Source organism: Carassius gibelio, chromosome A1 (assembly GCF_023724105.1).
Source record: "Carassius gibelio isolate Cgi1373 ecotype wild population from Czech Republic chromosome A1, carGib1.2-hapl.c, whole genome shotgun sequence".
NCBI lineage: Eukaryota > Metazoa > Chordata > Actinopteri > Cypriniformes > Cyprinidae > Carassius > Carassius gibelio.
In genome coordinates, this window is record NC_068371.1 from 9,088,460 (window position 1) to 9,226,253 (window position 137,794).

General features: G+C 36.3%; 4 protein-coding genes across 4 annotated transcripts; 3 read left to right on the forward strand and 1 right to left on the reverse strand.

Moving 5' to 3' along the window:
- Positions 1-1,776: 1,776 nt before the first annotated feature.
- elfn1b (extracellular leucine-rich repeat and fibronectin type III domain containing 1b) lies at positions 1,777-69,231 on the reverse strand. The gene is made up of 3 exons (XM_052586021.1): positions 68,888-69,231; positions 20,242-20,313; positions 1,777-5,216 (listed from the first exon to the last, which is right to left on the reverse strand). Exon 3 carries the CDS (start codon positions 4,857-4,859, stop codon positions 2,415-2,417), a length of 2,445 nt encoding a protein of 814 aa, XP_052441981.1. The 5' UTR covers positions 4,860-5,216; positions 20,242-20,313; positions 68,888-69,231; the 3' UTR covers positions 1,777-2,414.
- Positions 27,378-31,328, forward strand: LOC127983785 (UDP-glucuronosyltransferase 2C1). The gene is made up of 2 exons (XM_052586151.1): positions 27,378-27,611; positions 29,286-31,328. Exon 2 carries the CDS (start codon positions 29,291-29,293, stop codon positions 30,884-30,886), a length of 1,596 nt encoding a protein of 531 aa, XP_052442111.1. The 5' UTR covers positions 27,378-27,611; positions 29,286-29,290; the 3' UTR covers positions 30,887-31,328.
- A 10,003-nt stretch (positions 69,232-79,234) lies between the features above and the next one.
- On the forward strand, positions 79,235-95,854 carry LOC127983861 (lysosomal alpha-glucosidase). The gene is made up of 20 exons (XM_052586260.1): positions 79,235-79,403; positions 81,545-82,171; positions 82,702-82,850; positions 83,003-83,168; positions 84,055-84,151; positions 86,017-86,136; positions 86,223-86,341; positions 86,959-87,090; positions 87,693-87,803; positions 88,801-88,914; positions 89,011-89,095; positions 89,177-89,294; positions 91,636-91,769; positions 91,870-92,021; positions 92,257-92,405; positions 92,531-92,672; positions 92,768-92,866; positions 93,262-93,426; positions 94,256-94,402; positions 94,661-95,854. Exons 2-20 carry the CDS (start codon positions 81,551-81,553, stop codon positions 94,721-94,723), a joined length of 2,883 nt encoding a protein of 960 aa, XP_052442220.1. The 5' UTR covers positions 79,235-79,403; positions 81,545-81,550; the 3' UTR covers positions 94,724-95,854.
- Positions 95,855-101,157: 5,303 nt separating this feature from the next.
- On the forward strand, positions 101,158-116,886 carry LOC127983932 (MICAL-like protein 2). Its single transcript, XM_052586379.1, has 17 exons — positions 101,158-101,611; positions 102,548-102,596; positions 103,844-103,985; positions 104,328-104,476; positions 104,722-104,849; positions 105,993-106,427; positions 107,566-107,889; positions 108,692-108,858; positions 109,468-109,516; positions 110,001-110,281; positions 111,054-111,121; positions 111,452-111,569; positions 114,075-114,177; positions 114,273-114,346; positions 114,561-114,675; positions 114,931-114,977; positions 116,058-116,886. The coding sequence occupies exons 1-17, from the start codon at positions 101,469-101,471 to the stop codon at positions 116,138-116,140; spliced, it is 2,475 nt and encodes an 824-aa protein (XP_052442339.1). The 5' UTR covers positions 101,158-101,468; the 3' UTR covers positions 116,141-116,886.
- Positions 116,887-137,794: the final 20,908 nt, after the last annotated feature.

Genomic DNA, 137,794 nt, shown 5'->3' on the forward strand with positions numbered 1-137,794 from the left:
ATATCCTTCTAGATGGGTTTGCAAATTTTTCCTAAAAGTGTAAACCATTTTGGTCGGCAAAAAAACTTCAGCTCCTGTTTTCTTGTATGGTATAAGTCTCTGAGACCCAGAAGGTTTCTTATAGGACATGCAATTACAGTTCAGCCCTCCTTAATGTGTTTTTGCTGTTCTCACAAAAACGCATCAGGAGACTTACCTTAAGCTCCACACCTGAACACTGCTTGAGACACAATATGTCTTTAAGAAAAAAAGTATTTATTCTTTAAGAAATAAAACCATTTTTATTGTGCTCTTTGACATTTCCACCAGACATGAAAGCCCTTTGATCCATTCTTTCCCTCTGACAAGTAGCCCATACATGTGGCTATTTTCAGGCTGCTCTACATTCACCAAGTCATCTTCTTTCAGCTTACTTTCAGTGTCCATGGAAAATCTGGAGTGCTACAGTTTGCAGTATCAGAGATGGCAATCAACTCAACACAGACCCGTTAATGAAATACAGTGCATTAAAGTCAAACATAAATTTTTTTTGGATTTGCACTTGGGCCCTGTTTTTCAAAGAGTGTAATAATCAAATATTTAAAATTTATTTATGCACAAATTAAGGAAAAGATTAGAGAATTCTTTTGGTGGTTTAAAGACCACCATGAATTATACAGACATTTGGATTAAATAATTATTTTGACCCTATTATCGTGCTTTAGTCCAGTCTTGTTAGCATTTATTTAGCTCAGAATAATGTCTAAACATTTTAAACTTGATTGTTTAACGAAACAGAAACCATTTTTATGTTAGGAACAAGATGAGAGTGCATGTTCAGAGCCAGGCTGAATTTCATACAATAAGCAACAAATCAGTTCAACAATCAGTTTGACAATGGCATTTCCATAAAAAAATCTAAGTAAACAATAATAATAATAATAAAATAAAATAAAAAAACAGTTGGATAAATAAAAATTCCATATTTCTTCCATAAATTGCACACAATCCGAATCAAATTTCAAACAATCTACTCATGTTTTGAGATGGTGGTTATGATGGTTTGTGCACCCTAGGGCTTTAATATTTGGTTGACAATTGTTATGTCAGATGTTTGACATCCACTTTGATTCAGATATAATTTAAATGTTGTGTTATTTCACTCCATGAAACAGGATATTGTAATGTGTGGTTTCTCAGTACAGGTCTTACATTTTTTTCCTCAAAATGTAGAGGAAAATTCCATTGTTCCAATCAGTGGAATCTAAATAGTCTATCAGCCTTAATGGCGGTGAGAAAAAGATTATGCTATTAGGACTGCCTAGATCAGCACTTTAGATCTGGCTTAAAAGCCATAGAAAACATAGCTCTGTTGAATCAAACAGTAAAAAAACAAACCCCAGGACTGATTTAGCAAGGTCTTTGGGTTCACAGTGATTTAAAGTAGGCATGTTGTAGCAATATCTTTGACTGAGAAGGAACTATTTCTGGTCTTGCGTTCAAGAATTGGGTTTAAGCTGAACTAAGCTTCATGTACAGTAAAACTGATGTTGGAGAAAAATAGAGTTAACACGTAGTACATGCATTCTCCAGTATGCAGGACTTGTGTTGAATTTGTAGTGTCAGTTTTATCAGTAGCACTGCTTGAAGATCTGTTAATGAAATCCAACAATAGAAAGCCAAAAACAGTTCTACCTGCACAGCTGTGTCTGTATGTAATCACATTGCAGGTGTAAGTCTTAAAGGCTTGAAACATTCATTGCATGTTTGATAATGTAAACTTTACAAAAAAAAAAAAAAAAAAAAAAAGAAGAATGGATAAAGCACTGAGAAGCTTTTGTTTTAAAATCCAGTAGATGTGTGCTTTTGTAGCAAATTCATCAGTTGTCCACTGAAGAGTCACTAAAGAAAAATAAAACACAACGTTGTTTTCAAAGTTGCACAGTCTGTATAAAAATCTAAAGTTGGGGAGAACAGTGTTCGGCAGACATTTTGAGTTGTATGTTTTTCCAAGTACACAACAGTCAATACTGTCACAGGACACGGCCATGCGATAACCAAATATTAATTGTAATAATAAGAAGAATCAATCTTAACAGTAATACTAGTAATCAATGATGGTCATGAAGATGAGAATGATAATATAATAATAGTTTATTGTTATTTCCAATATATAAAAATCAAATGTTGCGTTGAGGTTAATACTGTTAAAAGTTTTCTATTCTTACCACTTGGCATGTACACTCACTGCAAGAACTACAGTACCTTTTATTTTGTTTTCATTCTCAAATAGAATGATTGAAAAGAGCTAGTAATACTTCTAGGCTATTTTTCTAAAAGTGGGTGCTGACTTGTCCCTTAGTCATTGATACTCGCTGGTTTGGTCCAGAGATTTGTGTGGTCTTCTTTAATTGAATGAGCTATAAAAACGGCAATCATGATTTCTGCTGAGCGGAGACTCCTTTCCAGTAGTCCAAAATGTCATGTAGGTCCTCATCTTTGGCAAACTGTACTTTCCTCCTTAATGCATGACCTGCTGCAATGTATTCTTCATCATCCCTGTGACGTTTGCGGTGGAGTTTAAAACGTTCCCACAGATTAAGAGAAGGCCTACAGCTGTACTCAGGGCTTGAATAGCCACTGAGGTTGTGGTAATGTGGTGAGAGCTGTGAATAGGACAGCTCCCGTGGTTTGGAGCACGTCAAAGGCTCCAGAATGGATGACTTCCGGCTTCCTGACACCTCTATCGACTCCTCTATGTGGTGGGGACCAGGGTAGGAGTGCCTGTGTTCGCTGTATTGTCGAATCTGCTCCGCCTCTGCCCTCAGGATTGCAGCAGCTGGAGTGACTGTTATGATACCCGACTCATCGATTGGAGATGCCTTCTCAATATATTTGGACTCTGATCTGTAAGCTCCTTCAGAACGGAAAGAGCGTGGACTGCGCATTGAACCACTTGAGGATGTGCTTGCACGCTTTTGTGGGGCATCCATACTGTGGTGCCTCTGTAGAGGATGATGGTACCCTTCTTTGTACACTGGAGACAGAAAACCAGACTTGCCTGGTGGATGTTCTGATATAAGGACCAACTGCGGCTCCGCTGTGGATACAGCGCCAGATTTTGCAGCCTGGAATGATGTTGAATCGGATTTGAGTGCATCGATGCAGTTGTTGATGATCTGGTTTACTTTGTCCACTTCTTTTGCAATCGTGGATATCTCTGCAACAGATCCCTGACTGGTTTCTGATGGAGGAATGCTGCATTCCCTAATGCTGCGCTCTGGCTGCTCTGATCTCACTTCCATGTAATTCCCTTTTGTAGTCTTTGGTGTCCCAGAGATCTCTTGCATCTTATACTGTTCTGTGTCACTGGCAGTTGGCAAGTATGGCATCCTTTGTACTGTTTCACCAGTGGACAGAATTTGTTTCTGTGACAGCTGTGATATAGTGCCTTGTTCCAATTCAGTTCCATATTTCATCTCGATCAAGTTTCTTTTCATCTTTTCCAGCTTCTTGCTCTTTGGCTCATCTTGTTGTTTGCGCTTTCTCAAGCAATGGAACACTAAACCCAGAACAATCAGCATCCCAAAGAGACAACCTAGGATGATCATAATGTAAAGTGTGGTAGTTGATTCATTTGGCACATGTTCTTGCAATGTCTTTGGTCCTGTAGAGATGGTCAGGCAGGTGTGGTTGAATCTCAGTGAATTACGAATGGATGCCACACAATATGTGTAGTTAGTATGAGATTTAAGGTTCTGTAGCTCAATGTCTTCTCTTTGGCTTTTCAGGTTTTGGATATCAGTGAAGAAGCTGTTATTATACAGGACAAGGATGTACATTTTGCGAAATGGATTTGGAATCTGGATGGTTATTATTGCACTTGTGTGGGTAACTTCTTTTAGTTTCATTACAGGACGTGCATCTGGATCCAGAAAGGTGGGGCTGATGCTTATGGGCTCCACTGGAAATGTTCCTGAGGAACAATCATCCAGTCCGCAAGGGCTAAAATCAGGCAACATTGAGGGAGTGCTACCATCTGAAGATCCATGAAGATATGGCGTCACGTTGTCATCATCGCAGACAGAGGATAGTGCATGGAAAGCATTCCGAAATCTTGGCATCCTGGGGTTCTGACTCAAGAGACTGTAGCCTGAAAAGCCAGCAGGTGTGTCACACACCATCCGCTCACTTGTCCGGTTTGGGAACGCAGCAAGCCAGCGCAGGAATCCCAACAGCTCACATGAGCAACTGAATGGGTTTAAATAGAGCTCACATGTTGTAAGCTTCGATAGACCTCGAAATGTAGCACCATCCAGTTGCTGAATCCTGTTCATGGAGAGGTCAATGTTTTCTATCGCAGGACACTCCCAGAAGGCATTGGCCGAGACGGTCTCGATCAGATTAGCCTGAAGATAGAGGTACTGTAAGCGTCCCAATCCTCTCAGCATCCCCTCAGTCAAGTTCCTTAGCTTGTTAAAGCCGATCTGCAGTACTTGAAGATTGAATTGGGCAGAGAAAGCCCCATCTTCTATATAAGAAATGTCATTCTTAGTCATATTCAGGTATGTGAGATTTCCAAAGCGACTTAAGGAAGAAAAGTGGATGCTTCGAATCTTGTTCTCATTGAGGCGCAGGTCAACAATTGTGCTGTTAATATGCGATGGAATATTTTCATATGGTGGCTGGTTCTGGCTGCAGATTGCCAACCACACAAATCCCTTTTCCCCTTCAATCAGCCAGCAGTCACCTTGAACAACAGGCACCCTCGTCAATGAGAGGAACACTAGAGCCATAGCCCAGCAAAGTAAGGCACTGGTCACCATACCTCCTCCTTGTCCACTGGACCCAGGCAAAATAGACATCTGTGCTTTAGCCATAGCTCCCGCAGGTTTTGTTGTTTACACAGATTATGATGTTTAGCAGTATTCCACTGGCCTTGACTGTAATTGGATGTAACGTTGAAATTACATGGATGATTGTTCAGTTCTGTTAGGAACATCAGCTTGAGAAAACGGATTATTGTTTTCCTTTGTTTACTGTACACTTGGTGTCTTGTCAAACTGAATTGGAAGCTTTATTCATGGCCGGGGTCTTGTTTGTGTGCAATAGCTTTTCAGATAGCAAATCTGAGCATTCCCATGCATAGCTTCCCACAGTGCAAGAAGTGCTTGTGTTTTTTGAGAACCTCATTTCTCATCAGATACCCACCCATGACCAGATTTTCATATTGCACCCTGCAGAAAAAAAAAGAAGAAAGAACATGATTACTGATATTTGAAAATCTAGGTCAAGTCGTAACAATGTTCCCACTGTGAGAGGAACAAGAGTGCAAAATTATATAAATGTGAATGTTTTGCATTATGAAATAACCCCCTTGCCCAAACTTAATGCAATGGAGCATGACAATTAAGTCCAAATGAACACCCACTACTTCCATTGTACTTTAATTTCCAGCTATTAACGCTGATGCCAGAAAATTGTATAGTGGCATTTTTGAGCTATTTTTAAAAAGTCGGTTTTTGTTTAGCTGACGCCATGTTTTTCATGTGTAATCATTATGGTTGCTCACCTACCAAGAGCTAAACTTAGCACAGATCAATCACACAGACACTCTCGCACACTCTCAAAGGCCAATTAATGTCTAACAGCTTAGCTCATCCTGATACCGCAAACACACTCTACTGTATATTGAGAAGTGTTTACTTTTACGTCTATCCACCTTATTAGCTTATGAGACCCTCCACTTGGCTAATTAAGGGAAACCCTTAAAATAGACCGCTTTTTAAATTAAAGCATGACCTAAATCAAACAATTTCTAAAGAAAGAACAACACACAGTAACTGAAGAGTAGATATGGAGAATATATTGCATGTGGCTCTGGCATGTTGTTTGTACTTAAACATTTCAATAATTGATGTCATATGAGATACAAATCCTTCAGGGAGTATTGGAACATTTCTTGCTTTATTAAAGTAGTGAAAAAGCAACATATCATCATCAATTAGATAGTTTCATGATGATGAATTGGATTTTCACTGTTCTTTGATTCTTTGATTGTTTTAGCTGTTTTATACTGAAAAGGCTAACAACTAAGTTATATAATATGAAACATTATATAAACAATACATTACATAAATTAAGGAAATAACATGCATTTGATTGCTTTTTTCTTGACTTGACTTGTTCATTTTTATTAACAAACTTATTTTTTTAATGTTTGGCTTGTAACAGGAGAGAAGACTCATGCATATGCAGTAGTTGTGGAGAAAACTACTAGGAAAAAGTTACCACTAGAACATTTTAAGAAAGGGATGGACATTAGAATCCTGAAAAACAGCTGTGATTATGTAATGGAGAATTAGAGCTTTGGTTTGTGCTGCTCTACAGATTGTGCATTGTATTGCCGGTGCAATCCATGCTGCTTAAACGGGCCAGTCTGATGATGGCAGACATTTTTCTTCCTTTAAATCCTTCTATAATTTCATTGTATCTTTCTGGGCTTCAAATTGACTGGCTTCAAATTCCTGGTGCTCTCTGTAGCCTATGTGTGTGTGTGTGTTTGCAGGCCCATTTCATGTGGATGGGAAATGGGTAATGCTGTCTGGTTGACCTCTGACAGTTTACAAAGTGCTCGTTTCATGTAGACATTAGAAGAAGCAGGCCGGAGTAGAGACGGGGTGAAAAGAGAGTTCTTTAACTTGAATCTTTTATAGCGTTCAAACTGTTGAATATGCGCTCACTTCGCAGTGTGTAAAGAGTGACACACTATAGTACGCTGTGCACCACAAATACAAAGAAATCGCTGTTGCCCTAAGTACCCACTACCAGTGTTTTAAATATCTATGTCTTTGTTTATTTATTGCATATATACTCTCATCTGTGAATAGTGTAATTCTCTCATGCCATGTTTTAGGTATATTAATAATATATTAATGTGTGAACACACTTCTGAAGTCACGTGTGTCTAAACAATATGTCTACAATTTTATTTTTTCTTCTTTATTTAAATGCCATTTGGTTTAGTATTTTGAATAAAATGTAATGACATTCATACATTCGTGAGTGAATTTTTTCGGGGAATAGAAATAAGCATTCAAGGGGACTATTGTACTCTTAAAGATGTCATTTTATTATGCAAGCTGAAAATGGCTTATATGAAATATTTGTTGTGAATGTTTCAGACAGATTTACAGCTGACAAACCATGTTAGTATCACAATAGACCACTTTAACAGTGCAGTCATCATGAGAACATGCCTTTGGCTCAGTCATTTGCCAAAAAAAAAAAAAAAAAACCTTATCCTGCATTTCAAACCATTTATAAACTTCAAAGGAAATGGCTTATTGTATTCGCTTCCATGAACCATCTTCGATACACTAAGAGGCGTTCAAGTCAGACTAACATTCAGTACTGTGTGTCTGTGTTCAATTGTTAAAGAGGAAGGGATCGATCATGTGTGTATGTGTTTGTGTTTGTTTGGACTTGAATAGTTGCTTGTGGCTTAAAATAACACACTCCATTTTTATGATCAATAAACAGCTGTGTGACTCTGTGTCGTTAGGCTAATCCACATGCTCTGGGTCAACATAAGAGAAGCTGTTCCCCATATATTTTCTTTCTCTCTGCTTATATTCTCGTTTTCTCAGCAGAAATCCCAGAAAATGATATTGGATACATAAGTCTTCTAAAACAGACTGTAAACATGTCAAGATGAATCAAAATGACATGAAGGGATTAATGTAATATGACATGCATTTACATGATAACAAATTATGGCATCAGATATAGAATAGATGATTTAGCAAATATAAAGAATTAGTTTATCCTAATTTACATATCAGATATATGTACTGCTTATTCAAATTTTTTGAACAAAAAATGTTTAAAAAATATATCTATTGATTTTATAAAAGTTATAAATTATTAAGTGCAATTTGTGACCTTTTTCTCCAGAGAAAAAGACGAAGCATATAAACAAATATAAATTATACACAAGCACTCAGGATATCATTACTTAAAACAACTTCCTCTGTGGGCTTCCAAATGTTCAAATAAACACTACAGACTGAAGCATAAATGGGCAGTTCCTAATTGTCCTAAAACACACATATAATTCACATCTGCTAAGTTCTTGGAACACCCAGAGGAAAGCCTTTTTGTGTGCCAATCCATCTCTTTCCACATCTGATTAAGGAAACAAGAGAAATCCAAATGTTTCAGTGACTCAGGAAATACTTTTGAAAACAAGACACAGTATAGGGGCCTGCGTGTCTGCCTAAAAAGGGGGGGGGGGGTGGGGGGGATGGGGGTTGAAAGAACAGCATTGTGTAACATTTGTTACAGTTACATTTATTTGTTACATTTACAGTATTGTTCAAAATAATAGCAGTACAATGTGACTAACCAGAATAATCAAGGTTTTTAGTATATTTTTTATTGCTACGTGGCAAACAAGTTACCAGTAGGTTCAGTAGATTGTCAGAAAACAAACAAGACCCAGCATTCATGATATGCACGCTCTTAAGGCTGTGCAATTGGGCAATTAGTTGAAAGGGGTGTGTTCAAAAAAATAGCAGTGTCTACCTTTGACTGTACAAACTCAAAACTATTTTGTACAAAAAAATTTTTTTTTAAAAAATTTAGCAATCCTGTGAATCACTAAACTAATATTTAGTTGTATGACCACAGTTTTTTAAAACTGCTTGACATCTGTGTGGCATGGAGTCAACCAACTTGTGGCACCTCTCAGCTGTTATTCCACTCCATGATTCTTTAACAACATTCCACAATTCATTCACATTTCTTGGTTTTGCTTCAGAAACAGCATTTTTGATATCACCCCACAAGTTCTCAATTGGATTAAGGTCTGGAGATTGGGCTGGCCACTCCATAACATTAATTTTGTTGGTTTGGAACCAAGACTTTGCCCGTTTACTAGTGTGTTTTGGGTCATTGTCTTGTTGAAACAACCATTTCAAGGGCATGTCCACTTCAGCATAGGGCAACATGACCTCTTCAAGTATTTTAACATATGCAAACTGATCCATGATCCCTGGTATGCGATAAATAGGCCCAACACCATAGTAGGAGAAACATGCCCATATCATGATGCTTGCACCTCCATGCTTCACTGTCTTCACTGTGTACTGTGGCTTGAATTCAGAGTTTGGGGGTCGTCTCACAAACTGCCTGTGGCCCTTGGACCCAAAAAGAACAATTTTACTCTCATCAGTCCACAAAATGTTCCTCCATTTCTCTTTAGGCCAGTTGATGTGTTCTTTGGCAAATTGTAACCTCTTCTGCACATGCCTTTTTTTTAACAGAGGGACTTTGCGGGGGATTCTTGAAAATAGATTAGCTTCACACAGACGTCTTCTAACTGTCACAGTACTTACAGGTAACTCCAGACTGTCTTTGATCATCCTGGAGGTGATCATTGGCTGAGCCTTTGCCATTCTGGTTATTCTTCTATCCATTTTGATGGTTGTCTTCCGTTTTCTTCCACGTCTCTCTGGTTTTGCTCTCCATTTTAAGGCATTGGAGATCATTTTAGCTGAACAGCCTATCATTTTTTGCACCTCTTTATAGGTTTTCCCCTCTCTAATCAACTTTTTAATCAAAGTACGCTGTTCTTCTGAACAATGTCTTGAACGACCCATTTTCCTCAGCTTTCAAATGCATGTTCAACAAGTGTTGGCTTCATCCTTAAATAGGGGCCACCTGATTCACACCTGTTTCTTCACAAAATTGATGACTTCAGTGATTGAATGCCACACTGCTATTTTTTTGAACACACCCCTTTCAACTAATTCAACTAATTGCCCAATTGCACAGCCTTAAGAGCGTGCATATCATGAATGCTGGGTTTCATTTGTTTTCTGAGAATCTACTGAACATACTGGTAACTTGTTTGCCACGTAGCAATAAAAAAATATACGAAAAACCTTGATTATTCTGGTTAGTCACATTGTACTGCTATTATTTTGAACAATACTGTATATTATTTACATCAAGCTTTTGAATGGTATAGTATTGTATATTGTTATTGGAACTTCATAATATTTCACTTGATTATACATTAAGTCAGGAATCAGAGTAACTAGTAAAATGTTTACACGTTATGTGAAAACTAGTACAAGTACATAAATAAATAAAAAGAGACTTACTCATGTTTATGATCTCTGCTCAATCACATCACATCTTTTTGGGGTGAATTATGTCTTATTCCTCTCATCGTGAAGCAAACAGTAAAATTAAAAATCTTGAAGAACACTTTGGCTGCATTGTCTTCTGTTGTGTGGCCGTATTCAAGCCGCACACTTCAGTGAAACATTAGAATCTGAATAGAGCGTTCAGCGCGGGGGGCTGGTCGCATTAGAAGATAATGAAGGGAGACGTGAAAAACGGACATCGCATTGTTTTCATATGGATTACTTTATCGCAGAATATTTGTTTAGTTTGTTTAATTTAAAAGTAGACATTTCAGTAGTTTAAAAGTAGTTTAAAGTAGACATGTCAGGCTTTCTATAGATTGAGTATTCACGGAGTTACAGTTCATTTTAATGATGCGTTTCTAAATGAAGATCAGCGCAGACAAAAGCTGCAAACAACACACCTTGTTTGTTATCTTTATTTTATAAGTGCACAAAGTTTTGTTGTTATTATGTCTGTATAAAAAAAATAGACCCTTTACTGATTCGATTAATGTATTTCTCTTATCTTTACGATCAAAACTGAAAGTGTAATTTAAGTTCTTTTAGGGGTTATCAGGAGAAAATGCCTCATAACGCGTATACGCGTTAAAGTTGCTTGGTAACAAGAAGGTGGGAATTAAACACAATAGTAAAAGCACACAAGAAAAGTAAGACCTTTGAGCTAAGATCAGAAACAGTCATTTTAGAATGAATGCTACTTGCTTGTAGTCTAACCCATTTTAAGTTTTATATCATAGAAATATTATGGAAATAAATAGTACTGAAAACTCCCCATTTCCTGTGCTGAAAGATTCTGGGGTAGATTTAAAGCACTTAAGCAATGTATGAGTTGACTGATTTCATGACACATCTTGTTTGCTTTTGGTTGTGTTTGAGACAAAAACACTTTTTCGAAGCAAAAAATAGCATTTCTAATGAAATAAGTTAATAAAAAAAAAGTACCTTAATGCATTTCATAAAAAAATAAAAAAATTTAAGATGCATGCTGAAGATGTCTCTGTTTGAAATGCGTTTTATGCTGCAGATGATATGTAACTACTATGAAATTCCGTCATCATTTGGGTGTAAATGTGTTGTCTTCTGTACGGCATGTGTGGTGTGGTTATGCGCTCATACTAGAAGATTAGTCTGCACATTGGCTCTGAGTAAAAGTGTCAGGTCCTTTCACTGCCAACTTTGAGAAAGCTGCATAAATTTGCACGTCTTTCCACAGCATGGAGCTATTTTGAACTTGGCAGCCACTGATACAGAGTTTATCCTGGAACAAAAACAGAAGCTATGACTTACAAAGTGCAGATTGTGCAAGACCAAAAATCTTCCCTGTTGAGACCACCAAGGATTCCCTCTGCACAGAGAGCCTAAGCCTAGCCATAAAACATTAAAGAGAGTTCACTCAAAACTGAAGCTTCCTTTTTGGATAGGTGTTAAATGCGTGATGTTGTCTTTTGCGGTTCTATGTAGGGTGGATTCTTTCACTTCATGTGAAGTCAAATACTGTGTAAATACTGTTTTTATTCAAATGTAGCATGTACTGCCCTGCAGATTTGTTATGTGAAGCACACTGGATTAAAGCGCCGCTTCATTGTAAATGTGTTTGTGTATCTGTGTGAGAGCGAGGGTGCTTAAGCATATGAAATTAGCCCTGGGAAATTTTGACGCTTAATGACATTCCTTCACACTTCAGAAATCAGTTTCATTGCTTTACAGAGCACAGATCATGAACACAGAAAAAAACTAATACGCATTATTACGTTTCAAAAACAGCACGCTATAAACAGGTAACTAAAGTTGCAAGGCAGGGGAATCTGATTAATAGTTAGGGATGTGTGAAACTGAGTTATAAAATGAAATTTTCATATAATATTTTCTGTTGGTATAGTTTAGATAGGGTTATTATAGTACATATTTAGATAATGTATCAATATATCAATATTTTGCACTAGGTTTTATTTTCAGTTTGGTTTTTAATTTTTGTTTTAGTAATTGTGTGGGCTTTTGTCATTTTTATTAGTTTTCATGTTATCTATTATTTCTATGTGGCTTTAATTTATTTTTTACTTCAGTTTTAGTTATTTTAGTACTTCAGCCTGAACATATGTAATTCAATTAGTTGACAAGGCAGCATTTCTAATTTTCATTAAAGTTTAACATATGATATTTCTATTTATTTTGTTTTACCTTTATTTAAATTACCAAAAACAATATTTAATGGTTTTAGTTTTAGTTTACATTCAAAACTGTTATTTATGCAGTAGCTGTGCAACTTGGGTGTTTTTTGTGGGTGCTATGATGTGTTAAGTGGTTGCTAAGTTGTTCTGTGTGAAAATAAAAGTGGTTGCTATGGTATTCTTGGTGGGTTTTGATTACTGGTAAGTCAAAATGCCAATGTTTTCATTTATACTGTAGATACGGCTTGATTCTTTGTAACAGGAGCACACAACAAGCCACAATATTTTAAGTTATCATCTATGGATTAATCATCTGAATCACTTATTTTTTATCATCATTATTTGGAAGCCTATATATCAATATGTATATGTATATGTATATATGTTGAATTGAAAGAAAACTTTGTATGTCCCTAATAAACATGGCAAACAATATACTTGCACAGAAATATACTTCCTCTATTTCTCTCAACACATTCAATCAGAGTTGAAAGCTTGAACAAAGTGTTTTATAATGTTGAGTGGAGTGTGTTTAGGACGCTGCGTAATACCTGAAATAAAGTTTTCTTGGTGTATGTTGTTATTGCACGCTGATGCTGTTTAGATTCCCCACTGACTCTTTCTCAGCTGGACCAGTGATGGCAGCTCTTTAATTAAAGCAGAATACATTACCTATAATGAGTAAGAAAGTTTGTGTCTGTGTGTGTGTGTTGTCATGGAGGCTCTAAACCACATGTATACAAGTTTACAAGTGTAGATAGAAATTTGCATTTGACCGTTTAAGGATGTCTATATAAGGATCAGGCCTCAGATTACAATCATCATAATGTACTAGTGTTTGAAGAATGTAATCAGTAGGAAACGCTGCAGAGGTACAGAGTTAAATTGAGTAGGGTGGCTTACCGCTCTGTGTTTTGGCAGCGTGAATATATTTACTGAAGAATCTGAATGCTTGCTGTAATTTGGCTCTTGTGTAAATCTCAGCTGTTGTTAGAAGCTCAATGCATCTGCTGTCTGTTAATACTGTGTGTCTATTCTTGCTGTCTGCATTGTCAGACCCAGATGGATTTTCTTCATATTTACTCTGCAGTTTTTAGGGGGAAATCTGTGTAATTCTGCAGAACATTTTTTTAAACACGAAAAGTAATGTCAAACGCAGTTGGTCAGTCTTACTGCTAGCAGAAAACATCAAAGTAACTCAAAGTATTTAATAAAAAACAAGGATTGTCGTGTATGTACTGTTATTACATGCTGAATGCTGATTGTTGGCTCATTAGTTTTTTTTTCACACTTTTTAAAAAAGGGATGTGAATTACAAATAAAACGTTGATAAAATGTGTAAAAGTTGTGAATCACTCAAAAACATTCTTTCTATCTTATTTACATTCTCCACTAGCTTAGACAGATGTGTCTTTTCTAATATGGCATTCTGGGTAGTTGCCAATGTGTGGCAACTTTGGCATGGACGTGCATATAAATATACATATACATGTATGTATACTACAATAAAACTATAAGTCATGTCTGACTTAAATCTAATTGAATTTCCACAACAGCCGCGAACCCACCCATAACAACCTATTGCATGCTAATAATCGCTAGGCAAATTTTGCACAAGCAAGAACCACTCATTTTTTTTTTTTTTCATACAGTCCATTAAAACTTTTAAAGTCTTCCAGCAAGAAATCATTGCAGCATTCACAATTTTTAGCAAGATGGAGGAACATGTATTTTATTTAAGAGCCCTAAAAAGAAAGAAAGAAAGAAAGAAGAAGAAGAAAAGAGTGGTCTTTTATCCTCAGCTCCTTATGAATCCATTATGTGTACTGTGTCATACTGCTGTTAGGAGCAAGTACTGAATATGCTCTGAAATGAAAGGTACAGGACTTCAAGGTTTAAGAAGTACTACTCAAACAGCTTCCTTTCAAATAATCACTTCTTCATTCCTCTTTTTACTTAAAGGCACACATCTGAAGCATAATAGCTGACAGCATCTCTTTATACACATGCACAAAACCTGCAAACTAAAGGATTTCTGACATAAACGTATAGGAGGAAAGAAACGAGCAGCTCAAGACACAGATGGCGCCCAGCGCTCCCTTTGTCCTCTTTCTCTGGGATCTGCGGTGCTCTTGATACCTGGTCATCATGACATTCTCCATTTAGCTGTCCAGCATCACCAGCCAGATGAGAATGTGCATGAAAGATGAGAGGCTAAGTGAAAAGATGAAAGGATATGCAGAGAAAAGATGAGGGTTTTGTAAAAATCACATGCACAAACACGTTGCGTCTCTTTACTGCCCTTCATTTCAGTTCTCTGCCGTGTAAGACTTTTTCAAGCTTAGGAGTTTTAAAAGGATGCTTGTCTTGGCCTGAGTACTTAATTGAATGTTGCAAAACAGGGCGCTTCTGTAGCCAGATGAGCCTGTAGTTTGGAGTCAGATATGGATCTTTACTAACTAGATTATCTTTGATTATCTCTAAATTGACAATGTAATTGGCATAATATATTTGGCTGACTGTCACATTCTATATTGTTCTGACTTACCCTGAAACCATTCTCTCAAGTAGATTAAGTGAAGGCATATGTTTTTGCAGAGTAAAGTACAGCGACGATTTACTCTACAGTGTTTAGATCATCTTTTTTTCCTGACAAAATCAATAAAATGCATAATTTCTTTCTGCTGAATGTAAGCTTTTCCATATTCCAAGCTTGTCTGCTGCCCCGGGGACATCACATGCATGTGCTAGTCATGAAAATTAAGAAAATAAATCTAGGAATTATTTGATTGTTGGATTTTAAATCAGCGGGGTTGAAGGATCTAAAGTAACTAAATAACTAAGCTGTTTTATGGATGGTAACTGTAATATTATTCCTGAAATCTTATTAGTTACACTACTAGTTACTGCAAAAAGTTATATTATTATTAGTAACTAATTACTGTCCAACACTGGTAAGTATACTATAGTAATATAGCTATAGTATAGTATATTATATCATTTTTAATTCTTTATATTAATAATTATATCATGGATATGCTCTATAAGTATACAGGTATTAATTTAATATTTTTAATTGATATTTTTATTTTTAAGGATGCACTGAATAATAAAACAAAACAAAACATGGAACATGGTGCCCACAAAAGTTACATTGCTAATTTAAAGTTTCTAAAATGTATAATAATAATAATACATGTTGCTTGAGCAGCAAATCAGCATATTAGAATGATTTCTGAATGATCATGTGACACTGAAGACTGGAGTGACCATTACATTCAATTAATCAACAGTTATTTCAACTGTAATAAAATGTAACAATATTCCTGTTTTTTTTTTTTTTGAATGGTAGTCTACGGTAAATATTATGGGTATTAATAATATCCTGAATAGCCTCAGCTGAATGTAATTTTTTTGTGTTTAAATATTTAAAGTAGTTCAGATTAATACAATTGAAATATTACATTGAATGCTCTAGTCGTTATATATCTATACAGCTGTGTGAATGTGGAGGAGTATAAAGCTCTTGTTGTAATATCTGGTACCAGGTTATGATCTCCTCTTGATCTTGTACCTGTTATTTTTCTTATAAGTCCATAATAAATTTCACCATTTTGTTTTCATTTATTTATATTGTTTTATATATGAGTCCTCTGTGGCTGTCGTGTTGTGATTATGAGTTTTATTGTTCTTGGTTTTCTTTATCTTCTCTTATTATTATGGCCTGCTTGAGAAAACACAATGCAGTCCATAACAACGCTATTATTCCTTTTTACACTTTTATTGTTATAGTGCTCAGGGCACAGACCTCATGGGTTAACCTTCGTCTTCATCTCAGTGTGATATATCCCATCCTAATGCTGCAATCCAAACTATACTCACAGCAGTGAGGACATAATTACAGAGAATTCAACAGTAAAGACATGAGTAGATTAGATCAGGAGCGATGCAGTCTGCTCTGCAGTGCTTAAGGCTTTCATACAGCACAGCGTGATCTGAGGGCAGTCTGCCATCTGTTAAGAAAGCAGGGAATAAGCTTGGTTTAATATTTGTTTCTCTTCCTACAAAGAGAGTCTCCTTTTTGACCCTGCTTTCAGTTCTCACACCTCCGATTTGTCACTCGCAGCCCAGCTCCATAGCAAGTTATCAGTATCTTTGGAGGCGCAATTCACATCTCAAAGAAAAGTGCGTACACTCTGCAGCTAAAAGTCAAGTGCTAAGGCTAAACCTAGAGAGGAGAAGAATGCTGGAGTTAAAATGTAAGAATGTAAAAAAATTGAATGAGCCCTGTCTGGACTCTTAATAGTTGTATTTCATTCAAACAGACATATACACTATCATTCAAAAACTGGGGTCAGGTTTTATTTTTATTTTTTTTGGGAATAAATTAAAAGGTATTATTTAGGAAGGAGCAATTAATTTGATCAATAATGACAGTAAAGACCTTTATAGGATTAGAAAAGATTTCTATTTCAAATAAATGCTGTCCTTTTGAACTTTCTGTTCTTTGTGGGATCCTTGAAAAGTTTTCCACAAAAATATTAACGAGAGCAACTGTTTTCATTGATTTGAAATTCTGATGGTAATAATAATACTTGTTTTTCTTCAGCACCATGTCAGCATATTAGAATGATTTCTGTAGGATCGTGACACTGGAGACGGGAGTGACCCTGTTATTTTGAATTATTGAAAAGTAATTTTAAATAATAATAATATTATGTTTACTGCAATTTGTATCTAATTAATTCAAACTTGGTGAGCCACAGACTTCTTATTGAACCCAAATTTTGAACATATTTATTAATTATTATTATTATTATTATTATTATTATTATTATTATTATTATTATTATTATTATTATTACATGTACATTATTATTATTTTAAATATATAAATTTATATTATTATATAAATTTAGATTAATTGCATAAATAAATGCATCAAAAACAACATGCATTTGATTGTGTCACCTAATGAAATGTTATGTTTACTAGAATAAACTAAAACCAATTATTCTTAATATCTTGACAATGTGTGATGCAATGTAGGTCATTAACTTTTCATAGGTAAGATATATATATATATATATATATATATATATATATATATATATATATATATATAAATGCACTCAATATATGTTTATTTTAGATTATTATTATTATTATTATTATTATTATTATTCATTACAACATTATTATTTTTATCCTAGATTTTTCATGAACTACTAGCAATCATCATATAGCAGCATACAGAAACTTCAGTAACTGAATTGGGTGAGAATGATTCAATAGCATGCATTAGATATTGGATGTGTTTTTCCCCTGGGATCTGCATAGATTTATGTTGGGATAGGGCCAAAGCAAACCTTAAGCCTTAAGTTTAAACCTCTATTAGCAGCTGATCCCCTTCATTATGAAGCTTGACTGATATGGGCAGCCATCATTCCCTTGAGTAACAGACAGCCACTGTAACTGACCAGCTGTGTCCCATTGTTATCAACAGGACCTCCTAATAGACAGCGTATACGCATTAGTCGACTCCAGAGGGTTAATAAAAAATTGACAGGCAAACTATACACCTCGTGACGGAGGTGAGTAAATGCTTGCTAGATTTCTATTAGCTGTGCTAAGGAGGGATAATGTCGTCTTGGGGGAGTCAAAGCTTTGTAAGCGAACCAATCCCAAACCTCTAAATCCTATTAGCTGCATACGGAGGTGAGGGAACACAGCTTAACCTTAAGACTGACAGACTAACAATTGTGTTTTATTGCATCTGTTTGTCCTCTCTCTTTCAGCACAACACAAACACTTGGCAGCATAATAGAAATGGTGAGGGTTTCTAAAAACCTGATTCATATCTGTTTTGTTGCCTTAAAGGATCCTTTCACTCTGGTCTCTCTGGTCTTTATTTATCCTGAAACCTGCTGTCGTCAGAGACCGTATACGGTGGAAGGAAGGCATCGAGACATGTCTGACTTCAATGTTTGCATAACATTCTGTCTAGATGCCTTCATCTAGTCACTTTTTGAAGACAGAATATATGTTTTTTTTTTTTTTTGTCGGTAGTTTGTGTGTGTGTGATTTCAACTTATGACTCAACTTTGAAATCATTGCTTGGCTTTCCTGAAGTTCACTTTAATTTGCTCTAGATTATTAGACGTGTCACCTAGTGCCTTGACAGCTTGTCTGAAACTAGTCAAATGTTTGGCATTGGGAAGACTTTTTAAAATATTTATGAAAGAAGTCTCTTCTACCCACCAATGCCACATTTATACACGAGAGAAAAAGAGCAATGAAAAGAAATTAGCTTTCTTGCTCTATTTATTTTTCTGTCCATTTTCTTTCCCAACCTCAAAATGTATCTGCTGTTCTGTAAAAAACTAAACAAAAAGGAAAATAAAATAAGCTCTTATTGGCGATGGAGAAACAGGCTGTTTGGAGGGGAGGAGGAGAGAGGAATTGATAAAGATATGCATTAGTCAGAGGACGGGAGTGCAGGAGAAAGCCTATGAATCTCAATCTAACTTTATTCAGCTGGGACCAGGAAAGAGCAAGCCAGCAAGGTCATCTGAGACATCGTGACGCTACAATTACAAAAGCCTGCCGGGCACATTGTGATTGGTCATCTCGCTCTTTGATCAGTGTCTAGGAATTATTAGTATTATTATTTTTATTTTTTTGTAAATCATTTCATGATTTCTTTTTACCCTTAACTCTCTATAATTTAGCATGAGAGTAGGATAGCTTGCGATGTAGGTATCAGCATTGCATATGAGGGAGTTTTATTAGAGAGGTGATGAGGATTAAATGAGGTTGATGTGAAAATGTACTGTGGATATTTTCTTGGTGTCAGGATGTAGTGTTAAATAATATTTCACGGAACATGCATCATTCAAAATTTGGGGTCAGATTTATTTTTAAAAGAAATGTATGCTTTTATTCAGCGAGGGTGCATCAATTGATTAAAAGTGACAGTAAATACATTTATAATGATTTATAAAGTTTTCAGTTTCAAATAAATATTGTTTTCATGGTTTCCACAAAAATATTACGCCACACAACTGTTGTCAACATTGATTATATATATATATATTTATTTTTTATTTTTTTATTTTTGAATTAGCAACAAATCAGTTTATTTGAAGGATTTCTGAAGGAAGGATCATGTGACACTGAAGACTGGAATAATGTTTATTCAAATAGATTACAGTTTGATTGAACTGTAAAAATATTTCATAATATTAATATTTTACAGCCTTTTATCAAATAAATGTGAACTTTGTAGGCATAAGAGACTTTTGCATGTGCCTCAAACTCCTTCCCCAGGTAATTTGAGCAAATTTAGGTTAATTATTACAACCTATTCATTCTATAGTAATTATGACAGAATTTATTTAAGCTTTTTACCTAAATATTTTTTTAAATATATTTGGGATTGACAGCTGATGTCCCAAACTGCAAAGTCTTATCACATTTGGCACAGCAGAAGTGTCTGAGGCACAATTTCTTCTGTCAAATTAACTACCAACAGCTTTTATGCCTCAGTAGAGAGCATGCAGATGACGAAACCATCTGGAGTAGTTCCAGTGGAGGACAGTGACTGGATTTAAACCTTCAGATGACACACAGCCCATATTAGGTTATAGAATGTGGTTGTCCCTTCCGTAAATAAAATATGATAATGTTTTTCATTTTCCTCCAGTGGCATACCTCATTTGCAGCTTCTACAGCAAATGAGATGGAAACAGAATAATAAGTATTTCCTCTGCACCCTATTTATTGTATTTTTCCTTTGGTCATCATTTATCAAACATGCTGACTATCATTAGGCCAGAGGTCTAAATCGTGTATCAGTGTAGATGTGGATTTCCTACCCACACAGCAGCAGAGTTCTGATTGGTGCTCCCAGTTGCTCAAGGATCCAGTCAGATGTCCTTCGAGAAGATCTGCAAACACACATGGAAGACTTGAATCAAAAGGCCTTTTTTTTTTTTCAAAGTATTTTGCCTATAATTTTCTACACAAGCAAGGATGTCAATGCTTCAATATTATATAATAGTTTGACATGAATAGAATTGAGTTGAACAAAGTCTGGTACATGTAAATGCATTATACCATTGTAATGCATGGGTTTTATTACTTATGGATTTGTTTCAAGCGACGGCCAGAGATCCTACAGTACACATAATGTCTATCACCAACTATTCACCGTCACTGTGGATCTATAATGAAATGAGCAGCCAATCATTTCCACCACTTGCTCAAATAAAAGCCTTTGTAGAAAATCTATTGTAAGTCATTGTACAGACACTGCACGTTCATTATGTTTGCAGTGATTTTTTTATTTTTTATAATGAGATTTAACAAATCCAAGAGGGTTTTTAAGCACCAGAATGCTTTCCGTGGCCTCTGGATTTAAATATTACACTGCCTTTACAATGAGTTCAAAAATACATTGTGCCAAGAAACTTTTCACTTCATTCGGCAAAGATCTGGAAGCGTCCCATGGTGAAGAATCTTTTCCAATTTAGACCTTGTGTGGAAGTAATGTTACAATTAAAGATTCCTGCTCTATAGTTGAGATTATTTTATGTACTTATTTGGTTTTTGACAAGGAAAACTGCTCTGATCCACCCATCTGTGTGGCCTACATACAGAACCTACTATTCCTGAAATCTGCTCTATTAAGTCACACTGACCCAGGATTGTGAGGCCTCTAAGGAATATGCCCTGTGGCAATCTCTCTTTCCGTCTCCACAACCTGACACCTTTACAGTGATACACACAGAAAATAGGCATCACCATGAGAGTTCACAGATCTGTGAAGGCAACCATTAGACAGGTTTGAATAGCCCTATCAATGTCTCTGACAGAATCACAGCAGATTCATGTTCATGGGAAACTAGACCATTTGTCTTTCATTCTTTCTCTCTGGATGTCCTAGCTAAGAGGTTTTAGGTGTTTGATAGTATAGTTATACATTCGTAAAAATGTTCTTTGTGATTCTTAGCCATTTTTTACTACCCAAGGCCCCAGGATCTTTAGAACCTGGTCAACGTTTAAATGTCAGCATGTCAAATGACAAATCAATAAACTTTTTTTTTTTTCTCAAGAAAATGTAACTTGTCTGAGGATGTTCAGATGATTTAACGTTACTAAAAGACAGAAAACATTCTCAGAATGTTCTGAAAAAGTTATTTTAACATTCTAAACATTCTTCTAGTAATGTTAATAGAACATTTGTTTGTTATTAAGTTATCTTGTCTCTAATTACATTCTCAGTATGTTAGAACAAAAGAAAAAAAAAGCAATTTCTACATTGTTCATGAAACAATAAATCTTACATTTTTCTCATTAAAGAAATAGTTCACGTACAAATGAAAATCTCCTGAAGATTTTCTCACCCTCTGTTTATTCAGGATGTAGAAACATATTTGTTTTTGGACTGTTTTCACTTGTATTCTAGTGCTTGATCTGTGCACATTTCTCTCCTGATACAGACAAGTTTACTTTTTCAACAGAGAAAGCAACATCATGGACAGAGGGCTCATAGTTTAACTGGAAACTTCAGTTTGAGGTTAAAAAAATGTCTAAATGATGGATTTGTTAATTACAAGATTGTTATTAGTTTTTCACTTCACAAGACATGCATTGATGGACTGGAGTTGTGTGGATTACTTGAAGATTGTTGTTTATGAGCTGTTTAAACTCATTCTTATGGCACCCATTCACCTCAGAGGATCCATTAGTGAACAAGTTATGTAATGCTGCATTTCTCCAAATCTGATGAAGAAACTCATCTGGAAAGGCCTGGGGAAGAGTATATTTTCATACGATTTTTGAGTGAACTATTCCTTGAAGAGAACAGAAAGGCTGTATCTCCCGTGAACATGAATTCAGGCACTATCAGAGACATCTGATATTGATCAGCAACAACTATGTATTATACAGTAGTACGCAAACATGTATCTTTTTGCAAGTGCAGGTGGCAGATTGATATAATACAAATAAAAGTGAATCTATCTATCCCTAAATTGTTATTCCTGCATAAGCTTGCAGGAATGTTTCATATTATGAATAAAGGATTGATATTGAGGCAACCCTAGAAATATTAGCACTCCAGTGTGCTTACTACAGAACTAGAGTCTGGATTGATACTGATTAGAAAAATGTCTTTCATTCCAACCATCCTTTCATCCAAATGAACTGAGAGATTACTGAGTGTCAGATTCAGATCAGTCAAAGATGTTGTATCATATTACTGTACTGTATGTGAGTTGTCTCACTTTCTAACCATACCCTCTCTCACTCTCTGTGTTTCCCCATCCAGTGACTGTTCTTTTGTCCTTTGTTAATTAAATGAACAGGGTGCTTATGGAAAGGTGTCTTTCAGTACAATTAACTTGAAATACTGTGGTACATTATTGCCATCTTTTCTGCGACCTTAAATAATGTAAACTTTCTTCAAATTAATTGCCAGGTTAATGAGTTCGAAGCGGGTTGTGCATTTCGGTAAATGGTTTCTAGAGTGCCAGCAGGACGGAAGTGTAGGTCTCTATTTGCTCGAAAAAGGTTTTACCTTCGAGTTCACATTTTTCATTCTTAATCACTTTAACATTATTGTATTTGGAAATGTGCTTTTAGTGTGTGAAATCTTTCCCAACACAGAAGTATATTGTGTGGCTTCAGGAGAAGTGATTGGAAGTAGTCATATGGACGTAATTGTGTTTTTTTCTTTTGGGAGCTGGACAGCCTGTGGTCTTTTTTTAGAAGTTTGACTCACTGAAAAAAATTAGGTCTCAACCTACATTTCTTGCAAAACTCCAAAAACGCACATTTATGAACTTTAAACTTTTTAGAAACTTTTTAGAAACTTACTCTGCCATAGTAAACTTGCGTGATAGCTCGCATGTTACAGCACTGCACTTGCAATGCAGAGTGCTTTGGTATGAGTAACTTGAAGCATTTCTCAATAAAAGCACCTTGAATAAGAGCTCAAAGACTTGTAGATGCGATCTAGAATGTCATGGTTGCTTCAACATATGCACTTTTTATACGACGTTTGCTTATGTTAAAAGTATCAGTAAGGTTTAATGTAGGTGGACATTTAATGGCACAACAACCTTTTAATTCTACTCACCAGACACTTCATTTCTGAACTGCTGTGATACATACAACAACCAAAACAATAAAATATTGCCTTAATCACTTTCACCTGTTCTTGAATAAAACTAAATGCACTTTTAATACCACTTGCTGGACATTTCACATCGAAAGCCAAAAACATAATATATTTTTGTGTGTGTGTGTGTGTGTGTGTGTGCGTGTGTGTGTGTGTTGAAAGAATAGTGTGCATATAAAGGAAGTCATGTGGGTTAGGAACAATCAGCATGACTGAATCCAATAAAAATGTGCATGCTTTTTTTCCATTTTTGAGAGAAATACAGTACTGTCAAGCTCCTTACTGTATTTTTGCTCTTTATTCTCTCACTCTTATGTATTCATATCTTGGCAATTACATTGCAGTGACCCAGAAAAGTATAAAATTGCATCAGTAAGCCAGATATGACCAAATTCAGTTCGGCAGCCTAGTAAAACACAGGGAAAGCACACAGGTGCTGGAGTTGTGCCGACAGTGTGTGTAAGCTTTGTTTGTTTTGTGTGAGCGATACTTCACGGCGTGTTCTGCTGTTTCTTTCAAGGACCCCCTGGTTACATCACCTGCTTCAGAAACCAATGGGTGAATAACCAAACACTTACATATATGTATTCATTTGTATTCCAGTCACAGTAGGATGAAGCATGCATTAAGTCCACTGAGCACTACCCTCTGGGGTAGCATGGGAGGAAGTATTGCAAGAAAATACAGTGCAAGGATCAAGCTGTCCCTTGTGTAACTTGTGGTATTAATGTATACAATTTATTAAATGCAATATTTGTTGGCCAAATAGTTTGATAGTTTAATCTTTCTCATAAATAAACATTATTTATATTCATCCTATAACCCATTTTCAAGAGTTTCAAGGCATTAGATGATGTACAGTATGGATTTTTGATTTGCTTTATGAAAAAATATGAAAACGCATTTACATTACCATTGAAATAAGCCCACTCATTTTGACTGCATGGCACACAAAAAAAGATGACACAGTGTTCTGGTAAACAGCACATGGAGAAGCATCAGATCTGTTGAATACACAAATGAAGCATCAACCACCCGCCCCCAACCAATTTTACGCCACTTGGAACCTTCCACACACCGGCAGAATCTTAATCAACAGAGGTTACTGCAGACCGTGCCGTTTTAATTGATAGCCAGGGATGCCAGCTGAATTTCAAGCTTAGTAAGTGATAGTATCACATCACGGGAAATGAGTGATACCTCATTATGTCAAGATATCAGGAGGAGAAAGCAGAAGTACAGAAAAGAGATTAACACGATATACAAAATTAATGATGGCTTGCAGCGGGTTCTCCCAAAGAGAATTACATACTCACTGCAAAAATCTGTTTCTTAAAAAGTATCTTTTGACTTGTTTTCCTATTAAAATATCCTTAAAACAAGATGTAAATGAGAAACAAAATTGCATAAGATATTAAGATGATTGTTTTCAAAGAAATATCTTGAATTCAGTTTATTATCCTACCCCACTTTCAAACTGCCTTTTTAAAAGCATACATTTCAATAAACTTGGTCAGATTTATGCTTGAAGCAAGAAAAGCAATTGCCAGGAAGGTAATTTGCCAAATTTTTTCTTAAAACATTCTTCTTAAGGATTGCGTTTACTTGTTTATTTATTTTTTTATTATTATTGTTTTGTTATTTATTTCTTGTTGAATTTACATATATTGTCTTTTATTGTTTTCCTTTATGTAAGCATCCTTGGAAAGTGCCTTGAGAAAGCAACTTTTAAAGGAGCTATATTGTTATTAAAATATCAAAACATATTGTATGAAAAGAACACTTAAATTCTTATGCTGTTTTTTTTCTCAAGTAAATATATCTTTTTTCAGTATGTTCAGATGTTGTTTTATTGGACTACAACATATAAATACTAATTAAGGAATATATATATATATATATATATATATATATATATATATATATATATATATATATATACATATACATATACATATGCATATACATATATATATATATATATATATATATATATATATATATATATATATATATACATATACATATATATATATATATATATATATATATATATATATATATATATATATATATATATATATATATATATATATATATATATATATATATAATTATTATTAATTTATTATTACAATGTCTTAGGGTTCAAGTAATCATAACTTAATTTATGATTAAAATAATTTATGCTGCAAATAAAACCATTTCGTGACAAGATGCTTCAGTAGGTCTTTTATTCTGGCAAATAATCACAAAGAGTCAATTAGTAATGAGAATTAATAATAATAATAAAAAAGTTATTATTTTATGGTTGAGCATTACTTAGGAGACCACGAGGGATCAGTTAAAATAAAAATACAAATGACATGACAAAAGAGTTTACATTTTAATAGCATTAATAAATATTATGCATCAGATAACATCAGACTTGGTGTGTGGGTTTTAAAAGCAACATGCAGCAACCAACAAATTGAATGAGCTCCAAATAGGCAGAACAGACAGTGTCCAAATTTCTAGAGCATCTGTCACCATAACATCATTTAATCTGACTGATGACAGCATAAAAAAAATAAGAAAATAAAATAAAAAGATAGTGGAGGTATACTGGTCATATGGCTCATACTCGCTGGGAGACGGATAGGCTATTGGCTAAATGATGTTGAAGTACAGGCTCAAACATTACAGCATGTGTAAAATCACTGAAACTTTATGGACAGTTCAGAGGTGCAGGCTACAACTGGAGTTTTATTCCAACATTTATTTTCTCTGTACCACATTTACAAAGAATCTCTGCATCTGTATGATTAATAGATGTGTCAGGCTTTCTTGTGAAGTAATCTTATTCACTTTATGAACCTGCATGAACCAACACTAAGCAGAATAATGGAGCTGTTCAAACTTGCTATGGTTATTCTTCAGATCAGAGATATTATTCATTTAAAGTGTAATTCAAAACATGTGTATGCGTGTAAATGCATGCAACTGCAAGATCTACAAACAAACAGTAAATTGAAAGATTTCACTTTCAAAGTTGGGAAGGTTACTTTGGAAATGTAATGGATTATAGATTTACCCTATTAGTTACCCTATTTAAAATGTAATATTTCTATTACTTAATTAATGAAACTGATTACATTTGATTACTTTTCTACATTTCTAACAAATGTTTGCAAATACTAATCATTTTGAAACATTTAAAGCAGTGTTATCCTTACAGGACTCAACACTCATTACTGTCAGAACTTCATCATTTGAATTAAGATTATTATTTATTTTTAAAGTGCATCCTCCACAAAAGCACCTCTTTTACTTTGAGATCATTCTGAGGTTAAATACAGATTTAAAACCATAACTAGAAATAGTTTAATAGCTATGCTACTTTTTTTTAAATCAAATATTTGCATAGCTATGCACAGGCATCTAATAATTAATCTTAAAAAAAAAACAAAAAAAACACACACATACGTGAACCCAAATAAGAAATAAAACAGTTATCATGTAAACTTGTCCTATTCTAAATCCTAAACTCCTGAAACATTGGTGTCTCATATTTAGGAGCAGTCAATGCAATCTGGGAAAGAAATCAATTAAATCTGTATGTGGGTGTGGTTAAAAAAATACAGATGTAACCCCCTTTGTAATCTTTAACATGTTCATAAGTAAATGTAATTTAATTACATTTGATTGCATTTGAGTGCAGTTACATTTATTTTGCAAATAAATGACGTAATTCCATTGCAACACTGTTCACTACAGTGACTAGTCCTTTTATCAGGCCCTCCCTAACCGTTTATGTAACCGGAACCATATCCTGTAAATCAGTCATATCACTCAGACCCAGGCAGACGGGGGAGACGCTCCGGGCACTTAAAGAGAAAATAGGTTACCGGCTGAAAAACAAAAAGCATAACTCAGTTGTACTTTGTTATCGGAGGAAAACGTTTAAATATGTAGGTTAATGAATGTTTGACTTAATATAGTGTTTAAGTTAAAGGCTGGTAGGACAAGCACAGAGTTGTTTGGACGTTGTGGAAGTTTTTGGGATTTCTGACATTTGCCCCGGTGAGTTTTGTAGTGACTTTCTTCTGACGCATGTTTACTTAATGTATAATGAGAGAACGTTTTTTATTTACAAAGTTTTTACAAAGTGACTAACCATGTTATAATGCAACTATGCTATGTTTGCTGGTGGTCAGTGTTAGGCATCTGAAATAAATGTTTCTTGCACTGCTTTGGGTCGTGCAAGGTGTTAAGTTGCTTTTAATTGCGCTGCTTTGGGGTTCAGTTTGCGAACGTAATGATGATTTTGAATGAATCTTTGCAGAATTTAAGCAGAAAGGAATTAACGCTTTATTTCAAAGAACGAAATAGAATGAATCTTTTTAGCGAAGAGTATAAGATTGTATTTACTGCTATAGCATTAATCAAAATCGCAAACAATATTGCACTGTTCAAAGAACACCAAGAACAAGTGGCAATTATTATTCATTAGAGTGGAAGAGAGAAAGAGAGAAATTAAGTTCTGTAATAAATCGATCCTCATTGTCACTGAAATAGCTGTTGGTGCGTATTTAACACAATTAAATAACACAAGTGTTTTTGTACAGTACATGTAATGAATAAAATCCCAGAAGCAGTCTGCTATCAATGGCAAAAAGTGTACTTGTATATAATTTATTTATAATAATTTTGATGTCTGTAATTTTTCTCCAAAGCAGCTCCCCACCTATCAAGTTCACAGCTAAGACAAAACCATAAACTAAAGACATGGCTTGACAAACTAAATCTAATGCTTTACTTCCTTGGTTTTTGGCTGTGAATTCTTCCCTCATTGGGCAAGAGTAAAGTTGAAATATAACTCCAGCTCTTTAGGTAAATACCCTTTGCTCGTTTGAGAGCATGAACCCTTTCTCACACAATGTAGGATACACATGCAATACTACCAGTAAGGGGGTGAACAGCAGGGCCAAAGAAGAGTAAACTATGACTTATGTTTCAACTTGACAATGATTTAGAATGTCATGATTTCAAAGCAGAAAATATTATTAAATATAAATATTTTAATTTGTTATAAATGTGGCAGAGATGGAGATAGAGGGTTTCTGACACTGTACCACAGTTGTAACGTTGAATGGTAGTTCATTAACTACACCTGCACTTGGAATTGCTCTTTTCCCTACTAAAGACTGAATGACACTTCACTCACATACTATTTAAGTGTCTTGTCGTACACTTTGAGTCTGTACTTCTTGTACTTCTCTGACTTACCTTACACTCACAAAAGGCTGATCTGGTTATGATTTTGCAGTCTACATTTTCATGGGTAAGAACGTTTCATGATATAAAATAAAATAGATCTAGGAGCAATAGCCCTTAATGTTAACCAGACTTATTTGACTGTCAAAATAAAAGTCTTTCAAGCTTTTTCTCCAAACATGACTAATTTATTTTATTGACATGAACACTCATCCATCTTCCAATTAGTGCAGCTTTTCTTTCCCAAAATTTTAATTTCAGACCACTTTGTCAAAAAAAAAATTGCATTTCAGAAGCAACGTTAAAAACTTCAGTGACAGTCAAATTAAATACTCTCACAAAACAATAATAGAAGATAAAACATATTCATAAAATATATGTGGCGAATGATTGATATTGATTATTATGTGGTTAATATAGAAGATAATTTACATGCTCTGCTTCAATGGATCACATTCTTGTTCCCTTACTTTACCACAGGTGCCATGAATGGACAAAGTTTTCGGTCATGCGACCAAATCTTGATAGCACTTCTGCTGATGACTGTCCCAGTTGTACAAAGCGGGAAGGTTCTTGTCTTTCCAGTGGATGGGAGTCATTGGGTCAACATGAACATTTTGGTGGAAGCACTTCATGCCAAAGGTCACAATATTACTGTCATCCGGATGTCAGACAGCTGGTACATTAAAGAATTCTCACCTCACTACACATCAGTAACGATAAATTCTCCTGGAGGATTCGATGAAGAATTCTACGAGACATTTGCATTCAGACTTATGAAAATTCTGAGGGAGGGTTCCATCTGGGCTCGTCTGAAGCTGGAGATAGAGATGTGGCAAAGTACTTTTGAGTTGATCAAAACAGAAAGTGAGATGATCAACAGTATGATTGAAGACAAGCAGCTAATGCAGTCCTTTAGGGATGCCAAGTATGATTTGCTCCTTACAGATCCACTCTTGTTTGGAGGCGTTCTTTTGGGCCACTTCCTGAAACTGCCCATTGTTTACAACATCCGTTGGACGATGTATAGTGAAGCTCATTTTGCGATAGCTCCTTCTCCACTGTCTTATGTTCCTTTTCCAATGGTGGAGTTATCAGATCGCATGAGCTTTTTTCAAAGAGTGAAGAATGTAGTGATGTACACTGTAGCTGAAGCTCAAGGTGCTTTACTCTTTGCTCCACATTATGATGCTCTTTGCGAACGGTTCATCGGCCCAGGAGTGTCCTTCCTCACCTTAGTTCAGAGTGCTGATCTGTGGCTCCATAGAGTTGATTTTATTTTTGAATTCCCACGTCCCACTATGCCAAACATCGTCTACATGGGAGGCTTTCAGTGCAAGCCATCTAAGCCTCTCCCACAAGATCTGGAGGACTTTGTGCAGAGCTCTGGTGACCATGGTGTCATCATTATGTCCCTGGGAACTCTCATTGGTCAACTTCCCGATGATGTGGATGAGGCAATTGCTGAAGCTTTTGCAGAACTTCCACAGAAGATCATCTGGAGGTACAAAGGAAAGAGACCTTCTGCACTAGGAAACAACACCTTACTAATGGACTGGATGCCTCAGAATGATCTTCTGGGTCATCATAAAACCAGAGCCTTTGTGGCACATGGAGGTACCAATGGAATTCAAGAAGCCATTTACCATGGGGTACCAATCATTGGATTTGGGCTGATTTTTGACCAGCCTGATAATCTTGCAAAAATGAGAGTAAGGGGTGTAGCCAAGAATGTAGACTTTGCCACAGTGGATAAGGACGCCTTCCTTAAAACTGTCAAAGAGGTCCTTTACGATCCCTCTTATCGGGAAAACATGCAGAGGCTCTCAAGGCTTCACAAGGACGTCCCAGTGAAACCTCTCGACAATGCCATCTTCTGGACTGAGTTTGTTATGAGGCACAAAGGTGCCGCTCACTTGCGCTCAGAGTCTTACACAATGCCCTGGTACTCTTATCACTCTGTCGATATCATACTGCTCCTGCTTTCTGCTGTGTCACTCATAATACTGACCATATATGCAGTCATCCGATATTTCTGCTGCAGAAAATATTTTAGAAAAACAAAAAACAAACTTGAATGATTTTTTATTTATTTTTTTAATTTAAATTTTTTTATTTGGGTAATAAGCAACTTCAGGTTAGGTATTTTCTGTATATTAATGAACAAAAAGTCAATATGATATCCATTTCAAATTGTGATCTATAGATGTTCATTTATTGGTTTGTGCACTTGTTTTTATTTGTATGTTTTATTTGTGTTATCAAAAATGAATTGTTATGTCAGGTCTATCATGGTTTTTAATTATGTCAGCTTATGTGATATTGTATTGATATGTCCCTGTATCCCTTGAAACAGAGTGCATATGGGAAAATATTCCCCTAAGAAATGAGACGCCACTACTACACTGTTACACGTCATCGCCGATGTTTATCACAAACTCAGACGTGTGTTAAAAGTTACCTGCCACCGGACTAGTATTTATGTTGTCAAATCAGTGGGTATCAATAAAATATGTTGTGGTACTATTGTGTAGTCAATAACATTAGCAAATTTTTATCATATTCCTTTTTATTCCTCTTCACATGAACGCGCAAAACAAAGGGGAAGGGGAAAGGGGAGTGGTAGAATTGGGATTGGGAATTAGTTTTAATGCCTTAGCCTTTCATTTAGGGGCGGCAGTGGCCCAGTGGTTCATGTAGGTTGTCTGTAAACCGGAAGGTTGGTTGTTCAATCCCCGGCTCCACCTGACCAAGTGTCGAGGTGTTCTTGAGCAAGACACCTAACCCCAGCTGGATGGCGCATTGAATGGCTGACACCACAGTCGGTGAATGTGTGTTTGAATGGGTGAATGTGAGGCAAATTGTAAAGCGCTTTGGATGGCCATGTGGTCTGTTGAAAGCGCTATATAAATTTCAAATGGAAAAAACTAAATGAATGACCCCTTACAATAGTGCTGACTTACAGTAGAACCAACCATATATATTAAATTGATTTTATTAGATATTGAAGTATATGATGTGTGTAGGCAAGCACCACTCACATATTCTTCAGAAAATGTAAAAAGAAAATACATATATTTTCTTCTACTGTTTCAAGTTCTACTGAATTTTTATACCACATCACTTCCAATTTTTACAACACAATACATACAGCACGACCAGCCTAGTTTGGTTCCCAAAAGGATAACTCTTCGTATAGAGTGAATCAAAACATACAGCATTTGTCCAATGTTGTAGCTTTGTAAATGAATGACTTCTATGAGTCACATACTAGCCTAATACTCTCACATAATACCGCACATTACATAAAACCAAAAGCTTATATGTCAGAAATACTAAGAGTAGCATTTTAGTGTGTGGTTTCAAATTCACCAAACATGTAGTCTGATCATACTGTTATATGAAATATTGGCTGTTATATTTAGTCAACAACACAAAGATAAAATTACACAACGAATAAAAAAAAAAACACTCCAAATAGTAGCCCATTAACTAGGGCTTTGCATGTAAATGCCCTTTGCCCTCTTGAAGACGGTTAAATGATTGTATCAGCATGCACAATAAGACCAAAAGAGATTAAATGCTTGTAGTTTTGTGACTTATGCTACATTCAAGGATGACCTGGTTATGATTTTGCTTGCTACATATTCATGGATAAGAATATATTTTTTGATATGAACAGAGATCACATGGAACAGTATCACTTATTACTACTACTAGACGCGTTTCCTCACGAATTAGAAAAATTTAGATTTGTATTTGACAATTGCCTTCATATTGGAGTTATGTTTTTTCATTTTATTTATTCATTCATTCACTTATTTGCATTCATGAGAAAAATAAAATCAAGCTAAAATAACAAGGATGAAAATGTACTACAGTAGTTCACTGATTTTGATCTGCATTTCTCGAATTATTTTCCAACATTTTGTCAGAAAATAAAGTGAAATCCGATTTAAAATAAATGTTTTTGTCCATCCATCCATCCGTCTATCTGTATATTTTCACTCCTGCTCAGTTAGTTGTATAATGTGCATTTTTTACAGTATGTCATACCCTTTCTTTCCCAAAAGGCATTTTTTCATCAATGGAAAACATTGTTTGAATTTCATTACCTGACATTACGCAGATGTTTTATTCTGAATGACATAAGCAGTGGTGACAGTTCCACTAGGACAGCCTGTTTATTATGATTATGCATTGCTCAAGAGCACAATGGTAGCAGATGTCTCCAGTTTATGATGAACAACTTTGACTTTTCTGTTAGCAGCCCAGATCAGGACATAATCTTAGATCCCCTTCCATTCCTGAGGACCCCACAGCATTGCACATTTTTTGGGCCTCCCTTTTCTAAAAGACTAAGTTTAGTTAATGCAACTCTCTGCTAATGATTTAAATCAGAATGGGTTGCATGTGTGTGACTCATCCTTGAAAACCAGGAGCAAAACATTTAAAGATAATAAACCTAAATGAGCTCTAAATATATTCCACCGAAAATGAAAAAAACAAAACTGGAAATCTTCCTGCAGGTTACTGATACGGCAATAAGTTGCAACAGTGACTGTCTTTATAAATGAACCACTGAATCATTCAAGAGATTCATTCAAAACACTGATATATTCAAGAATGAATCAAATAACTGTTTTAATGAGTGAGTCACTGAATTATTCCCCTCAATCATTCTTTTAAAAAGCTGATTCACTCAGGAACAAAAAACACTATTGTGTATTGCTCAAAGACTCACAAATGCTTTGCAGAATTAAAAAGACTGTCAACATTTAGTTTGAAATATAAGTTACTCAGTTCTAATTTCTCACTTATTGAACTGTTATATAAAAGTATCATCCCATTCGCAATCATGCTGTTTTGAGAATATCCAACGCTATCTCACAACCAATTTGTACGTATTTTACGAGGTGGCTTATTCGTACAAATTTGTACGATCACACTCGTACGATTTTATACGACCCCAGTGACGGTTAGGTTTAGGGGTGAGGTTAGGTGTAGGTCATTCGTACAAATTCATAAGAATTGTGCAAATCGTAAAATCCGTACGATTTGGCAACAATCGTATGAATTTGTACGAACATGGTCATACGAATTCGTACGAATAAGCCACCTTGTGAAAAATGTATGAATTGCCGTGAGATCGGGTTGGAATATCAGAACCTGGGCACCAGGCAGGTAAAAGTCACTAAAGCAAAGGTTCTCTCCTCTAAGTAATGGAACACCAAACGCACAATGTACATGCGGTGAGCCAGATAGATTTCGCCTGGTCTTTTAGAGGAAGGGTTGTTGGTAGTTTTACAGACTGTTAGAACATTTCCTGAGTTCACGCTTTACAAAACAAACAGCAGAACTTTCTGCTACTTTAAAAATTTAATATGCTGCCAAATTCCTAGAAATATAAGCATAATTGAAAGCTTTTATCTAAGCAGATATTTAAAAAAAAATCTTCTTTTTCTGACCCGATTATACCGTTTAAGGATTTTAAAGAATATCCGTGTAATACTATAAGTGTATGTGCAAGCATAATTTTCATGTGCCATTTTTTTTTATTAATATTAAGGATTGTTTGGCATCATCCCCATTATCCTTTTCATAGCCAACATGCAGGTTATTTCTGACAAACATTAGAGAGGAAATGACAATGTCTGACATGATAACACATGATTGAAATGAGTTATTTTATGAGTTACTTTTGAGCACACCTTATTATATGCAGTATTTAGCATTCTAATTTAATTATAATATTGCCAAAATACTAAAGCACTCCAGAACACAATAAAGCAAGATAACAAAAACCTTTTCATCATTTATCCAGGTTACCATGACAGCCCGAGGGAAGCAGCTTCTTTTCGGTGTGTGTGTGTGTGTGTTGTGTGGGTATCTCAATGTCCTTCAAAAGGTGCTCTGTCCACTTAAATAGGACAAACTTCCTTCTTCTCTCTCTCTCTCCTTGAAGGGCAGCACTTTCACCCAATTAGTCATTCTAAAAAATGAGGATGTGAGATGTGTGAAAACTGGGCTAAAAACTCCCGACACATTAAAGTTTTTGCTTATATGTGCATCTAGTTTCAGAAACGGAACAGCTGCATGTTGTGAAATGCTGCCCCCCAAAGGATGGTGTGCATTTGTTTAAGTAAAGTCCTAGAGTTGATTTTGCATATGTGTGCATGATAGAATAGAGTAGCATATTTTTTAAATTAGTGTCTAACAAAATATGGATACACAGCCTAGCAGGGAATTCGATGAATAAGTACACTGAAGCACCGAACTACAGCTGTTCCCCATCCCCCTCAGATTTAAACCATGACACACACGCATGCAGGATGCTGGAGATGTCCTTCAGTCGTTCGTCATGCTTTTCAGACAAAATCAAGAGGGACAGTCGACCACAGTAAACATATAAAATGGGATGTAATATCAATACACAAAGTTGTGTTTCTAGCAGAGGTGTCAAGTAACGAAGTACAAATACTTCGTTACTGTACTTAAGTAGAAATTTGGGGTATCTATACTTTACTTGAGTAATTATTTTTCAGCCGACTTTTTACTTCTACTCCTTACATTTTCAGGCAAGTATCTGTACTTTCTACTCCTTACATTTTAAAAATAGCTTCGTTACTGCTATTCCATTCCGGCTTGTTTTCATTCTGGCTTGTCATCATTCAAAAAAAAAAAAAAACCTCTCCAGATAAATTGCGCCAATCCGGATGGAGTGAATTTGATTGTGGTTGGATGAGAAGTATAAACAAATACCATTCCGACACCCTATTGGTTTGTACGCAATCCATCGCACCTGCACGTGACACAAATCACATCACAGTCCAGCCAGGACATAGACAGTTTTGGGTTCGTTTATCAAAAAATATATTTCTTAAAAGTAGGGTTGGCTATGGAACTGGTATCCGATCGCCTCAGAGTCAGTCCGCTTAAATTTCACATGAAACCAGCGTCAGACCGGTCTCCTCCCGTCTTTCAGCGCGCTCTTCAATCCGCAGAGGCGCAGAGCGAACGGAGCAGCGCATGCGCACTTAAACAAACAGAGGACACAATGTATGTTTATCGATAGTGTTAGAATATCCGCATCTGTGCAGTTCTTTGTCATAAATACAGTTTACAAAAGGTCACGAGGGAACAGTCGGTTTCTCATCAACTGTAAAGTTTTCGCTCACCACACCACAGCCGTTTCCTCCAGCGAAAATCTAGCCCTTAACACATATGAACGAACACATACTTTAATTACACTTATTTAAATATACTTAATGAACATGTAAAATGCTGTGCAAAAGTCTTAGACACGTTAGTATTTTCACTTAAAAGAATGGTGTTCGGCCAGTTATTTATATATTTTGCTGTGTGTCAGTATAAAATATCAGTTTACATTTCCAAACATTCATTTTGCCATTGTCAGCCTGCTTGTGCATTCAAAATCACACTAGATTATTATTAAAATTAATGGCAAACTGATATTTCCTACTGACACACTACAGCAAAAGATATAAATAAGTGGCTTAAAACCCTTTTTGGGGTGAAAATACTAATTTTTCCATAAGACTTTTGCACAGTACTGTATTTTAAAAACGACCTTGTTGCTACTTTATAAAGAATGACCATAGAGTAATTCACAGAACTGATAAAAGACAGTGACAGACAGCCCTCATCTTAACTAAATATCAGAGTGATTGACAGAGATACAGTAGAAATATTATGTGTGGTTTTGTATTAAATAATGACCCAGATTGTGGAATACATTTATTAACCTTAGATTAAGGGAAGCACAACTTGGGAAATGAGAGCATCCAAGCTGAAAAGCTATGGATTTATTTTAAATATTTGTAATGTTCTTTAAAGTTATCCATAGTTTTTTTTGTTGTTTTTTTTTTTTTTAAGTATCGGTTCAGGCACCGTTTAGGAGCCGGTACCATTTTAAAAGTATCGAAAAGGCACTGGACCCTACTTAAAAGTTATTATTTCTCACTGGCTCATTTACCAAATATGTGCTTTTTCTTCGTCCTCCACAAATTAAGCTACTGTAGGTAGTTTGGTAGCGAGACGTTTGAATAAATTAGCGTTTTCGATTGACGATGCGATTGACAATGTTGTGATAAGTAGGCTATACCAACTTTGTAACTCGTTACCCTCCGAACACTGGACATAGCAGACGTACGTACCAAATACAAGAAGCTATCAATCAAGAAAGTATCAGAATTATGATTTCTTTTTCAGTTTTAGTTTTTGATTAATCACTTGGATTAATCATTCATTTTGACAGCACTATAATGTTTATTGTAAATATAAAACCATACAAGGGTAATTGTTACTAAGCCTGCACCAATGTTCTTGTCCATTGCCCTCGCAGATTCCTGCAGCTAAGCTTGGATGTACATTTACATTCCATTAAAGGTCATTGATGACAAGCCTCTGGAGTTTGACTTTTTGCACCATAACAATACTTATTGGCAACTAGTCATCATATCTCTAGTCCTTTAATGTATTTGCATTGTACTAAAGTGCGTTCATTTTAAATGGGCATATATGAGGCTGATGAAGACCTGATGGTCGAAATGTTGCTTGATTAAATTCCTCTGGAGCAGTAGTTTTCAGTGTTCAGACTTCACTTCTTTATTTGTCTATATCATTTAGTTGTCTTGCACCTGCGTCCTAATTGGATGTTTGGGATGTGCACACCATTTTTGTATTTTCATATATGCGGCTGAAACAGGAAGCCTAGTGCATCCCAAATTTTTCAACATGAACATTTTAATACAACATTATAGTCATTATGGCCTATGGCCTTTAGAAAAATGTTTTTTTGAGGAGGTGGGGTAGTGTACAATAGGCCCCTGTGGCACGGCCCAAGCTTTTGTTCTTAATGGCATTTTTTTCCCCTTACATTACTTTTACTTTTATACTTTAAGTAGTTTTTTAAACCAGTACTTTTACACTTTTACTTGAGTAAAAAGCTTGAGTTGATACTTCAACTTCTACAAAAGTCTTTTTAAACCCTAGTATCTATACTTCTACTTGAGTAATGAATGCCAGTACTTTTGACACCACTGGTTTCTAGAGAAAACAACAGTTCACTAAAACATAATGTCACTGAATGTATTGCATTTAATCACATATATCAATGATGTAAGATAATTCAAAGATAGTATGTTATTGTGTTAAACAAATCATGAAAAGACATATAAAAAAGCCGGTTTAGAGACAGCATTTACAAAGGTTATATTGCTATCCTATATGAAAAAGTGTTTTTCTCTTGACACCCATGAGAAAAGTCTGGGCTGAATTAATTGTTTTGACAAACACCAGGCTTGTGTGATACTTAAGCTGCTTTCTCAATTGAGATCATGAGTTTAAAATCAGAAAGCCTGAAACCATCAAAAAAAGTTGCTCTGAATATGATTTCATAATTAACTTTAAAAGAAGAAAAGAAAAGAACAAGACAAACCAGCACTCTCACTTTCATTATAATTACAGAGAACCGAATCAGTATATCAAATCCAGGGTTATTTTAGTTAACTAACTATAAATGATAACCTAAATAAAATATTTAAAAAATATTGTAATAATATAACTAATACTAAAGATGAAATAAAAATGAATAAACTATAAACAAAAAGCTATAAAAATGATAAGAACACAAGAAATGGATTAAAACTGTGTCTTGATTCTTTTTTGTTTGTTCATGAACTCAGGGGTGTAGAAGAACATCGATGGCTTTCTGCATGTAACAAACACACGTATGGTATGCATTACACATTTCACTGCCCTCACCATCAACTTCGGTCCCATTTACATCTCATTAATTATTCAGAAAAGCTTCATAAATATGCAAACTCATTTCTTCCTCTGACTCATTTGCTGTATGCCATCTGGCCATTAAGCAACTTCTAAACAGTTCATTTAGAGAGCCATCCACGCACACACAGGACGACAGGTATCTTCCTGCATCCTATTTACATACACAAACCACATAGACTTGCTGATCTAGCTAAAGAGAAGACCACCAAGGTCAAGGTGTCTCTTCCTTTATTCCCATCAGCTCTCTTATCTTATCTTACCTTTCACTACACATTTCACATATTTAAGGAGTTACTCACTCCGTTTCAACACTACAATCACATCTCTTTTTCTCAGGATATGTTTGTAATAGTGTTAGAAGTGTGGTAGTATGCTATTTCTGCAGTGTACAGTATGTGTGCTGTGCATGCTATCATGAACTACTTATGCCAAAATATGCAGCATGCACAGAGTACTGTATCCCACATTGCAGTGCGCTTGACTATACCTTCCATTTACAAATAAAATTGTAGTTTAGCGAATGAACCGGTTATGATATTAGCTGATATTTTTTACATTTGCATCTCGACTCATTTCACAAAACTGGATTAAAAATGCAAAGTAAAGGTGATAACTGGATGGCAATTGGGGGATTAAAGGAATAATTCAGCCAAAAATGAAAAATTGCTCTAAATGTCCTCACCCTCAGGCCATCTGATGTAGATGAGTTTGTTTCTTCATTGTAACAGATTTGGAGTGATTTAACATCACCAATGGATCCCCTGCAGTGAATGGGTGCCGTCAGAATAAGAATCTAAACAGCTGATATAAACATCACAGTAATGTAGTATAATGAGGTTGTGTGAAAGTGTTGCATACTAGTGTTTGTTATTGCAAATTATAATTTAAATTTGGAGGCAGTATGCAGTGAATACTGAGCAGAACTGTTAACTCTCCACACACACACACTCATACTGTCTCAGTACTATACTAGCAATGATAATCTCCGATTGCATGCGTGTCTGTGATTTTGTAAACTTTAATATGTGTAAAATATACATTCTACGACAGGAATAGATAAAAGCAGATTATGGATTTCAATATTGCATACTGAAACATTACACAATCAAACATATTTGTGAGCATTTGGGGGAAGTCGTGGCCTAGTGTTTAGAGAGTTTGACTCCTAACCCTAGGGTTGTGGGTTCAAATCTCGGGCTGGCAATACCACTGTGGCAAGTGGGGCGGGGCCGAGAGGCGTGGGAACGAGGAGTGAGGCCAGGTGTAGTGATTGGAGATGAGCTGCACCTGCGCCTCACCGCCAGTATCGAGTCCCACGTAGGAGATGGAAGGATATAAAACTGGAGCGACTTTAGTGAAGGACGAGAGAGGACCAGGCCTGGGACATTATTTTATGTTTTGGCTTTTATTTGTGCGCGTCAGTCGCCGTGAGGGGCTGACGCGCTGTTTTGTTTATTTTTGAATATTAAAGTCTTTATTTGATTGTGCGCCGGTTCCCGCCTCCTTCTTCCCGATGAGTACAAAGGTTGTATCGTTACAGTGGTGCCGAAGCCCGGGAGAAGGAGGGACGCGCTGCTGAAGATCCCTCGCCGCTGTGGTGAATCCGCGGTGCCCTCGAGCTGGCGAGGTATGTGCCGCCATGGACGCTCGAGGCGGTGGGCTGGAGCGAGTTGCCGGGGACGGGCGAGCTCGCTGCCGACCGCCCACGATATGGAGGGGCGGCTGCCGTCCGTGAGGGAGCGGAGGAGTCGGCGCCGTTCGCCAGGGGGCCGGAGCCTGCCGCCTCCGTGACGGAATCCGGAGGGGCAGGGAACAGGGGACTCCTGCCGCTGCCCAAAATCGGAGGAGCCGTCGCCGTCCACCGTCCACAGTAGAGCGCAGTCTCGAGGGTACCCCCCGGCCTGCGAGGGGCGATGGGGGTATGTGGCGAGTGGGGCTGGGCCGAGAGGCGTGGGAACGAGGAGTGAGACAAGGTGTAGTGATTGGAGATGAGCTACACCTGCGCCCCACCGCCAGTATCGAGTCCCATGTAGGAGATGGAAGGATATAAAACTGGAGTGACGACCGTGAAGGACGAGAGAGGACCAGGCCTGGGACATTATTTTATGTGTTTGCTTTTTATTTGTGCGCACCAGTCGGCCGTGAGGGGCTGGTGCGCCGTTTTGTATTTATTTTAAATATTAAAATTATGTTTTGATTGTGCGCCGGTTCCCGCCTCCTTCTTCCCGATGTATGTGGAGTTTAATATTGTTACAACCACAACTTAGGTGCCCTTAAGCAAGGCATCGAACCCCCAACTGCTCCCCGGGCGCTGCAGCATAAATGGCTGCCCACTGCTCCGAGTGTGTGCTCACAGTGTGTGTGTGTGTGTGTTCACTGCTCTGTGTGTGTGCACTTTGGATGGGTTAAATGCAGAGCACAAATTCTGAGTATGGGTCACCATACAGTACTTGGCTGAATGTCACTTCACTTTCACTTGGACAATTTTGACAATTTAATGATGCTTCCCTCAGCATATTACACAACCTCAGACATTTGTTTTACTTTAATCACAGTCTGTTTTACTGTGTGGCTTGTGTTATGTATATTGTAAATCATTTGTAAGAGTTGACATAAAATTAATATTTAAAATAAAATAAAATTTTTGATTGAAAAAGCAAGTATCACACACACAGCCTGTACAAATCCTGGGGCTTGGGCACAGCATCTGACATGCCCTCTGTCTATCTAAACACCTGTCCATTTACCACTTGCCCACCTTTCCCGCTTTCACTCACATGAGTACACAATTTTTCATGACTCCAAAGGTGAACCGCACACACACACACACACACACACACACACCTGGTCTCCATCTGTTGTCTCTGCGCTGAAGGCTCTGCTCTTATTGGCAGGTACAGAACTGGCTAGAGGTCACAGGATGGTGCTCCTTAATTACATATCTCATTCCATTATGACCTAAATAGAAGAAGCAGAAATCAGAAGTGTGAGTGAGTGAAGTGAAGAATCTGTCAGTGTACTGTATATAACACATTCCGAATGTGAGGTTCTCAAAAACACCAGGGTGCACTGCAATGTCATTTTTAAAGAGGTCATATGACTTTGCTAACAAGAACATTATGTTGTGTATTTGATGTAATGCAATGTCTTAAAGGGGGGGTGAAATGCTATTTCATGCATACTGAGTTTTTTACACTGTTAAAGAGTTGGATTCCCATGCTAAACATGGACAAAGTTTCAAAAATTAAGTTGTACATTTGAAGGAGTATTTCTGTTCCAAAAATACTCCTTCCAGTTTGTCACAAGTTTCGGAAAGTTTTTTTTCGAGTATGGCTCTGTGTGACGTTAGATGGAGCGGAATTTCCTTATATGGGTCCTAAGGGCACTTCTGCTGGAAGAGCGCGCGCTCCCGTATAGCAGAGCAGAGAGAGGCTGTGCACAGACAATCACTGATCAGAGCGAGAGCGTCGCGAAATGTCACAAAAGGAGTGTGTTTTTGGTTGCCAGGGCAAGACAACCCTGCACAGATTACCAAAGAAAAAACAGCATTAAGGGACCAGTGGATGGAGTTTATTTTTACAGAGCATCAACGGAGTTGTGCAAGTGTTTGTGTTTGTTCCCTGCATTTCTAAAATGCTTGTTTTACAAACAAAGCCCAATTTGATGACGGATTTGCGTATCGTTTATTTCTTATGGATGTTGCAATCCCAACGAAAAAGGGTCACGATTGTGTGTTGGAACCACAGGCGGTGAGTAAAACTGCTTAAAATATCTCTGCCTCCTTGTTAGTGCATCCGCCTCCAATCGGAGACCCGGGTTCGAGCCCCGCTCGGAGCGAGTCCTTGCTGCTGCTGCTCTCGTTCAGTTTCAACCTTCACAGCTGTCACAGCTTCCAAACGCTCTCAAAGCAACTGGCGCTCAAGATTCTTTAGCTCCGCCCACACGTCACGCCTCCAGGCGCTCGTGTTTTTCCGGGAAAAATCGGTACAGACTATCTTTCTCTTATGAATATAATAAAACTAAATACTTTTTGGAGTTATGAAGGATGCAGTACTACTCTATAGGTACTCAAGATTAACATGATATTGAGTGAAAACGAGCATTTCACCCCCCCCTTTAATGTGGTTTACGGTTCAAAAAGCGTTCTGAAAAGCAAAGTGTACACTGATTGGCCAGCTATCCAGTGCATTGTAATTGGTAGAATACCTCAAGCATTTGATGAAAATGTTAGGCCCCTTACCATACTGTGATCCTGTCTCCCGGCACGACAAGACAAAGCCAATAAACCCCATTACAAACAAGGCATTTGTTGCATCCAGTGGGGACATAATTACTGATTAAATGACTTATACTGTCTTTTTAAGAGTTGCGTATCACGCTGCATAACTTTAGGGATCTTATCTACAGCTTGTAACACTTCAAAGAGAATGGAAAACTTGAAATTGCATCATATGACCCCTTTAAGTCAACTGTGTATGTCAATTTGTTCAATTACAGAACTCATAAAAAAAAAAAAAAGAAAGAAAAGGTAGTCCTTCCATAAATGATTTTTTTTATTTCATGTCATTCCACACTTTGTGACAGTGATATTCCGATGTTGCTTGGACTCTACATTATTCAGAATATCTTTATTTTTCATTTCTAAGACAACAATCCTTTGAAACGCTGTGGTAAGTGGTTACACTTCAGCATAACGTTCTATTTGCTAACTAGTTAATATGACCTAACAATAAAAATTCGTTTTAAAAATGAATCTTAGTTAATGTTAATTTCAGCATTTACTTTCATTTGTATCTGTTACTATTATTAAATGGATACAAACAAATATGAACTTACAATTAACATTTTTATTTTTATCAATTAACATTAACAAAGATTAATACATACTGTATTTCTCATTATTGGTTAATGTTAGTTAATGCATTAACTATTCTTAAGGGCCCTATAAAGTGTTTTGTGCCTCTGGTGGAATAGAACTATATATATACAGTATATATACCTCATTTCATATTGTATGCACATGACAATCAGCTTATTTTACCTAGACTGACTGTGATCTGATCTCTGAAAATCCATGTTAAGGCTATGTGTAAAGATTATGTAATAAAATAGCTAAAAGTTTAAAGGAGACTTTAATATTACCTTGCTTAGAAATCAAACTGATATCTTTCACATGTCCATTAACTGTATTGTATGTGCCAAGAAGATTGTTTATACTACTAGTTTCCATCCCACCTGTTTCACTCTTCTTATTTTTATGACATATCTTTCTATTATTCTTTCTCACCATCTGTTATTGATCAAACAATTAGTTGGTTTATACACTTTTTATGTCGAAATGTGTGTCTTAAAAGAAAACGATTTAAAAGGAGTGTAATGCCAGCGGTCCCTGATAGCATGCTGGTTCAATAAAATGCAAAATTGGTAAATAAAAGATGAAAAATATGACAGTCAAAGTAAGCTGTGTCACGCTGGGGAAACTATTCGATCTGTGCTCAAACTGAGATGAGAAATTCTTGAATATTTTGCCAGTTGTAATAGCTCACTCCCACAGTTTCATCAAAGCAGTTCTTACCATGCTTTGTCACCGCAGGTACCTCAGATAAGCATGTTTCTCTAGCACTACTGACTGTTAAAGGGTCTTGCCTGGTGATGACTGCCAAGAGGTCAATGCTGTTTATGACTCAAAAACATGGTTATATTATAATAATAGTTCTTACATTATTCGAATAATCATGTGAATGAGTTAACCTATAGCATACTTCCTTGTTTTATGGTCATATTTGTTTTTTCTTTTGTTTTCATAATATGTGGCATTAAAGCAGCAGTTGTTGTTAGGTAATGACTATGTAGTAGAATTCAGCAAATGGATATCGTTGCTCACCTCAGTTTTTTACTTTGGTTTTTGAATCTTAGGATTTTTTCCAAAGCACCAATACAGAACGCCATCCACTGTGAAAGTTCCAAAGATTTAAGACATTTGCGTTCATATCAGCAACAAATCATACCATAGACAAGCTTCTAAAGCGGGCTCAGTTCGATTAGCATTTGTGCATCCGAGCTTCAAAAACAGCATTCACCTTACCACAAACTGAAATGAACTGAACTTGTCATCAAACAAACTCAAGTGCCCACTTTCCAGCAAAAGTGCTAGAGTGAAAGCTTTCCTGGATTGATACCCCCCTAATTTTTTATAAGAGTAGCATCACTATTTGTCACTTGAATATGCAAGGTTTCCAGTGTCATTCGCTTCAACTTATTTTAGTACAAAAACAGTCCTTTATCCTGCTTGATATCGCAAATTGGTATTATTAATCATATAATTCTCATGTATTATCATAATAATAAACAGTAGCTTTCCTTTTTACTGCACTTTGTTATTGTTGTAATCATGTACAGTGGGTATAGAAAATAATCTTCCCCCTTTAAAATAATCACTTTTCTTTTGCTTTGCATCCTGAAATGAAGACGCACACAATTTTTGTCTTATCCAGCTTTATTTACTCAGTGCAGCTTATCACATCTGAAAAAGGATAACCCCTTGCTAAAAGTGACTTGTAAACTTAATCAGATATAGGTAATCACATTCTCAATGGCACAGAAAACCATTTGACTTTTAGCTGTGATCAGCTGTGGACATTTCAATTAGCTCAACATGAAAAGAGCTTTTCTGGAACATTTCAGTCCTTGGTAGTGCAACTGAAGCAAACAATCAAATATGGGTTGCAAGGCACTGTCAAAAGATCTGTGGTATAAAGTTGTGGACAGGCACAAGTCGGGAGATGGATACAAAAAAATTCAAAGGCTTTATCAATGTTTAGAAGTCTATTATTAAGAAGTGGAAGGTATATATACCTAGATCGGGACATCACTCCAAACTGGATGAAAGATCCAGGAATAAACCGGTCAGAGAGGCGACCAAGAGGCCTACAGCAGCTCTGAAGCAGTTGCAGGAATTTATGACAAAGAGTGGTCATTACAAATTCTCCACAAATGTGTCTTGTATGGCAGGACTGCAAGAACAAAGCTACTCCTCAAGACAGGCCACATGCAGTCATGACTGAGCTTTGCCAAAATACACTGTGAAGATTCTGAGGCAGATGAGGCTAAAATTTTATTATCTGGCCTCAACACCAAAAAATATGTCTGGTGAAAATCCAATCCAGCTCACCTTCCAAAATAACAGCATTCGTACAGTAAAGCATGAGGTTATATGCTATTATAGGGGTGTTTCTCTGCAGCAGAGCCTAGGGTTGCCACTAGGGCTGTGCGATTAATCAAAATAGAAAGAAAATCGCATGATTTTCCGTGGCCCCAGCCTCCCGCAGTATGTTAACTGAACCAATCAGGATGCAGAGCGCCTAAGTGGAGCGCGAGAACAGAGCAGACTGGGCATATGCCTAACTCCAGGTTCACACACTGTCTGTGATGCATAGCCTTTTTTTTCCGAGCCCATGTTAACGGATCAGAACGTTCACACTGCACGCAGTTAAAAGATGAGAATAGAAAAGGTTATAAATAGAAAGGTGCCAAAAGATTTAATATGATCCAAGCACGCGCATCTGGTTTTGTTAACAGAGCAAAGAAAATCTGCGTGATTTTAATGTGCTTTCGCCTTACAATAATGCGCTCTTGTTGCTGCTTCTGAACCACGTACACATAACTTACTGTATACGCACTGCAGACGGAGTACGTGTGAACCTTGGGCAATAAATATATTGGGCAAAACATATAACACCTGAGGCACCGCTACAGTAAATAAATAAATCCCTGAACAAAGGGTTTTATTTAATTTTTTTATTATTATTTTTTGCCATATGTCTATAGACATTTTGTTTGACATCTTTACTTAGTGATTATTTTGACTTATGTCTGTTCTAGAGACATGTTACAACTTTTTGCTAAAGCTCTCATTGGTTTTCTTTTGGAAATATGTTTGAAAAATTTATACTGAATGCATTTATGACTGTAAAGCATGTCTGTGTGTGTCAAAATCGTGATTAAAATCAAAATCGCAAAATTGATCAAAAAATCGTGATAGGTTTTTTGTCCATATCGCACAGCCCTAGTTGCCACCTTCACCAAGCCGATATAAGGGACACCCATTTATGACAATCCCACTTCTTCCCTTATATTGAAATCCTCTGACATGACACAGAGGGCCGTCGCTTGTGGGGTGAAAGGTGGTGACAATTATAGGGGCCCACGGCTGAGGGGGACCTCCATGACCATCTCAACTTAAAAGATGCTCAGTGCCAGGTTTTCCGATAACGATTGATCTTAGCGCATCAGAGCATTTTCTACGAGTAATTTTATGAATGTTCATTATATGTTATATCCCAAAAAAGCACTTAACACAGTTGCACATAGCCGTGCTAAGTGCTGCTTAGGAGTCACTATCCATTGTCAAGTGCTGAAATGTCATGAAATGTTAAATAACTTTCTATCAAAGTTATCTGACATTATCAAGATTAATTTGTTAACTCTTCTTGTCATATTTTGTTACCATTATCTAAAGTATAGCAAATAAACTATTATGATAATGTGAAAAATGTCGAATGTGTTTGAATTAATTTAGTTTTGACTGTATATTTAATTTTTACATTGAAAACTATGCAGTGATATTTTACATTTGATTATTCGGGTTTCTTTTTAAAACTCAACTGATCCAATACTGGGAATTTAAAAGGTACAAGAAATTAAAATTTTAAAAATATATTTATAAAATACTTGAAAGCTTTTCTTTTCTTTTCTTAATTCATTAGTTATTTCTCTGATTTAAGTTTCTTTTTTTTTCATTTAATTTCCTTGATGCTACTATTATTGTAATAGTAGTGCAATGTCTAAACTCTCTATAAATATTTCTGTGTTCTGTAAAAGTGTTTTTGTTCTGCAATAAAAAGTGCTAGTGTGAAAGTAGCCTCAGGTGTTGAAGTACAATCAGAGAGTATAATTATATACATAACCAGTGTTGGCAATGGCAGTACTTTTTCCAGTATTCAGCAGAAGCTCAGTTTTTTACTATTATGTGACAAAATGCTAGCTGTATTTTTGTGATTCTGTTTGGTGATGCTAGTGGAACAGAAATGAACTTTTATTATTTTGAATGCCTGAACAATAAAACAATTGTATGTATTTTATTGACTCGTGATTTCATTGAACCTTTGAAAATATTGCAGTTTGTTCACATCCTGCTCACAGACTGGCTGTGATGTTCTAAAAAATGCATGTGTTGCCTGCAATGAATTTAAATCGCAAAACACATTTTATTTGGATATATTTTTCTGTCTCAGAGCCAGGATTCTTTTAAACTCACACACACGCAGGTGTGTGTCACATGAAATGGGGTCTGAAGTGCAGGTCTGACACCTTTCAGTACGCCTGAAGCTACACCATCATTATATGAAACACTTTTTCAAATTTTTTTCTCTTCTCTCTTTCCTTTTTCACCCATCTCTTTTTGAAATATAGCCCATCCCAGAAGATTTGCACCCCAAACCTGTAATGTGAGAGAAATTACTGCCTTTTTCAGACCCCCCAACCCCTCTGTATCTCTTCCATTCTCTTGGCTCTATCCCCTCTCTTCTCTGCCTTTCTGAAAGAGGACACCTTGCAGAAATAAGGTTCATTATGAAGAGTTCTCTGTCTCGAAAGGATTGCCACCAAGGGCAGGTGGAAGGAAAAAGCATACATATACAGCCTGTATATGACATGAAAAATGCATCTCACGTGACCATAATGCTTTGACTTAAGATAAACTTCCATAAAAATATGCAAATATAGTGCTAATGATCCCACTGGCATGAATTATCACACTCACAGGAAGTTCACAAGCACATTTATATGCTGCGTAGGGTGTGAATCTGAGTGCCTGAGCTGATATATATATATTCTCTTCTAAATTCAAATTTAAGTATGCATATTTATGTGAATGAGAGACAGCAATGTTACACTGCGTATGTGAATTTCAGAGAGAAAAAAATGTGGTGCATAAAAATAAACGTTGTGCAAGGTATTTAATATATTAATATATGTAAACATAATTAAGTTATATTTTAAATATGTTTAAATGCCATCTTTTTACTAAGTAGATTATTATTAATGAACACTGCAAATTTTTCCCTCAATTTTCAACAATTGAGCAACCAAACTGACTCATTCACTATTTCATTACGCTCATTCGGACACATACACAAACTTGCCCTTGTGCACCAGACCGTGTGTTACTGTATCATTCTTTCAAGATGAAACAAAGGATTTTGAGTGTATCAGTGAGAATTGTACAAGAGTAGCGCATGAGAGAAAAGAAGATTAGAGAAACGACAGGAGTGCGAGATCTTTCACTAAATAAAGGCTTTAACGCTCTGGTTATCGCCAATGCTCTGATTGTTCTGGTTTTATGGCTGAAGACCTCAGGATCAACACTTCATTTCAAACAGAATGGAATGTGTCTTGACATTATGCTAAATGCAACTACAGTATTTGAATGGTTCACATGTATCAGATTTAGGACCTTTTTACAGCTGTTCATGCAGACATGTCCTAAAGTTACAGTCGGGCTTGCATTTCAAATGCAAGTGCTGTAAGAGCTCCTGTGAGCTTTCACAAGGTCATGAGAGAAAAAGCAAGAAACATAGTGTAAGATAGATAGTGATAGACAGATAGTGTAAGACAGATAGTGAGACAAAGAAATATTTGCTTTGGTCTGACACATCTTATACCCATATAACAGTTTCAAAGACTTTCTCTGCAGACAAGCACACATTAAAATGAAGAATCCATCACACCAATAGTATTTAAATGTAGATTTTTACTGTGGTTTATTTTCAGTCGACATTAATGTGTTCAAACAAAAGTGTCTAAAAGCTGTACTCGTAAGCATCATAAATCACAAACATGTATCAGATAAGTATTATGTGTTTAAAATGAATGATCGAAATATACTGTATGCAAGTACAAAAACAGAGCCACAAATGTTTGCTCAACATATTTTTTTATATCAAACTCTTTCTTATTTTTTCATACTGTTATCAGTTTCACAATGTATTTTTTTGTATGAAAAGGACTCTCTCCCCATAAAATGAGATCAAAGCGTTTAAGACGCAATTATCTTTCTTAAGAATCAGATTAAGACAGTGAGGGGGAAAAAAGTCATGGCCTCAAAGAAAAATACTTCACTACTTCAAAGAGCTGTGAGCGAGTGCCACTTTTAGACTGTAGCCTGTCCATATGTGTGCTAGCTTTATATAACATCATGCATGGCTGAAAACTTTTTCATCCATAAGAATAAATTGCGGCAAAACTAAGAGTAGCTGAAGGAGGTTATTTTGTAACATTATTTCAAGGCTTCTAGAAGGAAAATAACAAACAATTTGAGTACAAATTCTCATTGTTAAAAACTGCATTTAAAATTTTTTTTTGCTGTAGATGGATATACTCTTAATCGAATTCAGTCTATGCATCAGTCGTTTTCTGTGACCCTTTTTCTACAGTTTGGTGTTATGCCAGTAGGTGACTGTGTTCATGAATGAATCATAATGATTCATTCAGCCTGTTCATTCAAAAACTCTGTTGCTGCATCCCAATGTGCATACTTATACTATGCCCTTAAAGTATGTACTCTTTTGGTGAAGAAAAAGCACTCACTGTTGAGTGTGTAGTAGAAGAGTGTGCTAGCTTTGGGACATACTATCACGCCATACAACTGTGTCTTTAACGGACTGCTCTGTTGCATAGTTACACGCACCCAGTCACTGTAAACAGGCATGTCATTCATCTTGTCACAGTCCACATTTCATTTAACTTCCTACAGTATTGGAGAGAAAAGAAGTAGGACGTTGATCTACCTTTCGCTTGTCGTTCTTTGAGAGATATTTTTTTTACATGATGCAATTAAATGTTAAAGGCCAAACAGATGTTCATAAAAGCTCACATTGCTATTGCAGGTGCAATATAACACAGATAATATAAAATGATTATTTTTTACCAGGTTAAATCTTGATTATTAGTAACTCAAACCACTTTATTGAAATCTCTCTACTTAACTTTTGGTTGTGCACATCCGCCATATTTAGTTTTATTAACGCTTTTTATTCGTGTTTGTAGATCTGAACCGAATCCTTCACCAAAGCGCAATGGATTGTGGGCAATATTAGCCATTAGAGTGTGCACGGATCCACACTTCAAATATCGATTGGAATCTGAAATAGTAGACATACTATTTTGGCATACTCTTTTCAACATACTATGCTTGGGACACACTAATTATATTCTCACTCATACTATTTAGGAAGGATAGTATGAACATTGGGACGCAGGGTGATTCATTCAGAGGAGAATCAAGTTAGTTTGAATCATTCATTCAACTGATAAATTTAAAAACGAAGATTAATTGAGGAACCAAATTCACTTTACAAATGAGTCATTGAATCATTCTGTTCAAAGCAGTGAATCATTCAGAAACATATAACAGCTGTTTGTTGACGGCTGTGCAGTGGCTTTTGGATCTTTGTGGAACAAACATACAGTGCCTAAAATGTAAGCTATTCAACATTGTCTTCTTGTTTATTAAACTGTTTTGTAAAAGTAACAGCCTCGCATGTCTCATTGTCACTAAACTACTTCAGTCTGTGTGCATTTCATTTATTTAATACACAAGTTTCACAATTTGAGTTGAATTATTGAAATAAATGAACTTTTCCATGACATTCTAATTTATTGAGATACACCTGTACACTTTTTTTTTTAAAGGGGTCATTGGATGCTACATGCTCTTTTACAAGTCGTTTGAACTGAAATGTGTGTTTTTAGTGTGTGTACACAACCACACTATAATGATAAAAATTCACCCAGTGGTTTTTTTATCTAATAAAATCTTTACCCATTTCTCAAATCGAGACGATCTCAGATGCCTGTCTTTGTGACATCACAAAACAGGCCCCTCCCACGATAGTTTGATTGACAGTGGCATTTCAGCAGACTGGACTGGTGTCTTAACCTTACAGCCCTCCCTGAGTGAGCGGTCACCAGTCCGCCATTATTTCACCGCTGGAGCAGACGCAGACAAGAATGACTCCTAAGGGATTGAGGTGTTCTGTTCTTGGACGTAATAATAAACATAGCAGTAATCACTTACTTCCGATATCTGAGTCGCTGAAGACACATGGATTATGTTTGTTTCTGAAAGAAAAGTGCCCCCGATCTACCTAAATGTGTCTATGTTTGCGCAAATCATTCGTGATCCAGCTTCACCTACAGATGAAGTTAGTATAAGTTTTTTTTTTTATTGAATCTTTGCAAATCTCCTTTCCTAATAATGTCCTAATTAGCAAGTTTCACAGTGAATGCGGCTAAAGTAAACAGTCTCTCTGAAAGTGGCTATAGAGAGGGGCGGGGTCAGTAAAACTCATTAACATTTAAAGGAAAATGCTACAGAACTGCCTGCTCTAAATATCTGGCTATAGAGAGGGGCGGAGTCAGTAAAACTCATTAACATTTAAAGGAAAATGCTACAGAACTGCCTGCTCTAAATATCTGGCTATAGAGAGGGGCGGAGTCAGTAAAACTCATTAACATTTAAAGGAAAATGCTACAGAACTGTAATGCTCTGAAAAGAGCTGTTTCTGACAGGGTAAAAAAGGTGTTTTTACACTACCATTGAGAAATTTTAAACAAACTATGTTACAGACTTTTCATTAACATTTTACACCCCAATGAATCATATCTGCTTGTAGAAAATGTGCATCTAATGACCCCTCTAATTTTATATATATATATATATTTTTTTTTTTTTCTAAAATGTTCAACAAACTGTTACATCTAAAGAAAAAAATTGTTTTTCTGACTATTATTTCATACATCAGGCTGTACGGGGATAAATTGAGATATTTAACATAAAAAAAAGGTGTGATATTTCCAGAGTGGAAGGTGTGATATTTAGCTTCTGTATCTTTTTTTTTTTTGTTACTTTTTTTTTTTGAGAGAGAGCTTTAGTAGGTTTTTTTGTAGAGGAGAGGAATATTCTGCACAGAAACAGTCAAATGTTTGCTTTACTTTGAAGTTTTTAACATAATATGGGTAAAGGGAAGACCAAGCTGACCTGCTGTTGCATGAACAATAGTCTCCACAAGGAACTTTTACTCTTTGATTAAGAAATTATTTTTTATTACAATATTGATGACCTCATAAAAAAGAAACTGAAATGAAGCATTCAAAATAAATCTGTCAAACTGAAGATGTGAATGTTCACGTGTCATTTGCTTAAAAAAAGATAACTATGTTTGGACACACATTCATCCTGTGTCGGGAATAAATCCAAATGCAGACAAAATGCTTTGACAGCCTGGGCCCTCATTAACATTCTCTCCAGTGGAAATATGTAAATCACATTTCATAAGGGGGAGGTATTCATAAAAATGCCCTGAAGCACCACAGAATGCACACACACAAACAAACAAGCACACACATACTGTACCTTTCACTCTTCTGTGTGTAACACTGTGCTCCCAGGTATATAAAATCATCAAACATTTTTTTATTTAGCCAAACATTCACGTACATGCTAACATCATTGCATAACAATGCACAACTATTTTTCAATGCAACAGAAACACATGATGGTTCTAAGTGTTGGAAAAAAAAATGCTTCAGCTAAACTATACTGAAAATGTATAAACCCTGAAGGCATCCAAGATGAAAATGAGTTTGTTTCTTCATCAGAACAGATATTGACAAATGTGTGTTTTTATTTTATTGCTGTTTTTTGAAGGAAAACAGGGAATGGACCTTCACTGCAAGCGTTATCGGTTATGGATTGGTATTTTGGCCAGAAGCGATGGTTTAAAGTTTAAAACACCTTATAGTGAATTTGTTTCTTACAAACGTAGCTTTCTTGATCCCAAGATGATCATTGATGGACTGGAATCGTGTGGATTATTGTGACTTTATTTATCAACTCTTCTACATTCTCTGCAGAGAATCCATTGGTGAGCAAGTGATGTATCGTAAAAATTCTCCAAATATGTGAAGAAACAAACTCATCTACATCTTGGATGGCCTGCGGATGAGCACATTTTCACCAAATTTTCATTTTTGTATGATTTGAAAGTTTTCATTTTTGTTTGATTTGATTCTTTTTTTTATGTCATCCACAAAATGAAAATAATACTTCTGATTGCTTAGAATAGTAACTGCACACTTCTCCTCAACATGCATCCTGAAGGGTTAGGTGTTTATTCAAAATGCTAATAGTATGAGCAACAGTAATGTTGCAAGCACACCATAATGTGTGTTTATTGCACGCCTGCTGTAGCACTCATTCCCATTCTAAGAACATTAGGGCTACTGAACGCCAGTATTCAGTACCTAGATGAAAGAGTGCAAATATAACCATATCATTAAGAAAAAAAAAATGGGTCTTGCACTAAGATTGCACTGTCTCTCAGCGAAGCAATGACTTTGAGGTTGTACAGTAAGACATCATTAGTATTTCACACACCCGTGCAATCCTGTAATGGCCTGATGCTGCTGACACTATCTGCTTCGAGTACACAATCTGATTGGAGATTACCACCCACACTCTGTACAGCACTCCACACCTATTCGCTGGTAGGAAATGTCAATTAAATCTATTGGATGGCTTTGAAATAAAAGTGTCTGAGTGAGTCATGCAATGTCAGATAATAGACTTTTGTCATTTTAAATATTTTACTCTATAAATGGAATTAAGTCTTAAAGCAAGAAACCAGAGCAACAGCTTGAAAACATCTTACTCTATGAATGGAATTAAGTTTTAAAGCTAGAAATCCAAGCAACAGCTTAAAAATTGATGCAGCCACTCTGCTCCAGACAGTAAAGTTGCAGAATCGTAATTTTTGCAAAGTTGCAAAGTCATTACTTTTCTATGCGACTGTGCACTAAAGTGTCAAATGCTATAAGTTATATCAATTCCTCTTTTAGTCATCACTGTGTTACACCTCATTTAGAGATTGATGCTTTAGTCATGGTAATAAACGGACGGTTTAGACTAGTGATGTTATTAAGTTGACATAAAAAGGAAGTTGTAATCATCTTTTCTTGCCTGATGTACATCCAACGGAAATGGCTTCTCAAATGAGAAAATATCAGGACTTGATATTGTCCGTCAGGAAATCAGTGGATCATTTGTGCATTGTTTGCTACTGCTGCAATCTCATTGAACGGGGAGGGGAATATTTTTATTAAGGGGGGGGGGGGGGGGGGGGGTTAAGAATAAAAATTAAAAATTAAAATAATATGTGCATGGATAAATCACTTATTTAAAACACTGCAATGTTGCATAATAAATAAGAGTGGATTTTGTGAAGTATATATATCAATTGAAAGATTAAAATCTCAAAATTCACCATTTGAAAGCCATTTTAAATCAGACATCACATTACCATGTAAATGGTAAATTAAAATAAAATTGCAAAATGTTTTAGTTCATGAATTATAACCATTTCATTTTGGATAGTGCACTTTCACCTCTATGTTCAAAAATGGGGGTGACGGTTAAAGGGTTAAAACATGTGTAACAGAATAAGGAGTAAACAGACATAAATATCATTTACTCACTTCTCTCTAAGGGGTCATTCACAATGCATTTTTACTTAAAAAAATATGTGAGACATGGCCAGTGGAAATGGAGAGATGTGCTTTAAAAGCTGAACTTCTTTTAACACTGCATTTTTAGAATGCCGGCATGCCAGGTTTAAAAAAAGGTTCAAACTAAATGTCATTAAAAATCACTAGACAAGTGATTCCCCCCAGGAATCTCACAGGTATCACCTCAGGTTTGCCAAGCCTGCAATCAAAGGTGAGGGATTTCAGTAAGAACTCAAACCTTTCTCACTAAATTCTGCCAAAACCAAATTATCAGCTACACATTCATTTTATACTGTACTAAAAGTGTAACTGGATGTCAGCAATAGTCAAATTTATATCTTATATCTTAAAATTTATATAAAAAAAATTTCACCCAAAAAAGAGAATTAATGGATGCAGAAAAGCCACATCCTGAGCCACGAATTTGTATTTTTTTTGTATAAAAATAATTTTATTTTAAATTATTATTTTGAATTACTTTTTTTTTTCATTTTAATTTCAGTTTTAGTAATTTTTTATAAGCTTTTGAAATTTTTATTAATTTTAGATTTTTATTTTTATTTATTTTTATTTTAGTTAAACTTATAAAAAGCAGAATTCTTACAAAAGGACCAAAAAAAAAATTCTTAAAGGCAAGACCTTCCGCTCACACATGCACATGCCAGCACATACTCACACATACTAAAGGGAAAAACTTAATCAGCACTATCTCCCAGGGGTTTATCTCCCTCTCTCTCTCTCTCTCTCTCTCTCTCTCTCCCTCTTTATTGCCCTATCTTTTTATTTTCCACCATCATAGACACACACACACACACACACACACACACACACACAATAACCCGAACGCTTCACGCCCTCTAAAGTTTTCCGATGCAGTTAGTTTCTATGGCAACAGGAGACCTTGTTTCCCTGCAGTTAACTATAAGTTTTCATGCCTTTAATAATGAATGGAGGGGGTTGATAATCAGAGACAGATACAAAATTAATGGTATTATCAGCTTTTATTTCTATTTAGGAAACAGAAGGAAAGGCAGCACAGGAAAGCCCAGACAAAATCGAAACTGTTTCTATGTGAAGTATGTTCAATAAAAACATTATTTATCTGACTATCAGAAAAGCTAGTCTACATTTGCACCAGTTTGCGCAATTTATTAGACAAAAATTACCTTTTTGATTATTTGCTAAGGCTGAATTTTTTTCATATGGAGAAAAAAAACCCTCCTTTAAATAAATGACATTTTGTTGGGGGGGGGGGGTCTTTTCTATTTGTAAATGAAAAACCAGTTATGGATACTCTGAACTTTAATTGTAATCATGTTTTTAAAGTGTATATTTGAGCCAAGTGGACTTTGCAGTTTCTTTGCCCTGTTTCATTTCTTTAGAATTTATGTTATACACTGCACAATGAGAAAATGTGCCATTTTCTTTAAGGGGCTATATCTGTCGTACCTGAGCTTAAAAGTGGCTTGTATTTGTATAAGCAAAGTAAATAAAACATAGAAACAGTACTACTTAAAAGTTATATGCACCTAAGAGTGATAAAGAAACATGCATGAATGATAAAATAAAGAATGGGACTGACACACAGCTAAAGCGCACACAGAAAGCACCTCTCTCAGACAGCATGTGATTGCGAATTCAGTGCAGTTGGTCTTAAAGGGACAGCAGCCTTTTTCATTAATATTAATCAAACAACAAAAAAACAACAAGAAAATCACTCTCTGCTCTTGACTGAACTCTTTGATTTTTAATAAGAATCAGTTAATTGATTCTCATTCTTTTCAGCGTTTTAGTTATACAGTTGATTATTTATTTTCTAAAGTATTTTTTATGGTAAATAAACCTACTGTAGCTGAAAAAAAATATTATTTCATTTGTATTATTGTTTTTGTAATTTGCTTCTTTGTTCCTATCTTTAATAACAAAAATAAAAAGGTATCTGGAATCTCTTTTGTAAAATAAAAAAATAAAGAAATAAAGAAATAGTTAAGTGTTCTGCATTCCTTCTGCTTGAAAGTAACATATCTTGGCTTTCTATTTAGAAAAATATTATTTGAAAGAGAAATCATTGCCTTCTCTTTCTGTATTTCCCTTGAAGGCATTTATACTCTTTAACATGTTTTATTTAAAACACTAAAATCCACTTTGTAGCTTATGCTCAGAATCAGTTTTGCGGCAGCAAAATTAGCTCATCTTTTCTGCTTGGACATATAATCAGCATTCCACTAATACACATGGCTTCAAACGTTTGGGGTCAGAAAGGTTTCTTCTTTTCCTTCAGCAAGGATACATTACATTTATTAAAAGTGTAAAAACATAATGTTACAATAATATATATATATATATATATATATATATATATATATATATATATATATATATATATGAAACTGAAGACTGGAGTAATGATGCTGAAAATTCAGCTTTACCACCATTGAAATAAATTACTTTTTAATACATATTTAAATAGAAAACAGCTATTTTAAATTATAACAATATTTCATAATTAAAATAAGCCATATGATCAATCAGCCTTAGTGAACATTACAAAAAAAAAACTTTTCAAAAACATAAAACTATTTTAGAGAACCCAAACTTTTGTACTTTACATATATCATACAACTAAAGTTCCTAGTGTAAAAGTTCAAGAATGAGAGCTATGGTCATTGGGAGAAATATTATATTCACAGTAATTATATTTGTTGGAAATGAAGACAGATTCACACATTTAAACACCTATACAGTCTGAGATGGCAAACTTTCATCTATTGAAAGCAAATACTGTCAGTTACAGTAATGATCAGTTATGTGGCTGTCAGAAAACATTAAAGCAAACTTGATACAAAACACTAATGGTGTCTCCATTGTTATATGTAACTGAACACTTCAGTAATGGTTTCATTATTGGCTTATGAGTTTCACTGTGCACGCACATATACAGTAATTGCATCAAAACTTGTGTCCTTGCCAATCCTTTTCTGAGTTTTCCCAGATGCGTCTTTGAAAAGCAAACTCTCTCTCAGTCACGAACTAGCTCCCTTTCTCTATGCCCACAGGAGAAATATCTGCCACTATACAAAGCCTGCATTTATCTTAATTAAATTTACCTGCTCTAACTGTCTAAGAGATACTAGTGTGTATATATATATATATATATATATTTTTTTTTTTTTTTTGTTTACACACACACTCAGATGTGGTCTAGTGATGGCTCCACATCCTCTAGACTGTGAAAGTGTACATCAATAAGCATTTAATCTAGGTTTTTATGCCAATTTCTTACGTAGGAGGAGAGAATAATGGCAAAAATAATATCTACAGAAAAGGTATTGACATCATAACAAATCACACAGTGGGAATGAAATGTGAAAGCTGGAGATGTTGGGAGTTTAAAGAGATTCACACTAAAGTGTTTCTTGACAAAGTATTAAGCCAATTTAGCAAAATGGAAGCTGTTTTCCTCCACGGGAACAAAGAAATATAAAAGGTAATTGTGACTTTTATCTCTAAATTTAAAGTTAAAACTGAAAATGTGTTATTTTAATATATATATATATATATATATATATATATATATATATATGTGTGTGTGTGTGTGTGTGTGTGTGTGTGTGTGTAAGACAACGACATTAAGAAAAATAGTTTGATTTCATATACAGTGCTCATGAATAGATATTACTAAAAAGGTAACACAATATCAAACCAAGTGGCATCTGCAATCTTGTCCATGTAAGCCTTTAAAAGTTACGTTTAACCAAAAGTCTTCATTTTGAATAGAATGTCTTTTTTATCATTTAAAACGGCTTTTTGCATATCCTATTTTTATGCTGTATTAATATTGTTTGGTCTTCTGGGGCAGGAAGCAGCGTAGTTTTCAAATAGTGCCACAGATTATAAATTGTACTGAGATCACAGCTTTGAGTAAACCATTATAACACATTCTTTCATTCTAACTTTTTGTTCTCAAGCCACTCTGATGTTAATTTGGCCTTGTGTTTGTGAAGATTATCATAACAGGAGAACTTGCAGACTGAAATGAGTCCTTTTGTAGTACTTGTACTGTGAACCAACCATTCTTCTTTCTATTTTAACAGGATCTAAAGATGAAAAGTGTGATGCAACCATCGCCAAACAAAGACTTTCTATACTTGTACAATTGCAAAAATATAGCTCATTTACTTGAAAGGGGAAACTGAAATCATCAAAACATTTTGTCTCAATAACATTCTGTATTATTTTCAACAATGTACTTCATGAAATATATGATGTACAGTAGATCTGTCTGAAGTTAAGGTGCAACATGAAAGATATTTTTTTGTTATTGGAATATTGTATAGTATAAATTAATGACACCGTTTTGACTGCCATGTGTGAAATGAAATGTGTGACAATTACCAGCTAATTAAGTTTTCGCCAAAAACAAATTAATTGTAATTTTAAATCTTTAACACTATCTTTTAAACCACAAGGTTTTAACCATTTTTCATCAAGAAGTTTTTATTCATAAAAAAAATAAAATGAGTATGATAACTTTTTATTTTAGATATTTTAAAAAGTACAGGTCAGAATATGTCGTTTAATATTTACATAAATATATCTGTTACGCTGAATGACGATTATTTTTTTATTATATTATTACCCATACGTTGACATCTTATTTTCACAAGTTATTTGAAACATTAAAGTAAACACTTTATTGGCAATATTAATATGTTTTTTTATGTACATAAAATCACTTTTGCCAATTTAATGTAGACTCCAAAGTGGGACATCTCATCTTTGACCCTGCATGCTTCTTTAAAAGTAGACTTAATTTGCATAACTGCTCTTTAGATTCAAACAGATAAAAAAAAATGCATTGGCATTTTTGCTTTGATCAAATAGGTCAGTGGAGAACTGAGAGGAAGATGGAGGAAGGAGGAGAGAGAGAGAATGGGATCAGGACATGATGACCCAGGTCAGACTCAACCGCATGTCTCACTGAGCTGCTCTTTATAGAGCAATGCATCCCATGCCACAGCTCCAACCAGATGCAGTATTAATATTTATTAACAAAGTTGTCAGTTGTCAGCAAGATTTGAATTTGTGATTTATTCTGTCACACTTTATGTTGTATATATATATATATATATATATATATATATATATATATATATATATATATATATATATATATATATATTTATATATTTGATTTTACAGTGGGACATTTTGTGAACAGCATATTTTTGCATTACACAAAGTAATTTAATTTATAAAAGCATTTTTAACAAAATTTTTATTTAACTTTCAGAACTTAAAAATATCACATTTCTCACTGAAAAGTAAGACACTTTTCCTGAAGTCTCTTAATAATGTCTATTAACTGATGTCAGAGCTTTAAGTGCTATTGTTTTACTTTACAGTAAGTTTCTTAGAAAATAGCACAATCCAAACATGTTCCACTTAAAGCATTACATCACTTATTTTCCTATTGGTTATTATTATTGCCCTGAATAAGACAAAGGAGAGAAATGAGACTCATGAGACTATCCTCTCTGAGCATGATGAGTCATTTCCACATTAATTTTTTAATTAGCCAGCGCCGGAGGCTAAGACACACCTCTCCAACCTCATGCTGTGAAACATACAAAAAAAGCAAAGAAAAAGTAAAAAATGATTGAGGTCACTGATGGTTCATTTTCATGAGGTAAATGAAATCAAAGTTACTCAGATTTTCATTAAGTCATTACTGGAAGGTTTTGGAAATATTATAAAGCTGTTTACAAGGTCATCAAAGACTAACAAATTAAGATATGGCAGTGTACTATTGTTTAGAAACAAAAGAAGACAAAAGTTGCAGCATCTGGTCTATTGTGAGAACTTAAAAGTTATTTTTTACAGATTGAATATTTGAAAAAGACAGTGACTCAAATTTTTATGATTTTTATCAATTTCTTAATTAGAATTAATTTTGATATTTTTGTGAGGCTATTAAAAATTGATAAAATATTAACTAAAAGGCTTAAAATCTGGGTAAAATATATTTTAAAAATATATATATTTTAAGTTTCATAATAGTTATTATTGCTTTTAAAAAATATTTGAACAATGTTTTTTTTCATATAGCTAGGTTTAGGATAGTTCGGCTTCATTCATGTGAAAGGAAAATATTTTAGTACTTTTTTACTTACATCTTTTTTGTTATTATGATATGTTATTGTTATATTTATATAATTTATATGTATTTAATTTATTTATATATTTTTTCAGAATGTATCAAACATGAATACAAAACATGTTTTAGAAATTTATAATGATTTCTCATTTTCCTCATCCTAGACATTACAAACAACAATTGAAAAACAGCCTCATCTCACAGATCTCTGCCATGAGAATGAGAAAATGCTTCCCAAATAGGTTCGGAGACAGTAAACTTTCAACCAATTAGAGTACAACGTTGTTTGCTGGTCTCTCATACATGCCAATGTGAAAATTGCTATTAGTCACAGTCATAGTTTGTGTGTTTTCTGAGTGATATAATCTCAGCACTCAAAGCCCCATCTTTACTCTATTAAATTGCAGTGTTCAAAGGAAACAAAAACACTGATGGCAGAGCGCTACTAGAGGAAGTTTGCTGTCTTATCTGTGCTTAACAGGCCATGGTCTTGATGTGCGGGTCGTAGCAGATCTTGCAACTTCCTGCTGATCTGTCTCCAGCTTTTTATAATTTTATTTTATAATGATTAAAGCTTGATTGGTGGCAGGGACAGCTGGCCTGAAAACATACCAGCTTGTGCCAAGAGCAACGCAGTAACCTTTCTTTCAAAATTTCCTGTTTACCTCAGCAAACTTTTAATATGCAACCTGCTAATCTTCGGCCATAACCTAAACCCTCATAAAACAACTTTATTGAAGCTTCTGTGCTTAATACTTTTTAAACTGGCAATACAACAAAAACATATAAACCACTGAGCTATTTTAGGTTAGAAAACTACCACTTTTCTTTCTAGAGTTAGAGGGGCTGTACAAAGCCAGAGAAGTCACAGAAGATGGGCAGAGTTCTCTTGAGATGTAAAGCATTCAGGTGTATCCAATTTTCCAAGCTGGTCCACACAACTGGGTTGAAGGAATGATTTTCCCCTCTTTTAATTTCTTCAAAGTTGCTGTGACATACAACAACTGACATGCTGTAAACTGAACTTTTCTTTTTTTTTATTCAGTTTATTGTTAATTATATATTCAGATCCTTTTATCCAGTTTTTACATTTACATTTGCATTTACAATTTATACAATATTTGTAAGGGAAACAGGTCACCACTAATTAGATTTAGGATGCGCTATGACAAGAACCTTGCTATGAAGTTCACAAAAATGTTGTCACACCAAGGACTTTTAACTGATAAAAACAATATTGACATAACAGCTATATCGAGTATAAGCTATATATTGAACAATACTGTTGAAATCGCTTTCCGTTTTTCTAGCTGATGAATGATAGAAACACTGACCGCCAATCAGAATTCATCTGACTTTAAAGAACTTGAGAATAACGTTTATTTAGGCTATTAATTTAGTAAGGCTTCAGCTACACAAAGTATTTGAGTGGATTTATAGTTTCATTTAATATTAAGAAATATTCAGTTTTTGTTTTTTGTCGACATTTTAAGGTTAAAAACAGTATTTATGAGAACTATGAGTTTATTCCACTTAAGGCACTCAGTTTCCTCAAATGGTTTAAATTACCTAAACTCGATTTACTTTATTGTTATAGTTATTTTTATAAACCTTATGCCATACTGAATTTTACATGGATAAAAATAGGTTGTAAGGAATAGACTTTCAGTCTTTACAATGGCATGTACTGCCTGAAGGGCTTAGATCACGTAATTTTCACAACTCATATCTTTCAAATGTTTTAATGAGTTTTTGTGTACTAAGTGTAAACTGGCATTTACTCACCCTCATGTCAAACCTGTATCATTTTCTTACTTTTGTGAAGTTAGCTTCCAAACTTTCGAAATATCATGCTCAGAACAACATGAGGGTGAGTTCATGATGAAAGAAGTTTTTTTGGGGGGTGAACTGTCCCTTTAATGACAATTACAAGGACATGCAGCTTAAAAAAACAAGCCGCTCTATTCTAGGCCTCAAACCTTGAGAAACACAAAGATCTAATCATGTGAAAAATGAAATACTAAAGTGGGCAGGCCATTGGCAACACTGTATAACATTGTCGTTAATTAAATTCATGACAGAAATTCCGTAGGTTAAAAACAAGTGGAGAGGCAGCATTGTGGGCGCGCTGGAGGGAATGTGTGGTAAATGCTGGTAGGCCGGGCGAAGAGGTTCTATGCCCTAGGTTGTTAAAAACCCAAAGGTGAAGAAAAGATCTCAACTAATGACAGGATTAAGAATAAGAGGCATTCATCTTACGCAGATTTGCCCCACTGCATTTCTGCACTAACTGCACTAGCTTTAATTGGCCAAAGCTGGGGCTGAAAAATCCTCAATTAGACACTCAGTGGCAGATCTCCTGGGTTAAAGAACTGGTGCAGAAACAAAAAAAAAACAGGCTTAAGACGTGCGGAAGTAAGAACAAAGAGAGGAAACAGACAAAGGAACCTGAAAGCCCTGGCCTTGACAAGTATACATGCTTTCATCATTAAAGAGGAACTCAGAAAAAAGCATCTTATTGACATCAAAGCTGAGCGCATGTGGATTCCCACTGGCTTCTGCGAAACCTTGGGGGTCTGACTGACAGGTTTGTCTGATTAATGGATGACTTTCGGACACTCCATCTTCTCTGTATGTTATCCGTTATGACTTTGAAAAAACCCTCATGGAGAGCGGTAGAGACATCATTGTTAGCATGTGAATTGGACCTCAAGGTGAAGGAAGAGAATGGACTGCATCCAACCTTAATGAGATCATACTTCATCATTGACTTCACAGGTGACACAAATCACATAGTCCTAGTAGCAAACATCTGTGCTCTTTATCCAACAATATAAGCAGTCAAAAGACCATAGAGAGAATAGAGTGCTATGAGATGACTCAGAATACATGCTGTGACATTTTAAAACTACACCGCTTGACCCAGGAGATCAGGGTTTGTCTGATGAACTTCAGCAGGTAGCTGGCAAAAAGTATGCTTGCATTCCACAGTAACTGTACTAAATGTTGTTTTTGCAAAGCACACAAAGTATTGGTTTGTTTGTTTGTTTGTAGAACTCTTGACAACTTAAAATATTGTCTGTTTTGAGATTTAACAGAATTTGTCAATGTTTTCTGTGCCAATTTTACAGAATTTTGACAGATTTTTAGAAAAATCGGAATATTTAGTAAAGTAATTGGAAAGTATACAGTACATTTTTGTCACACTGCAAAAACATAAGGGTGAGTATGTAAAAAAAATCTCAGCAATTTGTTGTTGCTTTTTATCAACCTAGGCTCATTGGCAAAACAATCTTCCTTCCAAAAGCATACTTATACCATTGCAACTGAAATGAACCCCAGTGGCATTAAAACAGCAACTTTTTTTCTTGCAGGCTGAATGTGATTACTTTATGTGGAATGTGTTGCAAAACATGCAAGAAGCAACGTAATGTCATTTTGCAGAAATGTCTCCACAGACATGTTTCTCCAATGAACCTAGATCGAAAGTGTACCCTTGTCATGTTCCTGTTTTACCGAGATCTTAACAAAGCCATTATATGTAAAAAAAAAAAAAAAAATCTGACCTTATTTCTTAGAAAACCACTTAATTTTTAGTCATATCTCTGTTAAATTTCAACAGATTTCTTTTTTTTTCACTTACAGCCAATTTACATGCAGAAAAATATTCAAAACTATGTAAGTAGGTCAAAAGGTGAACACAGTATTAATCGCTTTCCCCAAGCTTGTGTCCTCGGCCTGTGCAAGTGTGGCGTGAGTGTGGCAGAGCTGTGTTCTCTGTTGATTTGTTGCGCATTACTCCAAGGAAATGTCAGGAGATATTGACCCAATACGTAGTGAGACATAAGAGGTCATAATGTCAAGGCTGTACAATGAATACACCACAGCTGTTGATACCTTGCGGTGTAATAGGCTAGGTCAATACCCAGTTGCCTGGAGATTGACAAGAGAGGTTTGATTTCTGTTATCAGTATGTATGATGAGTGAGGGCCACGCCGACGCTGAGCAATAACTCCTTGATTACATATTGCGTCTGTCATCACAATCTGAATGTGACTCTAACAAGCTCAGTAGTGAGCTGGGGAATACACTCTTTTATGAGCTCAGAGCCTATAGCGAGATGCAAGGTGCTGTTTGATGCGCAGAGCCCGTAATGAGCACGCGTTCAGTGTCACACACCACAACGTTGATCAAAGTCAAGGCAACCATGGCAACACTACATCTCAGATAGCAGGCCGCCTTGCCTTTTTAAAGGCTCTAATCCCATTTGAATAGGATGGGAGTTTAATCGTGCTGCAGGTGGCACTGTTGAGACTGAATATTTCTAATGGCAGATGATATGATGGTTCACTACATCGCACCTGGCACTTGTCCTTACTAAGCATGATCAGACAAGTTTCCAATGACAGGAAATTTTTTGTCCATGCTGAATGCAAAAATGCTGTGTGATGTGAGACAGTCACTGATATCAGAATATATTTGATGTTTAATGTACAGCGTCACTCTTAAAAAAGAAGGTTCTTTATTGGCAAATATGGTTCTGTGAAAAATCTTAAACATTCTATGGACCTTTCCGTTGCACAAAAGGATCTTTATAAAGGAAAACTGTCCATCATTTTTATACACATTGAAACCCAGCTCTCTGTTCCAAAGTAGAAAGAAATGCATATTAGCTGGAACGAAGTGAGTAAATGATGATTTTCATTTTTTGGGTGAAATATCCCTTTAAAAGGTAAAAAAAAAAAAGGGAAAATGCATTATTTACTCACCTTCATGTCCTTATAAAAACTGTATGACTTTCTTGAACACAAAAGAAAATATTTTAAAGAACGTTGGAAACTTTTTAAGGCATTCTGTATTTATATAGTACACATTTTTAAATTATACAATAGGCCTATTTGATTTCTGGTGATTTTTTTTATAAATAATAAACTTTTTAAACAAAGGTTTCTTGAATAACAGATATACAGTGTGACCATACCTAACACCACTGTATGTACTGTATGTATGTGCGTGTGTGTGTGTGTGTGTGTGTGACAAGACCGATGCATTAAAACCGTTCAGTTCAATCACCTTTAATAGTATTGCGCTGCTGTAATTGATGCGCGCGCACACACACTCGCATAAAGAGATTTGAGGTCATGTTGTGCAAAAAGTAACATTAAGAAGCTCATAAACTTGTTGTCAGCGCTGGCACGCAACTTTTTTTAATTGTTACCGAACCGCTACATTATTTCTCAGCATTAATGGGGGTAAAATCGCTGTTTTTTTAAGTAACTAAACTCAGCTTCGTTGTTTGTAAAGAAAGACACAAACGATTTCCATATCTCTCTCTCTCCCTCTCTCTCCGTCTCAAAATAGTCATTTTGAGAGAGAAAAAAAAACAAGTAGTTTGCATCACTAGATATATCTGTCGGTCGTTTAACATTTCTACCGTAAAACGTATCGTTAAACGTTGACTAATATTAAATGATTTGCATTTGCATCGCTCACTTTTGAACAGTAAACCTCGCCTACTTTGATTGGTCATCTCAGTCATTTTGACATTGCTGAGCGCTGCTAGACCGCTGAGGCTTTGATCTGAAGTGCCTAGTAGTATGTGCAGAAATAAAATAAAAAATGATGGAAACCGATGGGTATAATAATTATTTTAATATCTTGTGTTCAGTAGAAAAAAATAAATATGAACAGGTTTGGAATTAGGCTACATGAAGGTGAGTCAATGATGACAGAATTTTCATTTCTGAGTGAAGTACTGCTTTAAATTTTCCTTTTACAAAATGTTTTACTTTTATGTTAAGCCAAAATAGATCTCTGCTTTGGACTACAGTGGCCAGTCATGTGATGGCATACAAACACTCCTAATCATCATTATGCTGCAAGTTCAAACTTTCTAGAAGCTAAACTAAGCCTCCCATTTTGCTGTTCTTCCGACCATCAAAGAGAATGTGTATTGTCAGACAATCAGGCTACTAGTTTAAGACCTTCTCCCAAAAATAATCTCTCATGAATGCAAGTAGGACAGCCTTCTGAATCTAATGAGAATAGGCAAGATAAGTACTATAAAGTACATGAGGGAAAGATTTTTTTTCATTGGATTGAAGGAAAATTTGACATATGCTTGATACTGAATAAAGCTGTCTGCTTCTGGACAAATCATATATGTGAACAAATTATCATAATGAGTAAAGGTACTATCACAGAAACCATATATATGCGCAGACATGCGTTCAGTGGTTCAAATGTCTTCACACAATCTTAGACTTTTCTGCATAGACAACAACAACAAAAAATTAAATATGGCCACCATGACTCCATGAAATGAACAACTGGACATCTGAAGAAGCAATGATCTGGATGAAGGTAACAATATGTTTTATTGATGATTAATGAACCCAATGTGTATCTCATTAAAACTAATGGCACTTGTATTGCTCAAAATTAGGCTGAATAGGGTTCAGTTGTTCAGGCGCCAGTGCCTCCATTGGAAAGTGAATCACACGAAACAAAGTGCCTCCAATCAATCTCGAATAATTTTTTTGTTTATTTGTTTGTTTTTTGCATACATGCCCAAACGAGTTTGATTCCATGTCAGATTTTTATGTGATCCAGACCACGTTCAGTAAATCATGGGGCAGACTTGATACACCAAGCAACACGAGCTCTGTCCAGCGTTCTGAAAAGCAATGCTCGCTGTGTATTGATATCCCTCATTTGAACAGTTTGATACATTGTCTTTCATGAGGAACGTTCCTATAGCCTACGAGTTCTTGAGTTCAATCTGTGCTATTTGTAATTGTTGATTTACACAGGGTGTTAATTATACAATGCGCGAATTAATATTAGTATTAGGGACTAAAAAAAAAACTATGTTCACGGAATATTTAATGTAATTCACACACACACACACACACACACACATATATATATATGCGTCAGACGAACATCTTTGGTCGTCGCGTCTCACGGCCAGGCTCCATAAAAAAAACCCGGTCAACTTCTAAACACCTGCGATCCGTTCCCTTTCGTTGCACTCTGTCTTGGCGTTTTTTAACGTGTGAACGCGTCCAGTCTGAACGGCCCCTTTACTGAACAACAGCTTTTACTTTTTTCATTCCATTCATTCCGTGTCCTACATTTGTCGTTTGCATAAAATCTCATTCGTATCGCATAAGACCTCGAGGTATGGATAGGCTCAGTGGTCTCACTTGGTTCGGAAGCAGTCGAAAAGGAGTAGTCCAACTCTGAATACTAATTTCCTCATGCCAGACGGCCTTGGCAGAGGTAGAGAGCCGAAATGTGTTCCACAGAACATGGAAACACAGACCTTTGCGGGCTACCTGACTGGTGCGCCGATTCCAATGAAGCAGATGTGTAATCGATGAGTGGATATCGATACAAAAGACCATCGCGCTATTGACACATAGAGTTGACTGCAGACTAGAGAGCATGTTCATCGCCTCTTATTTAATGCAGCCTGAAGCCTTACCTTTTAAGATGACAAGCCTCCTGTCAGGATATTATGATGAGAGAGTGTTGGTCTATAGATCTCATTTACTTCAGAACTGCAAAATCCAGCACTGCGGACGCGTCCGGGCATCAAGCAGCAAATGCCCGCTGCTGAACCAAGCCACTGCGGCAGCTACAAATCTCCTGGTCCGAAGGAGCACTCGGTGATTAATACGAGTCTAAAGCCTGATGGAGAGTTCGTATTTTTTCCACCTTCGTCCCGTGTTTATCCCGCTTTGAGCCAGAGTGCCTATACTTCTCAGAGCCAGAGTGCCTATACTTCTCACCACCAAGCGGTGGACTGAGCAGCAACTAGTCAGATACTGTCAGGCGCGCGCGCGCTCACACACGCGCACACACACAAACACACACACACACACACACACACACACACACACACACACATAGCCTACAGGGAGTTGTCTATGGGGTTAGGTGGAGTTGATTGACAGGTTGTTATTATTTCCATTTTTTCAAAATCCAATTCTTGATGTATAAAAATTGTTCCACCCTATATTTTGCCCCACCCTATGATTTTTGGTTTATTTCACTGCATGCCTCAGATGTTGAAACAGTTTCTGACTGTATAAAGTGCATGAATTTTTACAGAGTATTATTGTTTTGTTTATGACTGGCTGTTGTTACTAAACAACTCATCAGAACATTTCCCCCTGATAGCACACGTGCATCACAGAGACGTCTGCATTTACATGTGCAAGACATATTGTTTAGTGTTAGCTTATCTGCAATACGTCTATAGGACGTTTCCTATTAGATCTCAAAAAGATATCTAGAAAATGTCTTTAAGATGTTTGTTAGATGTTTGTACACAGCAGATGTTTTCCAGATGAAGCGATCTTTGACATCTTGCAGACGCACGTGTGCTGTCTGAGTAGCATCATACTTTTTCTCACTGTGCTGAACACAGTTTGGGGACAGCATCACATCAGCTCACCCTCTTTGAATGAAACTGCTTTTACTCAGGGTTAAAAGCCAAGGTAAACCCAGATTTATGCACAGTGTGAAAAGCGCCATGCACTTTCAGAAAAAAAGGTAGCCTACTTAAGTTGTCACTGAAGCGGTACCTTTTCAAAAGGTACAAGGCACTAGTAGTTTCAAGGTATTAATATGTACTCTTTAGGTAAGGTACAGTACAAATGTGTACCCTTTGCTTTTGTATATTTCCTGAGAATTCAGAGTCTTTGATAATGACTTTGTTCATCTCTTAACTGTAAATGATGAGTTGTACCCTCTGTCACATCCTATTCATGCTGACCAACACTCTCTTCAAAAGCAGGAACAGTGTGTCTGGTGCTAAGTGTTGGTGTTCATGAAGGTTTAGAGCATCAAAATTGATACAGAGAGAACTTCATTTTAAGAAATGTACATTTTTACTGCATTCCCATCGACACTACAGCCCTTAAAGCCATTGCTCATGAATTTTCTAATAAACCAATAAAAGTTGGAGTTTTACAGAGCCTTCTTATTGTGATCTAAACTCTAATTGATATAACTTATGTCCCCAAGGGCATTAGCTTTTTTCACATTTATTTGGGATTCTAGATCAAATTCAGTGCAGACAGCAACCAGACCTCACTATAAAATAATTACTTTGAAAGGTTATAAGGTCATAAAAGGTGAGGGGAGTTCCAAATGCGACTGTTGGCTGTGAAAGGATTGCCAGAAGTGTGCGTGTGTCTGGCTCATGTTCAAACATCTTTTATATTATAGTCTTAAACTCACAATTGCTTACCTATTTTAAAACTAACACATTCATACATCAAAATAAGTGATGATTCCCTCACGGATCTTGTTCAGTCAGGAAAGTCCTTAAAATGAGTTCAGTTCAAAACAGCGAAGCTGATAGTTTATCAATTCAAGTCATAAATGTCTACTTCTGAAGAACAACTGGAGAAATGTATAACCCTAGAGCAGCCGTGTGCATGTTTCTCAATTCCCTCACCCAAACACACAGTCCAATCACAGGAGGAGATGCTTGCCGTGTTCCAAAAATATCAGTGCATTTCCCAGTACAACCTCATCTACAGGAAAACAATATAGGCATGTTCAAGATCCCTTGGAATTTTAGAACTTGTTTCTTTCTTGACTAGATCCAGAAGAGACAAAGTGTCACCAGGGTAATACAATAATGCTTTGACTGTTTCTTTAAACATACCAATGTACCAAAGCAAAGCACAATATGATGAAAAAAATAGTCAAACAATGGTCTGTGAAACGCTATTATGCTACAGTTTTATTTAAATGGAACCATAAATGCCAATAAAACCCTTTTTCTTTTATTCTTTTTTGGATTTTTTTTTTTTTTTTGCTTGTTTGTTTTGAATGAGAAATAATTTATAAATGATATCCAAATACGTTATTTAACGTTCTGCAGAAGAATTGAATGTATACACCAGAGTTATTATAGATAACATTTAAAAATGATTGTAGGCAAAACTACAATTTTAATGATCTAAAGAAGCTTTTGTGCAACAGTAAGTCCCATGGTTGTTAAAGGTTTTTATTTCTGACTAAAATGTAATTAAATGAATAGTAAACTACCATCTTTTTTTCTTAGCATAAAGAACATTTCAATGATCTAAAGAGCCTTATTTGAATATTAAGAACCTTTTGTGCATCGGAAACATTTCCATGAATGTTAAAGGTTTTTAATGGGGGGTGGGGGGGTTATAAGAAATTAGTTATATATATATATATATTCCGTTTCAGTTCATTTCAATTAAAGGTTTAATCATTTTGTTGTGTGTGTGTGTGTGTATATATATATATATATATATATACACACACACACACACACACACACACACATATATATATATATATATATATATATATATATATATATATATATATATATATATACACACACACACAACAAAATGATTAAACCTTTAATTGAAATGAACTGAAAATGGAAAATATAAAAAGTGTAAATATTAATAATATTATTCATCATAGATGTAAAATATGACTAAATGGTGAGCAAAAAATATATATATTTAAGGGATTATTAAAATCCCTAAGCATAAATATTGTATGAGTCATAGTTATAATGATCTAACTTTATAAAGCTCCACTGATTGAGTAATCCATCACCTTCATCACATTTTTTAAATCATTGTCATGGTTATAATAAGCAGCACGTCTTTGGTCCGGTCACTTGCACCACAGCCTGTCATCTAATGCAGTCAAGCATAAAACCTTATCCTGAGGATGACTGCTGAAAATGCTAAACAGTATCACTCAGTGAGCATAGGCTCAGTGTGGCACCAGTTTCTCTCTCAGAGGATGATTATTATATACGGTTACACAGACAGATATTGGGACAGTAACAGTGGTTAATAAAAACATGGTTTGTAGGACAAGCAGATGGACAGGCTTTAAGTAAGAGGAGAAAGAAAATAAACTAGAGAGACATGCTCTCTACGTCCTTTTTGAGCACCACTCATTGGTCTTTTTCAAGCTTGGCGTTTAGCCAAGGCACGCTGAGACATGCTCACGTCTTACCTGAAGACTCGTTTAAATGATCTGCTTACTCATTCACACAATTGGCACCGTTCTGAAGGAGCAGGAACAGAGAGAAAGAGTAATTGAGAGAGGTGGGGACAAGGGTTTGATGTACTTGCTCAGTACTCTTCCTTGATCAGCAGAGGAACTTCTTGGCCATGACAGGTTTTAGGAGTGTATACAGCTAGATTTAAGGAGGGGGAAAACAGGACACTTTACAAAGACATCAGGACTTCTGAGGGATGGATGAAAGGCTCGATGCCATAAGTATCTTCAAAGTGCCTTTCCCAGGAGAACTGCGTGACTGTAGATTAAGGGTTATATCAACCAACCTACATCAAGAAGGTGCAGTGAGTGTGGGAGGAAGTAGAAAAGGAAGGAGTGAAGGAATAAAGGATGGAAAGCAGTGGATTGACAGACTAGTGGGAAAATAGATGTACAGATTTGACGTTCACGGGTATTTTTATAAACTGAGTTTTTACTCCTTCATTTAAAAAAGTGCCCGTGTTCTTGTGGACAGGGCCTCAGAGAGAGTACACATTTTTTCAACACTTTTATGCAGCCAGAAAGTATTTAAATGATTCAAAGTTACTGTAAAGATTGTAATTATAAATAAAATAAATATGGGTTTATATCTAACAATTCTTCTAGTCACAATTGCGAGATTATGTCTCATAGCTCCGAGAAACAGAGTCCAGATTTTGAGACAGATTTCCAAGTTTAGATCTTACAAGTTCATATAATGCAATATAACTTCACAAAACAGTTTTTTTTGTTTCCAGCACAGTAACTGTGACTTTTTATCTCACAATTCAGACCTTCTTTCTCGCAATTGCAATTATATATCGTAAAAGAGTTTATACCTAAAAATTATTAGTTTTTATCTCTCAGTTGTGAGAAACAAAGTCCAGATAGTGAGATAAAAAGTGAGATTTGTTTTTCATGCAACAAAAGCTTACAGTGATATGTGTCTATGATATCTGCATGAAGAATAGACCAAATCTTAATTTTAACTTTTCATTCTATGTTGAATAGGTCTGACGTCAGTGATGAGATTTGAGAGCTTTGGCAGAGGGGGCCATTTTCAGCAAATAAGAACTTTAATTTCAGTCTGTTCATCACACAAAGCTGTTGTACAGCTTCAGAAAACTTAAAATATTGCGCATAAGTCATATTAATTTATTAATTTATTTATTTTTTATGATAACTTATAGTGTTTTTTTATTTTTATTTTATTCATTTATTCTCTGTAGGAGCTTGACAGCCCCAGCTCTCATTTCACGGTGAAGTCATGGCCTAGTGGTTAGAGAGTTTGACTCCTAACCATAGGGTTGTTGGTTCAAATCTCAGGCTGGCAATACCACGACTTAGGTGCCCTTGAGCAAGACATCGAACCCCCAACTGCTCCCTGGGCGCTGCAGCATAAATGGCTGCCCACTGCTCTGGGTGTGTTCACAGTGTGTGTGTGTGTTCACTGCTGTGTGTGTGTGCACTTTGGATGGCAGAGCATAAATTCTGAAAATGGGTCACTATACTTGGTTGTAAGTCACTTTCACTTTGCCCTTGTCAAATATAAAATATTTCATCCATTAAAAGTTTTGAAGTTACACTGTGATTTAGAAAACAGACATGTAATTTCTCATTTTATTTATATAGCACTGCATAATTACAATGTACATTGTCCAAGGTGCTTTGTAGAGTAAAACTAAATACAAAAAGAGTTAAGAAGACAGAATAATTACACACACAAAAAAAGAGTGGGATAGTTGTTAGACATTGACTTTTGCCTAGATGTCTCTAACATTTTAGGTTCTTCCATGTAATACTAAAATGTAACATTTATGATGTATTGATTTACAATAAGCTCTCTTTTTTCCTCTAGGCAACAATAATACGCTAAGTAGGAGTAGAGCTTCTAACTCCCCTCGTTCCCTTTCTCCATCTCTCTGATACACTCACACGCATATACAAGCTAGACACTGAAAATGCTGCTAAACAAAGGTGTATTGTTGATTGCAAATATACAAGATAAAAGTATCTAAATGTCATAACAAAATCATACATAATAATATTATAAAAGGTCATGTAAATGTAACTACAAAGCAGGGAATACATTTTTTATTATTTTTCTGAGAAAAAAATCTTCTCTAGAAATCTTAACTGTGTCCCAAAAAGTGCTTTTCCAAGAAGACTAAACTCAATCAATTTTCATCAAATTCTCCCAAACCTGAATTGTCTATAGAAGCCCATTTCCTCTACATGGTAATAAAATAAAAGAGGATTTGTCTCAAGGGGAAAATGTCAGAATAGCAAAATAAATTCAGAATTCTTAGAAAAAGAGTCAGAATTCTGATAAATAAAGTCAGAACTGTGAGATAAAGAGTTATGTGGGGGAGTGGTTTAAATCTTAATTGCAGTTGTGGGTTAACATTTAAAAAAAATACTGATTTTATAATTTCTCAAGTTGATCTCATAGTTCTGAATATATCTCTCACAATTCTTGCAATTTACATCACATTATATAATACTTCCTGAATAAGACTGAATAAGTGGTCATCTAATCATATCAGCCCATGCACACAGTCTTAGCTAAATATGTGTGCATGTGTGTGCTGCTGCTGGTTATTTGCCTGTGTCTGGTCTCTCCTCTGATCTTATGCCATATGGCTGTGGTACAAAATTTCATTGCATTTCAAAGGACATTTATGCAGGACACGGGCTGGCCAGTCCATAAACCATACGCACTCATGCATATTCACATTTTTATTTTCATTCTTTCATGCACTTTCTTTTGTGGGCATTGGTTGGTTGCCACCTTCATATCCCAACAGTAACTCCACATATTTCAATCAGTTCTCTTGACATGTGCTCATAACATACTGTGTGTGAGTCACACAATATCAGAATAATCTCACAATAGTGGTTTTATTTATCATATTTGCAGTGTCATCATCTGAACATTTCACAATTTAAACAAGAGCCAAAGAAACTGTTGCCCAAGGCCTAACAGAAGCATAATCCATCCTTGATGTCACCCTGACATGTGAAGTTTATTCTGTATAATGGTGTTAAAATCAAAAAGGTTTACTACATTAATGTCTGTTAAGCTGGCCAGTCCATGGCTTTCAAAGACAGAGGCTTTAGGGTCATTTGAGACTGAAATAAATTAAAGTTGCACAAATGTATCTCAAACTGTTATTAGAGAGAGAGAGAGAGAGAGAGAGAGAGACATTTGAAATTATATGAGCCAATGAAAGGTACCATGGATGAAATGTTCCCCAACTGCAGTTAATTAATTTCCTTCACTCTTCCAGATTTCATTCAATGCCACAGTGCATGTGTGTGTTTAGTGCTCCAGAAAGTAATTTTTCTGGCAGACTGACAGTGACTTTAATAAATAAATGTTTAATTTCATTCCTGGGTAGAGAATGAATAAATGTGACTTGAGGTTACTTCGCAAGAACACACACACACGCTCTTTCATATCTGACCTGCTTCACAATATATTGGTGTGTTGGATTGTCAGTGACACCTAGCTAATTTAAAAAAGATAACTTAATACTAAACCTCAAACTTCATTATACATTTCAAAGGATTACGTCCTACATTGCCTTTTGGCATTAACACAGGCTACTTTCTCTCCTCACGCACACACGCACACTGACAGATCTAATTTTTCTATCTCATAGAGTGAATATTGCTGTATGAGCACATTTTTTGTCTTGGGGTGGAAAGCATTTTTCCAGCTCAGTGCAAGTGCTGTGAATGCCCATGTCTCAGCACTGTAGCATGACTGCAAGCTATCGTCCAAGGTCAAACTGATTATTCCCACTGGGAAGCATCTGTCCCATCACAGACCAACCATGCGCATGTGTGTACAACATTAAGAGCAGAGAGAACAATGAGAAGGAGGCTTAGATACTAGTGGCTCTTTAATCATGTCTTTATTAGAGCTGTTTGCTTATACTGTACTTTGGGTTAGGGATAGCCCTAAAGGATTACAATTTTACCTCTGTGCTAAGAACATGAATTCATTGTGCATTCAAGTCATCTTGGAAAGTTCATATTTGTGAGTTGTGTTTTTGTTTGTTTTATTAAATTTATGAAGGTGTACATTGGATTGTTAAATATTCTATTGTGATTGTAGAATAATGTGGTGTTTTGTGCATGCAAACTTAAAATAGTGTTATTGTGTATGAAAAAATATATATAATAATTAAATTAATTTGAACCCATTTACCATTGATTCAGATGCTGCATCCATTGTGTCCAACGTTTTTTTTACCTGCCCTAAAGAAAATCCAGTGTTTACCATGACTGAAACAAAAAAAAATTACGTTTTGAACCATAGAATGTAAAAAAAAAAAATCGGACAATGCATCTCTACTTCCTTCCATAGACAAATGAAGCCAAAATATCCCAGGTATGGCTGCTGTCATCTTGCCCCTATGGCATCATTTGGAGCCCAAGTCTCACAGAAGTGATCATTAGTTAGAAGCGAAGTATTAAAGTCCAGCCCAAACTCTTCAGACCCAGTCACAAAAACAGAAAGAAAAAAAAATGACACAAAAAACCGAACACTTGAATACACATCATCATGATAATAACAACCTGAAATGATGGGAACCATCGTTGGCAAAATTTTATTTGAAATGTAATTATTTATTTTTTATGGTCTGCCAAATTTCACCATACAAACATTGGTGTTAAATATGACCAAACCTTGGCCAACCCAAAGAAACTGCATAGCAGAACAACCCTCAACCCACAAGCATCTTTGCCTTAGAACTGAATCAAAATGACATGTCTTAGGAGGCCTACTATTCAGAACAGCCTTTGGAAAATGCCCATGATGACTGACTGAATATACAGTACTGTCACTATGTGTTTTGGAGCACTGCATATATATAATGAGGCCCAGGTGTATGTCACATCATACGGGCCCATGAGATCACCTTGTGCATGCCTGGGGGAAACTGTTCCAGCTAAAGATGAACATGCTGGATTGATAATAGAAAACACATTTATATACGCACTATATGTGTATCTCTTAGCTGTTGTTGCACTTGTCATCTTGACCTCAAGCTACTGTATAAGCATAATGACTGTGGTGGTCAGAGGCCTATCTAAGATTTACGGGGCAAGAATCATTCAAGGGAAAGAAAAGAAGCAAATTATGATTGCTGCTTTTTAACTCACCTCTAGCATTTTATTTTTATAAAATAAAACCGCACATGCTTGCTTGGGAGATGGGTTGGTTTGACAGCTCAGGTTCCTTTTTAATAAGAACAATTAACTTATTACCATAATTTCCCAGTGATGAGTTGATAATTCTACCTTTGCATTCTACAGGGCTTTTAAAAATATTATATATAGCCTACACTTTATCCTGAGATCAATTTAATTTTGACTGGAGGGGTTTGTGTTTTGAGAATGATTCATGTAAATTACGGTTGAAAACTGTCTATAATTTGTTTCACCTTTATTATACCAGCAATAATAGGGCCTCAAAACATAGAGATGATCATCTAGTATTAGAGGTAATGCGTGGGCAAACAAAACGATATTCCTACAATTAGGAGGCTGGCGGAGCAAATCTTAGATTTAGCAGACTTAGATTTTTTTATTTCTCTTGTGGAATCATTTGTAGCGTGGGTGAACAGAGAGGAAGATTATTGTCAAATTGCTTAATAACAACATGAGGCTCAGAGCAAATTTCTTAACATCGATAATTAAAACAACAAAAGCGATCAAGCTTTCATCTGTATTAAATGTGTGGTGCATGTGCTGAGTCGAGTTTCATACATTTTGACATCTTATAGCACAAAACAAAGACTGACCTTTCTTACCTTGAATCAAACTGAATTAAATCAATATAGATCAAAGAGAGTGCAATTCAATTGAATAAAAAAATAATAAATAAATAAAAGACTCTTGAGCTTCTTATTTTCACGGCACCCAACAATAATAGTCTAGGCTACTGATAGATTGGTAATGCTTTTTTCTAATGCATGTTTATAAAAATGACTTAAGTGTCCTAACTGAACTATGGCTTAATCTTGGTTTAGGCTAAAACCATTTCGGCCCCCCTAGTATTGGTAGGTTTAGGAGTAGGTGTGGGGGACGGGTTAGGATTAGGGGTGGGGTTAGGATTAGGCAATCAGGTAGCGATTTGAACAAGGGGGGTAATAATTCGGCATGGGGTCGAAATTGGGAACAACACCGGGCCTATAACAGACGTTTGCTGTGGGAGACGCTTTAATTCCACATTATTAGACTGAGCTGCCATCTGCTGGACTGATATCACGAACACATGAGGGGGAAAAGCCCATGTTTTCAACTTTAAAAATGATAATCATATGCTTGATTATATGAATTATAATTTCTGAACTGTCACTTTGTCTCTCAGTGTTTGTTCAAAACTTAATTGTCTCTTAAATGTTTTTTTTTCCCCATAAATATATATCTAAATGAATGATTTCTCTAACAATCACATTTCTTCCAGGGCAGTAGATGGCAGTAATGTAGTCAAAGAGATGCGAGTGTTACACAGGATTCGAAATTTTGAACCGGATCTTTTCGATGTTTCATTAGAACCGATTCGTAAAGTGAGGGCTATTCTCTATGATAATAGTACAATTGAAAAGTACGAGGCAAAGAAGAAAAACGCAGATACAACATTTGACAAGAAAATTATTTGAAACACATGGAAAACGCAGAGGACATAGGGACTTTTGGGCGAATCATGTTGATCACGTTCACTGTAATGATTCGTCTAAAGGAGCCGAATTACAAAACAGTTCTGATTCCAATTGCAACTGCAGAACGCACACAACAACACCAACTTCATAAGATATGAAACACCCGTGATATTTACCAAAGCGCAAACCAGAGGGTTTTCACTGTTGTGATGTAGTGTGTCAAACACTGACACTTTTTAAAATCTGCACATACCAACGGCATAAACAGTAAGTGCATTTAAATGTGCAGTTTTTCTTTTGTATGTGCTGCATGTGATGTTTCAAGTAAGCTCCGTCTTGGTCGTATAATGTGTTATAATAATATCACACGAGGTTGTTCTATGTCATTTTATCGATTTGTCATTAATCTATAATTTATTTTAAATCCCTCAACCTGTCGATAAACGTAAAATAAGATATGCTCATAGACTATAGTGCATTTCACGTATTCATACCGTGGTATTTTAATTCCATATCATCCAAAAAACAATATATATATATATATATATATATATATATATATATATATATATATATATATATATATATATATATGGTATTGTTGTTATTACACTTACATCTTTCAAGTAAGGTCACACTTTTACCCATGATTAGTCTCTACAGTAACAAACTGTCTGAAGGGTTGTGTCTGTTTTTAGTTTTAAAGCAGTGTAAAGGGTCGAAGTATTTTGTTGGACTTTGATCTCTATCTTTTAAGAGTAGCGATATATTCAGCTGGGGTCAAATTTTTACATACAATTTGCAGTATCTGCAAAATGTTAATTATTTTACCAAAATAAAAGCAAAATGCATGTAAATTTATATTTAGTACTGACCTGAAAAAGATGTTCAGATGTTTACGGTCCATAAGAGAAAATTCCACAAAAGAAAATACTAGCTGAATTTATAAAAATGAATCCAGTCATTTTCAAACGGACACTGATGATCCAGAAGGAAATATCCCTAAATATCTTTTTATTTTATTTTTTTATTTAGTACTGCCCTTCAGAAGCTACAGAAGATATACTTAAATGTTATCCAGAAGACAAAATAAGTTAAATAAATTTAAAAAAAATTACCCTGATCTTTAAACTCAAAATGTTTTCACGTCCAGGCTCTTAATGTATTGTTTCCTTCTGGATCATCAGTGAGCGTTTGATTCTTTAGTAATAGTTATATTTGAGTCCCCCGGTTGTCCTCAGTATAAAAAGAGTGATCTCAAAATCATACAGTCATTGTTGGAAGGGGTACAAACACGTAAAAGATGCTGGAAAACCAAAGAATTTCTGGGACCTGAAAGATTTTTCTGAAGAAGGGCAGGCAGTTTAACTGTTCAGGACAAACATGGGACTCATTTGTAGGAGCTCCCTACAAATATAGCAATTCTGGACAACTGCACATTTGCAAATATAAGGAGAGCTGAATATTCACGGGTAGTTTTCCCTCAAATGTTCTTGATTAAAAGACATGTTATATGAATTTAAAAAAACTGTGTTTGTGAATGCTTTCTTTTTTAAAACTTTGGAAAAGAGAAAACATCATGAGTCTTTTTTAGCTGAAGAGGTACAGAATGATTATTGGTCTCATTTCCTCTCCAACAGAATGCTTTCTCCAATAGCCACTTGCCCACTTCCCTCTCTAGTTCTTCCCCATATCTGCAGTTTTATGTACTTTAGAAAGTGTTCAACTCTGTGTGACATTTGTCACGTGACTTCCAGTGGGATTTAATATTGGCAAATACATCATCCTAGTTGTGTCCTATAGGGGCTGAAACTGCTGAGAATCCTGCTGATGCATGCAATGTTTTCTTGTTTAGTTTTTATCATCGAGCTAAAATAATTTCTGTATCCGATTCTTAACAGAAGTGTGACGTGACATGTGGCCAGGTATGGTGACCCATAATCAGAATTAGTGCTCTGCATCTGTCCCATCCTAAGTGCACACACACAGCAGTGAACACACACATACACCCGGAGCAGTGGGCAGCCATTTATGCTGCGGCACCCAGGGAGCAGTTGGGGTTCGGTGCCTTGCTCAAAGACACCTTAGTCGTGGCTGGTACGAGACTCGAACCTGCAACCTTTGGGTTACGAGTCTGTGACTATTATTCTGATTTGATAGTATCAGATATATACTATGAAAATACTTTATTATGAAATTAGTCTGAATCTTTTGTGCTCACCGAGGTTGCATGTATTTGATTAAAATGCAGTAAAACAGTAAAGTATAATTCAAGCAACAGTGCTTCTTTGAGAGGTATGAATTAGTCGGATTGCACACACAAGTTATAACATTTCATTCTTAGGGTTAGAGGATGTTGCCTTAGTAAATACTCTTAATTATATTATTTTTTTCTTTATAACCTTTAGTTTGAAATGGTGTCGTACAAGAGACTCACCCCTGAGGAAGTACATTTCTCAGGAGCTGCATTATTGGATGCTGATGAGTCGACGGACACCGATCTGAAGGAAGAACACCCAGAACTGCCCCTGCTGCCCCAGAGTCCTCGCTGCTCCATCACTATCGCCCTGCTGACCCTTGGAGGACTTATTGTGGTTCTCTCTGGTGTCTGGCTGCTTGGAACTATATTTTGGTTACATAAGCCACCCTCCACAGAACCTCACAGACCCCCTCTTCCCGCTGTGGCTAGAAGCCCAAACGGGACGTGGCTGCAGCCAGAGTCCTGCTCGCAGATACCAGAAGCTTGGAGGTTTGACTGTTATCCAGAGAGAGGTGTGGTGGTCACGGAGGAGATGTGCCATGCTCGAAACTGCTGCTTCATACAGCACTCACAGGCTAAGACATCAGGACGGAATGGAGTGCCCTGGTGTTTCTACAAACCTGACTATCCATCCTATGAGTTGGTGTCAATTACTAACACTGAGATTGGGAAGGCTGGAAAACTGCTCCGGAACAAAAAAACCTATTATCCTAAAGACATAGATGCACTGCAGCTGGAGGTGCTGTATGAGGAGGACAACAGACTGCATGTGAAGGTGGGAGCACTTTTGGTCTTCCTGTTCCTGGCTGGTTATGCTCGCCATCTCTATTTATCAAGCAAAATGTTCTCAAAACATTATTTATCCAATACTGTTGACGTCGAAGTCCTGAATATGAATTATATATATTTTTTTCGGTGGTAAAATTATCCGTTAGCATTTATTTACATCACAGGCCTCTAGAATTAAATTAGAACTCACGATGGTAATTCAAAGTGCTTTACATAAAATAAAGTAAAATAATCACACTAAAAAAACAATATTCAAAAAATAAAACAAGGAATTTAAAAACTTTTAAATTTATTTAAAATGAATTTTAGACAGTACAGTCATTTTTTGTATATATATATATATATATATATATATATCTGTTGATAGTGAATATTTATAGAGTTAAATGAAATAATTTTAATTAATATTCATTTTTAATCATCGAAATTAACTTTTAATTATTGAAATAATGTGAAATATATTATTACAATTCAAACAAACTATTTTCTATTTTTGTATTCCTGTATCATGAACAGATAACAGATCCGGCTGAAAAGAGGTATGAGGTGCCTATAGATGTTCCTGTGGTTCAGAAAAGAGCATCATCAAACCCCTCTTACACTGTAGACTTCATCAAAGAACCCTTTGGGCTGATCGTCAAGAGAGCACAGACAGGAACTGTGCTGTAAGTACTGTCTATTTTCAACTAACATGAAAACACAGACCTGTTAAAAAAATACAAATTGAATGATTTAGTTTCTTTAACCATTAGAAGTGATCACCAATAAACTCTTTGTATCAGTATCGAGTTATTAACATCTGTTCATGTGCCATCAGGCTGAACACATCCATAGCTCCTCTCTTCTACGCGGATCAGTTTCTGCAGATGTCCACATCATTACCATCTCGTTTCATATATGGACTGGGTGAACATCGCTCCAACTTTCTGCATGATGTCCAGTGGAACACTCTCACTATGTGGGCTCGAGATGTCCCACCCATGGTACCTTGACATAAGTCTTCTGACGTATGAATCTGTCAGTTCTGTTTCAAATCTAATAACAAGCCTTAAAGAAACAGTTCATGCAAAAATACATTTTCTGAAAATGTGCTCATCCTCTGATCATCTAACATTGAAGTGTTTGTTGTTTCATTGGAACAGATTTGGAGAAATTTTGCATTACATGACTTGCTTACCAATGGATCCACTGCAATGAATGGGTGCCGTCAGAATAAGAGTCCAAACAGCTGATAAAAACATCACAATATTCCACAAGTAATCCACACGGCTGCAGCCCATCAATTCATGTATTGTGAAGCTGCTTGGTTATAAGAAACAAAAACAACAAAAAGATGATTTTAACTTCAGTCCATTGCTTCTGGCCAAAATACAAGTCCATGATCCACTATAATGCATTGTCTAGGGAAAAAGTCCATCCCCTTGTTGTCCTCTCACATCAAAATCCAGCTACATAGCTGTTTAGAAATTGTAAATGGTGCTTAGCCTGTGTATATTTCTCTCCTGATTCAGAAAGATTACTTTTCTCTCTAAAGGAAGCCATTTCATGGATAGGGGACTCATATTTAAGCCAGAAACAATGGATTTGAAGTAAAAATCATTAATAATGGATTAAAAACAAACACGTCATAGACATTAATAGATGGACTGCAGTCTTGTGGATTGCTTATGGATTATTTTAATGTTTTTATCAGCTGTTTGAACTCTCATTCTGACGGCACCCATTTCCTGTAGAGGATCCATTGGTGAGCATATTACATTGAACATTATAACTTGACCCCCTTAAAAGCACTTCAAGCATCATTCCAGATTAGTATATGTTCCAGATCGCACTGAATGTTCTGCGTTTGTTGATTGTCGGTTCTTTCAGGAGCTGACCAACCTCTATGGCGTCCATCCCTTTTATCTTTCCATGGAATCTGATGGAATGGCACATGGGTTTTTCATGCTCAACAGCAATGCAATGGGTAGGCTCACACATATGCACACGTGATTCTAAATTGACATTGAGGTGAATGTGCATTTAGTATTCTTCCAATGCAAACCATGTACCACTTCACAAGCAGTGAATCTCCGTTTAAATAGTATAAACCTGCTTTGACTGAATTAGGTTGCATGTTATTTTTGCTCTGAGCCTTGTTTGATTTGTCATGATTATGATAAGCCTTGTATTTGATCATGATAATACACCCAATTATAAGATTAATATTTTGTGTTGTCAGAGACATTCATGTCTATGTTCCTATCAAGAATAATCATATCAGCTTCACATCAGCTTCCTACACGATACTTTGAACTATTAGTTGTGTTAATTTGTAAACTTTTATGAAAATCTATTTATCTAAATAACAACTTTTTTTTTTGGCTTTTTGCATTTGGTTCTGAAATGCTCTGCATTTTGCCCGTCAATCTGTGTTGTACGGGATAATGTCAAGATGGTGTTTGTGTTTAAAGGGGGGGTGAAATGCTCGTTTTCACTCAATATCATGTTAATCTTGAGTACCTATAGAGTAGTACAGCATCTCTTATAACTCCAAAAAGTATTTAGTTTTATTATATTCATAAGAGAAAGATAGTCTGTACCGATTTTTCCCGGAAAAACACGAGCGCCTGGAGGCGTGACGTTTGGGCGGAGCTAAAGAATCTTGAGCGCCAGTTGCGTTGAGAGCTTTTGGAAGCTGTGACAGCTGTGAAGGCTGAAACTGAACGAGAGCAGCAGCAGCAAGGACTCGCTCCGAGCGGGGCTCGAACCCGTGTCTCCGATGGGAGGCGGACGCACTAACAAGAAGACAGAGATATTTGAAGCAGTTTTACTCACCGCCTGTGGTTCCAACACACAGTCGTGACCCTTTTTCGTTGGGATTGCATCATCCTTAAGAAATAAACGATACGCAAATCCGTCGTCAAACTTGGCTTTTTTGTAAAACAAGCATCTTCGAAATGCAGGGAACAAACACAAACACTTGCACAACTCCGTTGATGCTCTGTAAAAATAAACTCCATCCACTGGTCCCTTAATGCTGTTTTTTCTTTGGTAATCTGTGCAGGGTTGTCTTGCCCTGGCAACCAAAAACACACTTCTTTTGTGACATTTCGCGACGCTCTCGCTCTGATCAGTGAAGTCTGTTGTGCTCTCAGTGCTCTGCTATACGGGAGCGTGCGCTCTTCTGGCAGAAGTGCACTTAGGACCCATATAAGGAAATTCCGCTCCATCTAACGTCACACAGAGCCATACTCGAAAAAAACTTTCAGAAACTTGTGACAAACCGGAAGGAGTATTTTTGGAACAGAAATACTCCTTCAAACGTACAACTTAATTTTTTTAACTTTGTCCATGTTTAGCATGGGAATCCAACTCTTTAACAGTGTAAAAAACTCAGTGTGCATGAAATAGCATTTCACCCCCCCTTTAACATCAGCCATTGGTTCTGCAGAAACGCATGAAAGCAGATTGCTAAAATCTTTTTTCGTCTTTTGTGACGTATATCTAAATCAAACTTGCTTCTCGAAAAAAAGAAAAATGGCAAAGCAGAATTTTATACCTCGGGAATTGATCGGATTGTTGTATCGTTGTTGTTTGCTAATACCTGCGACTCAAGTTACTATATACTATTTATGTATTTATTTATACATTCTTTGAAATTATATTTTTCAATTTACCATATTTGTAAATACTTTATGCATGATTCTTCACGGCATTACAGTGGTGCATGTCTGAAAAAATGCTATTAAAATGCTAAAGATGGTATTAAACAATGGTAATGCCTTCTCATACTTGTGTAGGTATGTGCTGTCTGAACTGAGTAATGACTTGTGTAAAAAATCTTTGTAGATGTGGCTTTGCAGCCTGCTCCCGCTATCACCTGGCGCATGATTGGTGGAATCCTTGACTTTTACATTTTCCTAGGCCCGGATCCCAGCTCTGTGATCGCTCAGTACTTGGATGTTGTAGGTCAGCAAGCATCATGAGCAGTATTTGATAAGTATTTGTGACATGAGGTTTATGAACTAATCATTATATATTTTCTTTTTCCGAAGGGAAGCCTGCAATGCCCATCTACTGGGCTCTGGGCTATCATCTCTGCCGATGGGGCTACAAGTCAAGTGACAAAACCTGGAATGTTGTAAAAGAAATGCGTAATTTTGGGATACCTCAGGTACTGTAGTTCTTAGATTGGTTGGAATTTTAACTCTTCAGCTGTAACCCTCCAGATTTACGCTTTCGACAGACATCAAGAAAAATTATTAAATAAATTCAGCACGGAAAATGCAAAAAATGTATAACATTACAGTATCTCTTCTTTAGTATTGTTACTGTTAGCTAAAACTATTAACTAGTTTTGTTTTCAGTAATTGTAATCAAGCTTAAATAAAATATTAATATATAAAAAATAATAATAATAATTGTTTCTTTGGCTACTAACTGAAAAAAAAAGAAGTTGAAGTAATACTTAAAAAAAAATAAAAATACTGTAATGCTATATACTCACACACCGGTATATGACATGACAAAAACACATAGAATTATTAGAATTGAAACTAAAATTAAAATAAATAAATCTAATCAAAAATATACATACTGTAATAGTAAATAAATAATAGTAGTATATAACTCAATCAGCAATGCTTCTTTACCCCCAAAGCAAACAATGAGCTGTTGTGATGAACCACAGAAAAACACTTGGCATTATGCATCTAGCATAAGGAATAGAAAGCTTTGCACTAGTTGCAAATTGTTCAAATAGCAAACTGATTTTTTTTTTCTGTCTTTCAGGATGTTCAGTGGAATGACATTGACTACATGGATCATGCTTTAGATTTCACTTATGACACTATGAACTTTTCCACCCTTCCTGACCTTGTGAAAGACCTTCATAGACATGATCAACACTACGTCATGATCCTGGTACACATGCACTTTGACACAATTACACAAGAATCATTTGTGAAATGAATGAACTACCCCTGTAGTTACTCTTTCAGAACACCTAAATGGTCTTGAAAGGTAACTGACTTCATACATCCACTAATAATCTCCTCGACACCAGTTCATTGTCATTGCTCCAAAAAATGTCAGAAAACTGAAGTTAGTTTCACGCTCAGACGATAGCTCTTGCATCTTTTGTTAGAAGATGCCAGTTGGTTTAATATGTGATGACATTCATTCATGTTCAGTGTGGCCTAAATAATTTTTGGAGACTGTTAATAGATTTATTTATAAACTAAAAATCAAAATGAGAGGAGCTCCTATGTTCTGTGGGTTTATAAAATATCCTTCTCCTGCAAAATATCCATTCGACATACTTCCTCTTTTGGCTCTCGTCTTTTTTGTGGAGCAGTAGAATCACACTGACAGTCATGAGGACGGTTTGGTAACTGAATGTTTCACATGACTGCAGTTGAAACCTCACTGGAGCGTTTGGATGTGTCACTGGATTGACTGTAGCTGAAGTGAGCTTTATGTAAACTGCAGCTTGTGTGTTTGTCTCTTTTGCACTTCCTCATCAGGATCCCGGAATCAGTAAATCTCAGCCGTCTGGTTCCTACTGGCCATTTGATGAAGGGAAGAAGAGGGGCATCTTCATCAATGATTCGAATGGAGATATCCTTACTGGGAAGGTACACTTAAGTATATTAAAGTAAAAAGTAAATAAAAATCTAATTTTTGGGCACTTTGATGCGTTCTCCTCCAGCATCCGCTTTTTCTTCATTCTGGCCTTTTCGGCCCCTCCTTTGTCCTTTTTCTTCTTGCCTTCCATGGGGGTATCGTTAAATGTTTGCAACCACGCTAATCCTTCCTGACTGTCAATTTTATTTTAATTTTTTTCTAGAATTTGCGCGCTTTCTCTCTCTCTCTCTCTAGTCTGGCGTGTGCCATTTTCGGGTCATGCCATTAGACGAGGGGGCAGGGGGTGCTCATTATCTCCCTACATTTCTGTAAACAGACTTGACCTGCAATCGGTTCATTGGATAAATGAATTCCCCATTCCCAGGAGGTTTTACTCCATTCTATGTTAATTTAAGAATAAACAAATGAATTAAATACTCGTTTTTTTTTTGTTTAATTTTTTTGTGACCATGAAAGTTCTGTATGAAGAATATGACGGGGAAAAGTCCAGATCGTCCCGATTGCCACTCCGCCCCTGGTTTAATGTGGCCTTGTTAAATAAAAGTATTAATTGGTCAAAATAGTATAAATTGTAATGATTGATCATGGCTGAGAAGTAAACAGTGGTATTGGCAAACTTGTGTAATTCTGCAAATAGATGCCAGTATGAAGTCCATGTCTAGACAAATATTAAACAGAAGCTTTGTTTATAATCAATTAATATTTTGTTCTTAGAAATATTTAGCACTTGCCCAGTCATAAAAAAAAACAGCAAAACAAAAAACTCTTATTAGAAAAACTTAATATAAATGCAAATTAAATATAAATCCAGTCCCTCCAGAAAAACGCACATTTTTTTGTGATTGTTGCGGGCAAAAAAAAAAAAAAAGCAATCGCATAATCGCGTTTTTCTGGAGGGACTGTAAATATTATAATAATTAATTAATATTGTACAGTACATTTGTTATATGTGACTGAGGCTTGACTGCAGGAGTTTTTTTTTCTTAGGTCTGGCCAGGACTCACGGCCTTTCCAGATTTCTCCAATCCAGACACACATGAATGGTGGTACCAGAATCTGAAGAGTTTCCATGAAAAAGTGCCTTTTGATGGCGTGTGGATTGTATGTTGTGCATTTGCATTGTTGCCTATTTGACGGTTTTTATTTGCAGCTACTCAAGCATTGATCATGTTCTCTTCTTTATTTCTCTCCCCCAAGGACATGAATGAACCATCTAATTTTTTTGATGGATCACTGAATGGCTGTCCTGAGAATGACCTGGAAAATCCTCCCTACACCCCAGGTATCAGTGTAGTAGCTATTATGTGGAGATCTAATTGTGCCTGCTATGTTTATTCCAATGATGAGAAATGGTCTGCTGTAGGGATTCTGGGTGGGACATTAAAGGCCAAGACTGTGTGTGCATCTGCACGTCAGAAAATCTCCACTCACTACAACATACACAGTCTGTATGGACTCATGGAAGCTAAGGCAACTGAAAGGTACACTCAAACATACAAAAATACACACATATTACTGTTCAAAAGTTTGGGGTCGGTATTTTTTTTAATACTTTGAAATTAATACTTTTATTCAGCAAGGATGCATGGAATTGATCAAAAGTGACAAAGACATTTATAATGGTAGTTAGTTTGACATTCGTTTTTTTTTTTTTTTTTTTTGTCAATTAAACTCTTTGTGGCTGTTATGTTTTGAGCCCAAACTAACTCAGATTGTCATAAATATATGTCCTTTACATTGCGCTAGGCTTAATTTCTAGGGCGGAAAATTTTAAACAGTTAACCATTTAAATCAATTAAACAATTTAACTATGTGACATTATAATATAAAACCAAAACTAAAATGTTCAGATAAACATCCCTGTCATTGCACAAAGTTCCGTTTTTTTTTTGTTTTTTTTTACCGTTTTAGGCATTTTATAATAATTTTACAATTTTTAATGTATGCAATAATATAAATCCATTAAACGACAACACCATTTGATCTAAAGGTATCAAAACAACTGTAAATATACAGAATATTATTCAGCATAATGCACAAGGCTTAGTTTTTCAGATTATGCCTTTGTTTTTATATACAGTATTGAATCCATATTTTTCAAGTTTTATATACTGTACCCACTTAAATGAATTAAACTGACACCGTTTGAGATAAAGGTATCAAACCAACTGTTATATATTCAGAAAATTATTCTTTATTATGCACAAGGCTTGGTTTTTAAGATGATGCTTTTATTGTTTTTATATTGTTTTATTTTATTAAAGGATCCTGCAAGCACTTTAATTTATCCCCCTTTACTCATAGTGCACAAAAAGTGGTTCAATAACTTTGAATGTTACAGGGACTGATTATTACAAATGCAGATTCCACTGTTTTCTGGTTAAACCATTTTTTATTTATTTATTTATTGCTTAAGGTTTGCATGTGGTGGTGTTCTTAATGACAGCTTTCCTTACAATATATACTATTCCTAAAATAAGAAATATCCCAATATATCGTCTTGTTAAAGTATCACAGTGTATTGCAATATATCGTATTTCAACCACTGTTTCGTGTTACGTTTCATATCGCTAGATTCTTGGCAATACATAGCCCTAATAGTTATGTCGAAATGATGCTTTAAAAATTAACGCACTCTTAATTTAACGCACCTGCCCCAGACCTACAAAAGTAATTTAATGTTTCATACAGTTGATTGGCAGCATATTATTGTCCGTTTTAGATAAATTAACAAAAATATTACAGCCGTTTAAATGAATGGACTGAATGAAAGACTGGCTTCATTAATTGTTAAGACATTTGCCGCCACCTACTGGCAGTTTAAACATTTATTTCATAATTCTGTAAATAAAAACCAATTAAATGAATAATTCACTCAAAATTTCTAAAATCTGTATGATTTTTTCTTTCTTTTTCTTTTTTTTTTTTGCGACATAAATTAATATATTTTGAAGAATGCTGTTAACTAAACTGTTTTGTATTCCATTGGCTTCCATTGTATGGACAAAAAAATTCTCAAATATCTTCTTTCATGTTACACAGTTTGTGTTAGGCCATTGTAGCAAAAAAGGTTTGTGTAATAAATTCTGTTGAATCAAGTAAATTATTTCCGTCTAAAGCTACTTTTCGCAAGGTCTATTTGATGTATTTCTTATTTTACACAATCATGGCTTTGAATTGTATTTTGGGGGGTAATTTCTCAGCCAAATTTGATGTACGATTAATTTGCAATTAATTAATCACCACATTGTGTAATTAATTAGGTAAAAAAATGTAATCACTTCACAGCCCCAAAAATGGCACAAAATATTTATATTTCAAATTGCTGTTGTTTCTTTTGCTCTTCTTTTGAACTTTGTTCATCAAAGAATTATTCAAAACAAAACTGTAGCCACTAAAATATTAAGCAGCACAACGGTTTTCAACTGTACTAATAAGAAAAGTTTCTTGAGTATTCAATCTGCACATTAAAATTATTTCTGAATGCTAAAAATACAACATTTCCATCTCAGGGAAAAAATATTTTACAATATTACTGTTTTTCATTATTTGATTAAAATGCATTAGATTCTTTAAAAAAAAAAAGTTTTATACATTTTACAGACCTGAAACTTTTAAAAAGTAATGACATATCTATCTAAATATGTGTGTGTGTGTGTGTGTGTGTGTGTGTATGTTTCATAACCACACTTTTCAAGCAAAACATTTAACCAAAAAAAGCTTGTTTTAAAATGGTAAACAAAAAATATAATTTCCAAAGTAATAAAAAAACACATTCTGGTTGTCAAATGTAAGTGGATCACGTCCATCTGTCTCTCTCAGTGCTTTGAGGAAGATCACAGATAAGCGTCCCTTCGTCATTTCCCGCTCTACGTTTCCCAGTCAGGGCAAGTATTCAGGCCACTGGCTCGGAGACAACAGGAGCCAATGGAAAGACCTGGCCACATCCATACCAGGTATAAACACACACACCTGTGCTCTGCTGAGGTCAGAGGTAGTCCCATAGAGTTTTGTATTTACTACAGCTACACTAACCACTTCCTTCCTCTTTCCCAGGTATGCTGACATTTAACATCCTGGGCATTCCTCTTATTGGGGCAGACATCTGTGGCTTTGGAGGCAGCACTACAGAAGAACTGTGTGTCCGATGGACCCAGCTTGGAGCTTTCTACCCCTTTTCAAGAAATCACAACTCCATAGATGAACAGGTGAACTTTCTTCCATCTGTCCTAAACACTCTAACTACAGCTGTTCAGTAATATTTTTTAGCTCTTAATGCTGATATATGTGCTGTTTTAGAGCCTCTGTATGTTTTTTTTTTATTATTATTATCCCACCTGTCAGTTGTTTTGGTAGTACAATATTGTTTTTATAATGTTGTGTATGTGTGTGTGTGTTTCAAAGACACTTTTCTGAATTAACAGTTTTGTCATTTCACAACAGGATCAGGAACCAACTGCATTTAGTCCTGCAGCTCGAATAGCAATGAAAGAAGTCATCCTCCTACGTTATTCCCTGTTCCCACATCTCTACACACTCTTCCATCATGCACACATCAGTGGACAGACAGTCGCCACACCACTGCTCTTCCAGTAAGATGAACACGAAACCTGACTATATGTCAATTTACATTTTAAGGAATCATTTACTCCCAAACTTGAATGCGTAATCTTGTAGCATATAGATATATATAAAACTTTTTTGTGCTGTGTTTAAGGTTCCCAAACGATGAGAAGACATACGGAATAGATAAACAGTTCCTATGGGGAAAGAGTTTGCTGGTCACACCGGTTTTGGAGGCAGGGCAAGATCATGTTGTAGGATATTTCCCTAAAGGTCTCTGGTACGATTTCCACACCGTAAGTCACATCTCTCTGGAATCCCTCTTAGAAACTCACAATTCTCTTACTTTAGAGTCTCTTACAATATTCATATTCATTTGTCTCATATTTAGGGTGACACATTGGTAAGCAGTGGAGAAGAAATCAATCTTAAGGCTCCATTAGACAAAATCAACCTACATCTCAGAGAGGGTTCCATCATACCTACACAGGTGACAGAGACCGATCACATCATATACATACTCAATACATTATGTAACGGATATTTTTTTGTGTGTACTTATAAGTAATTTCTGTATCATTTTATATTATATATATGTATATATGTGTGTATATATATGTATATATAATAAACACACACACACACACACACAATAATAGTTTTGTGAGCTCTGGCGGAGAAGAACATTTTCAACAAATAATACACACACACACTGTAAGTAAGATATATTTATACTCTAATGTAATAATAGAGCTATAATTATAAGGCAAACTTTGTTATTCAGATGACATTAACTTTTTGGTAGCATTTGCACATATGCATGTGTTTATACCGTCTGATACTTCTATCTGTTGCCTTGTTTATTAGAAATGATTTGTGTTTCAGAGACCTAACACCACCCTGTGGGTGAGCAGCGGTCAGCCCCTTAATCTGATTGTGAGTCTGAGTGAGGACGGCCTGGCCAAGGGTGATTTATTTTGGGATGATGGAGAGACCATTGACACTTACGAGAAAGATCAGTATGCTTACATCTGTTTCACAGTGGAACAGGTACAGAAAATGCACAATACACGTTTACTGCAATAAACCAGCATGCTTTCGTTTTCAAAGGGGACATCAGATGCATATTTCCCACAATTCTTTGGGGTCTTCATGAAGTGTCTGTAACACACTTTTGTTAAAATTCCTCAATGGTCATGTGAAACAACACCCTTTTTGTCTGTCAAAAACGGATGTGATCGGATGTGTCTCTTTAAATGATAATGAGCTACTGCTCACCCCACCCCTCTCTTCCGTTTTTCGTGTATTCGGTGGTGGGTGGTGGGACTCTTATGTTCATTTTTACATCCAACTACAAAACACCTGCATTGCTTATGAGATGTTGTCGCTACAGCTGCTCAAGCGCGGAGAAAATGGCAGACAGTGTACTGCTGGCTGAGGCTGGAAATATGCTAATAAGGGACAAACCATGAGTCGTGCGCAGAGTCTGAGCAGTATGACATCATCGTGCACAGAAAATCAAAACAGCTTGATAAGAGACTGTGTAGGCTTTTTGGGGATTAAAAAAGGAATAAATGGATTTTTATCATTGCAATGTGGTTGTGCCCACACACTGTGAAAACACATTTACATGCAAACACCATGTAAATGTGAATTTTGAATCTGATGTCCCATTTAATTAGCATTCATTTGTTCCGGTATACTATTGGCATGTTACATATCCATTTTTATCCAAAGGTATTTTATTAAATGTAACGCTTGTTCTTAAATGTTTCTTTAAATGATGATGATGTCAACTACTTTGGATAATTTGCATTAGTTATAACCATGCCTGATTTCAGGGATGATGACTATAATCTTTTTTATTTATGATCTCCAGAATACGATGACATCAGAGGTGCTGCATAATCATGAAGAGGCTGCTTACATCACAGTGGAGACCGTTTCCTTTTATGGGGTGAAGGTGGAGCCAGAAAACGTAACCGTGAATTCACAAGAGGCAGTGTTCACTTACCGTGACAATCAGGTAATACAGTATACTTAAATATTGTTTTAGGAGTGATGGTTTTGTACATTTCAGGTGAATTTTGAACCGTTCCTAGTAAGTTAGAAGGATAAAAATGTCCATTCGCAGTCCACTGATACAAGCTTTCAAATTTGCAGTGGTATCGATCATTATTTTTTAATATATTTCAAAAAATACATAGTTAAATACAGTCTAAGTACAAAAAAAAACTTAAATTCATGCAAAATGAAATATTTTTATTGTCTTATGCCCATCTAGGTGCTGACAGTAACAGACTTGGGTCTGAACCTCAGTCGTAACTTCACAATCAACTGGATGTAAATGTGAAAGTCATCACCACTATTGCAAAATTGGAAGTTACTGCAGAAATCATGACCGTAACATCTCAAATGACTTCATCTCAGTACTTGCACAATGGTGGTTCCGGTTCCAACCTGAAATCAAATATAAACCAGAAAGGATAAGACCGATTATTGATTGTATGTTGAATGTTTGTATTATTGACCCCGTGGTGGTCAGTTGCACTCAAAAGGTAGCAAAACCGAAGGGAAGAATTGTGTTTTTTAATTAAACTAGTTTGTTCTGTTATTGGGTAGATATGTATTTTACCTGCTGTTATTATTACTGCCTTTTATTGCTGATATTGTTTCCAGAACAGAAAGATTCTTCTGACACTCTTTTAAACCTTTAACAGTCGAATAAAGCTTTTCATCTTAAAGTTCATTATGGTTTACACTACACCATACCACCAAAAAGTAGGCAAGTTCATGTTGATTTTGAGTATCTTAAAATAAAATCAGATCCTGCTGAAATCATAACCTTTCAGATTCTTTCAAATTAAGTTGATCATTATTATTCTGATTTGCATATGTGTATATATATTGTTCACTAGCATGTTTGCACAGGACATTCTGATGCAGCAGGAATGCATGTTTGAGCTTTAGTTTCCATGTACTGACAGGCTTGTAATTGAAATGATCCAATATGTTCAGCCAATCCAAATGTGACAGAAATAGTTTTTGTTCTCATAAATGATTCGTTTTATCGTAATTCTAAAAATTAATAGCCATGAAAATAGTACGCAAGTAAATCACTGTACATTATTCATCATGGCTTAAAAAGGCTGATGAAGGTAATCTCCTACCACATGCTGTTGATATTAACATGTATATCATAACATTGTGCCTTATAGTTAATCAAAGATGTGATTCAACATTCAGTGGCTTTACTGTGAATGTATAAAACCCTCCTTTCATAGCACTGGGCTTCTGTACAACTTATGAAAACATTCAAATGTATAGATTTGTGTGCCTGAAACTGAATCTAAATAATATATCTATGACAGTATGAGGCAGTTTAAGGCTTCTTTCCTTTAAATGACCCTGAATAAACTGCTGTACAGTATTTCACAAGAAAGTTACAGGGTAGTGTGCAATAAAGATTTGAAGTGTTCTTCTTTTTTCTTGTGTTTTTCTTTTGACTTGTGATATGCCAACTAGCAATCAATTAGAAACAGTACAGCATATAAAGAAAAAACAAAGAAAACCTGTAAGGTCCAGACACTCGGCCCAAGGAAGGTATCCGGTGCTGGATGAAGGTTTCCTGCGTGTTCTGTCTTTCAGCGCGTAGAGTTATTCATTTTAGGTTAAACTCAAATCTGACTCCATTTTATTATTTAATCTGACTCCATTTTAGTATGACCTTGAATTTAGGTTGAAATGCAAATTGGTTGTATGCCTTTTTAATTAATATTCTTCTGACATTTGATTATTTTAGTTAACTCTATTTTTATATTAACTCATTCATTTGGGTGCTCATGTTGCTAACAAGGATACAACGTAATCTACTAGTCAATAATTACAGAGTAAGACAGAATAGAATCAAAGTGTAACAATTTATTTACAGTCAGGTAGATAGGTATTTTGCCAATTACATATCCAATTGAAACATATCAAATCATATCAATACAAAACATCAAATTCTCAAAGATGAATCTAAAAGTAAAATATGCATACCTGACCTTAGAAAATACATAGTATGAAGTGAAGAGACACACAACACACTACGGGCTTTCTGGCTACAGAAATCGCCCTGATCCTTTTGCTGCAATCCTTTAAATACCTCAGACCAAGACAAACATCCCCCGAGATGAAGACAGAAACTAACAATTGGAATTTGCATTACCTCAGGTCCCAAGCCTGGGTGGTTTTACAACTCAATGGGAAAAGCGTGTAATTTACATGGAGGGCCCTAGGAAAGGACACTCCCATCACAGTAATCAAGATATCTCTTGACTCTTCAGATCTGTATTATCTTCTAATCTACTTTTGTAAGATTGAGACCATTGTACCAGTTGCACTGAGACATTTCCAATGATACTATACATGAGTGTTAGTTCACTTGCATTGATATTTTCATGTAATCATTTTGAGCAGACTGAGTAGAAGGAAGAATGGGTGAAGGGATTTATAATGAAACAAATGGCCAGAAGGGGAGGAGGTCTCCTGCTCCTCCACACTGTGGGGTGTCTTGAAGATGCTCGTGTATGTTTGTATTGTCTGTTTCTCAGGAGATCAAAGTATCTCAGGTTCTTTCGTCCTTACAAACCCTAGCAACATGCTAAAACTGCTCTGTTATAAAACCTGTGCTGATAGTAACACGGCTTCCTCTGGGAGTGTATCTACACGTCTGAACCTTCAGCTTTCATCTCACACTGACACAAGACCTGTTTGAAGATCAAGGCCAGACTTGTGCTTCTGCATCAAGCATGATATGACAGCAAGCTGAAAGCTTATTTCTGTACGGGCCAATGAAGGCAGAAAGAAATCAAGAAGAAGAAGAAAAGAGACGAATAAAGATAGAATTATCTATGGGGCAGGAAGGATTTCTTGATTAGTGACAGACGTCACTGACCGTATTAACTAGGCAATTAAAAATGATGGAGCTTTAAGAACATCCTGCATGTAGAAAAGTGCTTTTTAAAAAAGCCCCAAAACACAACCTTCCTCTGCCAAGAGATTTCATTTAATTACAAAACAGCCATCATAATTATCTTTAAAACATGCCAAAATACAGCAAACCTAGATAAGACATAATTACTTGAGTGCATACTAGTGTGTTTTTGAAAAAGTTAATGAATATGAAACATGTCAAAGCTAGATTCTGCTATCATCCACTTGTAATATTCTGCAGTGAGAAAACATCTGATTCACAAGAGGACTGTTAAAAGACCAATAAAGACCCTTCAGCTTGAGGCTTTACGTCCCACAATAATAAATGACAATTAGAAAATATGAATTACCCATAGGAAGATTTGTTACCTCTTTACGGTTTTATTTGTGTACAGTGAAAAATAAACTGTTCAGAAGTTTGAAGTCAGTAATGCTTTTTATGTTTTTGAAAGAAGTCTCTTATGCTCTATTATATTATATCATATTATAAAGAACTCTTAAACAGTAGTACAAACAGTAGTATATCTGTAAATCTGATAGTTGCAGTTACAATTATATATTACATTATTATTTAAATTTAATAAAATTATAAAATTAGGTGCTAAATAGTCAAACAAATTCTAAAAATTACAAAATACCTAAAAGTAGCGAGTTGCATTTTAAGGTCCAGCAACTATGCTTGTTTTTGAAGTCTCTGTTTTATGACTCCAAATACCTAATTTCAATAAAATCAGCTCTGACTGCACAGTATTTATAAAGTAAGTTTGCTCTTGAAAGGAACCAAACCCATCAAATGCATAGTAATAAACTTAATGAAAAACACGGTGTACAGTTTGGAATAGAAAAAAAAAAAAGAACTCAACTTCTGGAATATTGCATAATTTAATACACAGTAAGAGATACAGTGAGATACAATGTAGCTCCAGCTAATTAGAAATTATTTATTTTTTATTGTGTTTGTCTCACAATAAAACAATGTTTATTTTGGCTGTAAAAACATAATTGCTTTCAATTTAGCCTAGAAGAAAACAGTAACACAATATCACATACTCCCTCTCATTCTCTGTGCATATTGAGGGCTTCAGAGATAACAGCTTCCAGATGTTACATCTTCTCACTCTTGCATTGCCTTGCCTTTTGTCAATCTGCCAAAGATGAGACATTATACCACGAATGGTTGTCTTTAAGTCAGTTTGTCAGTCCGTGATTAGGTAACTCACAGGGTTTTGGGGAAGCAGAAAAATTGTCACACACAAATACATTCAGTTCAAGTTTGTTAGAAATGACTCAGTCACAACACATGCTCTTTTAATGAGTTAAATCTCATGGCAAGCAATCTCAGCATTTCCAAACAAAATTAATTTATTGTTTATCTTAATGTGCCAATTAAGAAAAAGTATGTGTGGTCTGCTGCAAGCTATTAATAAAGAACAAGGAACCAACAGTTGTTATACACACTTCAAAATTGTCATACATTGCACACACACACGCACACACACACACACACACACACACACAAAGCCATAGGCTTATTTCCATCGTGGTCCTCTGTGTATGTATATATACACGAGGACCATGAGGGAAATAAGCCTATGGCTTTGTCTAAGTGTGAGTGTGTGTGTGTGCTCTTGTTTTTGTGACATATCAGGACACAACTCTGTATAATGACATGGGTATGACACAGGTATTACAAAGAGAGGGTGACTTATGAGGACATAACTCATGTCCCCATTTTTCAAAACGCTTCCTGTGAGGTTTAGGTTTAGGGTTGGTGAAGGGCGATAGAATATACAGTTCGTACAGTAGAAAAACCATTACGCCTATGGGATGTCCCCACTTTTCACAAAAACAAACGTGTGTGTGTGTGTGTATGTGTGTGAGTGAGTGTGTGTAATGTATTATCCTTGACAATTTTGAAATGTGTATGAATTAGTCTTCATGGGTTTGTTTGTATTGTTTAAAATTTTGTCAAAAAAAACTTTTTTTTTTTAATTCTAGGACATAATTTGGCAATATATTTAATTACTTCACAAACAAATAGTGTAGAATGGTGTAAGCATGGCTTTTGCTGTTCTGTGGTACAGTTCACCGTGTAGCCTAGCTTTTAGAAGCCCATGCCACTTTTAACTAACCTCGGTTTATTCTAAACCCCCGGGCTACGGAATCCTGGGTTATCTTGATTGGTTCACGTTTCAACGGTTTACATAACTTAATCATTCCGTATCCTCATAAATTGTTGACTGTACTATGAAGATATTTTTTTATAGACTGCTTGTCTCTGCTTCTTGGCTCCAATTCATGAGTTCTCCGTCATCATTTGACATATCCCCCCTGAAACATGCCGTGTTTCCGTTAATGTTTAAATCATGTGAGTATTAATCACGAGACGCACAGAATATCAAAGTACCACGGTTTTACTGTATATTTACCTGTCCGTGTTAAGTGTCACCTACCTAAGATCTGGTCTGTTACTGTCATCTTTTGTTCATTTAAAGAATGACAACTACTGCTTTAGATAACCAAGTCCTCTCCACACATTCTGTGGGCTATAGCCTATATATATTCTATATTATTTATTGTAAAAGTTTGTTCATTTGATAATTTATTAACTGAGACCAAAGACTACTAAACATGATTAAATGGGAACAAAATAGTAAGTCCATCTTAAAAAGTTTGTTTATACCAAAAATGTATATGTTTATATATTAAAATGGTAAAAGGTCAGTGATGTCTAAAGCACATGCCTCAGTGTGTTGTTTCTTGCAGTGTGAGATTAGACAAGTTCGACTACACCTAGAGCACTGCAACACAGACACATCCATAAGAACATACGAACAGCACCTGCATGAACATTGACCTGCCATGATGCAGCTACCACTGGCTGCAAAACAGGAATATAGACAGTAACATGTTTATATAGAAATAAGGATATAAAGTATGCACACTACTATTACATTTTAGTTATAATGTACATCAAAGTATTTGGACACTTAAGGCACACTGAATCCAAATCTGGATTCAAAATAAAATATCAAATGAAGCATTTTGACACTTTCTGGTTGTCAAAAGTTAGCATAACATGTTCACAGAATAGAGCTGGGCTACTTTTACGGCCAATATTATTGCAAAATTGCTAATGAATACCACTGCCACTTATTCTATGTGATGCTTGATGTGTTTCTTTGTAGAAGTTGCTCTGTTGTTGCAATAACCACAACTTTTTTTTTTCTTTAATAAACTAGGGTTAATTTTGCAGGTAAAATAATTTATCTACTTTGTCACAGCTGTTCTACCTAGAAACTAAATATTCCCAGAGAGAATATGGAAAATACTGACATATATATTAAATATGCGTGTGTGTGTGTGTACACATATACATGCACACACACACACAGAAGCAATATTTTATATATATATATATATATATATATATATATATATATATATATATATATATATATATATATATATATATATACGAACAGCACATTTGAAATATATCAGTCTGTGTGTAATGTATGAATATAATATACATGAATATATGAATATAATAGAAGTTTCACTTTTTGAATGTTATTAGAGAAATCAACTTTTGGATGATAGCCTATTCTAATAATATGGCCATCACCTGTATGTATGTGTGTGTGTGTGTGTACCACCAGGTACAGGGTTGCCAGGTTTTCACAACAAAACCCGCCCAATTGCTGCTCAAAACTAACCTGAACCCGTTCAGGAGGGGGTCCTCCGGAAAAATCCCGTTATGGGGGGTAAAATAAGCACTTTTGGCGTTGTTCCCCTGGTATAATTCGCAAATATTTGTAAATAACACGGTTTTGGTGTCGCTTCAACCCGCGACAACAGTGTTACAGTAACCCAATTCCTCGGGAAAACGACTTGGCTACACTGATCAGGTAGCATCTGGTACAGTTTTTCTAAGGAAAGTCATGACAAACATTTACCTTAAAACTCCACCCATGAAGACGTCATGACTCTTCCCAGGAGTTTCAGGGCTTTCTCAACTTCAGCTGACGGTGAGATCACTTCGTGTGGGTGAGCGTGGAAGGATTCCGTTTTCGGTTTAAAGCACTAGTCCCGGCTTGAAACGCATTTGCACCATGGCTGCTGTGAAGGCGCTTCAACAGTGGTGCAAAATCCGGTGTGAAGGATACCGGGACGTGTCGATCACCAACATGACCACATCTTTCCGAGACGGTCTGGCTTTCTGCGCTCTGATTCACAAACACAGACCGGACTTGATGTAAGTAACAACCCCCAAACTACAGCACGAGAGCGCGGCTCGGAGCGGCATTGTGCTCAGAAACGAACAGCTTCTCTGTTCTAAACTCTGGAAGAAAGTTTAAATGCTCAACATTCTGACGTAGAGATTGTTTACACTTTATAGCTCGTTTCAGAATTTCGACCATTTAGAACCGAGGTTCAAAACGAAAGATATTTTTGACCGTAGGACGAGGACATTAGATCTTTTAGTAGCCTACTTAAGAACTTGGAGAACATAGGATGGTATCAGTAAAAGTTTCATTAGGCTACTGAAGAAATACTACGAGAACATTCGAACTTTTTAGAGGGAAGAATTTTATAACAGCAAAAAAAGTTTAAAAGTTTAAGGGAAGGGAAGAAAACTATGGTACTTTTAGTAAAGTGAGATGAGTTAAGATGAGACCATCAAATGTTTAATTGCCTGCGTTATGACTTATGATAAGAATACCACAATTTTTAGAATTTAGGAACAGAACAGTATAACATTGTTACATTAAAACTTTAATATATATATATATATATATATATATATATATATATATATATATATATATATATATATATATATATATATATATTATATATATATATATATATTTAATATGAATAATAATAAAATATTGTCTAAGAATTTCGATTTTGAAGTTACATGAGGAAGTTGGAACTTTTAGGACTTTGGATGACAAAACTATTAAACTACTTTAGATTTTGGGCAACAGATTTTGTGCTTGAAATACTCCAAATTACACCAATAACACCATGACTTCTACATTCTTTATTCATTTCAAATTGAACACCTGGAACTTGAGTGTTGACATGACAGGCTTGTGTTTGTATTCGTGTCAAATTTACATTGTTCATATTTGGCATGGGAAAATCCCTTTTCAGTTTTCTCTCAATGTTTGCTTTCTTGCAGAGATTTTGATTCTTTGAGCAAGGAAAATATCTATGAAAACAATAAACGGGTAAGATTGTTCACTTTATAAAATGATCTCTTTGCTAACTTTTAGGCCTGTCACTTCTTTCTATAGTTGCCATCACCATAAACATTCTACATTTAGTTCATACATTTGTTTGTAACACAACTTTGAGTTTTTGTTTTTATGGTTTGATATCATACAGTAACTCTCAAAAATAGTTAACCATAGAATTAACCCCCATGACAAATTTCTTAGAGGAAAAACAAACAAAAAAATTCTTTAGAGTAGTATTTTGATTTATGGGTTGTTTAAAGCATTTATACATTTTTTTTTTCCCTTCTAAAGTTAAAAAGTTACCTGTGTAATGTAAAAATGCTCTCCTTTGCCTTAGCTTGTAAGTTTTTGGACCTTTATTTCAGGACAATAGAGCAAAACAACTGAATCTGCTTAAAGTTTTCTGGGAAATGGCTTCATTCCTTAAAGATCACAACCCCATCATGTTAACAGTTAGCAAGTTTCCTAGACCTCTCAACAGAGTTATTTGACCTGTGTGTGGTTGACCAGGGTTAAGATGTGAGACAGCAGCATACTCGAGGCCTATTCTAGTGGTTTCTTCTGTTTTTGAAACAGCTGAGTCACATGTTGTAGGCCATTATTAAAAATCATCATCTGCACACTCTTACGTTTCTGTTTCCATCGAAAATGAATGCTGTCCAAAAAGGTCCTTGTTGTGATGGAGAGGGAAGAAAAGCATATTGAAAAGTGCTGCCAAAGAAATGCTTAGAGCTTTGTGAGAATGTAAGGATCGCTCTCTTTCCTAACAGAGCTAGTGTGAAAATGAAAATTTTAAGATAAGGTAATGCATGGTTTACTTGGATGGAAAATCACCACAAATTGCATTTTATTTGCCCAACAACTGTTTATCATTATAACACTGAGCTATACATGAGCTAAAAGCTGATGAAGTGACACATTCACACCATTATGAATGGAGTAATACTGATCAGACATCCTACAATGGAAAAAAAAACATTCTCACTTTTGCAGCTTGTAGATATCAAACATGTCTTTGAAATCTGGAATGATATTTTCAGGTCTAGGACTCAAATTCCTAAATTTTCAAAACTCATTCAGGAAATCCTCTTATTGTTCTGCAACACAGATGTTCCAGAGATATTGTACACACATTTACTGAAACACCTTTATTACTGAGTGCTTGTATACTCTTGTATAATTCTTATTGTCCCTCACATTAACTTATTTTTAAATGTATTTATAAAATTTTTAACCAGGCTTTCGAGGTTGCAGAGAAGGAGTTGGGTATACCTGCCTTGCTGGATGCTGAAGACATGGTTGCTCTAAAAGTGCCTGATCGCCTCAGCATTCTGACCTACGTGTCCCAGTACTACAATTATTTCCATGGACGCTCTCCTAGTAAGACAAACATCAGTGCTGTCAATGCATATAGCTGTTATCCATCCAATTTATAAAAGTTATAATTGTTATCAGATATATGGATATCCAGAGGCCATAAAACAAACTGATTCTTGTTCAAATCTATGTTAAAAAAATATTGCAAAAATAAAGGATAATATAAATGTGTTATAAATGTGAGTTTTACAACCCTGCAAAGGCTAGTAAACTACATTCTTGCAAATCCATTTGGTGCCACTGCCACACAAATTACACCCCTCACTTTTAAACTTAATTAGCACTTGGACATTTTTTATTTATTTTTTTGCATTGTTAAAAACATTTCACTTTGTGAATGTGCAGTTGGAGGTATGGGAGGGATTAAAAGACCAGCTGAAGAGACTAATGAAGCGCCATCTGAGAAGAAGAACCAACCTATCACGGCTAAAGTTTCTGCTTCACCTAAACCAGCCACAGAGAACGTGACGCCTAAACCAACAAATGACAATAAGGTACACTACACTACTCTTCTGAGCTCACATAGGAAATTTGACAGTTCTCTATTACTTGTGGAGCGTGTGTAATGCAAACTCACGGATAGATAACAAACCTTGTCTTATACATAATTCTAATATGATAATTAATGGTAAATATAGGTTTAGACGTATCCTAAATTGAGGGTTTTTTTGTTGTTTTGTTTTTTTTGCACAGTGTTTCATGAGTAACTGATCTTTTGTTTTTGTGTTTTTATTTCCAGAGAGAAGTTTTGACTGAACGTGGCAATAAATCTACCCTGAGCAGCAGCTGTAGTGTGTGCAAGCAGCATGTTCACCTTGTGCAGCGCCACCTAGTGGATGGGAAACTGTACCACAGGAACTGCTTTAAGTAAGTACATTGATTTATTTATTTATTTTTGATCCATTTACCCTTTTGTTCATTTGTTTTGAACGTAAAAAATATTTAATTTAAATTAAATTATTAATTCATTAATTCATTAACTGGTAAAAAATTACCATACTACTGGTCCAAACCATTAAATAATTAATACATATTTAATTTTTTTTTTGTTTTTGTTTTTTACGAAGTCAATTATGCTAACCTAGGTTCCAAGTCTCATTTGAACACAAATACAATAAAAACAGTTATAATATGAAATTATTACATTTTATTATACTGTACAAAAGTGACAGTAAAGACATTTATAATGTTACACAAGATTTCTATTTCTTTCTCAATTTTGTATTCATCAAAGAATCCAGAAAAATATTAAACAGCAAAAACAGTTTTCAACATTAATAATAATAATAAAATAGTTGAGCACCAATAATAATTGAAATAATAACAATAACAATAATAATAATAATAATAGTAATAATTGAATAACTGAGCATGAGAGACTGAAGTAATGGTCGCTGAACACTCAGCTTTGTCATTACAGGAATAGATTAAATTTAAAAAATATATTAAAATAGGACACATTTGTTTTAAATTCTAGCAATATTTCACAATTTAACAGTTTTTACTGTATATCAAATACATGCAGCCTTGGTGAGCACATAAAAAAAAAAAAAAATTTTTTTTTAAAACAATCATAATTATTCCAAACTATTGACAGTTAATGTGTACAGTACGCAAATGAACCCACCTTACATGACCAGTGAATCATGAATACAATGTTTGAATTGTCATAATAATTATTTAATTTGAGCAGTTTAATTTGGCAAACATTTTAGTAATAGCTGTCTGTTAGTAAATTCCTTTAAATGTTTGCTGTACGCCAAGTATAATAGAGTTGTTGTTGTTGTTGTTTTCTTTTTGTCACCTGATTATTTAGCATAATACCTGTGAATAATAGCAATGAAAAGTATGTTTTGCTCTGTCAAGAAGGGAGTGAAGATCATCATCCATCTCTTGATGTTTTGGAAGGCATTTACACTTTTCATGATCAGATAGTTATTCAGTGTAAATACCCCTTTAGACGTATTTTTTTCTGACTGGTTTGTTAGTTACGATCTCTCTATTTAACAGATGCAAAGAGTGTTCCACTATTCTTCTCTCTGGCACCTACAAGCCTGGAAAGGTAGCGGGCTCTTTTATCTGCAAGACACACACAAGCATAGAGAAGCCTCTGACGGCCCTGACCACACACATCACAGTAGCTCCACCAAAAACACCGTCCACTTTTATTAGCAAGATGGACCAGAATGCATCAGGTGGAGGTACTGGAAAAGCTGGTTTAAAACCAAGCACATCTAAACATGGTTGGCTGGCCAATAATAGTGACCGCACACCCACCCGTGAGTTACCTGTCATACACACTCCAGCTGTTCAGCTCATGCCAGCACCAAAAACATCTCTAGCACCAGAGACTGCAAACGTGAAAACCTCCTTTAGCCCCAGAACGCCCACAGAGTCTCTTAAACCTGTGTACAGTGTACAGAAGAACCAAGAAGCCAAAAAGAGGTGAATATCTTTCAGTTCAGTATTCTGATATTTTATTGGACCGGTGTTGTTATTGTTAACTAAAACTCTTAAAAAAATAAATTAAAAAAATAGTAGAAAAAGTAGGAATGTTATCTTGGAAAACAAACTGAAATGAATAAGTTTAAGTTAAAGCTAAAATAAAAAAAGCTATATAAATGTATATGAAAAATGACAATAAGCACACAACAAAATACAAAGTACACACACACACATACCGTATTTTTCGGACTATAAGTTGCACCTGAGTATAAGTCGCATCAGTCCAAAAATACGTCATGTGGAAAAAAACATATAAAGTCGCATTTATTTAGAGCCAAGAGAAAACATTACCGTCTACAGCCGCGAGAGGGCGCTCTATGCTGTTCAGTGGTAGAATACAGGAACACTGAGCGACTTAGAGCGCCGTCTCACGGCTGGAGACTGTAATGTTTTCTATTGGTTCATTTCTCTCAGTTCATGTCAAATTAATTTTGATAAATAAGTCGCACCTGACTATAAGTAGCAGGACCAGCCAAACTATGAAGAAAAAGTGCGACTTATAGTCCGGAAAATACGGTATATATATATATATATATATAATATCTCTCAGACTTATGAAGTGTATTTCAAAGATAGTTCATGCATGATATGTACCATTTCAGCTCATATTTCATCTTTTATTTTATTGGTATGGCTCAAAATGGGACATATCGGCTAACACTGAATAGCACATTTTCATTACCCCTGTTTTAGTTTCTCTTTGCTGTCATCCAGTGCATATTTAAAGTTAATATTTCTGAACTTTAACAATTTAATAACACTACAGATTTCAAAATGAATATCCATTTTTCATACTGTACATTCTAATGTTGTGATGCCTAAATTCACTGTCATTTAAACCGACTGATTTTAGTTTTTAATGTTTTTATTTTATAAATTTTAGTTTAAATGTTTTATCTTTATTTTGAAATTGTTTTTTGTTCATTTATATTATTGTTGTTGTTGTTATTTATTTATAAACTTATTTAGACCAAGTTCAATTTTAATTTTAGCCTTTATGGGGATCAACCATAACAAGATATTGGTAGGTTTATTGTATTGACCAGAACCTTTAAGGTTTTGTTTTTTTCTTTAATAGATTCTTTGAGTCTAGCAGCAATCCCAGCAGTCCTGTTCCTGCCAGTAAGAACACCTCATCATACACCTCAACTATATCTGTGAGTTCAGCAAGTGTTAAAACTCCTACACCAGAAAGCACAATGCCTAGAGTCCCTGCAGGAGCCACAGCTGCTAAAGATAGAGTCCTGCTGCGGGTGGGAGACTGGGCAAAAACACAGGACTTGGAAAAAGAGAAGGAGAATGCAAAGGAGAAAGCCAAAGCTGTGATCGGGAAGATGGTGATGGAGGAAAGGAAAAACAACAGCTTGTCTCCGAGTCTAGCTGGGCTGAAAGCAAATAACAGGTGAGTTACATTCAACTGCTTCGAGTGCATTACTTAGTTGGCAATTATTTTATAACTTGTTTTTACAGGGTGGAGGTGTACATGGGTCATAAATGAAGCCGATATATAGCCTATGTAATCAAGCCTGTTGTGTTGCTTAAATTCATGATTAAAGGTACAGGTAGTAGGACCTGCCAAACAATAATAATCGCGTGGTTTGATGACGCTAAGAAAGAGCAAGGAATGATGGGATTTGTTATCTTCTACCCATCCGCTAATGGCCATCAATCAGACGGAAAGATAAATCATGATTTAACGCGAGTTCAATGATTTGCGCGAGTAGACTACATACAAAGTCAATGCAAAGACGCAATCAGACTATGGATCAAACGCGTCCTCGCGCGGGTCTAGAGACGCAATGCCCCGCGTTTGACGTGTATGCCCCATAATACTAATCTTGTTGGCATCTCTTTCTAGTTGAAGTTTGTCACGAAGCTACTTCCGCATTTGTCCACGACACTGTTGTCATGTGGTTTCTACATCAGTAAAGGCTGTAACAAAGTGTAACTAACGTCATTGACAGGCGACTGCACTGCCCCGTGTCACTGTTTAGAATGGGAATTTTCATGATTTACAAGTAGTTGAGAACATTAGAGATATTGTTAGTAATCAGCTGGTCAAAATATATAACACTAGCCTAGTGGTTTTTGGATATTCTACTGCAAATATCTTACAAATTGTACCTTTAAGTGTTTGTTGACATGTTTGTGTATAAATGCACATGCATCATTAACACAATTTCCTCTCGTGTTGGTTTCCATAGTAATGTTTCCCCTGTGGGATCGGGTGCTAAAGACCCCTCGGGCAAGGTGCGTCTCAAAGCACATGATACCAGTGTGGAACCTACTGCCCCCACTGCTTCAGCACCATCCTGGATCAAAGATAAAACCTTATCCAGGCCTGCGTGCACGCTGCCGTCCAACAGTAAGGGTAAGGAAGACAAACTCACATATTTACTGCCCCCTGCTACCTTACGTTTTTAATGTAGATGAGTTCAACATCAGGATAAACAGCTTTGGTTGGTTATTAAACAACAAAATCTCTTTGTGGCATGTGGTGGACTTCTGAAATGAGAAGCAAAATCCCCCTCTCTGTGTTAGAATATTACTATTGTTATTATCATAAATTTTTGCGTACTAATTTGATTAGATAAATAGTGTTCCATTTAACTGGAACATTCCAATATGTTAATATTTTAGTAAGTTTATACTTGCATTTTTTTTTGCATCAAAATATCATCAAGGTTATACAGTAAAAAAAAATTTTACATTGCTTTAATAATAGCTACAATTATAAACAGTGAAATTGTATAAATATAGAGTAAAAAGCATATTTGTTTATATCAAGCCATCAGAGGCCAAAGCTTTATACATACTCTTAACCTGTCTTTAAAAGTGAAATGATAACTTGAAAGCTAACAAGAACTTTGTTCATTTGCTGGTTTGGTGGTTAAGAACAACATCTCTTAAAAATGTTATAAGACCCAAATGTCTACACAGTCCATTTATGATTTATGTATTATTATTATTGTAATTTCAGAAAACAGTGCCGCTCCATCTGACTGGAGGTCCATGCTCAAGCCTGTGAAGTAAGTTTTGCTAGTTTCTGTTGTCTTTTTTTCAAATGAAACCTGCTTTTGATCTTTACTAATAATTTCTTGTACTTTAATATTTTTTTAATCAGACAGCTGAAACCTTCTGTGACATGTTCTTTCTCAATAAAATAATTGAATAAGTTCTTTGCTAACCATCAATCATCCCTCTTCATTGATTAAACGGTTTGCCAGACTGCCTGTCCCTCCCAGTCCTTCATGCTCTTATGTGAGTGTAAACCCTCTGCGCCCAATAAGACCAGTAGTGGGTCGTATCTGAAAGTCCCTAGAGCAATAGAGCTCAGTGCACACGCAATTCCCCCATGAAGATCTTTCATCTGTAACTACCCCCTTAACTTGCCTCAACCTCCTTAACTTTCACCTGTCAGAGGTGAGAGAAGTGATGCAAAATGTTTAATTGCTCAGAAAAAAAAAAAGAAAAAAAGTTCAATATCTTTTAATCTCTTTTCCTTTTTATTAGAACTGTCGGTTCAACAGAAAGCACTGGCTCACCCTCAAAGAGACCGGAAGCAGTTTCCTCTCCACGGACACCAGGTCCTTGGATCTCTCAGACATCTGTCCCAGCACCATCTACCACGAACATCATCATTAGCATCAACTCTCCTGGAGTTCCATCTCCTGGAGTTCCATCTCCTGGAGTTCCATCTCCTGGAGTTCCATCTCCTAGAGTTCCATCTCCTAGAGTTCCATCTCCTAGAGTTCCTTCTCCTAGCCCAATGCAAAACGGGCCTAAATCTAGTGGTAAGATCTTAGGAAAATGTGTAGAAATGGGCTTGTTGTTAATTTTTATTTTCCAGCAATGATCAAAAACACTTTTTTTTAGATAACTTAGCAAAAATAATGAGGCAAAATTGTACCAATTAAGTTTATTATATACCTTTTTCAAAAAAATAAAATAATTTGTGGGTTGATGCTTTAATACTTTATCCGAAAACCAGTATTTTTACTATTGTTTATATGCTATTATAGAATTTTGAATTAAACGAAGATATAAAAATCTGCAGTAAGCTTTCATTTTTAAATACATTTAAAAAAAAAAAAATTTTTTAATAAATTTTTGACATTTTAGACCTTCCAACTATTGAATTCACCTGAATATTTCTGATTTCAAAGTTTGTTTGTTGTTATGTCTAATATTTGTTTATAGCTTTAGTTCAGTTACCAAAAAAAATAAATTATATTTTTTAACAATAACGACACTGCTCAAAAACTAGTACAATTTTGCTTCTCATGTAAATATATTTTGATTTGATGTTGAAATGTTGTTATTGTGATACAATATCAAGATGCTGATTAAGGATTAGATTTTTCCAGTGTATAATTACCATTTTTTACACATCAGGTTATGAACATAGTCCTAAATTAGCATGATACAATTTCCAAAAACTGTGGTAATGCCAAAACTTTACTTTATGTAACAATTGTCAGGTACAGTCAAACATGAGTTACAATAAAAGAAACACTGCATGCAGTAGATTTGTTTCTCCATTTCATCAGTCTGTCTTTCTTCCAGACTCCAGCCGTGGCAGCAGTGTATCTCCTGTTAGTCCCTCAGGGACTGAAACTCACAAATTGCACAAGGTGTGTGTCAAAACAATAATTATATGTGTTATCTGCTCTTGTGCATTTCCGTCTTCACTGATGTGTGTGAGTGTTCAGGGATGACTTTCTCAAGGGGCCTTTTTAGACTGTTTTGGAGAGTCAAGGACCTTTGGGACACCGTTATCTTTAAATAGACTGTTAGAATCAAAATAGAAGGATTTCAAAGTAAGCCCATATTTGTGAACCATCTTTTCATTCCTCAGATTGAGTAGAAAAGCTTGAAAGGAATACATAAACCAATGAGGATCTGTACAAAGTTATTTGTGCAGAGAGTTTGTGTTTGACATACTGTGTGTCTGTTTGCTTTAGCCGGGTTACATTCCCAAGGAAGACATTCAAAAAGAACTGAAGGAAATCGAGATGAATATGAATGAGTTGGAGAAAAGAGGGGTAGAGCTGGAAAAACAACTCCGACAGTGTGATGAGGGTCTGTACACACACACACACACACACACACACACACACACACTCACACACACATACTTCTATAAAAAAAAAAAAAAAAAAAAAAAAACCAGCCTAATTAAAACAGCAAAACGTATTTTACCATCCCCTTTATTTCGCCAAATAAATGTATGTATATTATGAATAGTAAAATTTACAACCCTTCACATTTCGATAAAAAAACAAAAAGTAAACAATTATTTATATATATATATATATATATATATATATATATATATATATATATACATATATATATATATATATATATACATATATATATATATATATATATATATATATATATATATATACATATATATATATATATATATATATATATATATATATATATATATATATATATATATATATATAATTGTTTACTTTTTTAATAAAATATTTGACATTTTTCTAAAATCTTAAAATATATATATATATATATATATATATATATATATATATATATATATATATATATATATAATTATTATTATTATTTTTTTTTTTTTTAGCTCATTCAGCTTTTTTTAACTCATTGCCATGCCTAAATGAAACCGTTGATCATCATAACTGTACACTAATGAATTCAGAATTGGAGGATGTTTGTCTTAAAAAAGTGGTTTAAAGGGGGGGGTGAAATGCTATTTCATGCATACTGAGTTTTTTACACTGTTAAAGAGTTGGATTCCCATGCTAAACATGGACAAAGTTTCAAAAATTAAGTTGTACGTTTGAAGGAGTATTTTTGTTCCCAAAATACTCCTTCCGGTTTGTCACAAGTTTCGGAAAGTTTTTTTCGAGTATAGATACAGACGGTTGGTCTGGGAACGCCCCCGGGAACGCCCCGTCACGTGATGTGAATTTAGCCTGTGGGGGAAAACATTGCCTTGGCGACAATTGAAATAAACGGGACAATCACGCCGAAGAGTTGCTGTGTCGTTTTCTGTACCTCCAATAAACTAACAAATTATGAATTTAAGTTCTACAACCTTCCTAATAAACATACAGAGCCGGAAATGGCTACAAGCAATAAATTGTGAGGATGATCAAGGGAAGTTGTGGAATCCCAAGACTAAGCATGTTTGTGTGTGCAGTCAGCATTTCATCACAGGCAGGCTATATTAACATCGTGTTCATTATTAACGTTATCAAAACTGTGTAAGGTTGTTTCAGAAAGTGGAATGCATATATAATTAGCCTTATCATTCTACCTTAAGCAAAACTATGTAACGTTAGCCTAGTGTCGAACATAAACCCACTTAAAAAAAGCATGCGGACACGTAACAACTTAGTTTTGTGTCAGAACTTTTACACTGTCATTCATAAATTCACCCCATCTGTGTTTGCGAAACGATTGAATCGCGGAATCCAGACAAAAATAGAACTTGTTGTATAACAGAACATCACGGGATTTGGCTATTTTTGAATGAATACATCTATATTAGGGCTGTAAAATGAATCAAATATCGATATGGACTAGTGTATATGAATATTAAAGTTAAAAGAGACTACAATTGTTCTACGGGTCTCTGGGAATGAGTGCTCAATATGTGCATTTTGCCATTCAGATACACACGATGCTCGCAGTGTTTTCCCCCAACGCCGGCCACGCCCCCAGCTATGACTAGATGCCGACTGTATCTATGGCTCTGTGTGACGTTAGATGGAGCGGAATTTCCTTATATGGGTCCTAGGGCACTTCTGCCGGAAGAGCGCGCGCTCCCGTATAGCGAGGCTGAGCACAGACATTTCACTGATCAGAGCGATTCACTGACCAGTGGATGGAGTTTATTTTTACAGAGCATCAACGGAGTTGTGCAAGTGTTTTTGTTTGCTCCCTGCATTTCGAAGATGCTTGTTTTACAAACAAGGCCCGGTTTGACAACAGATTTGCGTATCGTTTTTAACTGCTTCAAATATCTCTGCCTCCTTGTTAGTGCGTCCGCCTCCCATCGGAGACCCGGGTTCGAGACCCGCTCGGAGCGAGTCCTTGCTGCTGCTGCTCTCGTTCAGTTTCAGCCTCGGGATCTGATTCTGGATCATAAATAAACGGCTGAGTCTGACTGTAAGCCATGGTTTGTTTTGGATGATGGTTTTTCCCTCACGGTGTCACAGCTTCCAAACGCTCTCAACGCAAAAGCCGTGATTCTTTCGCCTCCAGCCGGTCGTGTTTTTCCGAGAAAGACTATCTTTCTCTTATGAATATAATTAAACTAAAGACTTTTTGGAGTTATGAAGGATGCAGTACTACTCTATAGGTACTCAAGATTAACAGGATATTGAGTGAAAACGAGCATTTCACCCCCCCTTTAAGCATTATTTAAACTTGCAGAGTAAAATAAGTAAGCATTCCAAGACTAGATGTCATCCTCTGGTGCTCCAGCAGATGGAGACAAATATAACAAATGTAAATTCTCAACTCTTAACTTGACTTGTTAGCCTCACTAATGCAGTTATGTATAAAGGAATCTTGTTTCTTATTCAGAAGGAGAAGATGACACATTAATGAATGACTTAATGGTGGACTGGTTTACCCTCATCAGAAACAAACAGGCCTACCTGAGACGCGAATCCGAGCTTGTGTACATGTATGTGGAAACTCCTGAATTACTGGAATGCTGATAGTGAATATCTTCTATATGTCTAAATGTGCATTAAATGGTTTTGTTATCTGTTATGATAGTGCCAAGACACAAGATCTAGAGGAAGAGCAACCCAGTGTTGAGGCTGAACTCAGGAAACTGATGGACAAACCAGGTTGAAAAAGTCAAGCATCATTTTGTTTGTAGTGCATTGATATATTTCGGGCTAACTGTATCAGTGTATGATAATGAAGCTAGACTCTTACAACTAACAGATTAAATGATTTGATTTCTTCAAGAGATCTACTTCTGTTTAAAAGCTTAAATGCTTTATTTCGCTTTTGCGTAAGACTCTAATCTAGCTTTAAAGTGCTGTTTCTATCCTGCAGAGCATCTGAGGACCTCTTGGGATCGTAAACGAGAGGTAGAGCTGATGGCCAAACTTGTGGAGATTGTGAACGATCGGAATGCCATACTGGAGGGGCTGGATGAAGACCGACTGAGGTGTGCGACACATGTCATATCCTATCATACCTGCCCAAACATCCTCGGTTACATCAGCAGAAGAGTTGAAAGTTACTACATTGTGATGAAAAGATAATCGTAACTTTAAGCGATTTATATTTATTTGCCTATTATAAGATGTACATTATGACCAGGCACATTCATTAAAGTAAACGGGGCATTGATTAAATGGAGAATTAAATTATTCTGTATTGTATTTGTATTCATTGTTTAATTTCGTTCATTCATTTATAGGGAGGAAGAGGAGGACGAGCAGCTGAATAGGATGATGCAGAATCTTGGTTAGTATTATTATGTATGTACTATGATTATGTATGTATAAGTAGAATCAGAACATGATAATTAAACTGTTTCGCATAATTTTCCATATAAGCTTTTGAAAACTGTGCAAAAGAGATAGTTAAACTTTAAAAATAAATCATATTTGTGTGAATTTAACATTAATTGCATTTCCTGTAAAAGAAAAAAAAAAGGTTTTTAAAAAAATATGACCGTTTCTTATTTAAAAACAAATTCCATTTCCCTTGCTAGAAACCGATTACTGTGTACCAGCTGGCTCTGATTTTAAAGAGGCAGAAATGTGCAGCCAACTATATTTATTATGGTCCATTGGATGTCTGTTGGATGATTCAAAATGAACATTCGTTCCTTTCTGCAAATAATAAGAGGCTGGCAACAGAGAGACAGTTGTTTATTGTCACCATTTGTTCACTGATGGCACAGAGGATTATTATTGTCAAGGTTTAGTGTCTGTTTCTAGTCAACATACTAATATAAACTGATAAACATAAACATATAATATAAAGCTCTGAAAGTTTTTTAATAAAAATAGCAATAATTGCATAATATTGTTTGTACTCTCAACCAAGCAGTTCAGAGGTTCGACAGGTCAGACTGTTTTTATTTTATTATCTCTGATGCTGAAACAAATTTTTTATTTTTGGAATAACTGACCACCTGTGCAACTGTCCGTCAACAGTCTCAAAGTGCTATGAATCTTGGGAGTATTGCTGCATGTATATTTATTTATATTTCATGATTTGAAAGGCCTAAAAAACAGGAAAAGTATTGCAACCCATTTTGATTTAATGATCACTAATGGAAACCGTACATATCTAGCCTTGGCTAATGATCTGCCTGCTTTTTCAATGCTAAAATGAGTTAGATTAAAATGTATAATTTATCAACCCAATTAAACCAATGCATAAATGTAGGCAAAAGTCATAACCATTTGCAATTCATGACATAAAAACGTTTAATGATGCTCTGTGGTCACCATTAGTAAATGACCTCTTGGTTTCCCTTGAAATGAACTATATGTACCTTGCATTTAAGTATATTTTTTGCTCTACCATTTGCAGATAAGAAGAAAAAAAAAGGAAGGAGAAAATCCACATACCGGTGTTTTGTTTTTAAAAGTAAACGGGCGTCCGCAGAAGACTGATCCTCATGGAGGGTGTGTGTGTGTGTGTGTTATGTCCTGGACCGAATGTTTCTGGTTCAGTTTGAGGTCCGATCATTAAATCTAAATTGCAGTTATGCAGCCTTCTACAAATGGTATTTTTTTTAATGAAATCACATCATGTATTTTCACACTCATATTTTTGCACATTTTTCATCTGTCTCCCCATCTCCCGTCTTTGTGGGTGTGATTGATGCATTTGTTAGCAAATGTTTTGCACTTGAATCCTTTGTATATTGTCAATCGTATCTCTGTCAGTGTTTCATTAGGGAATTGGACAGTGTTGAGAGAAAGGTCTTAAAGTCATATTGATTCATATTGGATCAAAGCTGAAAATGGACATGGGTTAAGGTCCGACCTAAACTGTATTCACTCTTTGAAACTTTACTTTTTACTAAGTATTTTTAATTGAGAATATCACCTAATTTTTGCTGAAACTTTTCTATATCAGTCATTTTAATTAAGTATTATCCTGGCACACTTCTAACTCAGCAGCAGGGGGCAGACTGTGACTGATTTCAGCCATCTCAACAACCTGTGAGAAAACTGATTTAATAGGGTCTTTTTTTAAAGAAATGATTTGGGATTCTTCATTTAAGTGCCCGTGTTGTTTCACTGATCAATAGGATCATGATTTTAACCACTGCCCAGGTAGTTTTTTACAGATTTTTTTTTGGAACCTAGTACCCAACTAGCCTGGTAATACCAGACTCTGCTACTTCACTTTGCTTTGTAGACAGAGTCTGGAATGGCATAATAGAGAAGTGTTTTCTCTCTTGCTAGGGGGCGCTTGTCTGAAGTTTAAAATCATTAGTTACCCGTAAGCCAATCAGATACGTTTAGTTATGATGACGTATGTTATGCGCCTGTACAGCCGCATCGAAGCACAGACATCATGCATCGAACTCAAATCTATGATTGAATTTCCACTGTAAACCTGTTGTTAAACACTCTTCTTGTTCTGGCTTCAGTTTGAAAAAGAGTTGAATGTTCTCCATAACAGAGCGAATTGCATCCCGTGTCTCGTTTCCAATTTCTGCGGTCGTTTCGGTTTTCGATTTCTCTAACCTACAATTTAAAACTCGGTGCTTAGCATCTACGTCACGGCTCTCAGCCCGCCCTCTGCTCGTTGATTGGCCCGGCTGTTTTCAGACCGGTGGCAAACAGAAAGCTCTGACGCTGTATCAGACTGAGGACCAAGGGGCAAGGAACTCGACCGGAAGTTGAAGTCGGGTGGGGGCTGCCATCTTTTAGCAGAACTTCACTTGCGTTAGCATTCCCATTGACTCCCATTCATTTTGGCGTCACTTTGACAGTGAATAACTTTACATCTGAGGCGTTTAAAGACTCCGTTTGTCCATTATTTATTTTTAAAGATACACGACAATGTATAAAGGGCTCCATTACCTTCTATGTTACATTATGGCCCCGTATAAACAGTTTTTGTAAAAAATAGGCTAACGATTGCGTCATAACCACTCGACTCTCTGTCGCATTACCGTACAGACAGGTGGAGAAGCTCGCAGGCAATTAACTTAATATGGCGTATTGGCGTTACATTTTAAAATACTATACAAAATAATTAATCAGAATACTTACTCCTGCTCACTCACGACAAAGAACTCCCCGCTCAAGCTCGCCGTCTCTGCAAGATTAACGATGGCAGTTTTCACGCACAGCCACTTAGAAGATTTACATCTGTCAGACAGGTTGCTGACGTCGTCAAGCTTCGTTTGAGTCTGCGCGTCAGAAACGGAAGTGCTAAAAAACGCTAAAACTGGGCTTTATTTGTCTCAATTGAGTTCCAATGGGGTCGCTGTGTCCATTTCTTATACTGTCTATGCTGAGTACAGAAGCGAAATGAAATTGAACGGAAGTAGGAAGTCTGTAGTACCCAACATTTAATTCCAAACCTTTATACTGTGTACAATACATTTTTAATGGCCAACATTAATGCTTTTTTTTTTAGTCTGTCTGCAGTTATTAAATATATTTACACCCTTTCTCTGCTGAAGTACTTTTTAGTCACTTTTTCCCTTGCATCAGCAAAGCACAAATTTGTTTGCATACTTTTGTTTCACCAGAATTGCTGTGTAAGCACTACAAATGACTGTAATGAATACAATAAAAAAAAAAAAAAAACTTTAGGTGTAATTTATTTTCACCAGGACAGCAAATCTGAGCCTCTGTTATTTCAAAATAAGTGAAATCCCATCTTTCACAATTTTCGGTAGCACTTTATTTTACAGTCCTGTTCCTCATGTACATACTATGTACTTATTATAGTTATTACAATAACTATGTAATAACTAGGTACTAACCCTGAACCTACCTCTAATCCTAACCCTACCCCATGTAGTTACCTTGTGTTACCAGAATTTTCTTAGATAAATACACTGTAAGTACACTATAAGTACATGTGAGTACACGTACTGTAAAATAAAGTGCAACCCATATTTTAACATGTAACATTCCTATGATGGAAAAGCTGATTTTCACAATTTCTAATCAATATTTCTGCTTAATATTTTTTGCGGAAACCAAGATTTTTCAGGATACTTTGAATTGAAAGTTCAGAAGAACAGCATTTATTTGAAAGTTGTTGTTTTTTTCGGCAACATTAAAATTTTACTTTTATCATTATAATGGGTCTTTGCTCAATAAAAGTTTAAAAAAAAATCTTACTGACCACAAACCTATGAACTATATGTGTATGTGAACACTGGAAGGAAAAGGCTTCTCCATTTGTGTAAAATAACAGGCTTTTAGATCTTCATGTCTCCTGTATGGATGATCCGACTATATTGACACTGCATTAAAATGCCTGAACAACTCTTGGAAAACACTTAGCATCTTTAAATAAACACCTGAATCTTTAAATAAACTGAATGCTTGGACTTCTTTTGGAGATTCTCTATGAAACTGACTACACATTATGTCGGAGTATATTTACCTGAACAAGATTTATCTTAATAATGTATGTTAGCATTTGTGTGTCTTCCAGCATGTGTTTACAGGCTTCTAATGCATACAAATTTATTCCCATTCGGTCTCTGTTTGGCTTTGTCAAAAATCTGCTGCGAAACAGATTATAGAGCATGGGAGACCACAAGAATAGGAATGCTAACATATGCTAATGTATGTGTTGACACTGTCAGCGCTGATATGGTGAGTGGATTACCTGTGTTTCCTTCCATCTGATCCACTGAAAGTGTCTACAACCGAGGACATCCCATTGAGCTTTACTGCTTTTGATATGCATTTATGCTAAGAGTGTTTGTTTGTTGCTGCTTGAATCATGTGATGAATTGGCTATAGGTTGTGAAAACTAGCCCATGATTTACTCATCCTCAAGCCATCCTAGGTGTGTAACTTTCTTCTTTCTTCTTGCAAGCAGGGCCATAGCCAGGGTTTTAAATTAACAGAGGTTGATAGATTTTTGGGGGCTTCAAATACTCGACCAACATTCACTGCCATTAGAAAGCTTGGAAGAGCAGGACACGCGTTGCTAATAAAGAGAACATCATCATCGTTTATTGGTGTGAACGGGCCTTTACAAATAGAAAATTTTGATTTTTTTTTTTAATTCTGACATTTACACACTCTCACGTTGTTCCAGAACTGCATGGGTATTAATTCTACTGGGCAACACAAAAGAAGACGTTTAGCAGAATGTTCAAGCTGCTCTTTTCCATATAGTGAAAGTAAATGATGAACAGTTGTTCTTAAGCCCCAACCATTTTTAATAAATGAACATTCAGTTTTGAGATTGAAAGCTTTGAGAGATTTTAAATCTATAAGAAAGTGGAAGATTTTTAGTTTATATTGATATCATTTTTTTTTTTGGCTCTTTTTGTCATCTTCAGAGTTTTGATGTTTTCAATTTATGCAGTTTTATGACTTGTAATTTTATGAACACTTTTATCTTGGAGGCTTTGTTTGTGAAAGACATAATAGAGAATTTCTCTGCAAGTGATTCATTTCAAAACACTGGACAGATACGTGTGATTGCTTGCTTTCAGTAGGTTCACTGTGCTGAGTGTAATTTATCGTCATATAAATGATCTAGGATAAACGAATATAAGCATACACACATATGCATGTAAGGTGGAATATAAGCCCCTCATTGTGTGTGGGGAGATTTCTGGGAAAGACATTAGAGATGGAAAAGCCATCTACACTGACCTGGAGAGACAGCCCGTGTCAGACTCAGCTACCATGTGCAGAGCTCCGCACAAATACACACACACACAGCTTCATGAGTGCACACACATAATGAGTCAGGTTTGAACTAAAGACTATCAATTACACAAATTCAAGTTATATTGGATAGCTAATTAAAACAGTAAACACCCATGAAGAGATAGAGATAGAAATGAGAGAAATTACCAGTTTTTAATATAATAGTTAACTGATTTGAGAGCGGAGTGGCTAACTGCTGATATATACAACACTGTGTAGAACCCGAATTTTGATTCTATTTTTAAGGAATTGAATTGTTCCCCAAAAATGAGAATGTGCTGAAAATTAAGGACATCCAAAAAGTAGATGAGTTTGTTTCTTCATCGGAACAGATTTAGAGAAATTGCATTGCATCACTTGCTCAACAATTGTTCCTTTGCAGCATAACTATAAAATACAATATAATAAATATATGTATATTAAATAAAACAAAACAAAACAAAAAATCACCAAAAAAAAACTCCTTAACTGTGGTAAAAATAAATCTCTGAAATCTTTACAAGCTGTTGTTGCCATTGCTGTAAGAGAAAAAGACAATAATATGTCCACAACTGAAGTCACATCATACTGAAAACACAAATAAAAAGTCATTACTGGAAACAAACATATCTTCATAGTCTTGCATATTTGATTGCACTCTTCTCTCTGTACCCTTATTGAATGTGTAGAATGGCTTTTGTTCTCTGTGATGATGTTTGCACACATTCTCTATTTAAATTAAATTAATGCATTTAGCAGACAAAGGGACTTACAGTGCATTCGGGCTAACAATTTTTACCAAACATGCGTTCCCGGGAATCGAACCCCCAGTGTTCCTGGAGAATCGAACCCCCAACCTTGCATTTGCTTGCTTGCTATCGCAATGCTCTACCACTTGAGCTACAGGAACACAAACTATTTGAATTCACTCTCTGTTTAATTTAGCTCACAACAACCAATGCAATTACTTCTGACTTTGTAAATGAAGCTAGTTAGAGTTTGGCAAAAATATACTTCCTATTCAGTGATACTGATTTCATTATTACGTTTTGTTGTTTATTGGAAAACCTAGATGTGAAGACGTCCTAATCTCTTTCATGTGGTAAAAGAAAAAAAAAATTATATGTGGTTTCGCAAAGAAAACGCTGAAGTAGCACAATGCCAGAGTGTCTTGAAAAAATCATAAAAGCAAACAACTTTTTAGGGGAAAAACTAGAACTGTCTTGTTGTCAGGGATGTGGCCAAACTTTGATTTGTTGAACATTTTCATTTCCAATTTTCCCCCTCATCTTTCCTGTAATTCTTGCACACTCTTTTAAGTGGTGAAAAGGCCAAAAAGTACTAATAAAAACTACATTTTCTGAAGAAAATTAAAGTTGTGGTAGCAAAAGGTTGTTATGGATTGTTGCTTGAGTGTTGCTACTGTAGGGGATTGCTAGGGGGTTCTCAGTGGTTGCTTGGGAGTTGTTGGGCATTGCTAGACGGTTGCTGGGGTGCTTGGGTAGAGTAAGCAGGCCCAATGCAAAAGTCCACCAAATCCTTATAAAGACTTATAGGTTTGAGGAGGGCTGCGTCATCCATCAAAATAAAACCATCTCTATATGGCTTAGTGCGAATATATATATATATATATATATATATATATATATATATAAAAATCACAATAGAAAGTCATAAATCACCTCCCCCCCCAACCCCCAATAAAAAAATTGTGCAGTCCTAGTTCAGGGTTTCATTCATGTCAGTAGAAAACACCAGTTACTGTATAAACTCTAGGTATTATCAATGAATTTGTATACACTCAAAAACTGAAAGCATATACCGTCACTCATTTATTGTTAATGGTGTGCATGACTATCTTCTTGAAAAAAGCCATTTTCTTGAGAGATGGAGATTTGTGAGTATGTGTGTGTGTGTGTGTGTGTGTGTGTGGGCAAGAGCACAGCATTTCGCTCAGCTGCACTTGGTCTCTCTGAGGCAGCTGACATCATTGTAGGATATGGAAGAGAGTGAGACAAGTTAAGTTATCTCACCTTTTGGAAGCTATTAGAATTTGGCAAAACAAAAAAAATACTTTAAAATATAATATACCCTATGATACTCACTTTCTACTCACACATGTTATGTGTGTGTGTGTGTGTGTGTGTGTAGGCTCTGTTGTGTAATTCAAAGCGGTTCTGCTTTTTCGCTCCAAAAGGTTGTGAATCATCCCCATTGACGTGAATGTCAGAGTGCATGAACAGTTTGTCATTTTTCTCTCTCTGTCGCTCACACGTATATAGACTGTCCAAAGCGATAACTCAAAATCATGGTGAAGAAGGATCGGTTGCCAAGCCTAACATGGCACTGGTATAATTATCGCTTAAAAGACATGTGTGTTTGTGCGCAAACTGACGTCAGTAGCAAGTTTCTCTCCTGGTATTTTTGTTTTGTGTGTGACTGGATGTTGTGGCTCACGTGCGGTTTCATCCAGTACTTTGCAGTCTGTCTGTATGAACGCCGGCGTCTGTGACCCGCTGCCGACATGAGAAGCCAGGTCTGAATTTGGCCCTGTCCATCATCGTGACTATCATTCTCTGCTGACATTTATTTCTTTATGACTAAACATCTCCCAAAAACACACACTGGCGTCACCACACCAACAAGGCCAGGCCCAAAATGTGACAACCTATTCAAGAGTTATTCCATCCTGTATTATTCCAGTTTATGATGTATTGTCCCATAATTCTGCTAAATATTGAAAAGAAATGAAAATATGTCAGAGTTTTTCCAGTAGTCATATTAATTTGAATGAAGCCGGTTGTCCTGTTTTGGGAAGATTTAACATACTCATGGCAAATTATAGTCAAAATTTGGAAGAAAGTTACTCTTTTTACTCTACACTGCAAGCTAACAAGAAAAAGAAGCTGGACTGTAAGTAATTCAGCCACAAATGAAAATTCACCCTCTCGTTCCAAACCTCCATTACTTTATTTCTTCTGCAGAACACAAAATAAGATATTTTGATAAATGTTGGTAACCAAACAATTAAAAAATAAATAAATAAATAAAATTCCAGGCTTTATACAGGTTTGTAGTGACATGAGAATTAATAAATTACAACAGAAAAATTTGGGTTAACTATCTCTTTAAGGGTGTTGTAATTCATAATTTAATCAGAGACTGATTCATCTGTTTGGAATAAACTAAATGAGTTCAACCTAATTTATTTAAATAAGTCAAAAGCATACTGATGAATTAAATATTCATCTATAAAGAAAACATAAAATGCTAGGGAATTGAATCTGTGAATCTTTTTGTAGCATCTTAATTTTCAAGAAATGTCTGAACAAGCCATAGACAGTAAAAGAAATGGACACAGCGACTCCATTGGAACTCAATTGAGACAAGTGAAGCCCATTTTCAGCGTTTTTTAGCACTTCCGTTTCTGACGCGCAGACTCAAACGAATCTTGATGACGTCAGCAACCTGTTTGCCCAGATGTAAATCTTCTAAGTGGCTGTGCGTGCAAACTGCCATCGTTAATCTTGCAGAGACGGCGAGCTTGAGCGGGGAGTTCCTTGGCGTGAGTGAGCAGGAGTAAGTATTCTGATTAATTATTTTGTATAGTATTTTAAAATGTAACGCCAGTACGCCATATTAAGTTAATTGCCTGTGAGCTTCTCCTCCTGTCTGTACGGTAATGCGACAGAGAGTCGAGTGGTTATGACGCAATCGTTAGCCTATTTTTTACAAAAACTGTTTCTACGGGGCCATAATGTAACATAGAAGGTAATGGAGCCCTTTATACATTGTTGTGTATCTTTAGAAATAAATAATGGACAAATGGAATCTTTAAACGCCTCAGATGTAAAGTTATTCGCTGTCAAAGTGACGCCAAAATGAATAGGAGGTCAATGGGATGCTAACGCAAGTGAAATTCTGCTACAAGATGGCGGCACGCGGCCGACTTAAACTTCTGATCGACTTCCTTGGCGCCTGGAACAAACCGATGCACTATTGGATCAGACATTTCAATGCTAAAGTAGAGAGCACCATTTAGGGCGAACCGATTCACTTGAATGAATCAAAAGGTTAAATGCTGCACAGGGCAGTTTAGAACAAAACAAAGAGTTTCCTAGGCTACAAATTAGACTTTCTTTTTTTCAGACGAATCCAATCAGCGTTATATTAAAAATTGTCCAAGCCTTTCAATGTGGGTAATCGGGTGTTGGTTGTAAACAGTTCAGAAGACATGAAATAAAGTTTGCGCATCCGTAATAAAACATGCCTCACACGACTCTGGGAGGTGAATAAACGCCTCCTGTGGCGAATCCATTCATTTTTGTAAGATTAATATCCATATTTCAAATGTAGTAAACACTTTTTCCTCACTTCTGCTGACTGTTATATGCAGAAGCAGTTCCAGCGCATGATGTAAGATGTCGACTTTGCATTATTAGCAACAAATGCGGAGACAAAACAAAAAACGCAGTTGACGAATTAGAAGCACAAAATGCTGAAAAATGTTGCCAGATTTCAATATAAGCCAAGAGGAGACTGGTTTTCCTTTGCTAAAGTAAGGAAACTGTGGCACATTTTATTACGGATGCATAAATATCATATCTTCTGAACTTTTGACCAGCAACACTTACCCACATTGAAGGCTTGGAGGGGCTAGGACAATTTTTTATATAACTCTGATTGTATTCGTCTGAAAGAAGAAAGTCACATACACCTAGAATGCTTTTAGTCTAAGTAAAATACAGGCTAGTTTTCATTTTTGGGTGAACTAATCCTTTAAGGACAAACTGATGTGATTTGGCCTCGCGATTAGATCCACTGCTAATAGTTTGAAGAACTGTAACAAGAAGTTTCTACGACATTGATCAAGCCCATCAGTTTTTGTTATGGGAGGAGTGCCTTTGATACGGCATATAAACGAATGTAATTTGTTGAATGTTCTTTCATAAATGTCCTTTTCTTGTCATTTAATTATTTTATGATAAATTTATTTATTAATATGCATGTGTCAGGGCTTTCGTTTCACAGAGAAATGTTTAAAAAAATCTTTAAAGACAGGAGACGCAGCGCTGCGGAATGGTGATTTCAAGGTTTTAAAGGTTGAACTTGTCGTGCTTCATGCTCAAAAAAATGTTAAAGCTGTGAAATATAATGCAAAAATGCTGTGTGAACTGGCTTGTATGGTGAAAGATTATACATTGAAGGACTGATTGATTCTAATTGAGCGATTCCTTATACATCGTTACGAATACAAGTAGTAGCAGGCCAAAATAAAAAATAAAAAATAAAAAACGTACAGACCTACACATACTGACTTCCGACTATCTCGTATGTCCCATCCATCCTCTTCATTTCACTATCTCTCCCCCATTACCTCCTCTCTCATTTTCTTCCTCTTTGTTTTTCTCCTCTCATCACACACATCCTCTCCTCTTTCTCCTCTTGCATTCCGTCGTCTCTTTTCTAAGCTAACCTGATTTCAGTCCATGTAGTCTGCACAGATAAAGACAGATCCTACTCCGTTTAGTGGATTAGATAGTTAATCATAGTATATTACAACCTCTCTGTTGGCTTGCCATTGAAGAAGAGACACCTTTCTCAGCCAAAGCACATTAGATGGCCTAATCAGATCTCACTTCCCTCTATTACAAATTGAATGATATAATATTCCTCAGTTTTCAATATTAAAAAAGCCCCCGACCTTTTAGTTTTCTTTTTCCAACGGGCGTGTAGAACTTCATCATGCCCCTATTATAGAATTAGCTGATATCTGAGCTTCCCATTCCAGCATGTCTTCATGGCATGTAAGCTTCCTCTAAGGCTGGCTGATTGAATTTGAGGGAGGCTATACCAACCACTTAAAGATTTCTGCATGCTCCTGATTGATTATGCCCTTATCGTATCATCTTGCCTGGGGTTGTTTGATAGGCCTGCTCTCCATATGTCTCACACTCTTTCCCTCTCTTCACAACTAATTTGTCATCTTTTTATGCCTTCCAGGCATGTTTTTGACCTATTTCTCATGGCCTGTATGAGAGACTCAAAAGTTACCTTGTGACCATTACCATACCTTGTGAGTTATGAATGGCTAGTTATGGAAAGATAATTAGAGATCAAATAATAATATACTGCGTATCTATGGGATGCACTATCTCTGGTAGTTTAGATCCGGCCATAAAATGGCCCAGTTTCTAACAACGTCCAGATAGTTATGTTGATTATTAGATAATGGGACTTCAGAGTTTCGTACACTGGAAAAACTAACTAGGGATTATTCAAGAGTATTAAACATCAGTGCGTAACTCTTACTGCATGTTATGTGCTTCAGGGCATGTCAAGCTCTCAAATTAGTGATCCACCAAAATTAATTTTTTATCAAAACCTAAAAAGTTTTAATTTACCCAAAACTGAATTTTGGGGTCAATTGGTAGAACATGTCATGTTATAGTATTTTAAAGTTCTTCAGCAGCAAGTCACCTCTTGTTATTTCAAACAAGTTTTACGTATTACATCAGGTGAGATGTCAACACACAAACTAGACACTGACCTGTCATTAGAGAAGAAAATAAAGTTTCTTTATTGGTATCAATGGTATCAAAGAGGTCATCGGATGCAAAATTCACTTTACAAGTTATTTGAACATAAATGTGTGTTGGAAGTGTGTACACATCCATCTTATAATGATAAAAAATTCACCCAGTGTTTTTAATCCCTATTTTAAAATACCCTTTCTCAGACAAGGCTGTTCTGAGATTCCCGTCAGAATAACGTAGTTCTGCACAGGCCCCTCCCACGATAGTTGATTGACAAGGCCGTCTCACATTAGTCCCGCCCTGAGTGAGCTGTGGAATTGTGTCGACTCCTGTGCAGGGGAAGACAAGACTGTCTCCAATTAAGCAATTGAGGAGTTTTGTTGTTACTTTATTGTTGTTTTTATTGTTATTGAGGATTAACGTTACTTTGTTTTTGAATGGAAAATGCTGATCCAGTTTTGCGTCTGAAGTTTACAGTCTCCCCATGGTAGAGAGGGATGGGGTCAGCAGAGCTCATTAGCATTTAAAGTGACATGGACTTAAAAAGAGCCTGCTGAAAACAGAGCTGATTTTGACAGGGTAAAAAGGGTGTTTTTTTACACTACCACTTATACATTTTAACCAAAGTGCGTTACAGACTTTTCGTTAAGACCCTAAAGAATCATATCAACTTGTTGAAAATGGGCGTCCAAAGACACCTTTAACATCCACGGAACCTTGCCATTGCACACAAAAAAAGCCACTAAATCCATTGCACAAAACATTCCTTATAGTAGAACAAGGTTCTTCTGATTATTAAAATTCTCTTCACAATAAGGAGAAAAATGGCCCTTTGGAGAACTGGTCCCTCTATGAGATCGTTATGAGATCAACCTTTATTTTTTTAAAGTAAACATCACTGTTTTTGTCAATCGTTTTGGCCTTCCAAAAGTATTCATAGCCTAATTGTTTAGAAAAATATTAACACCATTTCTAATGCTTTTCTTATTACCTTTTCTCACTAAGCAGCACAATATCCGGTAATGATGCAGCATTTTGGCAACCAAAAATATTTTACATAAAAATATTAATAATTTTGTTTGCCTGAAAATGGCCGGATATTTTCAGTTGCTGAAATTTTGGTGCAAATGTATTTTGTTTTTTTTTATAATTTAATAATAAAAACTCCTTAAAGCACCTAGAACACCCTAGCAACCACATAGCAACATACTAACAAACATGTTATAACACATGATAGGTTAAAAATTTGATAGCCTGAATGCATTGTAATTCGCTTCGCATAAAAGCGTCCGCTAAATGCATAATTTAATTTAATTTTAATTTAATATAGCAATGTTTTGCACTGGTAAGAATCTAGTTCATAACATTTAGAAGGCTTTACCTTTATGTCAACCTTGAGAGCATGTGTGTGTTTGGTCATGAACTCATCAGTGACCGGGGTGTGTAATGTGGTGTGAATTTTGCATGTACCTGCATGTGCATGCATGTGTGCATTTCATGGGGCTGAGACAGACCCTCTCTCCTTGCCTCGGCCCAGGCGTTAATTAGTACACAGATAATCCAAAACCCACTCAGCATGTGAACAGACCGATTTGGAGCGTGTCACTACAAGCACACACAGGTACACACCTTAAACACACACACAAATTTAGACTTAGAAAACAGCTCTAGTCTGATTATTTGCATGATACTTTTATTGTGTTCTTAGGAACACTGGGTTGTGTTCAGCAGACGTATCGCGAAAAGGTCACTCATTTTCTATCTGCTCTGGTTTTGACTTTAAGTCAACTTGGAAATGACAACCATAGTCCATTTTACTTATGTAAGGTTATATATTTCAGAGTGAAACAGGACTGATGTCCACTTCTAAGGAGGCTTTTTGACCAGGTTGCAGAGGATAAAGATCAAGTTGTCTCTTGTGAATGTGCTAATCCTTGAACATACTGTTTCATTGAGAAAAACATTTGATTAATTGCACTATACCATTTAAAAGTTGGGAGTCAGTAAGATTTCATAATGTTTGTAAAAGAAGTCTTTTATGCTCACCAAACCATTTATTTGATCAAAAATATTGTTAAAATAGGCAAGTAAAACTATTGTGAAATATTATTACAACAATTTAATATAACCTTTTTAAATTTGAAAATGGTCTTTGTTCCAGCATCATTACTCCAGTCTTTAGTGTCAAACGATCCTTCAGAAATCATTCTAATATGCCGATTTGCTGCTCAGTATACATTTCTTATTAGTATATGCTGAAAACAGTTGGGCTGCTTAATATTTATGTGGAAACTGTGATACTTATTTCGCTTTACTGTCACTTTTGATCAGCTTAATGCATTCTTGCTGAATAAAAGTATTCATTTCTTTGAGAAAAAATTAATCTGGCTGACCTCAAAGTTTAATGAGAAAAATGAGTTGCAGCTGCCAGTTCACATTGACTTAGAAAGGCTGCATTACAACAGTAGCCTAAAAATGTGCCTAAAAAGCTGTTTAGGTGTTGGTTAACCGTAAATTTGGTTTTTAGAGGCAGAGCAAGTCATTATATTTAGCTAACAAGACAACCGTTTTTTATTTTTTTATTTTTTTTGTAGATGGATGAATCATGCACAATAAGACCACAACCATGTATTGAGAAAGTACAATGACTTTAATAAGACGTGGCAGGATGATAGAAAGGTAATGGAGAGAGGTCAGAGCGGAATAAGAAAACAGTAGTGAATTATAGGACCTTTCAAACTCACCGGCCAAGTTACACACAGTGATTCGCATGCATAGTGAATGAATGAGGCATAATTCATTCCACCGTTTGGACAGTGATTATTATAGCAGATAGACTTAACTGCTTTAACTAAAACAGATTCCTCTTATAAATGGATATTTTAATCCACTCCATTTTTATTAAACAAAGACTGTTCCAAAACATAGTGGGCTAGGTAATATTTTAAGGCATATAAGTTAAATATGCTTGGTAAGATTTTGTAACGTTTTTGAAATAAGTTCTTTTTAACATGACTGATTTCTATTTTAATATATTTAAAAATATTAAACACAGTATATTAAAAAATATTTTTGGAAAAGCTGCTTTTTTAGCAGTATTGCTGATGTATTACAGTATTGCATGCAATTTTGTTTAGCACATTTTGATAGTAGACAATGTAATTAATGTGCACAGTGTACATACAGAATACTAATTAATAGTATGCTGTACACCATCAGTCTACTCAAAAGCTCTCTATCAATTAGACTAGTTAGCTAAAGAGCAAATAAGAAGTGTATAAAATGCAATCTTAGCAAGATTTTCAGCAATCTTAGTTTATATGATCACACCATGTGGTTAAAGGTTATTCGTTGTTGTTGCCCTTTGAAACTAAAAAATAACAGTATCAGTGCATGAATAGTAAGCCCCTTATCTGTGCCCATCTTTATCGCCGCCACAGATCTAATGACAAAAACGATTACCCACCCAGCCACTACAGCCAAATTATGTCACACACACAACCAGTCTCTGACACACATTGCTGACACTCATGATGTATACACACACAATTCACGGTGCCATCCCGGCCTTAATGAAGTCCTCTGAGTTTAATTAAGTAGCTAAATTATCAGCAGTAATGTTAGCATTAATTATGCCAAATTACAGCACCAGAGAGGCAGAGGGTGAGAGAAAACGAGGGAGGAAAATGTCAATTCAGCTCAGCTCACCTGCAGGGTGAATCTGAGATTGATGGGAGGAGAGTGTGGGGAAAGGAAATGTTGGTGTAGTAACGTCACTTTAAATACAGGAACAGCTAATGTAAAAATATCAAAGTCTATAAAGTATATAAATGGCATAGGACCCTAACAACATCATTCTTTGGCAGTGCTATGGTATAGTGATAGTATCACATTTTAATAATATGGTAATTAAGATATACCATGGCAGTAAAAAAAATAAAATAATAATAATAATAATAAATATATATATATATATATATATATATATATATATATATATATATATATATATATATTTACAAAAATATATGGTAATCTTTAAGTGCAAAAGAAAATGTCAAAGTTGAAGTCATGGTTTTTCCAATTGATTCATTTATTGCACCTTTATATGGTCTTGCTGCAGTGAATCATAATTTTACGCATATGTTTTAGAAGGGTATGCATACTTATGAATATACTTTGCACACTAAAAATGTAAACAACAGTTTTATGTAAATATAATGCATGATACTTGAAATAAATTATCAACACAGGCCTTGTGCGAACAGACTGTGTGTGTGTTTCTGCCCGCCCTGTCTGTGAATGTCACAGTTCTTTATCTCATAAATGCTCCCTCTGCGGACAGCCTCAAATGCTGCATTATTAAATTATGAATATTAATAAAAATCAGACATGAAAAAGGTAATAATTCTGCTGGCGCACAGAAATAATGAACCTAATTTTGATAAATGGGGTGATAGCACAGCAGCGGAATATGGAGGCGAATTTATCTTAATTAATATCGCAGACCTGAACACTGTAGGTAAATGGGACCGCTGGGGCTGGGAGCAGTCGATGGAGCACACACACACTCTTCTGTCAACATACATTTTTCATTTCAATGCACAGTACATAAAAACGATAAAGGTGCTAAAGTAAAAGACTTTGTTTGTACCTTGCATGTTTGACAATACGAATGTGATGCATGTGTTTTAAAGAGAGTAGAGTTTTCCCAAAAATGAAAAGTCTGTCATGTTTACTCACCCTCAAGGTGTTCATAGCTGGCTTTCCTTGTTCTGTTGAACACAAAAGGAGATATTTTAAAGAATGAACTGGTTGCTTTTTACATCCAATGTAAATCCAATCCAATTCATCCAATTTTAGTGAAAGCACATTTAGCATTCATGCGTCAGAAAAGAACATAAAAGCATCATAAGAGCATCATAAAAGTAGTCTTTTTGACGATATTTCAAGATTTCTGAAGTCATACAATAACTATAATAATGTGTGATAGTAAAATAATATAATAATAATGTGTGATAAACAAATTGATGTTGAAATTGGTGCATTCATGGGAGTTCGAAGTATAATTGATTGTTGATTCATTAATATTTTGAGTCTGATTTTTTAATGAGCTGGTTAATCTGGTTCATAAAACCAGTCTGAATGATTCATTCATGAAATTGAGTGATCTGGTTCTCAGGTTCGGCTCAACAATTCGTTTGCAACAATTAATAGCCCACTGATTAGAAAGATCATCAGTAATTTAGGTAACACTTTAGTTTAGGGATCAATTCTTCTCACTATTAACTAGTTACCTTTTAGCATGCATATTACTATATTGGCTGTTTAAAAGAAAGAGAGTCTAAAGTGAAATGACTACAGAGTATCCATTTATTAGAAAGTGGGACAAATGTAGTCAGAATAAATAAATGAATCAGATGCTTTTAATTGATTCGTTTGGAGTCCTGGCGTGTTGCATGATTATGCTCAAGTTTTTAATTATGAATATAGATGAGATGATGCTGTTTAATTAGTCTGGCCGGCGAATGAGCTTTCACACTATTTGCCGTAATTAGCATTTTGAGTATGCATGTGCACATGCGTGTACGTGTTTGCACTGCTGCACACAAGTCTATGGTTTGCATGCTTGGTCTAGCAATCAGTTTATTTCAGTGTGTTGTTTTTTGTGAGTGTGTGTGTCCATAGCCTGATAAAGGAAGTGGTCATCTCATGGGGGCAGACATGTTGAGATCACATGACCAGCTGAACATCTCGGTTATGTACATAACCCTCATTCCCTGATGGAGTTAACAGAGACGTTATGTCGAACGACATATGGGGTCTCACTTGGTGGGCCAATCATCTCTGAGTTTAAGAGAAAACGCCAATGAAAATTGGCTAGTGGATTTAACATACCTGAGCCACTCCCGGTGCCCATGGGTATAAATAGGCGGCAGATGCATCCACTCACTAGGTTTTATGCTAAGAAGCAGAGAACGTGTCCCGGCAACAGAGAATGATTCAAGGTTGTGACATGGGGACATAACATCTCCATTCCCTCAATCAGGGAACGAGGGTTACGTATGTAACCCAGACGTTCCCTATCTGTCAGTCACTACGAGTTATGTCGAACGACATAGTGGGTCCTTTGGAAAACACCACAACCTGAACACCACCACAACCCTGTGGCGCTGCAATTGTCGGCAAGCCGTGGCTAGCCACAAAAGCTACACTTAAGGTCGTAACCTTCCCAAAGCCCCAGCGCAAATTCACTGACCTTGGTACCGAAGGGGCCAAAAGGGTGAGTACATCGCTGCTGGAGAAGGCCTTGCTGCTGTTCCGCCCACACAAAGTTAGTGGAAGGGATTTCAACCTTCGTAGAAAAATTGCTTCAAATCTTCCCTATTAGTTCTTACAGCTTGGCAAGATGATGGGGAACCGAGCCTTAGGAAAAAGGTCGCTACGGAGAGCACATCTTACCCGTAGGGAGGTGGCATGTGGAGATACTGGAGATAATGGACTGACTCAGGGGGCAGTACTGCATATGAAATGGGTCTCTGAGGCAGGTCCTACCTTAGAGTAGGGATGGAATAGCTGCCAGAAGAGACTGACAGAGCAGGTCTGTCAAGGGAATACACGGGTTTGCCAAGAGGGAAACCTTACCATGGAAGAATACATATATGGGATTACCCATAGGGAATCAAGCCATATGGACACCTAGCCCAGTACAGGGGTTGACCGGAACTATGGGCATGCTAACACCAGTGCTGGGCCTGGCGGCAGACTGCTCTGCCAAGTCAGACCGCCGAGAGTGCTGGAGGATGCTCGACCAGGGTACGCCAACAGGGGAACTCTACTGGGAGAAGAATGGCGCTCGCATCCCCTTGCTAGGGGGAATGGCGCAGCAAGCGTGACACCCAGCCAGCCCTTCCCACCAATTACCTGTTACCCAACACACAGGAAGAAACTGGCTCTACACGAAGGTTGTAAAACCTTGCAAAGGTATTAGGGGTAGCCCAGCTTGCAGCTCGACAGATGTCTGCCAGAGAGGCGCTGTGCACCAGTGCATAGGAGGAGGCCGCCCTCCATGTGGAGTGGGCCCTCACCCCCAGGGGGCACGGCTCGCCTTGGGAATGGTACGCCAAGGCGAAGACATCCACTATGCAGTGGGCCAACCTCTGCTTGGAGACAGCCTTCCCCTTATGCTGACCTCCAAAGCAGACCAGGAGCTGCTCAGAGCTATTGAAGCTCTGGGTGTGGTCCACATATGCGAAGTGCTCTTAAGGGACACAGCAATGCCAAGGCTGGATCTGCCTCTTCCATGGGCAGCACTTGCAGGTTCACCACCTTGTCTCGGAATGGAGTGGTGGGAACATTGGGCACGTATCCAGGCTGGGGTCTCAGGACAATGTGATAGTAGGACAGCCCGAACACAAGGCACTCTTCACTTACCAAAAATGCTTGGAGGTCCCTGACCCTCTCGATGGAAGTGAGCGCGACCAGGAGCGCTGTCTTGAGAGACAGGAACTTAAGCTCGACTGAATCCAGCGGCTCAAAGTCCCCCCTTTAAAGCTAAAACAATAAAGAGATCCCAGGAGGTAATCAGGGGTGTCTTACAAGGATTTAACCTTCTGGCACCCCTCAGGAACATAATAATCAGGTCATGCCAGACTCCACTTCAGAGCATAGGCCTGCCTCGTAAAGGGGGATCTAGCCTGAGTGATAGTGTCTACCACCCCCGGTGGCAGATCACTTAGGTCTGCCGCGTCCCATCCAGAAACCACAAGTGGAGGTTCCAAAGATCTGGATGTGGGTGCCAAATGGTGCCAAGCCCCTGAGAGAAGAGGTCCCTGCACCAGGGATGCACCAGGGAGGGGCTGTCACGTGGAGCATGAGTTCCAAAAACCAGGTCCGGGTCAGTAAGGTGCAACCAACAGGACCTGTTCCTCCCTGACCTTGCACAGTGTCTGTGCGAGCAGGCTTGCTGGGGGAAACATATACTTGCATAGAGCTCGAGGCCAGCTGTGTGCCAGTGCATCCGTGCCCAGGTGGGCCTGGGACAGGGAATAGTACAGCTGGCAGTGGGAGGACTCGTGGGAAGCTAACAGGTCTACCTGGGCTTCCCCAAATCAACTCCAGACCAGCTGGACCATCTGGGGATGGAGTCGCTCTTCCCCGGGGAAAGTGAGCTGTTGTGAGAGCGCATCGGCTGCATGATTGAGCTCCAACGGGATGTGGATAGCGCGCAGTGACTTGAGTCGCATCTGACTCCAGAGAAGGAGATGGTGGGCAAGCTGAGACATGCGGCATGATCGTAGACTGACCTGTAGCTTTATGTAAGTCACAGTGTTGTCCTTGTGTGGACCAACACGTGCTTGTCTAGCAACAGTGGTCGAAACCATCGTAAAGCTAGATGCACTGACAGCAACTCCAGACAGTTGATGTGCCAAAGCAGTCGAGGTCCTGTCCAGGAACCTGAAGCTGCCTGCCCGTTGCATGTCACACCCCAGTCCATGTTGGAGGCATCTGTTGTGACAACAACATGTCGGGACACTTGTTCTAAGGTCACGCCGGCCCGTAGAAAGGCAAGGTCCGACCAGGGGCTAAATAGGCGGTGACACATCGGTGTGATGGTGACACGATGTGTACCGTTTCGCATTGCCCATCTCGGGAGTGCAACCAGTGCTGAAGTGGCCTAATATGGAGCAACCCGAGCGGCGTGACTGCGGCTGCAGATGTCATATGCCCCAGGAGCCTCTGAAAGCTTTTCAGTGGTACCACTGTCCTGCCTCTGAAGAAACTCAGGCAGTTCAGCACTGACTGGGCACACTCGCTGGTGAGACGTGCAGACGTGCAGTCATACTAACCAAGTCTAACTCCATACCGAAATAACAGATCTCTTGCTCTTCTCCCGGTTGACCTGAAGCCCCAACTGACTGAGGTGCAGGAGCACGAAGTCCCTGTGATCGCACAACTCCCCTCGGGACCAGGCCATAATGAGCCAGTCGTCGAGATAGTTGAGGATCCTGAGGCCCACTTCCCAGAGTGGGGCAAGGGCGCCCTCTGCGACCAAACCATGCCTGGGACTGAACAGATTTGATAATGCATTTCTGTGTCAATATCTTGAACAGGAGCTTGTGCAGTGCCTGATTCAAGAATCGCAGATCCAGGATAGGTCGAATGCCACTGCTTTTCTTGGGTAAGATAAAGTAAGGGATGTAAAACCCTGTCCTCATCTCGGCTGGAGGGACCGAGGCTGACAGGCTTTGCATCTCCGAATCACGACCTCTTGACCGCTGGTGAAAGGGAGTGTTGTGAGTGAGAATGAGGAGACACTGCGTCACTCATCGTCAACCCACGAGCCTTGCAACTCGGAGGATAGGGAAACTGCTTTTTCATTGAAAAAGTGGGTGACGCCGGCCATTGGATGAGCGGCGGAACAGAAAGAAATGTAAACGGAAGATTCTCCACCCGGCCCTCCTCCACCCAGACTGAAGAGCAGTCTCCCACATCTCCGAGTTGCCCGTCTCAGGGCCACTTAGTTGTCTTCCTCGAGGACTTCGCAGCCTGAAGTGACAAGGGGACGTAGCTCTACTGCCCGGGGCTCGACGTGCCGGCCTCGAAAAACTCTCAGCACGGGTGGAGCTGGTGTGGAGGATGTGGGGGGTGCCCATGGCGATGAGCAGACTGAGGCGCTGCCAGCGATGGAATGGGGGCAATCGGAGGATCACGTCAGGGCAAGATGTGCTGTATGGCCTCAGTCTGCTGTTGTTCTGTCAGGAACTGCTGGGCACAGCCCCTCGACAGCGTCACCGCACAGGATTGCATGGGAGATGGGAGCATCGAGAAAGTGCACTATGTCATCATCTCTCATACCGACCAGACTGAACCAGAGACGGCACTACTGGACCACCAGAGTGGACGTCGTCTTCCCAAGGGACTGCAGTGTGACTTCCGTCACCCGAAAAGGTGAAGTCAGTCACCGTGCGCAGCTCCTGCATCAACCTTGGGTTGGTTCTACCCTCGTGCATTTGTTAAAGCCTTGGGTTGGTGAGTTTGCAGGATGCAAACACTATTCCTCCAAGTGGTGACGTTTTGCAGCACAGCTATGAGCACTCAGGGCTGGGCAGTGTATTCACCTCCATCTGATGCTCACAGGTGCCCGGGCAAGCACGGCTGTCAACTCTGGGTCCAATTCGGAGGTGGCGACAACACCCGAGGGGAGCAGCCCAATTTTCATTGTGGAGTTTAACAGCTTTCATACAACCACTCGGCTCTGAAGCAAAAATCTAATGAGTGGATGCACCTGCCACCTATTTATACCAATGAGCACGGGGAGTGGCTCAGGTATGTTAAATCCACTAGCCAGTTTTCATTGCCGTTTTCTCTTAAACTCAGAGATGATTGGCCTCCCAAGTGAGACCCCATATGTCGTTTGACATAACTCGTAGTGACCGACATATAGGGAACCCTGGAGTTGGCCATCTTACCTAAGGGGTCTCACTTTAAAGTCTGTGTAAAGACAACTCCCCTAACACTGTAATACCTGAGTGCATTAGCATGAGTGATTTGCCCACTCAATCAAGAGTTACTGTCATTATCATTATTACAGCCTACAGTTTGCCTTCATCACGTGAATGCATATCACCTGGTTGCAATAATTTACTAAACAGCTTGGTCTCTTTATTTTAATTTCCTAAAAACAATTATATGAAGAAAGGGTGGAATAATTTTATTACCTGTGTGTGTGTTCATTCAGATCTCAAAGCAAAGGAAAAATTACTTACACTCATTCAAGTTTTGAAACACAAACAAAGCCTTTCATACTTTCTATGGAGGACATTTTCCATGTGTTTACAAACAGATCAGACTTGGACGTCTTCAGTTTGATAAGGTA

Excerpts from the sequence above, each read along its gene's own strand:
- elfn1b (XM_052586021.1), bottom strand. The coding sequence starts at position 4,859 with ATGGCTAAAGCACAGATGTCTATTTTGCCTGGGTCCAGTGGACAAGGA.
- LOC127983785 (XM_052586151.1), top strand. The coding sequence starts at position 29,291 with ATGAATGGACAAAGTTTTCGGTCATGCGACCAAATCTTGATAGCACTT.
- LOC127983861 (XM_052586260.1), top strand. The coding sequence starts at position 81,551 with ATGGTGTCGTACAAGAGACTCACCCCTGAGGAAGTACATTTCTCAGGA. Across the intron at positions 83,169-84,054 it reads CTCGAGATGTCCCACCCATG|GAGCTGACCAACCTCTATGG; the intron begins GTACCTTGACAT and ends CGGTTCTTTCAG. Across the intron at positions 84,152-86,016 it reads GCTCAACAGCAATGCAATGG|ATGTGGCTTTGCAGCCTGCT; the intron begins GTAGGCTCACAC and ends AAATCTTTGTAG.
- LOC127983932 (XM_052586379.1), top strand. The coding sequence starts at position 101,469 with ATGGCTGCTGTGAAGGCGCTTCAACAGTGGTGCAAAATCCGGTGTGAA. Across the intron at positions 111,570-114,074 it reads ACTCCGACAGTGTGATGAGG|AAGGAGAAGATGACACATTA; the intron begins GTCTGTACACAC and ends TTTCTTATTCAG. Across the intron at positions 114,178-114,272 it reads GAATCCGAGCTTGTGTACAT|TGCCAAGACACAAGATCTAG; the intron begins GTATGTGGAAAC and ends CTGTTATGATAG.